At 39.4% G+C, this 124,660-nt stretch overlaps 3 protein-coding genes and 1 pseudogene across 4 annotated transcripts; 2 read left to right on the top strand and 2 right to left on the bottom strand.

Annotated features, from left to right (window-relative positions):
- Window positions 1–11,540: 11,540 nt before the first annotated feature.
- Window positions 11,541–87,305, top strand: plch1 (phospholipase C, eta 1). Its single transcript, XM_052152032.1, has 23 exons — window positions 11,541–11,670; window positions 35,674–35,820; window positions 40,220–40,463; window positions 43,389–43,518; window positions 44,804–44,974; window positions 46,206–46,299; window positions 48,289–48,492; window positions 48,630–48,750; window positions 53,403–53,574; window positions 57,261–57,368; window positions 61,342–61,503; window positions 62,387–62,449; window positions 63,726–63,813; window positions 71,266–71,361; window positions 72,929–73,108; window positions 75,128–75,235; window positions 75,437–75,561; window positions 75,904–75,988; window positions 76,103–76,249; window positions 78,504–78,583; window positions 78,994–79,053; window positions 79,641–80,076; window positions 83,186–87,305. Exons 1-23 carry the CDS (start codon window positions 11,628–11,630, stop codon window positions 85,570–85,572), a joined length of 5,451 nt encoding a protein of 1,816 aa, XP_052007992.1. The 5' UTR covers window positions 11,541–11,627; the 3' UTR covers window positions 85,573–87,305.
- A 3,013-nt stretch (window positions 87,306–90,318) lies between these two features.
- LOC127661313 (extracellular calcium-sensing receptor) lies at window positions 90,319–91,392 on the top strand (the record flags this gene model as incomplete). Its single annotated transcript, XM_052151938.1, is given in 3 exon segments — window positions 90,319–90,602; window positions 90,604–91,043; window positions 91,046–91,392. Coding segments are annotated over 3 exon segments (1,071 nt in total), but the record flags the coding sequence as incomplete, so codon positions are not given.
- Window positions 91,393–91,491: 99 nt separating this feature from the next.
- Window positions 91,492–93,615, bottom strand: LOC127661312 (extracellular calcium-sensing receptor-like; annotated as a pseudogene).
- Window positions 93,616–108,032: 14,417 nt separating this feature from the next.
- On the bottom strand, window positions 108,033–113,074 carry LOC127661872 (extracellular calcium-sensing receptor-like). Of its 2 annotated transcripts, none has more exons than XM_052152814.1 (6): window positions 112,854–113,074; window positions 112,220–112,511; window positions 111,211–112,026; window positions 110,837–111,064; window positions 110,569–110,692; window positions 108,033–110,425 (listed from the first exon to the last, which is right to left on the bottom strand). In XM_052152814.1, the coding sequence occupies exons 1-6, from the start codon at window positions 113,072–113,074 to the stop codon at window positions 109,512–109,514; spliced, it is 2,595 nt and encodes an 864-aa protein (XP_052008774.1). In that variant the 3' UTR covers window positions 108,033–109,511. The 2 variants fall into 2 exon arrangements, with proteins under 2 accessions (XP_052008774.1, XP_052008775.1); XM_052152815.1 differs by having other exon boundaries at window positions 112,861–113,007.
- Window positions 113,075–124,660: the final 11,586 nt, after the last annotated feature.

The following is a 124,660-nucleotide window of genomic DNA, read 5'->3' as shown; positions in this document are numbered from 1 at the left end:
GTTGATGGAGATTTGTGGGATGCACATCCAGGGCACGAAGCTCTCGTTCCACCACATCCCAAAGATGCTCTATTGGGTCGAGATCTGGTGACTGTGGGGGCCATTTTAGTACAGTGAACTCATTGTCATGTTCAAGAAACCAATTTGAAATTATTTGAGCTTTGTGACATGGTGCATTATCCTGCTGGAAGTAGCCATCAGAGGATGGGTACATGGTGGCCATAAAGGGATGGACATGGTCAGAAACAATGCTCAGGTAGGCCGTGGCATTTAAATGATGCCCAATTGGCACTAAGGGGCCTAAAGTGTTCCAAGAAAACATCCCCCACACCATTACACCACCACCACCAGCCTGCACAGTGGTAACAAGGCATGATGGATCCATGTTCTCATTCTGTTTACACCAAATTCTGACTCTACCATCTGAATGTCTCAACAGAAATCGAGACTCATCAGACCAGGCAACATTTTTCCAGTCTTCAACTGTCCAATTTTGTTGAGCTCTTGCAAATTGTAGCCTCTTTTTCCTATTTGTAGTGGAGATGAGTGGTACCCGGTGGGGTCTTCTGCTGTTGTAGCCCATTCAGCCTCAAGGTTGTGCGTGTTGTGGCTTCACAAATGCTTTGCTGCATACCTCGGTTGTAACGAGTGGTTATTTCAGGCAAAGTTGCTCTTCTATCAGCTTGAATCAGTTGGCCCATTCTCCTCTGACCTCTAGCATCAACAAGGCATTTTCGCCCACAGGACTGCTGCATACTGGATGTTTTTCCTTTTCACACCATTCTTTGTAAACCCTAGAAATGGTTGTGTGTGAAAATCCCAGTAACTGAGCAGACTGTGAAATACTCAGACCGGCCCGTCTGGCACCAACAACCATGCCACGCTCAAAATTGCTTAAATCACCTTTCTTTCCCATTCTGACATTCAGTTTGGAGTTCAGGAGATTGTCTTGACCAGGACCACACCCCTAAATGCATTGAAGCAACTGCCATGTGATTGGTTGATTAGATAATTGCATTAATGAGAAATTGAACAGGTGTTCCTAATAAACCTTTAGGTGAGTGTATTAAGCGTAAATAGTTGTTGTTGGAAATAAATACGGTTTGTAGTTGTGTTTACAGATCTGTTTAGTGTTACCCATGCTTTTTGTTTGTAAATTATGTTTTATTTGAAGTTAGGTAGACCATCAGGTAGATTTGTTTTCCTTGAAACAAAGCTAAACCTTGTTCTTGACAAACTGGATATCTTGTACTGACCTTAAATACAGAAGAGCATATTTTGTAATTTCAACAGCATCTGAGAAAAGAAAATGTAGGTCAAGTAGTAATGAAGCTAGTGCAATCGTACCATGGTACAGTGTACATATTGTACCAATGGAAAATGTACTATGATTGGAGATTGAAGAGTTTACAGAATAAAATTCAGTTGGAGCCTCATGTGTGCTTAAATTAAGTAGAATGAACATGATTAAATCTGGTTGGATTTAGTTATAATTTACTTAATGTAATTGAGCTGTTATAACTAAAAATAACGAGTTTGTTCAACTCATAATATTTATCTCTAAATAAATATTAATCAAATATTTAATATTTTTAGATAACTAAATTTGGTGCAACCATTTAAAAAAAGTAATATCAAAAAGCCTTAATTTTATTGTAGAAACCAACTTGAAAAACCCCCTTGATAAAATCACATTTTGTAATTTTATACAAAATATTTATTCATTCTAAATAGAAATATTATAGAATATCTATTATTTAAATTTACCCACAAACTTCCACTTAACAAGCCTTGATACAGAAATGAGTCCATTCTCAGCAATGTTACCTCCACGCATTCACTCTTGCAGGGCTCAAGAATACATATCCCATAATTCCTTTTTTTTTTTCCGGAAACAGAAGCCAGATACACAGGCCTTACATAATCCAGGAAGGTTATATTTTTCCACCTGCTAATAATAGGACCTCACTAAATTAGATTTGTGGCCCTCAGGGGTGGATGGGACTTTCTTATTACAGTACAAACAGCATGGTTTATTGAAAAGCCAATTGCTCACATTACCACACTCTGACGATATAATCATTCTCAATTTTCCCCCTTCTTTGTGGATAATGCCAGCTCAAAGGGGCTGCTTGCCTCTTTTCCTATAGCTAATGTGCCTCAGAGTCATAGGAATACATTTCTCAAGCACATGTGACAGCTTTTGATTACCCGTACATTTATATTCCAGCTACTTTGATAGTAAGTGACGTATCATGAGATGAGAGAAAGCAGGAGAGCTGAATGGAGGGCTAATGGTGGGCAGTATTTTAAATGGGTCTCCTGGGCTGTATGGATTGCATGTAGAACACATTTTATTAGTCTTTTAAATTCAAGACTGCCTTTTTAAAAGGTTTGCCAGAATTTGTCCTGGATTGCAGCCGTGTGGTTCAATTCCACAATCATTTCTCTTGATCACCAGATGAGAATACACACATCAGGAATGCTCTGAAGATGGTGTTCTCTCTGATTTTGACCTACAGTCACACAGAAGCTTCTGTTTCCTTTGACATGCCTCCCACAGAGCCTTTTTTTCCAAACCTCTTCCCATTCTGTGTTCTATTTTTCATGTTGCTTACCCTTGCCGTCTCCCAGTCCACATCAGCCTTACCCTCTTCCTGTTTGTGAAGGTCTACGGGACCTTCACTTTACACTTTAAAGTACACTTTTTTCATTTAAATCTCTATGGTTGATTTCCTTCATCTGTTACCTCCCTTTACTATGTGTCTTTTTCCAGCAGCACCTGCCTCGTGTTTGTCTCCTGGTGATTTATGAGAACATTCTGAGGGAGAAAGTGCCGGATAAAGCTGAACCCCTGTCAGCTCCTGCTGCAGTGTCAGATTTCAGCTTCAGGAAATAAGTGCAGACTGAGGCTACAGGATCAAACACATAGACTTTGTGGGAGGCTCGAGTTAGTGTGCATAAAGAGTGATGGTTTCTTTTACAGTATAGCTACTTAGGCTGTTTATTCAGACTGATCGCACTGCAAATTCGGTGACAGTATGTTGAAATGTAATTTTTTTGCTGTAATTGATCTGTGCTTCCCGAAGTTCGAACCACTTCCCCCAGTGGCTGAAGCTGGAAGTGTAGTTGAACATATGGCCATGTGTGAGCTCCAGTTTCCGGGTGAAATGTCCAGAGAGTGGCGCCAAAAGCGAGTTTGATTTTTAGATGTAAACTATGTAAAACTGTCAACAATAGTGCATATATTTTTTAACCCCAACCCTAAACCTAACTGCCAGTGTAGTAAAAATGAAATTTTGAGCAAAAATGGTAATTGTTGCAAAATCACGTTGTTTTTGTGAATACAATTACTTCCTGAATTCCATGGGACCAGAACCTGTTTCAAAGGTCATCAGAGGAAATGGTAATTGATGAAAAAATGTCTGATGGGTGATGGCACTTGTCAGTAATTCGACAGAATTGGGTCAATTTTTTAGGGTACATGAACATTCAAAAGCTATTGTCTATTTCCTATATGTCAATTTACTGTGTGATCATGTTGGTTTATTCTACCTTTCTATTAAGGGTAATAAATTCCATCTTTTATCTGTGGAAGTAGTTGCAGTTCATCTATTTAGGTATAATCATGCAGTTTTCAGACCATGAACATAATTTATTCATAGGGACTGACATATTAAAGGTGAAGTGTGTCATTACACCACTAATGTCACCAAACAAATTTTCAAAAGTAATAACTATTTTAAGGTCTCCGACATACTCCCTTTTGGTCAGAAAAATAGATTTTCCTGTCACATCATTGTCCGAGCCAAGGTTGCTGGTCGGGCTGCTTCATCAAACAGAGCAATGTTTTGATAGCACCACAGAACCACAGTGTTAACTACCCAATGGCTTACTTATAGTTGTCTCTGCATATTAAGCTTATATAGGAAAAAATATTTTAACATTGAAAAAAGTGCACATTTTACCTTTAATTTCCTTTTTACACCTTTAAATAGCAGCACTATCTTATCATATCACAAATAATAATTATAACGTATTGTGCATAAAATATGTGGGTGTATTAAACTCTCTCAGGGCACATTCAAAGCTCTCAATCCCTTTTACCCAACATACATACACATTCCCTTTCATTCTCTCCACTTATTTCAGTCTCTCTTATTGCATTCTCTAAAATATCTTTTGTAATCCCATCAGTACAATCAGGGTTGTAACTGTTGGACTGCACCCGGTGTGAGACTTGTGTGTTTGTGTGTGATTCACATAGAACACCAACCTCTACATTTCCTACATCACATGGGTCAAATAACAGTAATTTGATAATTGAAATGTACTGCAATAGCAAGATGTTATTTAACTCATATACCTATGTATATTTCTTCCAAATCAGAAATGTAACATACATTATATTTTTGAATAGACATTTAATGCTGGCTATTGTTCAATGTCATATTTATTAACATAAAAGCTAATTATCTATTGTTTTTCCCCATCTTTATTACAGATATTCTGCTCACTATCATTTCTGGATTCCATCATGAGCTACAGGAAGATGGACAGGCATGGCAGTCCACAGTATTACCGTCATTTTCTGGCTGACAACAGCATCTTCCATGGTAGGTTTATGCTGCTTATGATGGATATTGTAAAGCATTATCATTATTCAGAACAAAAGTGACACTCACAGTCATTTGAGGACTAGGATTTTTTTCTGCTACAGATTTTATGCCTCTTGAAATGTAGTTTATTGTCTTTGATGACTCGTTCACTTGCGGAGGCCACCAATTCATAATGCAACTGGGACTGGCATACACAAGGTGGTGCTGTCTCTCACTTCATGAGGATAATGAAGTGCACGTGTTTGGGAATTGCCACCTACAGTATAGAAGGGAAAGGAAATCAATCATCCCTGACTTGATGATATTTGTTTGCACCTATTACAAATAGCCACAGATGGCTTGAAAAAATTAATAATTTTACCAGCATTCTTACAGACAAATGGGCGATACATAATGTGCTAAGAGTCCAACAATAATAAGATCCTTGACTTATTAAATGCTAAAGGTCCTGTCTACCTAAAGCTAGACAGTAGATCTTCATACGTTGATCAGATGCTTTACAGAAATAGTTTACCCAAAAGTGAAAATTCTCTCATCATTTACTCACCCTCATGCCATCCCACATTTGTATGACTTCTTTCTTCTGCTGAACACAAATGAAGATCGTAAGAACAATATCTCAGCTCTGTAGGTCCATACAATGCAAGTGAATGGTGGCCAGAACTTTGAAGCTCCAAAAAGGATATAAACTGTGCATAAAAGTAATCCATATGACTCCAGTGGTTAAATCCGTATCTTCAGAAGCAATATGATAGGTGTGCTTGAGAAACAAATCAATATTTAAGTCCTTTATTTTACCATAAATTCTCCTTCCTGCCCTGTAGGTTGCGATATGCACAAATAATGCAAATTGCCAAAAACAAAAGAAGAATGTGAAAGTGAAAGGGGAGACTTTTAGTAAAAAAGGGCTTAAATATTGATATGTTTCTCAACCAAACCTATCATATCGTTTACTTAATCCATTTGAGTTGGGACTAGCCTACATGAATCCATAATGAAACTGGGCAGGGGTCTTTTGACCACCAAACTTTTTCAGTCATTTGTGATTTATGGATGAGGATTTTTAAAAATAGAAACTGCACTCAAGAAAATAAATTTCTTGCAGATGAAATATTTTAAAATTGATTATAACTAGAAAAAATAATATTCACTTGCAGCAGTCAGATCGATGAGTTAAAATAGGGTTTGAGTTTGCTTTAGCTATAATCTCTCTATATATGTTTTTAAAATCACATACAACATCCAGCATTTGCTCTGCAGTGCCTTAATAGTGGGTGGTGACCACTTGCAATTTCATTATATTAAGGGATGATGTACAGTCAGCCAGTCATTATCACAAAATAAACCCAGACAGGGTGATCAGGACCTTCATGTTTATTACACAGCTACTAAACAACAAAATAAATAAATGGGCATGAAATATTGATTAGAGTTTAAAATATTTTATTATGTGAGAAGAAACTATCACAGCTTTGTAGCCAATTATAGAGCTAAGTAGTCATACAAAAAATATTTGACCACAGAATGCCACATTTAACAATCAAAATTAAGTATTTGTGAGATTCTGGTAATAATCTGGGTTAATGATTGAGTACCATATACATTACTCACATATTCTTAATGTATAAATACATTATACTGTATTGACAAGACCAAGATGCAGTTGTGTAGTGGTATGGGTGGGGTGTTTCTTCCTCTGAGATGCGTGATGGTTAGTGGCTGGGCAGTTGATGCACAATGCTCGTCAGACCTGTGGGCTCCAGCACGCCCATCTGTCTGCTCAGAGTTGTTTTGTCTGGCTCTTCTAGCATGGCACACTGGGCTGCATTACTGCAGTAATTTACCGTCATGCTTTATTTTATTGCTCCATCAGCCTGAGGTGGATCAATCTGTCTCAAGAATCGAAAAACTTGATTGTGATCTAATCTTATGAAACCAGTGTTCTCTTTCCCATTCCACGGGCCCTTCTTATTGTTTTCCTATTTTCAGTGTCTTTCTCTCAAACTGGCTCACTCACTGTATCTCTTTCTCTCTCTCCTTTGCTGTCTCATTGTCATTTGGTTACTCTCATTGTCTTTCTCTATAGCGCAGTAGTGAGGGCGGAGATATGGGGGAGATCAGTCAACGGACCCCATGTGTAAAATGGCTTAGAAAATATATGAAATAATGTCTTATTAAAAATGTAAAAAAATGCAGAAAGGTTTCTGTGTTCGTTAGGTTAAGTGTAGGAGATATCATATTACATTAGACATCAATTGAAAGTGCCAAGTAGATGTTTACAGTCAGGAACTGTTTAGAAACATGAAGAAATTCCTTGTCATTCTTCTGCATTTAAATTCCTGAAGAAGAGGGTCTTATAATAGACATGCTATATGGACTTTCTGGCATTTGTGCACATTACTGTGTAATTGCATTATTTTCATGCTCTTGAGTAGGCACTTATTTATTCTAACAAATTAGATGCTATATTAACTCTACTATGAAGCAATTTAATATGTGATGTGCTTATTGGGTTTTCTTTTTGTGCTGAGCTTGGGTTTGTGCAGTCATGACTTTACAAGTGTTGTGAGGCAGCAGGAGAGGGCTTTTATCTGTAAGGAGCTGTCCATGATTCTACATGGGAATGCCGTTTTACTCAGTGGGAGGGGGGAAAGTAGCGCTTGAAAACACCAATTTACAGGCTTGAAGCTAATTGAATGTTTGACAGCTATTTTGCTCCCCAGCTGTGAAGCAGCCTGATTTCGTGATATTTAATTGAGATTATGATACAAATTGTACGTCTTATTAAAAATGTAAAAATGTAGAAAGGTTTCTGTGTTGGTTAGCTTAAGTGTAGGAGATATCATATTACAATAGACATCAATTGAAGGTGCTCAACATAATAGAAAAACAAATATGTGTTTGCGTATTTGACCATGTTTGTGACAGTGTGTAAACTGATTAGATAAAAGACTAATGGGTAGACTCTGAGACCATAAGTAATGCTTGGCCAGCCCAATTTGATATCACTTAGACCACTTCTATACATATTTTCATGCCACACATCTACACACAATATACACATGAATAGAGCAAGGAAGCCTAACATTGTCTTGACTTAACAGATTCCTCAGACAGTATTGATCATATCATCCTCATTCCAGCTGCATCTCTACAGCTCATCTGTGGGGATCTACTTCAATCCATTCTTGGGATCTTGAGCTTCGATTGTTTTTTCTAGACTTTTTGTTTGCCAATGAGCAGCAGTGTTCTTTTTAAGACAATTAGCAATGTCTGTAATGCACAAACACCCACAAACAACATGGATATAAGGAGCATACGTATTTGGCTTATCTGCATGCCTTGAATATGAAGGAGTTGGTCGACAAGACCCAGATTTACTCATATTTTATTCTGACTGTCACAGATGTAGTGCGATGGATGAGTGTGTCAGAAGCTTCACAGCGAACTGCTCGCCAGTTGAAACACTGAGAGTGCATACTTAACTTAATACATCACATTGAGCATATACTTTAGAAGCTTGAATGAGATTTGAGAGCTAGAGGGATAAATTATTTTGTGAATTCCATTTTAATTTCAGGCTGTTCCTCAGAGAAAGCTATTGTAATGACTTCAGAAGACTTGGAGCATTGTATACAAATTTTATGTACTGCTTTCATGGTGCTTTTATTCTTTTTTTGGAGCTTGACAGCACCTTTATACGTATGTAGAATGGAAAAGAACAGTGAAAACATTCTTACAAAACACCTTTTGTTTAAAAAAAAAAAGACATTCAAATGGGTTTGGAACAATATTTACATTTACATTTATGAATTTGGCAGACACTGTTATCCAAAGCAACTTACAGTGCACTTATTACAGGGACAATCGCCCCGGAGCAACCTGGAGTTAAGTGTCTTGCTCAAGGACGCAATGTTGGTGGCTGTGGGGATCGAACCAGCGACCTTCTGATTACCAGTTATGTGCTTTAGTCCACTACGCCACCACCACTCACTCCACAATATGAGAGTGAGTAAATGACAGAATTTCCATTTTTGGGTGAATTATACCTTTAAGTCAAAGTTTTAATTAGTGCTGTCAGTCGTTTTTTTTTTATTGGGATTAATCACATACGTTTTTGTAGTTAAAAATAATTGCAGATTTTTAAAGTGCTGAAATTTGACACTATATATATTTATTATGCATTAAAATGCATTTATTTCCATCTTAGGAAAGAAAACAACAATATGTATCAATATAATGCTTTATTAGCATTTTCCAAACAACGCCTTCCACAGTATAAAGATGGAAATGCACTAAAATACCACCAATTCAAATAACATTAAACGTTTCCCCATGTCCAAGTTGGAGTTTGACTAATTGAAAGAACTAGTTTCCCCATAGGTTGCATTTTCATAGCAACTGGCATTAAATCTCTAAACACTCATCCTCCAAAATATTAATCTTCTGGTAGACTGCAGTTATCCCTTTGTTACAGCAATTTTGAAGCTGCGTGCATGATTCGCGCCAGAGCGTCGAGGTGTTAAACTTTTTTAATTAATCGCATGCGTTAACGCGTTAATTCTGACAGCTCTGTTTTTTGTTTAAATTACATTTTGCAATTTTTTTCCACAGTTCTTGGTAAATGAGTAATGTGCCAGGGGAGTAAAGTAATCCGTAACTTAAAGGGATGGATCACCAAAAAAAAAAGGAAAATTCTCTCATAATTTACTCATCCTAATGCCATCCCAGATGTGCATGACTTTCTTTCGTCTACACAAATAAAGATTTTTAGAAGAATATTTCAGCTCCTCCATACGACTCCAGTGATTAAATCTATATCTTCAGAAGCGATGTGATAGGTGTGGGTGAGAAACATATCAATACGTACTGTAAATCCTTTTTTACTATCAATCTCCACTTTCACTTTAATATTCAGCTTTTGTTTTTGGCGATTTCATGCTTGTGCATATCGCCATCTACTGGGCAGGGAGGAGAATTTATGGTAAAAACTGACAACTATGTATCTGTTTTTGGATTACTTTTATGCTCCCTTTATGTGCATTTGAAGCTTCAGAATTTTGGGACCCATTCACTTGCATTGTGAGGACCTACAGAGCTGAAATATGCTTCATTCTTCATTTGTGTTCAGAAGAATAAAGATAATCATACACTTTACATCTCACTTTTCCTTTGAAAACAAACGGTCACGATTCGAACATTACATTATACAGGTAAATGAGAAATACATTATGTTATATTAATCTTTTAGAAACTGCTTAATACTAATAGCGCTGAAGGGCGTGTGATTGTGCAGCCATTAGTAATAATGTGATGTGAACGTTTATTCATCATTACAAAATCGTGGGTTAAATTAAATTCAGATGGTGTGTTAATCAGTCTGCTCTCAAATACCTATAAAAAAGTACAAGAATGTATGCTGATGGATAATAATATTCCTCTGCATTGCACTTTTGTGATGAAAAAAAAAACCATACACTGGCCAGTTCAAACTTTTTACAGAGTTCATTTGAATGTTTTCTATTTTTTTTCCTTTTAGAAGATACGTAAATGCAGTTATGGCAAAAAAGAAAGGAAAAAATATATAGCTGCACTCAACTCAAACAACTCAAAATACAGGCTCATTTATTTACCAACGTTTCGGCTATCGGCCTTTTTAAAGGTCCTTTATCTTTCCTATTGTATCTAGTTGAAGGATTTTAAGGGGAAATTATATTTCAGAAATCTCCATTAAACACTGTAAAAATCGAATTGGTTGACCTTACTTCGATTTTTTAAGGCAATTGATTTGAATGATTTTTCTACTTCTCTGAAGTAAAGTGAACTTAATTATTTAAGTACAGTTTACTAGTTACAAGTAGACTTTTATGCAATTATTACAATTTTGTTATAGCAAGTTTTTACAAGGGAAATTTTGACTGGATTCTAGGTTACCCATATGGCACATTTGATTCTTCTCAGTACTTCTCAATGAACATAAATCTCCACTTTGGTAAAGTAGAGAAGTTGAGAACTACCAAACTTTAACAGGCTCCAAGAGAGGTAACACTAATCACCCTAGGCTTAAGCACAAGGGCTTATGGGTATTCCACACAGAAACTATGATGTACTTGATCATTTTGAGTATCTATGGGATATATATATATATATATATATATATATATATATATATATATATATATATATATATATATATATATATATATATTATGGAATATATATATTACAATTTTAGATAACTAGTATTTACAGTGAATTAACAAATTCATTTCTCTCTCTTTTAACTCTCCAATCTGTAAAAAATCATAGCTGCAAATGTTACCCCAAAGATCTATTTCTTGATCGAACCCATACCAATTATTTTGTTTAACCTAATTTGTCAGGTTGATTTAGTCAGATAAAAAAAAATTAATAAAAAAAAAAATTTACTTAACAAATGTCTCAGGTGAACATCAGGTTATTTGCTTTTAGTCTAGCTGGTAAGAATGATGATTAATGAAACGAACAGTAGACTCAAATTTTCTGCTTACCTCTTGCGCTTTCAGACCCCTTAATCGCTTTCAGAACACCCACCTCCCATCGCATTCTCTCCTCCCGCCTGCACTCAAATGTGTGTGCAAAAAAGAGAGAAGCGAATATACGCTTTGTGTAGAGATCAGAACACTGGCGCCTCCATAATGAGAATGTGCCGAAAAAAGCGCGCGTGAGAGAATAAGAGCGCGCGCGCTGCACAGAGCGGAGATTGGAGAGGTCCTTCTCGCGCTCCTTCATGTCATGCATCAAAATTGCATTATTAATTAAATGTTTACAGTCAGGAACTGTTTAGAAAACATGAACAAATTCCTTGTCATTCTTCTACATTTAAATTCCTGAAGAAGAGGTTCTTATAATAGACATGATATATGGAGTGCAGTGACACCTGCATTCTGAAGCGCACATCATCTTTTCTTATTGTCATACCGACAGGAATTCGCTCCTTAATGCGGTGTTTACTCGATATCAACTACAATGGCGGAGCTGGAAGTTTTGAGAAATATCAGTTTTGAGAGGGGTAAGTCATACAATACGCTGTTGTAATATCACGCGCATAATTGCTTAATTATTGGGCTTTCTGGCATTTGTGCACATTACTGTGTAATTGCGTTATTTTCACGCTCTTGAGTAGGCACTTATTTATTCTAACAAATTAGATGCTATATTAACTCTACTATGAAGCAATTTAATATGAGTGATGTTCTTATTGTGTTTTCTTTTTGTGCTGAGCTTGGGTTTGTGCAGTCATGACTTTACAAGTGTTGTGAGGCAGCAGGAGAGGGCTTTTATCTGTAAGGAGCTGTCCATGGTTCTACATGGGAATGCCGTTTTACTCAGTGGGAGGGGGGAAAGTAGCGCTTGAAAACACCAATTTACAGGCTTGAAGCTAATTGAATGTTTGACAGCTATTTTGCTCCCCAGCTGTGAAGCAGCCTGATTTTCTGATATTTAATTGAGATTATGATACAAATTGTAGAAAAGATTATATCAGGATAGCTATTTTGGGACATAGAAAAATCACACAGCATGTGGTTATTACTCCATCCAAAAGACATTGCTTTAGAGCGGTATTTGTTTATGTTAACGGTTCAAGCAATTGTGACATTTGTCTCGCGCCCATAACGCATTGACCGCGGAAGCTTTAGCGCCAAACAGGATTGTATGACACATATGTAATATGTCTCAGTAGGATCCGCTCATCATGTTTCGCTGCGCTTTTGGCTGACTTGTGTCAGTGATTATGTTCTGCGGTTAATGTCTACTTTTGAATACTTTGACAGGAAATTATACTCCCATTTGAATGTGTGTATTTTTTCATATCATAATAGCAAAGGTAAAGATAATAAATGGGCAGCATAAATAGCCTAAATAGGCCTAAATGTGAAAATCCATTATCACTACAGCAGTGATAAAAGCTCTCTGTATCTGTTTGTTCTCTGCATCACAGTTGAATGACCTCGTTGTTCTCCTTTATGGATCAAATGTCATGTCAACAAGTTGCTCTCTTACCCTTTGTCTGTATTTGTGTGTATGTGTGATTGCCGTGATTGTTTGGTAGTTTCCCACAAAGAAAAAATAGGTCTTACATGTAAATATGCAGTTACCTCTCAGATAATGATGATTCACCTCAATGTTCCATCTCTGTCAGAGCTCAGTCACGCAAATGTTTCCTTTCCTTGTCTGATTGCCTATTAAATTAATTTTGTACATTTCAAGAGAAGCATTAAAGGAATAGTTCACCCAAAAATGAAAATTCTCCCATCATTTACTCACTCTCATGCCATACCAGTTGTGTATGATGTTCTATCTACTGCTGAACACAAATTAAGATTTTTAGAAGAATATTTCAGCTCTGTAGGTCCATACAATTCACTCGCTCCAAAAAGCACTAAAGTGGACATTTACTGAGCTGGGAAGAGAATTTATAGTACAAATTTATTGAAATATTTATCAGTTTCTCACCCATACCTATAAAATAGCTTCTGAAGACATTTATTTAACCACTGGAGTCATATGGAGTACTTATGCTGACCTATGTGATTTTTAGAGCTTCAACATTTTGGCACCCATTCACTTGCATTGTATGGACCTTGAGAGGTTCATTAAAATAATTAATTTGTGTTCTACTGAAGAAAAAGTCATACATATCCGGGATATATATTCCTATATATTGGGTGATCTGTTATTTTAACTTGGTCAAAAAGTGTAAATTAAGACGTTTTTTGGCCCGTATTGGTGTCTTAACTAATCCTTTGAGAGTAGCAAGAGCAAGATAATGGACGTGACGCGTTGCGGAGCCATAGGCCTTGTTACGTCCTCAGCACACTATATCAAGGGGTTTTAGAGGAGTAACAGAATTTTGGTTTCAAAAGCGATGATCTGTACCCTGCCCCAGTTACTTATAAAATGTATTTGGCTCAGAAAACAGACATATTAAATAACAACCTAAATAGGAAGCATCAACTTCAGGAGGGGGAAAGGCCAAAACAATAAACATAAGAGAGGTCTGCCTAGCGGGAGTAAACCCATAACTAAACTGTTCAAAGTAAAACAACTTGATAACAAATGTAAGCAGTACATCAGGTTTAAACGTTGGAAAATCACTAACAATAGTAAATAAAGGAAACATTTGCATTTAGGCTACAACAAGCTTAAAAGTTGGAGACTCCATCGACAGTAGTTAAAGTAATGATATCTGTGAAAGCTTCAACTATGCAGTACAATATAACACACTATGAAGTACCACAACGCAATGAGCTGGGACAGCACAAAGAACACCACTCTGGAGAACTCTCTGAAGGAAAGGTTCTCACTCTATGTGTTTCCCCTCTGCTTTTAAGCTGCCTTCCTCCTGATTATTGAGCAGGCTCAGCTGGGAGCAATCAGCTACCTGCCAGAGAGAGTGTGGGAGGAGCAAAAGAGGAAAAAGAGGGAGAAAACTCAGGGAAAATACACACCAAAGTAATTCAATGCATAATTCTTAGACAATATCCACAACTAGTGACAGTGACAACTATACACAATGACAACAATAACAATAAATATGTCCATGGACGTAACAGCCTTTATGACCACCCACTCTGTATGACCTGATAGTCTTCAGTTGTACAACAGCCACCATAAGAGTCAATCTGGAGGCAGATTTCCATTCAGTGTGTCTCCATGGCCATTTTTTCAGAAGTAAGAGAGATTAGGCAATTCACAAGGGTACCTGCTTTCCTTCTGTGAGATATCAGTATCAGCTCTGCTCCATCCTTGTGCTGGGTAACAGGAAATGGCAAAGGGGAGGGGCTTCCCCAATCAACCCAATACCATCCTGAACATCTCCCCTAACACCAGCCTGCCTAACAGTGCTTCTTTGATGTCAATACTTGGAACACATCAACTGTCATAGCAGCAGCGATGCATATATTACAATTCTGTACAGTTATTTTTGCTCTGATGGATTGTGGGTGCTCAGTGGGGTTCCTGTTGAAAGCGTAGTGATGCACTATGAGTGATGGCAGTAATCTCATCATTTTTTCTAATTAAGCCAGAGAGGCAGTGATAAGTGGATTCCCCATTTGATGCATGGATGTTGGGGATGTTCTGTTCTCTCAAGGGAGCTCTGCGAGAAGCCAGTTTCCACCATGCAGGAACACCAGGGTGCTATCACTGGTCTTTTATTATTTTTAGCTGCCATGTTTTGCCACATATTTTCCCATTTTCCCACAAGACATACCTCCAGATTTTCTGCATATCCTGAAAGAATGTTTTAAAATTAATAATAGAAGTAGACAAATTAAAATTTCAGTCCAATATATAGTAATTTGGCAGTGTTCAGTACATACACTTCTCACTTTGCCAATTGTCAGTAACTCAAGACAGTCTTAAATTAATAAGGGAATACCAAAAATAAGACTCTGTGTTTGCTGCTGATCAATAATGCTGGATGATCTCTCATGTTTATGAAATATATATAATGCTCAGATGGCCGTTTTAATAAACAATCTTTTCCTTGTCAAAGAACCTGTTTGTCAACAGACTAAAATGACTGGTGAATTTGGCAACAGTAGGTTGAAAGTTCTGCTGCTGAAATCGGTCTGTGCTTACACAAATTCAAATCACTGACCTCTAGTGCCCAAAGCTGGATGCGTGGCTGGACATTTGGACACGTGTTAGCTAGGGATGCAGGCAGACATTGTGTCAATACCTGTATCAGTATTTGCTTCGATACTGACGTTTTTAGATGGATCGGGTATCGGTCCGACAAGCCCTATCCAAATCGGATACTGTGTGTTAGTCATGTCCGTTCCTGTCAAGCTCCAAAAATGACATAAAAGAACCATAAAAATACAATTGAAGTAGGCCTATTTAATATGACACGTGCATTTTATTCTGTTAAAGATGTTAAAAAATTGATTCAAAGCCACTTGAATACGTGTGATAGCTCTGTGAATCACAAGGCTGTGTTTAATAAGTAAATATATAATATGCACATCAGCGTCAGCGTGCTATTGAATGTCGCTGCTCTGTTTACACACACACTTGCGGCTATTTTTAGCCTTCACGCGTTGAGTGCAATATTTGAGTGCTACTCAAGAACAACACCTCAGATGTAGATGCTCATTAGTTCGGTTCACTTATAATATGCATTTAGAATGGTGGCGGAGGTGCATTTTACCAGAATTTGAATAAGAAGTGAATTAAAATGCTGTGAACTTGCTTACAAACAGACACATACAGGACTTACTGAAGAGTTTAGAATGTCAAAATAAAAGCCAAAGGGTTTTAAAGATAAAGGTGCACGATTGAAATATATTATTGTTGTATTTAAAATTCAGAAAGTAATTAATAATAATGTATTTTTATTATTATTCTTTGTTTGCAAATTATAACAATATTTAAATTGAATGGGTTCCAAAAAATAACTGTGAATGAAAAGTGAACTGATATCTTAGAACTAAATTGAACAAAAAAAGAGATCTGAATCCTTTAAAGTCCAGATACAAGTTGAATGTTTTTTCCAAGAAAAAAAATAAAACCTGCCTTCTTTTCTACTGGACACTTAGACTGGAATTACTGTTAATGTTGCTGCAGCATTATCCAGTAGACTAGTTAATAATAAATGTTTTCTTAATAGTGTGTACATTTATATTGAAATAATTTGTAATTAGAGGTTTGTGTTTTTTACATATAATTTGCATCACTCAATGAGGTATAGATATTCTAAACTGATTATGAAAAAACAACACTGGTATCGGATCGGTATCGGCCGATACTGAGATTTCAGATACTGGAATTGGATCGGAAGAGAAAAAGTGGTACCGGTGCATCCCTAGTGTTAGCTCCATTTTCTGGGTGAAATGTCCACAGAGTGGCGCCAAAAGTGACTTGTATTATGACTTGTAGTCGTAAATGATGTAACAGGAATGCATATTTTATTAACTCTACCCTCTAACCTAATCCCAACCTTAAACCTAACCGTCAATGGAGTAAAAAGATAATTTTAAAGTGTAAATGCAACCTCCAAATCACACTCAGCATTGTTTATGTGAACGTGATGACTTTGTGTTTCCTATGGTACCAGAACCCGAGTCTCAGAGGTTGCTCACTCAACCCGCTATCAGTAACGCTAGATTGAAATGTGTTCATGTTTTAGAATAATTTTTCTTTATTAATCAAAAATTAATAATGAATTGGCCTAATTGTGTCTAAAGTTACTCGATATTTCAATAACTTCTTGCCCACAAAACTGATGCATAAAAGCAATATCACACTGTGCTGTTGTACTGAATGTCGGCATGGCTTTTACCTGCAGCTCTCTTGTTGGGTGGTACTGCTAAATGTAAAGAGAATAGCAGCAAATTTAAGGCCCTGATATACTTCCGGAGATGTTCTTCTCCGTTTTTCTTACAGGGGTAAAAATAAGTTTGAAACAGCCGAGCAACAGTATACTGTTTGCAAACATTCAGACACCACTGTTGGAGGTGTTTAGAAGTATATTTAAATATGAGGATGCTCAAGACTACATGTAAAACTTTAACTAATGTGACTTTAAAATGTGTTATCTAGTACTTCATGCCTCATTCTATGAGGAGAATTCACATGAGGTCAGTAAAAAGCTGTTTTAACCACTTGCTGATAATATAAAGTAATATATACAGAATTCAGTAGATTATGTTTATTTTGTCTAGTTTACACTCTGAATTTGTCAAGCTATTGTGCTAACTCACTGTAGCTACCTCACTGAATTGATGACCAGGACTCCTCAACTGATGTTTCCCAAAATGTTTAATTAATTGACACTGAAGTAAAAACACTGTAAGAGCTACAGAAACACATAAAAACATGCAAACACAGCATAAACAATAAAAACACTATAACCAAAATAACAATAAAACAAGTCACATACATCTAATAAGTGACAAATAACATTTACCTTATTACCGTTTCAGTGAGATGCTCAATACAGTAAAAGAGAAAGAAAGAACCATTACACAATTGAAGCCTGCGTTCTTCAGAAAGCATGCACACATACACACGAGAATGGGAGGCACTTTATACATCACGTCAGTACGAGTTGCACTCATTGTCAAAATAAGAGTCTTCTAGAACAATCAACATACAAAACAAATACATAATCAATACAAACTTTATAGCCTTTAGTACATCAGGGGGTCACTTACACTCCCTTTACGTGGCCATAATATGCACTGATTACGCTCTTTTATTGTATTTATGATAACACTGATACTACAGCAAAGATTGGTGTGTAAAATATTGTTAATGTGCAGAATACAGATAAAAGAATGATGATAAGAGGGCCATATCTTCCTTTGGGTAGATGTGTGATTGGCTTTCACTGCAGATAGCACATGGATGAATGGGCACTTATTGGAAAGTATTTGAGTAGATTTGATTCCTTTTGTAGACTAATGATCTTGGAAAATGTGTCTACGGGAACGCTCGTACAGATTTTGGTAAATTTGTACCAGCTTGCTAATAACTTGGCATGGCATATGTTCATAATGATTGATCTTGACTGACTGAACAATGTAAATAGAATTAGCTGACAGCCTCAAAGTAGTTGGATCTCCAGGTCACACCTACTGATGACGTGGACCAATGAAAGTAAGAAGGTGTTTAGCAGCTGGTGAGAAGTTCACCCCTGCAAGCTGTTACGAACCACCGAATTGAACTCAAAAACATCTTATATTTTAAATGACATCACACCTGTTCGGTCTTCGATTTCGTATGAAGTATATCAGGGCCTTTATTTACATAGCAAGGGCAGCAGATATACTTATCCAACCTTGGAGGGCAGAGCACCCAGAGTTTGTTAAAGAACAGCAAAAATTTCAACCTCAAAAGCATATTTGGAGCCAGGAGTGTTTAAGTGCCGAATTAATTTTCAATCGAGCATGTGTAGTATGGAGGACTAAACATGCAAAAATAATAAATGAATAAATGTAATAATCCAAAAATAAATAAAGGAATAAATGTCTTGATAAAACAAATATAATTAGTTTTTAATTAAATTTATTCCTGAATTTATTATTGTATGACTTTATTCCTTTATTATTTTCTATATTTATTTTTATTCTTTTTAGCTTTTAATTATTTATTCATTTATTTTGCATATTTTTTTATTTAAGTGTTAATTTATTTTTTATATTTATTTATTCCCACATATATTTATTTCCATATTTATATATTCCCATATATATTTATTTATTTATCCGTGTATTTATTTTTACTTTTCTGTGTGCAACATGTAAATGAGGGAGGCGGTCCTTGCGGAGCTCCAGTGCATCATTGGTTAAGAGCTCAATAGTATTATCAGAAGCACATGGATGTCCCACCTTAATACACCCTGACTCGCACAGATTTAAAATATGCAGGGAAACGTTTTGCAGAGAGTTTAACAATCCAGGATGTGCTTCTACATTCATACCGGTATACAGCTCTCCTAAAACATCAATCAGCACCTCTACTCTAAATGAAACAGTCATTTGATGCGTGATTATCCACTTCATTCGCATGTCGCGCTACTCTCTAGATATGAAGCGTCAGCTATAGATTTATATACATACATAAACGATCAGGGAAATGAAGCATGGTTGTATCTTTTACAATGAACAATCATAACAACAGAAAACAATATTAGGGATTTGCAGACATCAAAATATGAAGTTATATACACAGAAAAAAAAAGAAAAGGACAAGGTTAAATCATATCATTTATGAAACTTGCTCATTTTGTGGATTTGTTGAAGAAACAGCTCCTCATTTATTTTGTGATTTTAGTATAACCAATAAATCTTGGCTTGACTAAAGCTCTTATGTTTATAGCCCCACAAATAGCTATAGTTTACACGCGATATAGCTATGACCTAGTGTCACATCAAAACAAGTCAAGAGTAATCGAGCACACGCTTCATATAATAAGCCAATGGTAAGCAGGAGCCACCCACATCATTATCATACAAGAGAAAGAAATGTAAGAATAAATACAAAAATAAATACATGTGGGAATATTTAAATATAGAAATAAATACATGTGGGAATAAATAAATATAAAAATAAATGAATGCATAAATAAATAATAAAAAACAAATACAAATGAAAGAATACAATTTTTTTAAAGAATAAAAATAAAAAGAGAAAATAATAAATAAAGGAAAAAAAAGTCATACAAAAATAAATTCAGGAATAACTTTCATTAAAAACAAATTATATTTGTTTTATCAAGACATTTATCCTTTATTTATTTTCTTATTATTACATTTATTTATTTATGTATTTATTTGTGTAGTCTTAGCGGCACAAAAAGAGGAAGGAGAACAGGAGAAAACAAGGACACAGACAACTTTGAGTTGATGTTAAAAAATTGATTCAAATGGAAACTTCAGCGACTAAATGATTCATGATGGATGTTCAACTGATATCACAAGGAATGAAGGCGCTTTCAATTAATTAGTGGCTTCCCCCTCCATTTCCACTCTCAAGATCCATAAGCACAATTCACTGCATAGGACCTCAGAGAGATCCACCCACACTGACTAGTTAAATCCCTCCTCTTAGGTACTATCTAAAAGAGTTCACTTTCGATCTGTGTTTTAAAGCTACATATTGAACTACATCCAGATCTCTGCCTGCTTGCCTTCTCCTTTAGACATGATGCAATTTCTTCTTTATTTTACACTCCCCAAAACAGTTAATGTCCTTTTGTTCCTCTCTAATGTCCAAGCATTAAAAGACCAGATCAAATTGTGCGCAGTCACACTCAGTTGTTCACGTGTTATGTCATATCATTAAGATTATCTGCTTTCTCTTCCATCTGTATTACTTATACTGCTTACTTTGACCTTCCTGGACAAAAACACATCTGTTCAAAGCCCCATCATCATGCACATTTTCTCAACAACAATACATTAACTATTCTGTGGAAATCCCTGCTCGCTTTTGCTTTCTGCAGTCACAAAGGTTCAAAGGCTCTGTGTGAATAGCTGTCGTGATAGAAGATATATGACCAAAGAGGGTGGAATGGTGGGTCCTGTATAAAGAAGTGGGCGTTAGATGTGGAATATGCGGCTCGCAGTCTCAAGAGAACTCTGCAAGAAAGAGTTCTTCAGGGATGCCACTCAATATCGAGCGGCCAGTTTTGTGTTTTGACGGCAAGGGACCCTTCTTTGTGACATCGGAGTGCTTGGCCATGGCCAACGTGGCATCTCTTTTGGCACGCAGGTTCTATCATGTTGGAGGCAGTGTGGCAGTGCCACAAAAGTGCCGTTTGGCATATTTAGGTGAGAAATTTCTTGTCAGAGCAAGTTTTGTGCTTATTTCTTTGGAGTGTGTTTGTGTTTATGCGTGTACTTCTCTACCACTCTTTCCAGGTGAAATGCAATTTGAAAAAGCTTGTGTTTAGTGTGAACAACAAGCATATGGCAATATTCATTTTTATAATAAAAAGGGAGGTGATGTATATTGACTCTACTGCACAGGGTCTTTTTTGACCCGAACAAAATGGTTGTTTGTAATTTTCTCTAAAACAGAAAGGTTAATTGCTTCAAGTTAAGCTAAAAAAACTAACCACCTATTTCCTGGTCTGAGACCTAAAATTAGCTTGCATATTCAATAAACTGAATTTTTTTTACCAGCACATTGCATCAGATTTTAGATGTAATTGAAAGAAAGGAATAAAGGATGCTCAGGCCATTATCACCTCTCAAAAATAGTGGATGAGATCTTCTCAGAGCCCAAGTGAGAATGTGAGCTTGATGGCATGCATAAACCATTTTCGCTGCCAGGTATTCTACCTGTCTGGCTAGATTTGTGTGAAAATCAAAGTGTTTTATGAAACAGATGGCTCAAAAGGCAGCGTTCTATTACAATTGTTAAAACAAACCAAAGTGTTTGGGCTATTTTAATCCTGAAAGAGGTCTTGGTATGTGATGAAATGGTACATGGCTCTTTAGAAACGGCAGAGTATTCCCATTACATCCTCTTTAAATGCTGTTTTTGTTCCTGCGTGTTGGGTGAGTGCCCATTCATGTCTTTCCTGTTGTAGGTTGGTTTAATTAAGCATCAATTTTGAGTGCTGTGTAATGATTTGGAATTTGATGCTTGAAAAGATTGAGAATAAAGTCGGAATTGAAGTGCTGTTAGAACAGCAGATAATACAGCTGCACTCTATTATCAGATATTTGAGTATTTGTGAGCAAAGTGCCGCATGGATGTATTGTTGGGTATTTATAACACAGTCTAATCTGCTATACTGGTGTGTGTGACATGTTCCCAATCCAGATCCCTTTGCTTTACAATGCTCTGAGGCACTGTTAACACTATGATAGTGCTGCTAAACCACCTCGTTGACTTGGCTGTAGCTCAAATCTACCTTGTGGATCAAGTCTTTTATGCTCTTCTGGTGGGATGGGTTTGAGACACTGTGTGATTATTGCTGCTGCTATAATCTAACTTGATCTCTGATTATGATTTTTGATGGAAAATGGTGCTTTAATGGTCTTGGTAGCAGTGGACTAGTGCTGTTATTATATTTATTTATTTAGGGTAAGGCTTAACATGCCTTAATAACACATCATGTTAACACAAATGTGGCATGTAGAAGTATGTAACAAGATACAAAGTAGGAACTAAAACATGCAAAATGATGAGCCAGGCTATCCACAAAATATTTATAATGCTCATATTTCATGATCCATTCTAACGCAGATGGCGGTGACTCCATGAAATCATAGAAATTCCCCAATAGGATGGAAGATGACATTCAGTGGCGATTTGATGTTGGTTTGATGCGCCACAGTCGCACTGTGGAGAAGATGTTTTTCCCTACTTATGTCGATAATCTTCTGACTGTGTGGGGTACACAGTACACAATATCTTGATTGCAATTTACAAATAAATTTTCTAACTATTGGTCAACTGATAGAGGTTTATCAGTGGCCGACAGATAAGGAGTTTTTTCATTGGAAATACTGCTGCTGGTATCTAGACAACATGGCAGATGACTGATAAAATGCTGATATATAATACAAATTAATGATGGCAAATGAGACGGATGCAAAATTGCTCTCTGTGCAAAGTTTGTAACACTCTGATGAGCTGCAGTCTGGCCTAAATCCCTTTGGCCACAGACAAATATGGCATCAATCAGGTGAGACGCATCAAGAAATGGAGCATTAATATTTAAACACTTTGCACTTTCTGTTTTGTTTCTGTCTTTTTACTTTTGTAATGATAACTTGTCTTGATTGATTCTTAATTTGCTTGTTGTTGTACTGTGTTTATGTCATACTTAAATGAGTAAACATAACATGAAATGCATTTGAAACACATTTTCTTCTGTAATGTGTCTCAATAAGCACTTTATGAGGAACACTATGGCCCGACATGGTCTTCTGGTGTTGTAGTCCATCTGCCTCAAGGTTTGATCTGATGTGCATTCTGGGATGCTATTCTGCTCACTACAATTGTACAGAGTGATTATCTGAGTAACAATAGTCTTCCTGTCAGCTCAAACCAGTCTGGCCATTCTCTGTTAACCTTTCTGATCAGCAAGTGTTTCCATCTGCAGAACTTCCGCTCACTGGATGGTTTTTATTTTTGGCACCCTTCTGAGTAAACTCTAGAGACTGTTGTGTGTGAAAATCCCAGGAAATTACAGAGCAGTTTGGCAGAACCATCCTCAGATTCAGAATAAATTGAGCATGAAAAAGGTAAAGTAACAACAAAATCCACACTTAAACCAAGGTATTTTGAAACAATTTTTTCAGTTACAGTGCTAGCGTAGTTATTGAGTTTTGCCTTTGATGGACTAGATTGTAAAAGCTGTTGGTAGATTTTCAAACACTTCTCGTAGCAGGCAGGTTAATGGATCTATGCTAATAAAAAAATGGTTATATATTGGCTGATTAATTGGCCTTTTCTAGCCCATATATCGAACTTGGGATGTAAAGGATTTGACCTAGTCTAGTCCAGCTATCGACGATCTTAGGACCATAATCCTTTTAAGAAATGGATGGCTACAAATACACCTCCAGAGCTTGCAATGCAGGACAGAATAGTTTGTTGAACCTGTGTGCAGGTGCTTAACTGCATAATACATGTTTCATTCTGTGTTTTGTGTTTCTGCTCTGATTTTTCTGAATGCACCGTGCTTTGTGATTTAGGCATCACAGAGTCTGAGCCTCTAAGACCCAATTATTCAGTGTTTGATATCTCCCTGTACTTCCCTTTTCCAGCATACTTTGATCTTCTCTCTACTTTGAGCTGCCGGTCTGATGAGCACATTATTTCTCCAATGTCTCCAATATCTAAAAGACACACTCCCTCTCCTTATCCACTTTATTTACTCTTTCTGTCCTTCTCCCTGTGTTCACCCCTCCTTTCCCAGGTCAAAAGCAGGTAAATGCAGTGATGCCAATGTCCCATAACTGTAATTTTTGTTCTGCTTTGCTCTTTTGCCAGAAATCTGAAGGTCCAAAAACCAGATAAAAGCAGCATACAATTAATCCTTAAGACTCCAGTGGGTAAATCAATATCTTCAAAAGGGATATGATAGGTGTGGGTAAGAAATTACCAATATTTATCTGCTTTTTGGACCTTTCTGGCCACCATTTACTTGAATTGAAAGGACCAACAGAGGTGAGATATTCTTCTAAAAATCTTAATTTGTTTTAAGCAGAAGAAAGAAAGTCTTACACATCTGTGATGGCATGAGGGTAAATAATAAGATAATTTTCATTTTGGGGTAAACTATCTCTTTAAGAATGTATGTCAACTTGGAATTCACTTTGACTTAAAATCATGATGCAGAGATGGAAATAAACTCAAACTGAATCAGAGATAGGGAGAGAGCAGTTTATAATGGATATTTTTTCCAATTGAATATAAAGAAAAGCCTACTCTTCCTTCCTTTCTTAAAAAACATATAATACATCTATATGTATATGTTGGACTCAATCAAATTAGTTCTACCCCAGTGTGTATTTGACTGATGTCTCTTTACTCATTATCAGGTCATGAAGTGGCAGGTGAGACTGGAATGCTAGAGGAGAGGGTCTCATCTCAATCTTCCTCTCAAGTGTTTGCACCTCTCTCTTACAGCCTAATGAACATGCTGCCTCCACTCCCTCAAAATCCATGCCAAGGGCACAATGAGCAGAGTGTAGTAATCGGGTGTGAAGGTTTACTCAACACAAAACTAATTTGTTTCAAATGAACTGGAGAGACTTGTGGTAATAACAATAATAGCAGTCCAAAGAGGAGGATAAGAGAGTTATACAGAGAGAAAAAACAGGGGAGTGAGACAGTATGGGTGAAAAATGACAGAGTGAGAGAGAGAGAGAGAGAGAGAGAGAGTATGAGGGAGGCTAACCAAGAGACCCTTATTGAGTGTTAATTAGTCCTGACCACTCATTAAAATGGATTTCTTAATTTGGAGATCTAATTGATGACCCTCAGTTGTAATGACAAGAGTGGTAGCATGTACTTGTGCACTGACCTTTGACCCTCCTGGGCATTCCTTCAGACCCTCTAGTTTGGCATTCGGAAGCACCAATTAAGCTTCATGTTTTGGGTCCTTTACTAGAAGACACAGTCCAAGAAAATATTAGAAAAAGAGTATATTCTGAAAATTATAAGGAGCACACAAACATGTTTTATATTGCCCACAAGTCTGCCTTTATCTGTGACATGAAAGTGTTTGTGTTATTTAAAATTGGTAAGCCACAACCAGTTTGTCCAAAGTACAGCTTTGCTTGTGAGAGAGAGGGTACTGTACCCTAGAGACGTTCTGATCCACGGTGTCAACATTGTACACAAACACTCACCAGGAGTTGGAAGCAAATCAGAAAAGCAAAGAAGGATAAATACTTTGTTTACATGTTGCATAAACATTTGCTAAAAGGTTCAAAGTGCCTCTAGAGGAAATGATGAGCTCAGTCCAAAAATCTAGCGAGCTACCTTGCTTTTGTTAGCTTCAGTTTATACTTTATTATCCATTCAGTCTTTGATGCTGACATACAAATTAAGTGTAAATAGAGATAGGTAAACATTAATCATAGACATATAGAATAATCTAACAAAACTTTAAAATCACTTCATTCAAGGGTAAAAAGAAGTTCTAAACAGCAGAGTAATGGTATACTGTTTGAAAACATTCAGACACATGCCACACTGCTGTGGGAGTCCTTTAAAAGTACATTTAAATATGAGGACGCTACATATTATAGGTCTATATTGGGGTCTTCAGGCAGCATCCTAACAGAAACATGACTTCATAAATGACAGATTTGGAACACTCTGCATAAGCAACAGAGATTTAACTTGACGATTTCAGTAATTAGATTTTAGCATGTTGCTAAGATAATGATGCAAAATCATATAAATGCATAGCACACACAAAATAATTCCCTTGCTTCTGTATATAACAGATTTGTATTTGTGTATTATATTTTTTTATTTGTATTTTTGTGTATTTGTGTATTATACATACGTATATATATATATATATATATATATATAGATTGTCCTAATGTGTATTTCCATATATATTTAATTTTCTATTATATATTCTATTATATATATATTTAATTCACTTTTATTTTTATTCTATATTTGTATTATTATCTCAGTCTTGTTGCTGTATTGTTTGTTCACTGGAATCGTCTGTCACCAAGACAAATTCCTTGTATGTGTAAGCATACTTGGCAATAAAGCTTATTCTCATCTTGCTTCTGAAATATTTGGTAAAATAGGAAAATTTTAATTAGATCAACTATTTTTATCTATACTTTTCAGCATTGATTGAAATATAAATTTATTTCTAATCTGCATCTCGCTTGCCATTCTGCTTTTACTGTATTTTTGTCACTGAGCTCTGCGCAGTGCATTTTGAGATTGCTTCCACTATGAAGGTCACATGTGATGCTGCCTTAGAATTTCATCAAAATGAGTTGTCTTAGAAGGCAACATAATTAAGCTGCCTAACTTTTGGAACAGCCACCACATCAGCACTGCCGGTCTTAGCCTTTTGTGGGCCCTAAGCAAAATAATGTATGGGGCCAACATCAGTATGTTCATAGCTTTACTTATAATGTCTTTCACAGTATGAGGGCCTCCTGGAAAAACGGAGGCCCTAAGCAACTTGCTTAGTTTGCCTATAGATCGCAACAGTGACCGCCCACTTTTTTATCTGTCTGGGTTACGGAAGTATTTTCCCCTTTCATTTCTTCCATAGACTTTTAATAAAATCTTTTATAAAAGAGTTATGAGCCATGATCCAAACAACCAGCTCTGAGGTGAATTACATCACAAAATTTATTTTGAGGCAAAAAATATTTGAAAATCGGACATAAAGAAAATTGAACAATGCTGTGTACTTACCGTCTTTTATGAGGACACCGACTACAATCATATGAAACATTTTGAATGATGCCATTGAATAAAATTGATGGGAATATATAAATCTATTGATTTTTCTTTGTTGATTATAAGTATTGAAATATGTACAAATATATAAGTAGTTTAAGGGTGAAGGGAGACCGACTTGATTACGTCATTCTTAGTGCATCATGGGAGCATGCGGTCACTCTGAGGCACGTTTTGTGAGTTTTGTTGGCCGTGGTTGTCTGATTGGTAAATCTTTCACTTGCTGTCCATGAATTCTGCTATCAAATGCAATTTTTAAACAACGAAGTTGAGATAACACAGACGGATGGCTTCAGCCGAAGCATATACCATCAATGAACAACCTCGTAGCTCATATTAGGTCTGTCATTAAAGTTTTATAAGTTATCGTTGAAAATCAATTAGTCTATGGTACAAATTAATGGGATATTTACTTTCGGAACCAGACTGTTGTGCTCTATAGGGAGGACCGACACTGCACATCGGGATTGTAATGCCTTAAAACGCTACCAAGGTAAGCAGATTTCAGTCTCTGTTCCCTTAAGCAGTTGCTTTCTGTTGATCACATATGTATTGCAGAATGTGCTGCAAACTTTGGCTGAAACTTATCTAAACCCTGTGGGAGGCGCAGACATAAAGAGTGACCTGAGGGAGAGAGACAACCTAAGAGAGGGTTTATTTTAGAACAAACAGTGTCTTTCAGGGGAAAGTTGAAGCCAATGATTTCATAAGAATGAAAATCAATAAAGTTTTCTTTCTTCCACAGTAACACTCACCGAATGGCTTCTACACTCTTTAGTGTGTGAGTTTGTGAACAGTATAACATTATAAAAAGAGAGCCAGAGAGAGAGAGAGGGAGAGAGAAGTATGGGGAAAGTTTGTCCTGTGTTTGCAGACACATCTTGGACTGAAACTGCAGGGTATTTGCTTCTGTGATTATATATTTCTGCTTTTACTGAATACTGTTTGTCACTTTTCTCAAGAAGTTTCTGTTTTTACTTTCATAGTTATAAAAATGAGGAACAACAAAGGACTTAGTGTTGGAAAAAAGAAGATTTGGAATCTGAACAAGATGTCACAATAGCAAAAAAAGTAGATTCATTTGAGTTAAAAAATGAGAAAAAAATATGGAAGCTGTGCTAGAGTAGGCCAGGCACTTAATAGGAGCACGTTATTAAATGCTTTGGAGAGTGACCTCAATCTTTCAAAATAAGAATGGCTTGTTTAAGGAGAGGGAGATGATGTTCATTGAAACACTGTTGTATAATGAAACAGCTATGTGTACTTAAGAATCTCTTTCTCTGCACCTCTTTTTTTGTGTATCTCTCTCTCTCCTTCACGTCATAGCCAGTTTCCAGTGTCATGTAACTCTTCTGTCCTCGCTGTGAGTAAAAATCCTGCGCAAGGTGACAACAGCAGCCAATCGAGTCAGAACATGTTTGATGCATAATGTACGGTGGAGCAGGATTCTGGACCAATGAGATTTCACTGTGGGCGTGACTACCCAGTGAAATGTGACAGAAATAGAAACCAATCAACTGACTAAATTGTCACTTGTCGTGGCTCGTTCAGATTAACATGGAAGATATAGAATTTATCACGTTATCATGCCTGCTAAGAAATGCCATTGTTGCATCCACCCCACAAACATGTAGAGCATTTTCAAGCTTCGTCATTCAGTTAATGTGAGTTAAGAAACTCCAAAAATTAGAAAATGTTATCAATTTAATGAGAGCCTGACAAATGGCTATCCAGAATTCAGTTGTAGTTAAAGTGAGTTAAGAATGTTAATGTGAGTTAATTATGTGCTTTCAGTTTCAGTGTTTTGTTTATTACGTAGACCATAAACACTTAATTATATTTGATATACTTAATTATATCTGAAATGTAGTTATATTCAAAATAAATTACTTTTGCCTTTACACCATACCTGTCCTACTCTTGTTCTTCTATCTGGTGCAAACCAAACTGAACCTCAACTGTCAAGAGAGAGAGTGAAAGAAGGAAATAATAAGAGATGGTTAGAGAGTTTCAAAGAGGGAGTATAGAAAGCAATGTGTTTCATGGTCATGTCAAATGTAACTGGATTGTGAATTGTGTCCCAATCTGTGAAGTGCTGATAGTGAAAGTGGGCCGGAGGTTTGGTCGGGAAAAGAAGGGGATGCAGCCTCTCTCTCTATCTTGTTCTCTATTTTTGGATGAGTGGATGAGTCAGTGGAGGGGAGAGAAGGTATAGAGGGTGGCAAAAAGGGATAATTATAGCTTTGGATCTAATCTATAGATTTATGACCATGCTCTTTAATGTTTGGTCTCCATAATCTGGGTCAGATTCTTTAAAAAACAATGGACTTCATTGTTTTTACCCATAGCCCCGTTCCTAACATGAGTTCTCTGTAAGCATCTTAGCTCACAAACCTAGTGCCTATCCTGAGTGAATTGGAGCATACTCCAATTGGAGTTTGTCTTTTTCTAATGGCTGTGACATACGGAACTGTTAATTCCACTTCATCATCATTACAGGCAGTAAAAATTGGCACACGATGTCTGAGCCTGCTTCCATTGTGCTCAGCTAATCATCTAGCAGAGAAGTGTGCCGCGAGACTATGTTAATGTGTGTGTGTGCATCTATGTGTTGACATCTCTCTGTGAGAATGAGGTTAGATTTTAAATCCTTCTGAATTGTACTGCCCATTATGTTAAACGCAGCTCCAGTCGATCTATATTATTCCCAGTATTAATGTTCATAAGCGTGCACTCCACAAGAAGTGGAATAGTTCATATGTTACATAATAACTGGTTTCGAAGAGTGTTTATGTAAATTATGTTGTTGAAATGATCGGGTGTTCTCTAACGCTATTTTATGAACAAAAGGGGATTGTGTTCACACAGAGATACTTAAGCTATTGTTTAACAATCTTCTCCTGACTCCCTTCAAAGCACCTAAGCTGCCTCTGCTGTTAAAGGGATAGACCTCATACAACTCACCCTCATGTTGTTCCAAACCTGTTTGTCTTACGTTTGTGAAACAGAAGGAAAATAGGAATTGAAATGTCACATTGCCTCCACAGGTGGAAAGTAATGAATTACAACTACTCTCGTTACAGTACTGGAGTACATTTTTCAAAATGTTCTACTTTTTTTAAGTATATATAAATAATAGTACATTTAGTTTTACTTGAGTTGATTAAAAATTATTTAAGTATTTAACTTCACTACAGAAATCGGCAGGTTATAAGCATTAAATCTGTTTAGAAACTAAAATGTGCTGTGCGCAGCTTGACGGAAGCCCGCAGGGCACCGCATCATGAGCAAGGCAGATTGCATAAACTGCCGCCAGTGTCCTCTCTTCTCTAGCTTCTCCAAGATTTTCTGCACTATCACTATACAAGAACTGTAAAGCTGTGATTTTCTGCTTATTTCATTTTATTCTGGAAAGGAGCCATTCATTCAGGTACAAGGGAACTGTCTGAACACCTTTAACCAAAATGCCACAGAATTGACAAATACATCCCTGCAATTCAAAATTTGGGGGCAAAAATGCCCATGCAACGTGTTCCCGTGTTTTATTACTAATATCTGATATAGTTACAATTACATTGCTATAATAATTGTAATAATAAAGCCTAATAAGTTCCCTTGTGTTCCCAAAATAATGCTGCCAAATGTGTGTTCTTATCGAATTTGAGTTTGTATTGTGTTTTGGTAATACAGTTTATGCTGCCTAAAGAAAATAAACTCAAATTTTAGGTTCGAGATGAACGTGACTTATTATTTTATGATTTAATCACTTTTGTGACATAGGCAGGCTGAGGTTGTGGATCTATGTGCAGCTTTATTAACAAAACAGGGGGAAACTCAGGACAAAGGGAAAAAAAACAAGGAAACCTTGTACAGAGCATAACACATGCAAGAACTAACAGGGAACAAGGAAACTAAAAGGGCTTATATACAAAAAGGAACAAACAAGGGAATAAGGAACACCTGGGGAACAATCAGGGAAGGAGAACTAATCAGGGGAAAACCAATCATAAAAAGAAACTACAAAGGACTACAAAAACCAAACAGAAAACAGGAACTAAACTAAACTTCAAAATAACAGTACAAAAACAAAAGACAATAGAGAACATGACAGAGCCCCCGCTTTAAGGAGCGGATTCCAGACGCTCCAAAAAGTAAAAACAAAACAAGGAAAACAAAAAACGAATTGTCCAAGGGGGCCAACAGGCAGACCAAGGGGGCACAGTGGGAAAACAGGCAGTCCAAGGGGGCACAAAGGGCAGACAGGAGGTCCAAGGGGGCACAGAGGGCAGGCAGGAAGTCCAGGGGGGCACAATGGGCAGGCAGGAAGTCCAGGGGGGCACACAGGGCAGGCAGGAAGTCCTGGGAGCTGGCCACAGGGCAGGGAACGGTTCAGGAGGCCTGGGAGCTGGCCACAGGGCAGGGACCGGTTCAGGAGGCCTGGGAGCTGGCCACAGGGCAAGGACAGGTTCAGGAGGTCTGGGAGCTAGCCACAGGGCAAGGACAGGTTTGGGGGGCCTGGGAGGAGGCCAGTGGACAGGGACTGGGTCAGGGGACCTGGGAGGAGGCCACAGGTCAGGGACCGGGTCAGGAGGCCTGGGAGGAGGCCACAGGTCAGGAACCGGGTCAGGGGGCCTGGGAGACCTGGGAGGAGGCCACAGGACGGGAACAGGGTCAGGAGGCCTGGGAGGAGGCCACAAGACAGGGACTAGGTCAGGGGGCCTGGGAGGAGGCCACAGGACTGGGGCCAGGTCAGGAGGCCTGGGAGGAGGCCACAGGACTGGGGCCAGGTCAGGAGGCTTGGGAGGAGGCCACAGGATGGGAACAGGGTTAGGAGGCCTGGGAGGAGGCCACAAGACAGGGACTAGGTCAGGGGGCCTGGGAGGAGGCCACAGGACAGGGGCCAGGTCAGGGGGCCTGGGAGGAGGCCACAGGACGGGAACAGGGTCAGGAGGCCTGGGAGGAGGCCACAAGACAGTGACTGGGTCAGGGGGCCTGGGAGGAGGACACAGGAAGGGGACTGGGTCAGGGGGCCTGGGAAGCGGAACCATGGAAGGCCCTGGAGGCGGAGCCATGGGGGCTCAGGAGGTGGAGCCGAGGGAGGTGGCGCCGTGGGAGGCTCAGGACGTGGAGCTGAGGGAGGTTCAGGAGGCGGAGCCGGAGGCGGAGCCGTGGGAGGCTCGGGAGGCAGAGCTGAGTGAGGTGGAGCCAAGGGAGGTGGCGCCATAGGAGGCTCTAGAGGCGGAGCCATAGGAGGTGGAGCCGTGGAAGGCTCAGGAATTGAAGCCATGGGAGGCTCGAGGGGCGGAGCCCTGGGAGGCTCGAGGGGTGGAGCCCTGGGAGGTAGAGCCGTGGAAGGCTCTAGAGGCGGAGCCCTGGAAGGCGGAGCCCTGGGAGGTTCGGGAGGCTCGAGAGGCGGAGCCCTGGGAGGCTCGAGAGGCGGAGCCGTGGAAGGCTCAGGAATTGAAGCCATGGGAGGCTTGAGGGGTGGAGCCCTGGGAGGCTCGAGGGGCGGAGCCCTGGGAGGTAGAGCCCTGGAAGGCTTGAGAGGCGGAGCCCTGGAAGGCTCGAGTGACTTGAGAGGCGGAGCCCTGGAAGGCTCGAGAGGTGGAGCCCTGGAGGGCGGAGCCCTGGGAGGCTCGAGAGGCGGAGCCCTGGAATGCTCGAGAGACTTGAGAGGCGGAGCCCTGGGAGTCTCTGGAGGCGGAGCCCTGGAAGACTCGAGAGACTTGAGAGGCGGAGCCCTGGAAGGCTCGGGAGGAGGAGCCCTGGAAGACTCGAGAGACTTGGGAGGCGGAGCCCTGGAAGGCTCGGGAGGAGGAGGCTGCGACATCCAGTGTTCAGATTATGAATTTCATATAATTTCTTAATAGCGGGCTAAATTCTGTTTTTTTCTAAAATCTCTCGTGGATTATATCAGAGCAGACAGTGCCGTAGTTTTGTCACCCTTGCTTTAAGCTCAGTAAAGGACCATGAAATTAGTCAATATGATTTGAGTTCTGTTCTATAAGTTTTCTGAAACCATACGATGTTTAAGGAACAGACGTGGGAATCGTTATTCACTGATAATTTCCCCCTCTGCCATTGTTCTCAAATCCCATTTGTGTTTGGGTAGATTCAGATGTACCACATGGAGACGTGTCACGCCAGGTTGGACGTTAGTGATACTGAATGCCATTGGTTTTCGCATATAATATCAGAAAGGCTTGTTTGTAGCTGTTGCTGTTTGCAAAAATAATGTGTTTACATACTGTTTACGTTTCTTATAAATAGTCTCTGGTGCGACACAACTAAAATAAAATCCAAGTGGCCAACAAAATAGTTGTGCATGCACATATATTTTGTTGGCCACTTGGATTTTATTTTAATTGTGTCGCACCAGATACTATATATAGGAGACGGACAATTTCTGTTAAAATGAATGGGAGAAATTGCAACGCCCAATGGTCAACGGATGTAGAAAGGAAGTCCCGCCTTACACGTAAACGAGCCAATCACCTTTTAGATACAGATATCACCTGTTAATCAACTCGAGAATGTGAATACGCATAAGCTATACAAGCCGGGAAATATCATTGTCCAAAATCCTGCACCAAGATGTATAATATTAAATGTCTTAATTTTAGTAATCAAAAAATGTATCTAGACTTCTTAAAAGTTAAAGAAGTCAAGTAAGTTTTATTCACATTTATCAGTTTTATAAATGTAGAGGGTGCTTTTTTTAGAGAAAAGTTAAATCATCAAATAGTAAGTTCCAAGGCATGCTTCATTCGTCAAGGAAATCCACCTTTATTGAAACTGGATATATCATTATCAAAGCAATTTAAAAACTCATGAAAAAAATGTAGATTGCAAACCCACATGTATTGACACAACTGCCTTCTTCAAGGTACCCTGTACATATTTGTACTGTTTGACTGTGAAATGATTGTATGTATTGTTTTTTTTTCCCAGTATTTTGTTTTCATTGAGGACAGCACAATTATTTGAGACTGGAAAGTTGTTGCATTGAGGTCTTTTAGGACATGTATTAGGAAAGGTGTTTGTCTCCTTTATAAATCACATGGTGATATCATGTTCCACTCTCACGTTATATCTTCCAAGAGCATGTTTTTCAAACCACCCCTTCAGGCCACACCACACCACAATAAGCATGTCAGATCGAGAACATACATGTGCTTCACATACAAACAGTATCATCTACTTCACATATAACATTCTCTTTGGTGACTTCACACTGAAATCACACTGTCAAAAATAGTGTTTGAGCATATTGTGAATGTTTCAGCCGGTTTGGAGTGAGTTTTCAGGCTTTCAATGTCCTTCCTGTCAACCTTCTGTTGGAGGAGACAAGCTGAAGCACTTGTGTGTCATGATGCACAGCATTTTAGAAGGAAAATCAACCACGTCGCATTAAAACGTGCACACACAAACACACACTTTTTCTCCCTTTCTGTCCATCTGTGGATTTCTTCTACAGTCTCTCAGCTTGACTCTGCAGCTGTATTTTGCAGAGAGTCATTCTCAGCCAAGACAGAAGTTTTATTTGGAGATCTTTAGATCTGTCAACTGATGTGAAGCCGATTGGTCCCAGTAGCCTTTTAGGACAGGGAGTTGCCATCTCACTCTGTAAAGAAGATGAGCTGGATTGCAGGCAGCCTCTACTGTGTTGCATCAGTGGTAGACTCTTGGTCGTCTTGGCACAGGGATCTTAGAAACTGCAACCCTCTGTGATTCCATAGGCTGTTTTCCACGTTCTTTTCTTGGGCCTGGGGATAATTGTGCAAACCCAGTCAGTTATCTCATTTTGTCTTTCTCCCAGTTTATCATACTTTAACATAAAATATGTACTGACCCTAATGTTGCTCCAAACCTGTATGACTTTCTTTCTTCAGTGGAAATCAAAAGGGGAAGTCTTCACAGGTTTATAAGCCATTGTGCCGGTCTGTCAAGCTCAAAAAAGGAGAAAAAAGACAACATAAAACAACAGTAAAAGTAATCTATACAACTTATGCAGTTTTTTGCAAGTATTTTGAAGTCATATGATCACTTTGCGTGATAAATAGAATGCAATTTAAGCCGTTATCCACTCTAGATTTAAATCATCATTAAAAAAAGCTCCAAAATCAAAAATGGCATCTACGTTGATATCATCAAACCTCATTGGTTCTCATCGGGTCTCGTGAGGTGTGAACAATTTTTTTTTACTATTTTCTGTCATGATGGCAACAAAACCATGTGAAGACTTTTTAAAATGCACCTTTTGTGATCCACGGAAGAAAGATAGTAAAACAGGTTTGGAGCGACATTAGGGAACGTGAATAATTTTTGGGTGAATTATTCTGTTTATAACTGCTCCATGTGTCACAATTAAAATGACTCCTATCTTCACACAGTCTAAAAATAAAAGTAGCCGTGTTAACAGCCAATTTATAACCTCCATCTGTTAACTATTCCATCCAACGGCATATTTATAGTGACAGAATCCATTTTTATGCTGTTATATAGTATGTTCACCTGGCTGTTCAAGTGCCCATCAACCCACTCATTCAGTTTGTGTGTGTGTGTGCTTTTGTTGTACTCTTTGCAGTGGAGCGATGCATGAATGTGATGCAGTCAGGGACTCAGATGGTGAAGCTGAAGAACGGTTCTAAAGGTCTTGTCCGGCTCTTCTATCTGGATGAACACCGCTCCTGCATCCGCTGGAAACCATCTCGTAAGAGCGAGAAAGCCAAGAGTAAGTGAAAGACACTCAGATATATGTACTGTAACAGATGTCTTTATCAGAAAACAAGAATGCCCACAGCTGAAAGAAGTTTTGTTTAAAGGTGCTATAAACTATTTAAGTTCTGCACTGAATTAGATTGACCCATCCCTTCAACACATGTCCTCTCTGCAAAACCCCACCCTCCAAAGACTTTGGCTGTTTGCAAAGCTCATACACTGTAAAATATATATAGTATTTTTACAGAGAAAATACAGTATAATTTAATATTTATTCTAAATTTTTCATTCAAAGTGTAAAATTCCTCTAAAATACATTTACTTGAACCAAATTGACATTTTTCAGCAAATATTGCCCGTTGAAATAAACAGATTTTACAAATGAAGTTATGTTTTGAACTTTACTCAATTTGATGCTACATTTGCAACAAAGATATTGAGTTGTGTGCTGTACGTATAATAATGATGAAACTCAACAAATAATTCATGTGTGAAGTCAACAATAATCTGAAGTTTATTAAACTATTAAATTTAATTCACTTCATTAAAATAAAAGCAAATTTACTCAGTAAAATACACTTATATATGTAAATTGTAAGTTTACATAATCCATTTGTGTTGGGAAAACAAATATTTTTTAGTATTTTGCATTAATGAAACTGGGTGGGGGATTTCTGTAAAAAGTGTATTTTTAACAAGAAAAGAATGTAAAAACATGAATTGGTTAAAAGGTAGTTACCTTAACATATATAGTAGAAAATGTGAATATAATTAACAAGACAATACATGTAATTTTACGGTAAATATTGTAAAAATGTATGTTTTTTAGATATATAGGTATAGGTATAATAGGTATAACTTTACCATATAATTAACTGGAAAAATGAATATTATGTTAAACAAGATAATGCTTTTATGTACTTTTATGTTAAAATATTGTTAAAATTATGGTGAAAAACAATAACTGTGTGTTAACAGAAATCCCTACATGACCCTTCACATTTCATAATATTTTATGGAAATAGATGTTTCTACAAATGTCTTACTTCTAGTTGACTATGCATATTAAGCTGGAACATGCGAAAGAATATTCTCATTGAAAAAAAGACACACTTCAGCTTTCAGATTTACTCTTAGGTTCCAAATAAATGTTCTACAAAAAACGTTATAGTAATTTAGAAAACTTTCATATAGCGATGCTTTAAAGAATCCAGAAACCAACAGGCTGATCAAGCATCTGTATCAGGGACACTTTTAATCTCCAAAAATAAATTAGCCAACTCAACACTATACAGTGAAATATAGTTATGGAGAAGAAGAGTTTTTTTTTTTTTGCTACAAAGAACCATCGATGAACCTTTTATATAAATAGTCAACATTATTTAAAAAATATTTTTTGTTATTTGTCATTGATCATTGTGAATTACTCTCTTTCTTCAAACTCCTTTCAATGTTCCCCATCTGTAGTTAGTTGATCTCTTTCTCTCTTGTTCTTTCTCCCATCCCTTTCGCTTGTCTTCCCCCTCTTTTACTCTCTGTATTACTTGCGCTCTTCTGCTTCCCCATCAAAGTAACCCTGTGTAAATTTTGATATGTGGAGTGTCTGAGCACAGCTCTCTTCTCTTACATAACAACTGTGTATGAATCACAGGCCAGGGGCTTCCAGAAATGCACCACTCTCTCACCATCTGTGTTTGTGATCTGCTCGGCTTGTTTGGGTTAAAGTGAATTCTGCACAAATGCTCCTTTTCTCTATGGATGAGCGGGCTGGAAATAAATCCCGTTCACTCCTCTTCATATTCAGTTGCCCAGATGGGTGGATTATTACATAGTACAGTTAAAAAAAGCTGAAGTGCTATTGTTTCCCCATGTCACCCCCTCTCATCCCTCTGCACCTCTGGCCACCTCTCCTTTTTTTAGCCACTGTCATGTTTGTGAACTGCTCTCATAAGATAAGCCTCTTTGTTTGTCCATTTGCAAATTAAAAAAAAAAAAGACAGATTGTGCCCATCTCATTGTCAGGTTAAAGGATCAGCACCAGAATCAGAGGCTTTGATGTGACTCGAGTTCCCAGAACACATGCAGAGCTGTTTGATGCAGAGCTGTTTGTTTAAGGAACAGTTCACTCAAAAATGAAAATTCTGTAATTTTTTTACACACCCTCATGTCATTCCAAACCCAGTATGTTTTTTTTTTCTGTGTAAACACAAAAGTACGACATTTTGAAGTATCTTTATGCAGCTCTTCCCGCATAATGACAGATCATAATTTTGACTCGCAAGCTAAAAAAAAGAAAATGAAAAGAAAAAAACCCATAAAAAATGCACCGTAAAAGTAGTCCATAAGACTTGCTATATTCCAAGACTTCTAAAGCCATATGGTAGGTTTGTGTGAGGTAAAGATTGAAATTTAAGAAATTATTCACTTATATTCTTGTCTTCCCCTGAAGCTTGCGTTTAGCCCACATTCGCATTCAGAATAAAAAAAATGGCGCATCGTGTTACTACACATTTGAAAAGCAATGCCACTATGGTTTCAATGACATCAGGGTGCATTTTTTATTTTGTGGTGGATTTTCTCCCCAATTTGGAATTCCCAATGCGATCTAGGTCCTCTTTGTGGAGTACTGACTCACCTAAATCCTGGTGGCAGAGGAGGAATCTCAGTTGCCTCTGCATCTGAGACCGTCAACCCACGCATCTTGTCACGTCGCTTTTTGAGCACGTTACAACGGAGACATAGCGTGTGTGGAGGCTTCATGCTATTCTCCGCAGCATTCATGCACAACTCACCACCGCCCTCACCAAGAGCAAGGACCACATTATAACGACCACAAGGAGGTTAACACATTTGACTCTATCCTCCCTAGCAACCGAGCCAATTTGGTTGCATAGGAGGCCTGGCTGGAGTCACACCCTGGATTCGAACTCGCGGCACCAGGGGTGGTAGTTAGCATCTTTACTTGCTGAGCTACCCAGGCCCACTGAACATTATCAGTGAATTACGACTTAAATTTCAGTCAATAGCTTTGTGTCTGTTTCTCACACAAAGCTTTTGTTTGGCTTTAGAAGACTTAGAATGTAGCGCTTGAGGCGTATGGACTACTTTTATGTTGTTTAAAGTCATCTATGGAGCTTGACTTCTTTTATTTCCACCGAAAAAATAACAACATTTTGGTTTGGAATGACATGTGGGTGAATTATTTCTTTAAAATGACATTGCTAAAAGGTTTAGGGGCTGGTTTGGGTTCAGATTTTGAGAAGACTGAAGTGGACAGAAAGCACACAGAGCCTGCAGAGGCTGTCAAGTGGTGTGCTCTCATGTTAAGCAACATATTGAACACTCAGCCACCAACACTAAAGGCTCAGTTTTCTTAGAGAGAAAGACAGACACAGAGGAAATAGAACTGAAATCTAATTACACATTGTTATGGTCCAATGCTTTAAAAGAGAAAAAGAGAAGAGGAAATAAAAAAATGGGGTGAAGAGGGTGATTAGTCAGATTTTGTCTCTCTAAATTAATGTTGATTTAGACATGTCCATAGACGGACTAACATGTGTTCATCGCAAAACTCACAATTGAACAAATATAAATACAATATTCACTCACCGACAACATTCTACACCTACTTATTCATGCGATTATCTTATCACCCAATCGTGTGGCAGCAGTGCAATGCATATAATTATGCAGATACGTGTCAGGAGCTTCAGTTAATGTTCTACCGTTGTAGCCCATTCGCCTCAAGGTGCGACATGCATTCCGAGTTGATATTCTGCTCACTACAATTGTACTGAGTGGTTATTTGAGTTACCTTAGCCTCTCATTAGCAAATGTTTCTGTCCACAGAACTGCTGCTCACTGAACGTTTTTTGTTTTTAGTACCATTATGAGTAAACTCTAGACACTGTTGTGCATTAAAATCCCAGGAGATGAGCAGTTACAGAACATTAACTGAAGCTCCTGACCCGTGTCTGCATGATTTTATGAAGTATAATGTAAAAAAAATCTAATTATGATGACTGGTAAGGTTTATGTCTGAAATATTGTATTTAAAGTTTTGTGCTAGAGAACTTTAAGACTGCATGATATTGTGTGCATTCTCAAGATTCTGAGATCCAATCAAACTAGACATTCCAGTGAGTTGATATAGCAAAATGCATGTTGGTGAACATGAAAATGATCTCACCGTTTTTTGTATGCGTTTGTGACATGGTGATGACCCATAGATAAGTGTGATTAACACATTTCCACTTCACTTTCTGTTAATTTGAGGTCAAGTATAACTATTCAGGCAAACAAATTGCTGCTGCCAAAAATGGATCTCTGAATGTATCCATAGATATTGGCTCATTGTATGAGGAGTTAGAAGATAAATTTCTCTGCTCTCTCTCTCTTCCGCCTCTCCTCAGTCACCATCGATTCTCTGTACAAAGTCACAGAAGGTCGTCAGTCTGACATCTTTCATCGCCATGCAGAGGGGACCTTTGATCCAAGCTGTTGTTTCACTATTTACCATGGCAACCACATGGAATCTCTGGACTTGGTTACATCAAATGCAGAGGAAGCACGGACATGGGTGACGGGACTCAGATATCTGATGGCTGGCATCAGTGATGAAGATTCACTAGCCAAGAGACAGCGCACACATGTCCAATATCCTTTACTGCAAAAGGGACTGCTGGAAGACAAGTGCTTGATAGATGAATGGATAAATGAATGGATGTATGATGGATGAATAAATATATTAAATAGTTCTCCCAAAAAATGAAAAAGAAGATGCTCTGAAGAATGCTCTCACTACATTTTTCCATACAATTTGTTGCACAATTTAAATTAAGTGACTTTATTCAAGTCAAAAATAAAATTGAGCATCACTGAATCAACCTGAATACATTAGGTTACTAAAAAAATAAATAGAATTTAGTGTTTGATCAGGTAGAAATAGCTTCTTAAAGTAACAATTACAGATTACAACTTTTTATAATGTAATTATATGAAAAAAGATTGGCTAGAATATTCTCCAAAAATGTGTATTCTGCAGAAGAGAGAAAGTAATATGGTTTGGGATGGGTAAATAATGACACGGTTTTAATTCTGCATGGACTAATCCTTTAAAGGATGGATGGAGGGGTGGATGAATACATTAATTGATGAATGGATGGAGAGAGTAAGGAAAGGAAGAACTTGTGATTGATTTTGACTTATTGATTTAGAAAAGAGAGAAATACAAAGAGAGCACGAGAGATGGCTCTTTGAGTCATTCTGTTAGCAGTTCAGTGTTTCAGGGAGTGTTCCTCTGCAGGGAGTTTTTACAAAAGCACTGCATGTCATGAAAGAAGTGGCCTTAGAGAAGGAGGAGATAAAACAAAAGAAGTTCTCATCCTCTCCTCACTCATGTTTATGTCTGTTATTCTCATTAAAGAGGCGTGAGTCATCAGGGGGCAGTCATTAAAATCTGCCATATCCTTAGATGCATTTCAGTTATGATTTATTTCTATACGGCTGTTTCTGTGACCCATTTAATGCTTACACTCTCAGAACTTGTTGATCCTTTGCTCTGTCTGTTTGTACTTGAGCACAAGAGATCAGCTTGGGAGTCTTTAACTGACTACAGCTCTATAAACTGAGGATGGTGCAAGGCAGGGCCGAATATAGGATTGTAAGCATGCCAAACAAAGATCAGCACAGCAAAATATTTGGATGAATTTCAACATTAGGTTTGAGAACCGAGAACTGGCCCCATAAAAAAATGTAAAATGAAAATTAAATAAAAATACCAGAACTTAATTATTTTCATGAATTTCTGTTCCGTTAATGGTTCTCAAAAATTGCCATTTTCTACCAATGCTGATGGAACACTGTATTAAAATACTAAAACTACAGTGTAAACAAGTGTAGTCTGATTCCAAAACAAATTATGAGCCTTTCTTTCTAGTGAATCAAAATCTGGTGAATTATGTGTCACTTCATTACTGAACTGTTAAATTCATAAAATTCAATACATGTAATGTACTTAAAGGGGCATGACATGCCTTTTTTATTATTTTAAAATGTTCCTTAAGGGTCACTTATAATGTTGATAAAGTTTATGCATAATGAACAGTAATTTATTTATAAAATATTCAAATTAACAACCCTCATCCTCAAACACTTGGTTTTGTTGCTCCTTTAAGACTTGACAGTACACGCCCACTGTTGTGATTAAATATCTGCTCTTGACTGACCTGCTCTCTGTACTTGCCATCTCACTGCTTACTGCTGCTGGGTGGGCTACGTAAGTGATTATAGGTAAATTATGCTTTGATGTTTTGTTGTGGAGGCATTCAGATGCAAATTTCTGTCACAGTGTGACATCACAATGTGGAGGAAGTAGAAAACGAGTAGTTTTGACAGCTTGGTTTCAACAAATTTCAACAAAATTTGCAGTGAGGAAGGCGTTTTGAGTTCTGAAACGTACCGTATGTTTTTCTAGTACGATTACCACTTAAATTTCAAAAGAACACAGAAAATTTGATTCCTCATGTCAAGTCCACTTTAAGGCTTGTTAAGTGACTCATTGTTCATATGACTGTGTAGTTTTAAGATACACATTATGAGTTCTATGAACATGTTTACCACATTTACCAAATGTACCACATACCAAATGCATTTTATTTTGTTTTAACATATATCATAAGAGTGATCTCATGATTTATTTCCAAATATTTGTTTCTCAAAAGCACTAAAATAATTGTTAATAGAATTGTTAGGAAACTTGAATATTTAAACTCCTTAAGATTCTCAGGCCTATTGACCACATATACGTGATCTTTTTATCACACAATCTCACACTGAGCCATACTGGCACACAGGGATATGCTGTACATTTAAGCGCACACACTATCAAATACATGCTTAACAGATCAAAGAGAATGGATTAACATTAAATGATATGTTACAGAAAAAAGATATTCCTCGTCATACAGCTCTAGTGAAAAGTTAATGCCCCTCTGGTTAGCTTCCTAATCGCTCTGCTATTACCTGATTTGATGACAGAATTTGGATGAATTTCAAAGTCAATAAGCCTCTGACTCATTACCTTTGAGTCACAAAAATGCTGGCTCACTTTCCTGCCTCTTATTATATTTATCTTAGTCCATTTGCCAACTGTCTTACTTTATAAAAACATACATCTCCTTTATCCCAGTATGGATCATCTGTTTCCTAACAGCTAATTTCTCACCATTGAACCTTTTTCATGCAAAAACAATGAAAGTAGACACCAGCACTCACAATAAGCTTTGCGTGACTGTACTCTGTGTTTGGCAGCTATTGGAATCTCACAGTTGTGCATTAGAGCTGATTGAACCCTGAAAAGAGAAAAAGATTAGATGATCCACTTATGATGACACACAGACAAAAAAGGAAAATACCATTGATTATAGAAATACTGTTCCTAATTAGGATTCAGTTACGTTGAAACCACAATATGTTGCCTCGTGTTGTTACCCCTTTTCAAGAATATTGTTTGGTAGCTTTGTTTTGCAGTTTCATTGTTATGCTTGGAGCTGGTGGTCTTTTTTCTTAACCTTACTGTACGTGGATGAAGCAGACATTTGAAGAGGCTGATAAGAATGGAGATGGTTTTCTGAACATCGAGGAGATCTACCAGCTTTTACACAAGATGAATGTCAACTTGCCTCGCAGGAAAGTCAAACAGATGTTCCAGGTATGAAATATGGAAGTCTCTAAAGGTTTCTGATAAGTTAATGAATCAATTTTTAATTAAAGTTCCAAGAGGTCCTGTCTCTGCATTTCCTTCCCAGCAAAAGTCCAGATAATATGTAGCTACATATGACTATGTCAGTAGTCATATGGCTATGAAATTATATAATATATATTTTTGAATAGTTTTTATAACTTGCCATGTTGGTGGCAATAGTAGCATACTTTGCAAATAAATACAAATAAATCCTAAACAGTCAAAATAGTCTCTTCAAAATTGGGCAGGGATGGGGACATTCGAGCCATAGAGAGAGGGATCTTCTACCAAAGGATTTATATCGTTTATCAATCTTCATCAGTTGTGGGCACTTGGATATGGATATTAAAAGATAAGATCAACAGTTGAATGACAGCAGTCTATTTTTTGTGTTTAATTATTTTAACATTCAGAAAATTACAGTATTGTATGTGTATGGGATATAAGAGGCATTTTGAATGTTAAAACTACTCTTTGGGGGTTCAGGGGTGTCCCCTGAGAGAAAATGTAAAAATGTGAGAAAAATTGAGACTCTATAAACAAACAAACAAAAACAATTTACATTACAACAGTGAAGCATCAAAATAATGTTTACTTAATGTAGAAATATACTTTTCTTCTATGATACATTTTCACAAAATTAGAACAAAAATCATTTTTTTATAAATAAAAAGGTTCTTACTATGCTGATTAATGAAGCTAAACTTAGAATTAAAAACATCCTGACACAGACCTGGCTAAGCTGAACCATCTAAATCACATTCAGACAGATGAAGATAGTTTCACTTTGCTTCTTTTTTGTTTTCTAAGGTGTGTTTATGCAAAAGATGCAGTATCTGTAGTGGGCTCTCAGCTTCTATTGTTAAAATAACTGCGCCTGCAACTACGTACAGTAAACCAGGCTTTATGCTGTTCCTCATGTTGCGTGTAGAGCAGGAATAATATGCGCATGTACATGTATGCTTACACAATCACTTAGCTATGTGTCAGATAACTAGCACAATGATTTAGATGTCGGTCCGGATTGAAGTGTCCATTTTGGTATTCAAATTTTTATTTAGCATGCACATTGGCATCTCAAAGAAAGTAAGGACTTACTACCTTTGCATGTTTTTGCTTTCTCGATTAAAGTCGATTTGGATAAAGGTGTCTGCTAAATTAATACATGTAAAATGTAAACTCATTTTAGTCAGTTGCCCTCATTGTGTCCTAAATCCACATTTGCTCTCTTTCTCTCTGTGTGATGAAACAGGAAGCAGATACCGATGACCAGCAGGGCACATTGACATTTGAGGAGTTCACAGTCTTCTATAAGATGATGTCTTTGAGACGAGATCTCTTCCTTTTACTCATGTGCTTTAGTGAAAAGAAGGATCACCTGACTGCAGAGGAATTTGGCAACTTTCTGCGTGTGGAGCAAAAGGTCAGAGGTCAATCTAATATCATGTCCTGACCAAAACAGATCTTTTACACAGTCCCAATCCATAATGTTCCTACTGAAAAGACCAATGTAGCTGGTCACTATCATATTTTGCAATTTGCATGCTGGTTTCAACAAGACATCTTAAAGAGATTCACCCAAAAATTTACATTTTGTCATCTAAGTTGTTGTTTTTTCATCAGGGATGCCCCATCCTCATTCTCTCCATTCAACCATATTTATGTGTCATATTTATATTGATCCTATGTTAACATTATCATTCAGAAGTGAAGCTTGAATCCATGTTAAGGGCTGGTAGTACACTGATGTACCAATGGTCAAGTTTGTTCTGGGTGTTTTCATGCTTTTATGAAAATACCAGATTATAACAGACACATCTCCCTGTGCTTTACATAGTGTTCTTGAAAAGTAAATCCCATCAGAGGCGTCCTGTCTGATGTTCCGTAACCTCTTCTGGTGTCTCACATACTCACGGTGTTAGCTACTTAGCTCATGCATATTGCTCTATCCTATCAGTTTTCTTTCCCTTAATTGCAGTTTTGATTCTGTCCTTTTCTTCACTATATAGCTATGTTGGCTCTTCAAGGCTGAATAAAAAGTATGACCCAATGGTCCTGGGCCCGTGTAAGAAAGATTTGGAACTGTTTATGGAACTGTCACCTGGCCTATTAGGCCAGTGCAGCATTATCACCACGTCTTGCATTTATCGATCTTGCTTATGTCGTCATCAATCATGTTAAACACTGTTTAACAACTTCTTTTTTTTTAACAATTCATTTTTTCCTCAAACCTTCCCATTTACAGGCCACCAGGAACATTTCACTATATTGTGCATTTCTTCCTTTATTATAAGTAATCTTTGCCTATTTCATCTCAATATCAGCCTGAGCTCTTGGGCAGTCTTTTTGAATCCGAGAGTGAAAAGCTCTGGCTCTCTATCAACCATTATAATGGCCTTCCAGCTGAGGTTATGAACAGCACCAGTGTGATGCTAAAAAAGCCTTGCTGTGCCCGTACTCCCTCTCACTCTGCACTTACATGGGCTATGAAGCCCTGGGGTAAGTAGTGAAAAGAGGGAAAGGGCACAGACAAAACAGAAGGATGGAGTATTTTAGTGGCAGAATGTTTTTGTGTGTGTGTGTGCTTTTTTTGTGATCTTATTGTTAGAGGAGGTGACCCTCAGAGACTTAATTGCTTCTTTGCCTCTTTGCAGATGTCTGATGTGACCCCAGAGTATTGTCTGGACATAATCAATAAGTTTGAAGTCTTAGAGGAGAACAAGCATAAAGGAGTTCTTGGAATTGAAGGTGAGATCTATGTGTTGCTCTCTTTATTAGCCTCACATCTTTCATTTCTTCTCTATTTTCTTACTTATCTCTCAGAAAACCTGCCAGAATGTCAGAAAAACTTAACCCATACTCTTCTTGCTAATGTGTTTAGTAAAAATAATTTTAATTATGTTATAATTAGATAAACTTTATTTAATGCAATAGTTAAAAAAATGAACAATATATGTTTATATATATACTAATGCCTTTTAAACATTTAAAGTTATATATGGTAACATTAGTTATTGTATTATGAACTAAGATGAACAAGCGATACTGTAAAAAGTGATAACTTGCAAAACCTAACACTTAAAATTAGTTTGCAGTCAAGTTGATTCAGACAAGTTAAACAATATTTTTGACTTCAAATCAAACCAGTTAATTTAGATGCCATCACATGAAGCACTTTTTAAGTTAATATTTTCTTAGCGAATAAACAACAATATATTTCATATTTAAAGAAATATTCCAGGTTCAAAATAAGTTAAAGGGATTGTTCATGCAAAATTGACAATTCTGTCATTACTCACCCTAATGCATCCCAGATGTATATGACTTTCTTTCTTCTGCTAAACACACACAAAGATTTTTAGAAGGATATCTCAGCTCTGCAAGTCATCACAATGCAAGTGAATGGTGACCAAAATTTCAAGCTCCAAAATGCACATAAAGGCAGCGTAAGACTCCAGTAGCTAAATCTATGTGTTCACCTATCAAGTGATATGATAGGTGTGGGTGAGAAACAGATCGGTCCTCTTTTTTTTTTTACTATACATTTTCCTTCCTGCCCAGTAGGTGGCAACTGTGAATTGTGCACAAAGAATGTGAATTGCCAAAAACTAAAAAAGAATGTGAAAGTGAAATTAGAGATTAATAATAAAAACCTACTTACATTTTTGTCTCTTTCACACTTATCATATACTGTAGGTTTTGAAGAAATTATGGATTTAATCACTGGAGTCGTATGCTGACTTTATGTCCTTTAGGAGCTTAAAAACGTTGATACCCATTCATAAGCATTGTATGAGCCTACAGAGCTGAAATATACTTCTAAAAATCTTAGTTTGTGTTCAGCAAAAGAAAGAAAGTCATACAATCTGGGATGACATGAGGGTGAGTAAATGATGAGAGAATTTGCATTTTTGGGTGAACTAACCCCACAGCATTTGTTGATTACCACAAAAGTCCTTTTCTTTAAAAAAAAAGAAAAATCAAGGTTACTGTGAGGCACTTACAATGGAAGTGAATGGGGCTAATCAAGACTATTAAATACTTGCAAAAATTGTTTATTGTTATTTCTTGTACATTATTCTTTACTTACTGCAATATCACTAATGGCCTACCCTGCAAAATGTGTGGATTGTGTGAGTCTATAACTGAGGCTGAAAGTGTGTGTGTGTTTTAAAAAAAAAGTCTAAAGTAGAAAGTGGCACTGGCCACTCTCTCTTCCCTTTAGCTAAATAAGACACAGGGGCTCGGTTCAGCTCCACTTTTGGCTAGAGCAGACTTGATGGAACTGTTTGACCCTAAATAATTCTCCAGACATATAATACATGAGTGTGAGAAAGAAAAGTCCAACCACCCATCCAACCCATCCATCCACCCACCCATCCAACCCATCCATCCACCCACCCATCCATCCTTCCATCCTTCCATCCATCCATCCATCCATCCATCCATCCATCCATCCATCCATCCATCATCTCTCCTCAAGTTTGTCTCAGTATATTATTATATAGCATTACATGATATTGCTGAACTAACTGTATGAAACTATGATTTTTTGACAGTGGATCATTCATTATTGTGTTGACTGATTATTGAGCTTTGAAAATACATTTTGCCAGGATTTTTATTGGAGTTTGCTTTGTTTTTAATTTGTAGCAACATATAATATAGTATATAATATAATAATCTCAAATAGTGTGAACCATTACCAATTGTTCTCTGTCTATTCCCACCATCTAGGCTTCACCAACTACATGCGCAGCCCTGTCTGTGATGTGTTCAACCCTCAACACAACGAGGTTAATCAGGACATGGATCAGCCTCTGTATAACTATTTCATAGCATCTTCCCACAATACCTATCTGACCGGAGACCAGCTGCTGTCACACTCCAAGACAGATATGTACGCCTGGGTGCTGCAGGCCGGCTGCCGCTGTGTCGAGGGTAAGAAAACACTTATGGCTGTATTTCTGTCCATTGATCCAACCATTTCTTGTAGTAAATCAATAAAATCATGTACATTTCATGTTTTTTATGAGCCCTGTGTGTAACTCTACCTCTGTGTTTTGTGGGTTTTTCAGTGGACTGTTGGGATGGTTCAGACGGAGAGCCCATGGTCCAGCACGGCTACACACTCACCTCTAAGATCACCTTTAAATCTGTCATTGAGACCATCAACAAATACGCCTTTGTAAACAATGAGTAAGTAATTAGAATGTATTCATTTTCTCTTAGTCGTTTATGATTAGTCATTTGTTAAAGATGATAAAAAAAAAATCACAATTTTGTTTAAAGTTTTAAAAATGAAATATTAGGGAAAAGTTACAAAAATGTAATTCTCATTAAAAGCATCCATAAGTTTTTTTTGTTTTGTTTTTCTTTATAAGTATACTAAGTAATTTTGAACTTAAAATGTAACACCTAGAAACAATTAGTAATTTTACAGATATTTTAAAAGTCATGTAGACTTATGTTTATTCTACATAAGGGTGGTTCCCATTCATGATGGCCAGCACGTTGAGATAATGTGACCATTTATTCTCTCTTTATCTTGGACTAATTAATACATGTGTGCAATATGCAACAGAACATGCTGCAGTGAATACTTTATCCCACAATGTAAGTCACTCTTACTTCCATTTCCCATGTGATAATTAAGCAATATCACATGAGAAAGCGTGCTGTATGGCCCTACTTCAGCACAGCTGTGATTCGCCACAGGCCGCATGTTATCACTAGGGGTGTAACAGTTTACATTTCTCACGGTTTGGTTTGTACCACCGTTTTAGGGTCACAGTTTCGGTATGGTTCAGTACTTATATTAAAAATATATTACTGCCAAATACAAAGAAAAAATATTCTATTTGGTAACATACACTTCAAGAGATTGGGCCTCACTTCAAATCACCATGGTTTACTACAGTAAACATAGTTGAACCATGGTATTGAAATCCTAGTAACCACAAAATGAACATGGTTACTGTCTTGGTTACAATACTAAAGTAAAATCATAATTACTATATGGAAACTACAGTATAACTGTTATAAAACAATGGTTAATTGTATCAAAACTATGATTTCTGCCAAGAAATCAATGGTGAAAGCAGTCATTGTTAGTTCAGTCATGTTTACTACAATATTACTATAGTATCCTTTAGGTTAGTATCCTTAACTAATTTTTTTTTTCTAATTGCTAACTCAACATTTAACTTAATATCTGCAATTAAGCTATATGCATCCACATAAAGGGCATTACATACTAATTTTAACATATATTCAACATGTACATCACTATAGAAGGAAAAACTTTGCCGTTAAAATGGATGCTAGAAGGGATGTTGTAACGCAAAACGAGTGTTTTAATCCTACTTGGAAATCCCACATCATCATCAACGGAGTAGGACAACATAACTTTAGCAATGAATACTCCAAGCACTTTAGTTATTGTTATATGTCTGTCCGAACTAGCACTGAGTTCCTTAAAGATGGAAGGCAGTGTGTCTATGCACACCTGCGGCTCTGTGCGCGCCGCTCGCTATTTGTCCTTGGGTGATGTCGCCGTAAATAACTAATCAAACATCAATGTACCAGTATACGGCACTTGAGTCGAGCAATGTCCTGTTTTGAAAAGGTTTTTTGACCATCACTGTTGTGATTGACTACAAAAAGAACTGCGATGTCATTAGCGGTGATACCCACAGTTAATAGGACAACTTCTCTTTGTATAAAGCTGACACATGTGAAACAGGCAGAGCGTGTCTACAGAGCGATACAGGTGCATTAGCAGAGGTTATAACTGCATGTCTCTTTGGCACTTAATTTTTTTTTGCCAAACTGTATGATCCAGATTCCTCATTAAACTTAAGATGAACTGCGATGCAAATTCTTTCTGAACCGCGGGTGGTTATCCGTACGGTTTATTTTTTACCGAGAAGCGTTACACCCCTAGTAATCACAGTGGTGCTGATTTAGGGCCATACAGCATGATTGCAAGTGTGATATTGAGTGGGTTGAACTTTGATTATTCCAAAACGTCACTTTAGAACTAGTAATGGCAGCTTGGGTTTTTCTAACAAGTTATTGGAGAAAAAAGGATATGTGTGTGTGTGGATGTGTGTGTGTGTGTTTTAGAGAGAGAAATGGAGAGAGGGCAATTGAGCAATTGCCTGCATCTGTTGTGCCTCCCAAGCAGAGATGAACAGGAAAGCTATTGTTGTTTAATGCTATTCCTCATCTTTAGAGTAGTCAGCTTGCTGAAGATAATTTTCTCTATGTAAAAAAATAGCCGTCCGAGCAGGGTCTTCCCAGAATATTTTGTGGTAGCCGGATTGTTTCTCTCCTTCACCATGCTTAATGTTGTTTACATCTGAATTCTGCCCCAGTGCAGTTGGAAAGCACCTTGAGCATGTGCGATTACTTTGTCTGTTGTGTCTCTCAGCTGTGATAAGCCTTAATGCTGAAGCTGTATTTCCCAGTTGTAGTCTATTAGTAATCCGAGCTATCATGGAGTGAGAGAATATTGCAGATGACTTCAAAGAAACCGCTCGCTGACTGGCAGAGCTGACACAAATGTATGTCAGTTCAACTCACTCTTAACAAACAAAAATGGTCTTTTGTCACCACCTGCTGGCAAAAATCTTTAATGTCACAGGGAAAAATGAAAAGGTATATATCTAGCTTTTTACACATCTGTGCTGCTCTTACACTTTTGTTTACAATGCCGCAAACAAAAATGGAGTGATATAAATAGTAAAGCGTCTGACTACTGCTGTTCTGAGACATCAGCACTGATTACAAGAATTTTAAATGTAATGCATTACACTACTTTTTACTAAAAGTAAAAATATTACAGTAACAAATTACTTTGTATTACTCCCAACACTGATAATGTGACAACAATATAATTTACTACAGCTTAAAACATGTATTGTTGCACAGTATATTTAAATTTTTAAATATAGTTGCCAGAACACAGTATGTAATATGCAGATAGCAGTACATTATTCTATTCCGAACATAGAAATCTTCCAAAAATTACTTGGTAATAATCCATGTTTCAGTAAAAAGCTTCATAGGGTTTTCCATTATCTGTGGCAGGCTGCTGGCTGTTTGAATGTGTAATAGAGTTCTGTTATCTCAAAAACAAATCAAAAGGATTGTAGACCCTGCTTTTGCTTTATCTTCATCATCTTATGATTATGAGATAAGGTACTCAGTAAGGTACAGATGACATACAAATTATATATAATTTGTTTTGGAAAATTGTTTTATATTTCACCAGGAGGATAAGTACAGTAATAATTGTAGGGAACTTTCTGTACCAACTGGAGGTGTGTAGACTGTGATAGCTGCTAGAATGCAACCTGTCTGTTTCTTTAATGGTGTTTTATCATTAGACAGCCACCTGTTTCAGCTCTTGGCTCACCATAATGGAGAAAATGAACCTGTTAGCACATGTTCATTACATGCAAATTGCACTCACCATTTCCAATGACACCTGCTGAGGTAGTATTGCTGTCACTGTAGCACTATAGGGCATCTTCCACTCTTATGTTTATTGTTTCATAGTGTGTATGTGTGTGAGAGGAATGCAACTCATAGTGTAGGGCTTCTTAAGCCCAGATGGTTCCCCTCACTCTCAAACAGACCTGACATTCAGGTATTGCTTCTGTCTGAAAACATTTATTCTGTCATTTTCCAAAGAGAAAAACACTGTATTTCCTTGTACACTTACATAGAATATACAGCTATCAGCAGGTCCATCAAAATGAAATGTTTTGACTTTTTCTTAGGTTGTAAGGTTGCCGTTATTGGAATAGTTCTCCAAGAAAGGGTCAATTAAAGGGGATCACACACTGGATGTGTCTGGTGGATGATATGGCATGTTCTAAAATTTTAAGCAATTTTTTTTATTTATACAAAGATTTATAGGAAGATGCGCAAATACTGCAACGCCCAGCATCAAAATTCTGCAGTGTCACGGAGCGCAACTCATAATTTCATAAAATCGCTCAGTTTGCACAGTTACACCAGTTTCATGCACTAACCTGCAAACTTATCAATGTCACTTTATCCATTCTTGAAGAAGTACAAAAACCTTCATAACTTTGGACTATCATCTGCTGTGCCTTGTAAACTACTTCAGTAAATGTTATATCAACCCCTTGTGGTCACTCGACGCTATTACGATAGGCTGTTAAGAAAAAGGCCAACTGAGTGAATTGGAAAGCACGCAAATTAGGCTTCTAATTTAAATATGTCAGTGACTTAAAAATATATCGATAAAATAACGTGCCGATCAATAATCAACATATTGATATTTTATGACATCCCTAAAGAATATAATGGTAGATCTTTTCCATGCAATTATGGGGACTGGAGCTTTCAAGCTTTTTCAATTATTGAATACAATTTTTTTTATACACTATCCCTTTAAATATTTTTGGAAACATGCAAGTAAATCTGCAGAAATTGTCTCAGGTTATTACATGCAACTAGATCCAAACTATAAGCAATAATATGAGAAAACAATGTCAAGTCTGATTTGTGTGTGTAGGCAGATCATGTATGAGGTAAACAGATGCTGAGAGAGACAGCAAGCAGCAAGGAAAAGAAAGTAAAAAGAGAGGCAAGAGTGACAGTCAAAATAGTGACAGACAGTTAGGAAAAAGGTGTGAGATAGCAAAAGAGAGCAACAGCACAAGGCAGAAGTCAAGATAAAAGAAATAAGGATAAAAGGTTAATGTCAGGGGAAGACTCTGGAGGCAGAAAGCAGCTGCTGACTGTTCTAGCTGTTCCCTGGTTTGCTATTACTGTCTCGCTCACCGATACTCTCTCTCTTCTTGCTGTGTCAGATTCCCGGTGATACTTTCCATAGAGAATCACTGCAGCATTCAGCAGCAGAAGAAGATAGCCAAGCATCTGAAAGAGATCTTTGGGGACAAGCTAGATGTGGGGGAGGCCCTGAACAAAGACCCCAAACAGCTTCCCAGCCCGAACAGCCTGAAGGGCAAGATTCTCATAAAGGTACAACATGAATGCACTCTCCTCTACATTTCAGCCGACACCAGGTTTAACTTTGCTTCTGATCCTTCGGTTTACCATGCCTCAAATCCCCATTTCAAACATATTTATGCTTTTTTCTCTCACTATGACTCTTTGTCTTGCTTCCTCGCCAAGCTTAAAGCTATTTTTGCGAGGTTAAAATAATTTCTACTGTTGCAGCTAGTATGTAGAGGTTTACAATAAGTAAACCATTTGTGGGTTGGTTGATTTTCCTGAAAGCGCAAACTCTATGCCTTTGCGGTTCTTTCAGACATTGATATGTTTGTTTGAGCAGCCTGTCCAGCCTGAGACAGCAACATTAACTCAACCAATGGAGTGAGTTTGGGGTGGGACTTTTTGTTTGTTAGGCCAATGGAAGACGGAGGGTGTTTTCGGAAATCTGTTTGAAAATGGTGTTTATTTTTGTAGTTTCAATTCATGATGCTAGTGTCACAGAAATAACACACTTTAAACCATTGTGAATATCCAGGCTGGTTTCTGCTGGTTTGGTGCATTGTGTAACTGTGTTGTTCTGCAAAATTCTCAAAAGATTCACATTTGCTGCTACTAAGGTTGAGGTACGGGTAGGTTTGAGGAGTAGAGGTAGAGTTAAGAGTTTAGATTAGGGTAAGGGTTGGAGTAGATTTAGGTTAAGGATTAGGGGTTAAGGTTAACAGTGTAACTACAGATGTAATTATATGCAGGTACTTTGTATATACAGTAAGTACAATGCAACACGTATGTACATAATTAGTGCATTGTATCAATTGCTTAAGTTAGTTCACCCAAAAATGAAAATTCTCTCATAATTTACTTACCTTTAAGCCATCCCAAATGTGACTTTCCTTCTTCAGCAGAACCAAACTTCTTTTCAGCTCTTTTTGTCTATAAAATGCAAGTAAATTGCCATTAGACTGCTGGATATTTGATGGTCCTAAAGGCATGTTTAGGCAGCATAAAAGTAATCCACACAACTCAAGTCGATCAATTAATGTCTTCTGAAGTAAACTGATAGGTTTGTGTAAAAAAATCATGCTAGAGTTAGATCTGTTCAAACCGCAATACAGCGGTGGGCAAAACGATTAGGTTAAAAACTTTGTAATTTTCGATTTTATTCATACACCAACCTATCGGTTTGCTTCAGAAGACATTAATTGATCATCTGGAGTCATGTGGATTACTTTTATGCTGCCTCAATAGGCCTTTTGGACTGTCAAATAGCCAACACTTGCATTTTATGAACAAAAAGAGCTGAAATGTGCTAATAAAAATCATCACTTCAGTTCTGCTGAAGACGAAAAGTCATACACATCTGTAATGGCCTAAAGTGTGTCCAGATATTCTGTCATTATTTACTCACCCTCATGATGTTCCAAACCTATATTACTTTTTTCTACTGTAGAATACACATCTCCCAGCTGCTCTTTTCCACAGAAAGAATCATATTGGAATGGTCAAGGAATTAAAAAAGGACAAAAATGCAGCATAAATGTAGTCCAAACAACTTGTGCATAACTGTTTATTGCAAGTCTTCTAAAGCCATATGATAGCTTTGTTTAAGGAACAGACAGAAATTTAAGCCAGTATTTACTGAAAATCTTTCCCTTTCACTCGTGCATGCGCATTTTCACATTTGGCACATTAAGACATGTCACACTATGTTTAAAGTCAGTGACAACAGTGCATGACAAGCAACTTTATTTTTGGTATGTTTCTCTATTGTAAGAGTTAAGAGAATTGTAATGTAGCGTGCAATTGCTAATGATGTTATTTATTTTGTCCTTTTTAGACCTTGGGAGCCCCTACACATTTTAAAATAAAGGTTCTTATTCTAGCTGAATGTATGGTTCCATGAAGAACCTTTAAATCCAGAGAACCTTCTCATTGCACAAAAGGTTTCTTTGTAGTGGAAAAGGGTTAAAGGTTCTTCTTCTACTTTAGGTTCTTTGGGGAACCAAAAATGTTTCTTTTATGGCATCACTGCAAAAATACTTATGGAACATTTATTTTTACAGTCACAATATGAACTCATTTGACAGAAAAGAGCAGCTCAAAGATTCTTCAAAATATTTCAAACAACACGAGGAGATTAAATGGTGCTACATTTTCAGATCTGTATGAATTATTCCTTTTAGTGTGTGACTGTAACATGACAGTCAGTGACAGGTGGTCAGTGAAGAGAGAGGTGAGTGTTGCTTGGAGAGGGTGTGTATATGGACGTCATAGTGCCAGTAAGCAGCTTCTCATTAGTAAAGCTGGTCAAGACAGATGGCATTGCCAGTCTGATTCTCGACAGGACCCTCCCAGTTTAGCAAACAATGACGCCACACTCTCAAACTCAGCAGGGACCCCTTGTGATTGTAGCACTCTACAGTGAATCCCCCTGTGCTAGAAGACCTGTCACAGAACCGTCCATCTACACACACACTCAAAGCATGTCACAATGTCGGCTCCCTCCGCTGGACAAGATAAATCATTCTGTGCACACTCTCTAAGTCAAAAGCACAGTATTGATTTGTCCTTCCACTCTTATTTCTCAAGTGTGTGTGTGTGTGTGTGTGTGTGTGTGTGTGTGTGTGTGTGTAGAGAGAGAGAGAGAGAGAGAGAGAGAGACACACAGACAAGGAAGGAGACAAGGGGCTGTGCTTGGAGTTTTAGGTTTAATGACCCTTAAGCAGGTCTCAATTCTCTCAAGTGTCTAAGCACTCAAGGTGACACTGTTTATCCTTGGGCAAAGATATGCAGAAAGTGGTGGGTCATTGGGTTCCTCACACATGGTGGTCTGCTGTTGTAGTAAATTGTCTGGAGTGCTGAACAACAGGTGAAAATGAGCCGTGTCTCTCAATGGGAATGGAACGACAAACGTTGCATTGCAGACACTTTCCATGAATAGGGTACAAATAAGGGTGTGAATCTTTTAAAAAATATTTAATTTAGTTTATGTCCTAGTAAAATTATGTCTAAATATTGTAAACAATTTGGGTTGATCTGGGGGATTTTGTTGAGCAATAGTATTGAAATAAACATCAAAATTGAATAATATGGATCAAATAAAAAAATATGTTTAATTTAAAAACTTCTATGCCTAATGTACAGTATATCTCAGTGTACATATACATTAACCCTGTAACAGGATTGAGGATTTATTCTTAATTAAGCTATCATTCAGTTGTGATTATCTAACATGGGACCAAACTACAGTATATAAGGTTAAGGCATCTGATGTGTAATAGGCCAAAAATACAATTTTAATGTGTTTAAAACAACCTATTTTCATGCTATGTTAATCTTAAAGGGATAGCTTGTAATGCATGAAACAAGTAAAGAGACATCAAAGTTTACCCGTGGAAAGTACCTGTAGTGTTTTTAGATAGAAAACATTACTTTATAGGCCTTGTGGCTGTATACAACACTGGATCTGTCTCTGGCCTGCAGCCTTTATTATGGAATGATTCTTCTGAGTTGCTGTGTCAACACACAGAGGATGTAAGGTGGTGTCAATAACAGTGGTCAATAACACGATTTAACACCCAATAATGGGGTTGTTTTCCATATTTCAGCAAACAGTGGGGAAGTTTGCATTAAAATTAGCTGACACACCGTAAAGAAGGAAACATTCATTCTGATTGTGAAAGTGTTCTTCATTTTGTATCTTCCTTTGTCCCTAGGGGAAGCGACTTCCTTCGCACCTGTCTGCAGATGCTGAAGAGGGTGAAGTGTCTGCTGATGACAGTGCTGATGAGATTGAAGATGACTTCAAGCTGAAGAATAGCACGGTAAATACATACACATTCACTACAGCAAAGTTCAGAAATTTAAGAATTGGCTTCCGTTCAGTTTATTAGTTGGAATTTGAATTGAATTGGCCACACCCCACAGGATTTTGAGTGGAATTTGAGTTGCAATGAAATAGAGAGGAATTCAACACAGTCATACAACAGAAGAATGCAATTATTTTAACACAAGTTTTATGACATAACATAAATAATTACATAAATATTTATTCCATGTTTTGTGGATTAGACATATTTCTCTAAGCTAAATTTAATACGGTCAAATCAATTCATAATTGCCATATAGCACCACAAAATGTCCAGCATGTTGTTCCCCTTCTGTCACTCACTCGACGTTGTGTCGATGTAGTGACACTTGGGGTCGCTCTTGAGAGACCCGAACACCTCCCATTCTTTGAGAAAAGGCCAATGAGAATTGGCTAGTGGAATTTGCATGCCACTCCCCCGGACATACTGGTATAGTCATTCAGGTCAGAAGTCATTCAGGCAGAGGACAGCAGTTCCACTGAAACACTTTGAGAGGCTCCTGGAGCATATGGCTTCCTAAGCGGCAGTCACGACACTCAGGTTGATACATAAGAGACCATTTCAGCATAGACATGATCAATCAAGTTAGAGCTCCGTCTACCAGGCAGCTTTATGCCCTGAAGTGGCGTATGTTCGCAAATTGGTGTTCTTCCCGAGCCAAAGACCCCCAGAGATGCACAGTCGGGTCAGTGCTTTCCTTCCTGCAGGAGAGGCTGGAGGGGCGGCTGTCCCCCTCCACCTTGAAGGTATACGTAGCCGCTATAGCCGCACATCATGACACAGTGGATGGTAAGTCCCTAGGGAAACACGACCTGATCATTTGGTTCCTCAGAGGCGCCCGGAGGCTGAATCCTCCCAGGCCACGCCTCTTCCTCTCATGGGATCTCACTGTGGTCCTCTTGGGCTTTCGGAGAGACCCGTTTGAGCTGCTAGTGTCTGTCGAGCTGAAAGCCCTCTCCTTAAAGATGGTCCTCCTGATTGCGCTCACCTCAATCAAGACGATCAATCACCTCCATTGCCTGGAGTTTGGTCTACCAGATTCTCACGTGATCCTGAGACCCCGACTGGGCTATGTTGCCAGGTCCCCACGACCCCTTCAGAGATCAGGTGGTGAACCTGCAAGCGCTGCCCCGGGAGGAGGCAGACCCAGCTCTGTTGCTGTGTCCGGTGCGTGCTTTGCGCACCTACTTGGATCACACGCAGAGCTTTAGATGCTCTGAGCAGCTCTTTGTCTGCTTTGGTGGACAGCGGAAAGGGAACGCTGTTTCTAAACAGAGGCTTGCCCACTGGATCGTGGACGCCATTGTATTGGCCTACCAGACACAGGCTGTGCTCGCCCCCTTGCGGGTTTGAGCACACTCTACAAGGGGTGTGGCATCCTCGTGGGCACTGGCCAATGGCACCTCTCTAGCAGACATCTGCAGACCAGCGGGCTGGGCAACACACAATACCTTCGCGAGATTTGCAATCTCCGGTTGAGCCGGTTTTGTCCCGTGTTCTTTCAGGTATGAATGGATAGAGTTCGGTAATATGGAACAGCTGGCCGAGTGTATTGCTTGCATATAGCATCTTTTCCCCTCCCCTGAGGTGAAAACATGCGCTTTTACCCCCATTCGAGTTCACAAAGTCGTGGACCCTGGATGTCATTCCTCCCTAGCCCTATGGTTCACGAACTCGGCGGAGGAGTTCACAGCCAGCCCCACTACAGGGTCTACTATATCCTTTACTGGGATAGGTACTCCACAGGTGCCGATTACTCCGGTAAACCCTGTGTAAACACGGTACGGTCTCCCTGTCGGTGGACCCACATCCATGTGCGGCTGCTGAGCCCTTGTGTCGTATTGCCACATGTTGACCTCCCCTTTTGGGAAGGATGTGGTCTCCACGGGGTCTTTTCCCCCTGAAAGAATAGGAAGGGAAAATAACACCTTCCCCGATGCGTATGATAGCATTAGATGGACCTAAATTGTTTATTTAATATTAGATATATAATATTAATTTATATATGCCGCATTTCAAACATTTATTGTCATTATAATCTAATGCTTCTGGTTTCAGTTATTATAAACTAGATTATTATTATGTAAAATAAAGTGTAATTTCTGCAATTCTGTTTCTGATTCAAAACTCAAAAGTTGTATATATATAAAAGGGTTTACATTTTTGAAGCCGTCCTTATGTTACATCCATACATATGCTATAACCACACTTTACTTACGAGTATCTAATAAAAAGATAATGTTGTATTTACATGTGCAAACATTGCCAAACCAGCTTGCAAGCAAATCCACATTGTCAAAACCACCTATTGTCATTTATTTTGTGACATTTTTTACTTTTCTCACACTGTTATGTTGTGCTTTCTCCATGTGCTGCCATGCCACCTTCCTTTCATGCATTATCACCTCCTCTGCATCTGTATTTCTCTCTCACTTGCTCTCCACCCACCCACCCCCACCTCTTTTTGACAATTCCTCACTTTTGACAGAGCCAGTATTTGTTCTTTGCTCACAGTTATCTCTCAAAAACACGATCAATCACTGCCCAAACCTCCCAGTGGGGCCTCTAAATAGGCAACAGTAACATACACAGAAAAAGGTATTTTGCCACAACATGGCCATTTGCCAAGACATCAATCCAGCTGCACTGCCATTAGCAAAAGCTCCTTTACAATCAATCCAACAACAGTTTTGTCAAACTATCATGTTTTAATGCTGAATTCAATATTTAACATGTTCATTAAATTAGCGAGACTCGTTTACCAACAAAAAATGTATTTCCTTGTTAGGTTTTTTGTTTTTGTTGATAAATGAAGAATGCTTTAATAGTGTTTTAATGGATCCATGCAAAATATTCATGTTGTTTTGTTAGGAGCAATTAATATTTAATGATCCACTCATTGCTGAAGAAGTCATTCCTGAGAGCCATTTAAAGGGTTCTATGCGTCATTTTGTTTCATGGCTACTTAAATATTTCTGAAAATGCAAGAAATACATTATCTCTGCTGTTAATTGAGTGCAATTTTTTTCTGATGGTAAATTTTATATCCATTTACCTGTTCAAAGATTTCAAATAAATGTGACAAAAATGAATTAACCTCTTTTTTATTTTTGGCATAGTGGCATTTCATTATATTTTGATTCCTTTGTTACTCTTTCAGATCCGTATTCCAGTCTTTGATTTATAATGAAATGATCCTTGAATAGCCATTGAAATGATGAGAGAGAGAGAGAGTGAGAGAGAGAGAGAGAGAGAGAGAGAGAGAGTCTGTCTGTTGTACACTGCATTCATTGTGTGTATTTATTTCAACACTCATATTAATAGGTTACACTAGCAGATCAGCGCAGCATAGCTGAAGTAAAGTTTTGGAGCATACTGTGATGAACTCATTATAGAAAACATGTTGAAAAAGCATTACAAACGTATTTCAGCACAATACTTTGCAATATATTCTTTTAATGAGCAACATACGTATAATTAAGGAGCAAACTATTTACCTATTCGGTAAATCGGGCTCGATGTAAATTACACATGCAGTGACAGGCACACAAACCACTTTTTAGTAAATCTGACTGAATGCAGACAATTTATCAGTCTATTGTTACACATTGGGTTTTAGATTCCATTCTGTGTAATAACCATTTGGATGTAAATATAATTTAGATTTAATGACAATCAAATTTGTAATAGTTCTCATTAGCTCTCTCACAATAACCATTTTATAATCTATGACCATTATTAAAGGAAAGACACAATGTAGTAACCCAGAAATCTCTTTATTTTCTGTATTGAGATTCAGCTCTGTTACGCTGCGAAAGCACAAAATTAACCTACGGTTGCAGTTATGCTGGATTCTGAATATTTGTGTAGTCTCATTCATAATGAGCTGCAGATTTTGACACCCGTCTTTTCGCTGTATACATTTCAGTCTAATGGGCCGAGTCAGCACCAGGTAGAATCTCACATTAGGAAGAAACTTGACTCTCTGATGAAGGAGTCTCAGATCGGGGACAAAGAGGACACTGACAGCTTCTCCATCAGAGCGCTTCTCCGCGCAACCCACGAGGGCCTGCAAAGAAACCTGCGCAAGGTACAGTAACACACTTTCTATATTTACTTTGCCGGCTCTGTGTAAAGATGAAAGAAAGAAATAAAGAAAGAGACAAATAAATTTTTTAGAAAATTAAGGAATTAGAATACCTAATCAGTGTGTGCACATTAGACTTGCAATTCAGAAGACACATAGAATCCCTTAATTAACATTCGTTCAGCCTCCTTTCTTGCCCTATTAATAGACTTTGCACTTTCTAAATGTTGATTTTGATGTGCCGTTTGTAATGCACGGAGGGATTTTCTCTCCCCTCCAGTGTTTTCCTGCATAATAATTGTGGAAAATACACAGAGACCCATGGAGAGAATGCTCAAATTAAGAGTCTGTCTGGAGATTATTTTTAATCAATGTTGTGTTAAGTTCATGCATCACTCTGACCATGCTTGACCTCAAATACTCATTTTAATAGTTTTAAACATTCTACTGTTCGAATGAGTAAGAACTAGACACATCTTTACAGAATAGTCCCCCCAAAATGAAACATCTATCATTATTTACTCACCCTTATATCATTCCAAACCAATGATTTTATTTTATGAAACACAAAAAGAGATGTTTTGCATAATGTTCACAATGCTCATTTCCATACAATCAGAAGACATGGAATATAATGTATGAGTCGTATGGACTTTTTTTTTATGGCACTCTTAATGTGCTTTTTGTCCTTTTTGGAGCTAGTAAGCCCTTGGACATTCTGGAAAAAAATCTAATTCTGCAAAAAAGGTTGTAGTGGTTTGGAATGACATGAGTATGTGTAAATGATGACATAAGTTTCAGTTTTGATTGAACTATACCTTTAATGTGTTTCTTAATATCTGTGAAATTATAATTGCTTGTGTATGTGTGTGTGTGTGTCTTTCAGAATTCCAAAGATGGTATGAAGAAATCTCAGAGTCGCTCCTTCCTCAGCAACCTCAAGCACAAGGTCAGAATCAAGACAGTCTTTTTCTGTCTTTCTCTCCTTCTGTCTCTCTCTACTCTGTCTCTGCTTTCGAATCAGGTCTATCCTATTTCCTGTCTTCTTGTTTGTCTGCAAACTCAGATGTTCCATAAATGGGTCCTCTTCACTACCCAGAGGCAGAAGGATTTGAGGAATAATCACTTTGTTTTGTTTGGAATAGATCATAAGTATGTGTAATTTATTCTGATCAGGTATCAGAGGGCTACTGTTGCTCTCAGAATAGTGGGAGCAGGATGTACTCATAATAACTGAGAGGAAGAGACAGGGTAATGTGCTCTCTCCAATCAACAGCAAATATGGTTTTGGGTCACTTGCTTGACGAGCACAATGTTCTGTCCTGTGTTGACGTATTTTCTATTTAAACAAGAAGTTTGGGCATGACATTTCTTTTAAAAAACTAGTTTTGATTTCCAGTTTTGATTTCCTGGGGCCTTAAACAAATAATTGCTGTAAGTTTTATAATGGTAGTCATACTTATTATCTACACATGTTGACTTGATATTTGATAGTCACTTACCTCTGGAGGTCACATATGATTGTGTATACGGATAATGACATCTCTCTGCTCTTGAGGCTGTGTCCGATTTCATCCTCTGCATAAAAACTCAACACATTATTCATCTCTATCTCATATATTGAAACTGGTTTGTGTGCAATTCAACACCTCAATAGCAAATCAATGATGCGGGTAAACAAGTCTTGTGGTTGCTGCCCCATAAGTTTGATTGTGGGCTATTATAGTAAGCTGTTCAAAATTTATAGATTTTTTACTAAAATCTAATCAGGGTTGTCAGCGTTCTATTGCGGCTTCCAGTCTAAAGTAGATCACATCCATTTACTCTGTCATTCCTGCAGGAGTTTGGCAGGCCCCCATCTCGAGTGCACATGATATTTCCTCCCACTCTCAACATTATCATGTGTGTGTGTTTATGAGGCTTCAAAAGATTTTGTTTTGTTAGTAATGAACCATAAGCCTCTAATTAAAGTAGCTGCAATGTACTGCTCCTTTGCCCATTAAAAAGTTACATGATTTGGACACTAGTCACGTCTGGCAACTATTAATACTTGTTGTGGTTATGTTAAGTATGCTCTCTAAAACAGCCCAGTGCTCTTTTTTTCCTCTGTTGTGAGTAGGAGAAATTCATTAATTCCCATCCAAATGCAAAGGAGTAAACATGCCCTCTATGTACATATTTAGCATGCTGTTTGTATGTGTGTGTGTGTGTGTATGCTTCCACAGAGGCATTCCAAATCAAGGCTGAAATGTCAAAGTGTTGAAACAGATGATGACGGGCAGCAGGAGACATCAGGAGGACAGTTCAACAGGTGTGTGCTAATTGTCTCTTTTTCACAGAATTACCTCTCAAACTGCCTGTCTAAGACTTCAGTCACCTGAGGCTGATCCTATCTATCTATCTATCTATCTATCTATCTATCTATCTATCTATCTATCTATCTATCTATCTATCTATCTATCTATCTATCTATCTATCTATCTATCTATCTATCTATCTATCTATCTATCTATCTATCTCTCTCTCTCTCTCTCTCTCTCTCTCTCTCTCTATATATATATAATAAATATATATATATATATATATATATATATATATATATATATATATATATATATATATATATATATATATATATATATATATATCTGTTTCTCTGTCTGTCTGTCTTTATCTTTGCAAGAAATAGGCCATGGCCCTTGGCCTTTTCAATTCAATACTAAAAGTCAAATCTAGAACACAAGAAAGAATACGAGTAAGAAAGAAAGCGCGAACAAGTGAAATGCTGTTACAGGAAGTGACGGAGGGCGGAGAATGCATATCAGATTGAGTATAACTTGTCTTTGATGAAAAAACAGTAGCCTGTATTTACAAAATATGTTGTAGACACATAATCACACAACGCATGGTTTGATAACTGTCTCAAAAATGAGAAGCATTGTACAAACAGCAGGTTAAAGATAAAATATATTGTTGGAAGAGAGCGGCTCTTCACTGTGTAGAGTGTAATCCATTCTACACCAAGAGTAAGGAACAAATCTCAAATGCTGCAATTTTCTTCAGTGTGCTTTACTGTATTTTCACATATGTGTGCATGTGGCATAATAATTCCAAAATAACAAAAAAGCTAAAAGAAACAAAAAAAAAAGTTTCAAAGTCACAGTCAGAAAAATACATATACAAGTAGTACTAATACAAGAAGTTCTGAAATCTCAATTTACAGTATATCATACTGTCCACTGTAATGTAGGTCAGTTAGGTTCACTTGCATATCTAACCTGTTTGTTTGTTGAAATTTTCACACAATGGATGCCACTGTTGAGCATGCAAGATTTGGCTGCACTCTCAGGCCAGCCTCTCTCAAAGATAGACCATGGTATATCACATGATCGAAACAGTAATAGTAGCCCTTATTCCATCAGAGACCACAGTTCTTGGTCTTTTCCACATTGGTCTTCTACCACACATTTGCACTTCTCTCCTTCTCATGCCAACTCCTTTTTCTCTGTTACCTACTTGCTGGCCCATGCTTGCAAAAGGAACCATTCCAAAAAATTATTTTGTAGAGATGGTAATGGCATAGAAGACAAAACAACTGGTTTGGAAATCAGCTGTTTAATGTTTGTATTTATTTATCTTGATTGTGGATATATTTCAGTATACTGTTATTATATAAATAATTTAGTTTTGTATGAGGTTTTAAACTGAAGTTTAACATTATTGAAAACAGTAAGCAAACAAGTGCCAAAAAACTGCTTTTACATAAAGTTTTTTTGGTTGTTGAGAGTGAGTGACAAAGATTTCCTGATTTTTGATAGATGTGGTCACTGAATGGATTTTGCGTTAAAGTAATGAAAACTGATTCACAGTTTAGTCCAAATAGACCGATGTTGTGCTGATTGTATGAAGAGTTTTGAAAATGCATTCTCAGTAGGCCTATTGAGAAATGTGTGAAAATTATAAAAAAAACCTATATCAGCGCATTTAGCACCTGGTTAAACTGTATTGTGGATGATAAGTGAATAAGCTGTTTGCACTGAAATACACACAAAAAAAAGCATTGTAACTGTTCAGTGAATTCTCCCCATAATGTGGTAGAAATCATGAGGAGATAGTTAGTGTCTAACACTAACACAGTTTATGTTAATGACAATCATTTGTATGCTTAATGGGCTACATTAACACCATGAAGAAAGTTATTTGTAATTAATCTCTCACTCTGCAAGGGGCTTTTCTTATCTTTAATTTCTCTGGTATTTAAGAATAGACTATATCTGCATCTCAGATCTCTCTCTGTCCGAAGTGTCCTTTGATGCTCTTAAGGGAAATGTAATTGCCAAAGTTTACATGAAATTCATTTTCCAAATAATGTCCATTTAATCCATTTAAGTTTTTTTTTATGAAAATAAGTTTACATTCTCTACAACTAATGAAATATTCCTTTATACAAAATAATTAAATCTTCTTCATTATTTCTAATTCATGTCCTTTACAACAGCATATAAGAGCTAAAATCTAGGTTATAGGCGGTATGATGTTTATTTTAATGTTCATAAATGTTCCTAGTTGAGAATTGTAAATATAAAAAAAATATACACTCACTGAGCACTTTATTAGGAACATTATGGTCCTAATAAAGTGCCTGACATTGTCTTCTTCTGTTGTAGCCCATCTGCCCAATAGTATCCAGCTGCAGACCCGCAGCACCACCAGTTTCAGAACCCCAGCGCCAGAACCTGAAGTGAGGGGCGGAGCTTACGTTCTAAACCGAGTAGCGCCACCTAACGTTTTGGAGCGTAGTTTGCTTTTATTACAAACGAAACATCATACTTTATACGTATGTTATAATGATACATTAAGGTACAGTACAATAAGCATTTTAAAACATTGATCTTGTGTAATATAATTGTATATAGTTATTCGTTTCATTGTATTATGAGAGTTACTTCCTGATCATGATGGTGAAAAATAATGCTTGAAACTTATCGGCATTTTATATAAAATATACTTTATATCACAAGAACATGTGCAGCATGCATTTTTCTTTATGTAAAATAAAACATGTCAAAAAACTAAAAAAGAGAGAAAATTCAGCATCATTTTAAAAGAAACAATAAAAATATATACAACAAATGACCAATTCACCCCTAGGCCCATTTTATCATGACAATCCTGTATAAATGAAACTTAAAATGTATCAAATGAGGAATTCACTCTCAGGCCCATTTTGTCCTTACATTCTTGCAAAAATAATTCCATGTCATCCCTGAACACAAAATGAAATAGAAAGGGCTCTCTGGAAGCTTCTGACTGTTCCAGGAGATTTTTGCGGGCCTTTTCCTTGTCGTCTTCATTCATTCGAATGAAAAGAGGCTCTTCCACTGGACCCCTGAGCAGATGGCTGTTGGAATGGAGCCATTTCACAGCTTCTTTCATGTGCCGGATTATTGGGAGCTCCTTCATTACAGAATATTAAAGGAAAATGTGACTTTATAAATGTGACATAAATGTATTATATGTTAAGAGATTATATATACATATATATATATATATATATATATATATATATATATATATATATATATATATATATATATATACACACACGCCTCACTGCTGCTAAGCGTAGCTTGTTCTTCACATGGAAGGGACTCTTGTAGGGTTTCTGCACTGGAATATATATATCTTGGTTAATTTAAAATTGATCAGAAGAGGGTGCAAATGTAACGGTGGGCTGGAGTAAATGTCCAGTATCTACCTTTCAGAGAAAACCCCAAAGTTCTCCAGAAGAATAAGAGCCAACCATCTCCGTATGTTTGGAAAGTCGCACTGGAAGACAAAAGTAGAGAAATCTTGATATTTCAACTGCTACAACATCATAAAGGTCAATTACTTGAACTGGTAATTACTTACAGATGTAAAATCAAAGGGTGCTCCCAAGACAAGATGTAGAGCATACTGGAAAACAGCAAAAATTAAGGAAAATTATCTCTGTAAACGTCAAATTAAAAAAATTCTTCCTTGTTCCGTATTTAACAACTTAAAAAAATTACAATAAAAACACCACCACACCAATCATTGGTTTAATTATATCAAAACAATGTCTCACCATCAACATGAAGACTCCACAGTCTACACCACCAATCTGTTGGGGGATATCCTAAAAAAAAAAAAAGCATGAGTTCATTAAGGGTTTGACACTTCAGCAGTCCCAACTTTAGCAGACTTCTTTATAACCAACCTTGTTTTTCAGTAGCACCCATGTGCCAGGTTTAATTTTGGCTGTCATCTTACTGCAACAAAAATACAAAAATAATAAAACAGATTTGTTAATATGAAGTTACATTGTGCAGCACACAGTTTCAAGCTCTGAATCCATGCAAAAACACAGTCAACAGTATTTGGGTCTTTCTTGTAAAAACTGTCACAGCATGCAAAATCAGAACATCATGCAAGTAACCATTAAGCAAGTTTATTAAACTCTTGAACGGCAAAACTTGAACACACACATTGAATTTTTCACCACATGATGTCAAAAACGTTAGACAACGTTACACAACTCACCATGCTCTCCGCCATGCTTGTCTCATTGTCAATAACTCCGCCCCTCACTTCAGGTTCTGGCGCTGGGGTTCTGAAACTGGGGTTCTGAAACTGGTGGTGCTGCGGGTCTGCAGCTGGATATATCTCCATCTGCCTGTAGGTTTGACGTATTGTGCATTCTGAGATTCTTTTCTTCTCACTACAATTGTACAGAGTGATTATCTGAGTAACCGTAGCCTTTCTGTCAGCTCGAACTAGTCTGGCCATTCTCTGTTGACCTCTCTCATCAACAAGGCGTTTTCGTCCGCAGAACTGCCACTCACTGAATGTTTTTAGTTTTTGGCATCATTCTGAGTAAACTCTAGAGACTGTTCTGCATTAAAATTTCAGGAGATCAGCAGTTACAGAAATACTCAAACAAGCCCGTCTGGCACCAACAATCAAGCCCCGGTCTAAATAATTGAGATCACATTTTTCCCCATTCTGATCCTGACACATATCTGCATTATTTTATGCAGTGCACTGCTGCCACATGATTGGGTGATTAGATAACTGCATGAATAAGTAGGTGTACAGGTGTTCCTTACAAAGTGCTCAGTGAGTATATATTTAAGCAATATCACACTCACAATCGTGCTATATGGCCCTACATCAGCACTGCTGTGATTCGGCCGTAGTGCTGATTTAGGGCCATATACAGTCAGGTCCATAAATATTGGGACATCGACACAATTCTAATCTTTTTGGCTCTATACACCACCACAATGGATTTGAAATGAAACGAACAAGATGTGCTTTAACTGCAGACTTTCAGCTTTAATTTGAGGGTATTTACATCCAAATCAGGTGAACGGTGTAGGAATTACAACAGTTTGTATATGTGACTCCCACTTTTTAAGGGACCAAAAGTAATGGGACAACTGGCTACTCAGCTGTTCCATGGCCAGGTGTGTGTTATTCCCTCATTATCCCATTTACAAGGAGCAGATAAAAGGTCCAGAGTTCATTTGAAGTGTGCTATTTGCATTTGGAATCTGTTGCTGTTAACTCTCAATATGAGATCCAAAGAGCTGTCACTATCAGTGAAGCAAGCCATCATTAGGCTGAAAAATCAAAACAAACCCATCAGAGAGTTAGCAAAAACATTAGGTGTGGCCAAATCAACTGTTTGGAACATTCTTAAAAAGAAAGAATGCACCGGTGAGCTCAGCAACACCAAAAGACCCGGAAGACCATGGAAAACAACTGTGGTGGATGACCGAATAATTATTTCCCTGGTAAAGAAAACACCCTTCACAACAGTTGGCCAGATCAAGAACACTCTCCAGGAGGTAGGTGTATGTGTGTCAAAGTCAACAATCAAGAGAAGACTTCACCAGAGTGAATACAGAGTGTTCACCACAAGATGTAAACCATTGGTGAGCCTCAAAAACAGGAAGGCCATATTAGAGTTTGCCAAACAACATCTAAAAAAGCCTTCACAGTTCTGGAACATCATCCTATGGACAGATGAGACAAAGATCAACTTGTACCAGAGTGATGGGAAGAGAAGGGTATGGAGAAGGAAAGGAACTACTCATGATCCAAAGCATACCACCTCATCAGTGAAGCATGGTGGTGGTAGTGTCATGGCATGGGCATGTATGGCTGCCAATGGAACTGGTTCTCTTGTATTTATTGATGATGTGACTGCTGACAAAAGCAGCAGGATGAATTCTGAAGTGTTTCGGGCAATATAATCTGCTCATATTCAGCCAAATGCTTCAGAACTCATTCAGAACTCAGAAGTTTGATTTATGATTGTTAATCTGTCCCATTACTTTTGGTCCCTTAAAAAGTGGGAGGCACATATACAAACTGTTGTAATTCCTACACCGTTCACCTGATTTGGATGTAAATACCCTCAAATTAAAGCTGAAAGTCTGCAGTTAGAGCACATCTTGTTCGTTTCATTTCAAATCCATTGTGGTGGTGTATAGAGCCAAAAAGATTAGAATTGTGTCGATGTCCCAATATTTATGGACCTGACTGTAGTACGATTGTGAGTGTGATATTGCTTAAATATATACTGCATTTGTGTATGGAACTACTTTCTTATGTGACAAATCAGAATCTGCTGTTGCTGGTTCAAAACAAATGATGCATCCAAGCCTCTGTTAGTAATTAAAAAATGTCACTTCAGGAATAGTATCACGGGTTGTGCTGTTTCATACAAGTTATTGGACAAACAAGGATGGATGTGTGTGTGTTTGAGAGAGAGAGAGAGAGAGAGAGAGAGACGGAGCATGTGTGATCCCCTGTTGCCACTCCCAAGCAGAGATGCTGTCAGCTTTCAGAAGATCATTTTTCTCAGTGGAAAAATAGAATCCAAGCGGGGTTAATTCTACCTATTTTGCGATAGCTGGTGCGCAAGAGTCAATCACTATAGAAACCCCAATGTCCTCCACCATTTTAAACAGCACCCATTGTGTAATTAATCAGTCTGTTTGACTGATGTGGATTCACTTCACGTCACCTAACTGGCTCATATTACACACAAAAATGATATTTTGCCACCACTTGCTGGCTAACAAATGTAATGTAAAAAAAAAGAAAAGACAAACCATAGCTCTTAACAGATTTGCACTGCTCTTACACTTTAGTTTAGAACAGCACAAATACAAGCGGAGTGATACATATGGAATGTCTCTCGTCCAATCAGATTCAAGGACCAGAACTAACTGTTATATAAGAAGATGAGAATATATATATATATATATATATATATATATATATATATATATATATATATATATATATATATATATATATATATATATATATATATATATATATTCTCATCTTTGCTCCAAAAATGTGTTTCTTTTATAGCTAGACTTTCCACAACTGTCTGTTTCTAATATCACCCAGAATTACCTTTGTTTGGACATGCACAGATATAAATGAATTGTTAGTATAGACATTGGTTGTATGGCTATTATTTTGCACTGACCTTTGATGCCATCACCTGTGATATCTAAGCTGTTTCTTCTACTCACCCCATCTTTTACTCTGTGTGTGTGTGTGTGTGTGTGTGTGTGTGTGTGTGTGTGTGTGTGTGTGTGTGTGTGTGTGTGTGTGTGTGTTTGTTTCTGAGCAGGTGAAACGTAATTACATCTAATGATGAGATGTTTCTCAAATGTTATTCCTTTGTTTTGCTGTGCTGTGTGTCTGTCTCCAGAGGTGGACGAAGAAGAAAAACAATAAAGCTGAGTAGAGATCTATCAGATCTTGTGGTCTTCACCAACTCTGTAGCCTCACAAGAGTGTTTAGATGAGGGTGAGAATCATCTTTCTTTTCTTTTTTTTTGCTTTTTTTACAATCATCATGGATTTCCATGCTGGTACAGACTAGTGCTGGTTTCTGCTGGTCTGGAGATTGTCTAGCCAAGGGGTATGCAATTAAAGTTCCAAGAGATCCGGTCTCTTGGAACTTTAATTGCATACCCCTCGGCTAGATTTTCTAGATTTCCTACCCAGCAAAGGTCCGGATAACAATATGTAGCTTACATGGTGTCAGTAGTTATATGGTTAGGAAATTATGTATCTTTTTAAAAATAGTTTCATATACTGTAACTTGGAAGCAATAGTGCTTTGTAAAAAAAAAGAAAATATATATACACTGTATATGTGTGTGTAAAAATGTAAAAGTCTGAATTGACCATTTTTATATTTTCCTTAGTGAGAATCTATTAACAACAAACAAATAATTTACGTAAAAACAACATTGAAGCATTAAAATGCTGTTTGCTTAATTAAAGTACAATTAGGCTTTCCTTACCATCCATGCCATGTTGACATCTATGATTAATTTTCACAAAATTAGAACAAAAATATTTTTTTTTATGAAAGGCTCATAACATGCGAATTAAGCTAAATTTAGATGGGGAAAAAAACGTTATAGTCTAAAGGTGCCACGCTAACGCTTTTATGTTACTCTTTTTGATGTTAAAAAAAAAACGTAAGAGTAAATTTGGCTTTATGTGGTGCCTCATGTCTATAGCAGGGAGAGAGGCAACACGTGCGGAGTGGGAATAAAGCACGCAGGGCTGAAAGCGCTCTATTCCAGCTACAGAGAGAAAGATTTTTTTTCTTGCGCTGAACACGCTTTATTCCCACTCAAGAGAGAACGATTTCTCTCTGAATGCGCTTTATTTTCCGCTCCGCGCACTTATACATGTATGCTTACGCAATCACTTTGCCAGGTGTCAGACAACTAGCACAAAGATTTAGAGCTCGGTCCTGATTGAAATGTCCTTCGTTCCGGATCCGGACCAGAGTCCGCCAGTTGAGGACCCCTGGTTTAGCCCATGCATGTGCAAAATGTATCAGATAAAGCTGGTCAAGCATCATGGTCTTTTTTGTGAAGTTGGTTAAAAGTGCTGTAAGTGAATTCTTCAGATTGGCTGATCATTTTTGTTTGCTGTTTACACAGTCTAGTGCTCTCACAGATACTGGTGAGATATATCAGGACACTTATTTCAGTGATATCTTTCAGGATGAAGGAACATTTTCTGCATTCCATTCCATAAAATCATCACTTACAGCACCTTTAACCAAGATAGTTTTTGCTGGTTCCAAGTGGTTACTAGAGTGCTAGTAAGATTACTATTTGAATTGTAGCTACCTTTTTATAAAGAAACAACTAAACATAAAGGAAAGGATTTGGATTGTTGGATTGGATATGAAAGCGAGTCAACCACAAAACCAGAACATATGATGTAATCAGCAAGGATATTTTCTAACATATCCCTTGACTTCTTTCTTATTTTTAGCCAAATTCCATGCTCTCCAACTCTCTTTTCCTGTGTTTCCACTGTTTCTCTCTCCTGAACATTCTCTCTCAGGATCGCCCTTTAATGTCTTGTCATTTAGTGAGACACGAGCTCAGCACCTGGTGCACCATCGATCCGAGCGCTTCCTGACTTTCAACCAGTGTCAGCTCTCTCGGATCTATCCCTCTGCTTACCGGATCGACTCCAGTAACTTCAACCCACAAACATACTGGAATGTGGGCTGCCAGCTAGGTGAGGAGCGAAGAACATACATCCATACACACGGACATATGGGCACACACACAAATACACAAGCAAGCATAAAAATGCACAGAGATATGTCCATTCAGTGTGTATGCTCTGCTGTATATTACAGAATTTTATCCATAAAGAAAACTCTTACTCCTTTACAGTTTCGTATACAGTACATCACATTCAAGCTGTTGTTTCTACTCACAAATATGGTGTTTAAAGATTTGGATCTATAATTTCCAAAAGGATTCTGATAGCAGTGGAGCTTGTGAAGGGAAAGTTCCCACAAGAATGAAATTTCTGTCATAATTTACTCACATTCATGTCATTCCAAACCCATATGACTTTATTTCTTCCATGGAGCGCAAAAGGAGATGTCAGGCACTGTATGTTAGTCTCAATCACCATTCACTTTCATTACATCTTTTTCCCTACAATAAAAGTGAATGGTGAAGTCTAACATTCTGCCTTCCATATGAGATTATTTCCAATGTAATATGGAAAGCTATATGGATCTGGAAAGATATGAGGGAAAGTAAATGATGACAGGATTTTCATTTGTGGCTGAACTCATATCATCATTTTTTAAGATGCCCAATTATTGTCTGACAGTATTTATTAGGGTCTGTTAGTTCCTGACAAATTCACCAGACTGAGAAATTGCACCAATGTCCCATTTCACCCACTAACCTCCCTTTGAGTGTGTGTGTGTGTTGATGTGCACATACTGTGTGTTTTAGATGTCCCTCTGCAATGCCATTATGTTCCCTTGGTTGTGCAGGAAAATTGACAAATTGGCCCACTTGTGCAATTTTGCATACATTAGAGGCATTAAAAAAAATCCACATATGCACTTTTCACATGCACACACAAGCACTTGCCATAAGGGATTGACAGAGGACCTATTTACACTTTGTTATTTCATTCATTCGATTGGGAATGCACATTCCTTTTGAACTGGGCTATATAAATGTCTTTTCAAAAGGGATTTATAGGATCATGTAGTTCTGTTTTGGAGGAATAAACTTTACGTATGTGAACTGAACAACCAGGTACATTTACACTGTGCCGATTTGCATCTTGTATGAGTAATCGGATTGATGTCTTGAATGCCAACGTTCTTGTGGCTTATCCAACGTGTGTCTTGTGCGCATGTCTGTTTAAATTATGACTTCAAAACCAGACAATAATCCCATGGTTTCAAATCTCATATAAACACGTTTTTCTTGCATTGTTTATTTTTGATAGTTATCAGAGTATTGTTGTGCTGGCAAACACACTCACTGCCTTATATGTTTTTATTGTGTAATTTTGGTGGTAAATAAGAGCAGTTCTTCCACCGTGGTCTATCAAATGAAAGTTATTTTATTAAATACAATCAAATATACAGTATATATATATATTAAATTCAAAGTTCTATTGGTGGCATTTAAAACATTGATTAATACCTAATGTTTCTGAAATACCCCATTTGTTGTGTGTATTATAACTTGATGGGTAATTAATCCTGAGAAATTAAATGCATTATTGAAAACTACACTTTTTGTAGTTATCAAATTAGCCTGGGCATGTGTCAAGAGAGGTAAAGAGGCAAAGGCATGGAAAACCATAGCAGAAACAGTTAGGTGTGTGTGTATGTGTGTCATCATAAGGGTCCAATAAACAAGAGTAAATTGGAACTTGTGGAGCCGCAGCTGAGTTCTGCCTGGCTTATGCCCGCTGATTGTTTATTGAGTAAAATGTTTACCAGGCCATGATGAAACCTCATAGTATGTTAGCCATTCAGTTAATTTAGGTTTGCACAGCTGAATACATACATGAAATTATTCAGTTGAAAAAAAATTATCAATAAATGAATAAACCAAAGGAAAAGAATTGTGGAATGAAAGAAGAGAGGAAGGATGTTACTTGGAAGCAAGGCAAGAAACATGGATGGAAGGAAGGAAGGAAAGAAAAAATCAGGAAAAAATAAGGATGGAAGGAAGAAATTAGATCATATATCTTTTGCTTTACCCACAGTGGCTCTGAACTACCAGACGGAGGGCCGTATGATGCAGTTGAACAGAGCCAAATTCATGGTGAATGGTGGCAGTGGCTATGTGCTCAAACCTGGCCCGATGTGTAAAGGTACACACGGTCACTCAAGCTACCATAAAACACCATGTTCAACCACTGTTACTCCACTGTAGTCCTAGACATAACACTGTTATGTATTTATCTCTTTTGTACTGCTTAAACAAAGCTGAGAATACATAAAATGACTTGAATAATACTAGATTCATGTAGATTACTCCAGGGATTACGACCTCCATTGATAATTCCTTACAGGCTCTTTCAACCCATTGCATGATGACCCGCTCCCTGCAAATCCTAAGAAACAGCTGGTGATAAAAATCATCAGTGGACAGCAGCTGCCCAAACCTCCCGATTCAATGCTTGGAGACCGCGGTGAGGTGAGCAAACAGTGCCACCTAAGGGGCTGCACAAATGCATTTTAGTGTCCATATGTTTTGTATTATAATTGTTTTTATCTGAAAACAAAAGATAGATGGGCATCTTTAACCATTGCACCACATCTCGTGTTTTTAGACACTTTATCAAGTTAAAAAGAATGTCATCTTTTAAAATGCATCCGTAGACCTACATTTTCTGCTCTATTCGTTGCTCTACTGAACGGCTTTTTAAAAGTACATTTCCTCTTGGTTTGAGTTCAGTAAAATGTGAAATTTCACATACTATATATTTGGTGTTTTTGGACTTTGTATCCGTTAAAAATGGGCTGATTTTATCCACAGATCATTGATCCTTTTGTGGAAGTGGAGATCATTGGGATTCCAGCAGACTGCTGTAAAGAACAAACCAGGGTTGTGGATGATAATGGTACAACTTCACTGTTTCTGCCTGTGTCAAAGATTTTGTTGAGTATATTTGTAAAGAAGGAAGGTTAGTGGGTGTTTGACCTCTTTTTAACTTTCAATGTAATTGTTAATGCAGGATTTAACCCTGTATGGGAAGAGACCCTGTCCTTCACACTACACATGCCTGAGGTGGTTCTGGTGCGCTTCCTGGTCTGGGATCATGACCCCATTGGTCGAGACTTTGTGGGCCAGAGAACTGTAGCTTTCAGCAGTCTCATGACAGGTAAGCTTTACATTTTCTCTCTCTGTGTGAATAGAAGTCACATACTAAGCTAATTAAATATCTAACTTGATAGCAATTATAAGAAGATAAAAAAAGAAAACCATAACAGGAGGACGAAACAGACCGTGAGGACAAGGTATGAGGAGATGAAGAGCTGAAGAAATCAGGATCATTAGTAAATGTCATGTAAAATGTGAGTGATAGCAGCAGGTCTCTGTGTCTCAGAGGGAAGTCATGTGAAGCGTGTGATTAGTGTAATGGAAGCCTGAGGAGCTGCGGTTGGACACAGCTACTGCTTAACTCTCTCTGTCCTCACTTGCAGACACAGTCATAAGTGAGCCATTGTAGGTTTATTTCACCTGTCAGCCATTTTTCAGTGTTGCACTGTGGCTCTGTGTCTCAAAACATTCCTCTGTTTGTTTGAGCAGTCTGTCCAGCCAGACAAAACAATATGAGGTGCGTTCGACTTCATGGGGTGCTGCGCAGACTGATCGGCGCCGGACTTAAAGCAGTGCATGTTTGTTAGAAATTTTGTCCGACTTTAGATGGAGCCACTGCCGCGTCACTTTGATGTATGCCATCAAAGTACCGCCAAAAGCAATTCAATAGCAGCAGCCTGGCTCAGCAAGTGCTGTTGCTCCACACCGGCTGTACAAGCACTAATGATGACACAGTTAATTTAAGATTGGCCAAACTCACAATGTGACAACAATGACGTGTTTTTCATGGGCTGCGTTCACAATGGCATACTTCACATACTACTCTTACTACTTCTGCTGTGTCAATCTATGGCAGCTATAGTAAGAGTAGAATGGAAGCTTGCCATTTCCAAGGTGTTTATTCTGACACCTTCTGTTCCACGAAACTCTCACAAATCCGTGTTCTTATAACAGTACATCACGTTTATGTCATGTTATATTATGTTTATCATAGTTTTTTCATATTAAAATTATATAGGCTTTTATTGGAATTTCTTCTTGTACACACAGCAGGCAATGTATTAAGTAGCACATTACCTTTTCAAATAAATAACATTTCTGGTTTTTATATGTACAATTTAAACCTCTGTCTATCTGAATTCCACTTTGTCTGAAATAAAGAAAGCAAACATCGCACAATCTTCTGTTACTGATATATGTTCAGCATATGACGGAAAGCACAAAGTGTCTGACTTGACGGCTCTCTTTTTAACTCCTGCCCCGACTGCAACCGGCAAATCTTGACGATCGGTATGGCAAGGCGCAGTTCAAGTAGAACACACCTATTGTCTATAGAGTCAGTTTAGGGCGGGCCTATTTGTTTGTGCAACTAGTGGAAGATGGTGAGTTTTTCTGGAATCTGTTTGACAACAGCGATTATTTTTGAAATTCTGTTTGGTGACACTGATGTTGCAGAAATAACACACTTCAGCTTTAAACAAGCATGCTAAAAAGACCAGGTTAGACCAGCATGAGTTTAAATGCTTGTTTGGGGCAGTGGTGGCTCAGTGGTTGAGGCTCAGGTTTACTGTCCAGAAGGTCAGGGGTTCAAGCCCCAGCACCACCAAGATGCCACTGTTGGGCCCTTGAGCAAGGCCCTTAACTCCAAGTTGTTCCGGGGGGATTGTCCCTGTAATAAGTGCACTGTAAGTCGCTTTGGATAAAAGCGTCTGCCAAATGCATAAATGTAAATGTAAAAATGTAAATGTTTGGGCTGGTTTGATTATGCAATTTTGAAACCTACATTGTTTTTGTGGTGAAGCTGGTTCACCAAATCTTGCTAGTTAGATAGTTGAGTCACTTGGTGGGGCCACCAGTGCACCAAAATGGTCCAGCAGTCAAAGTACAACATGCTGGTCTTTTCAGTAGGGAAGTTTGTGAAATCACAAAATAAAATGCAAAGATATTCCTTTCCATTATATAGTTTTGTTTCATTTATTGTAAAATGTAATTGTTTTTATAAGTATCATTGACATTCAATTACATTTTTAATGGATTATTATTTTTTAAATAATATAATTTAATGTGTGTATAAATAATATATAATAATATAATGATATAATATTTTTCCCCCACCCCCCAGTTTGAGGAAACCTTATAAGACATCACATACTGTAAATAAATGCAAGCACTCGCTAACATGCCAGTATTCTAACGACATCACGCCTTTCTTCCTGTTTTTCATTTTAACTCACTCTGAACGTTCTTACAAATGCATATCTGCCATCCCAAATGGATTTGTTTACAATAATTTCTCCTCTTTCTCACTTTCACAGGATATAGACACGTATATTTGGAGGGAATGACAGAGGCATCAATTTTTGTCCACATCACAGTGCATGAAATCTATGGGAAGGTGAGCTCATAACTACACAGACAAGGTCAACATCAGCCATACTTAATTAGTGTGATAAAAATTCACAGCCATTTTCCCTCAACATGTAAATTATATACTCTATTTCCTTAATACATTTAGCAATAAATCAGTGCCTCTTGGTTAATGAAGCAAAATATTCCAGGAACTGTGGTGGTTTGATTCAATAAAAAGGTGATAAAAGCTCAGCTAGTTATCAGTGAAACAATCTGTCAAGTAAGTTGATTTCTGCTGCACTGTAGCCTAACATATGTGATTATGCAGTAATGTTGGGTTAACGTTTTTAGCACAAAACAGAGAAAAGGACCTCAAATAGCAAAATCTCTTAATATTGACATTTCCCTCGGTTAACATTTTTTTATTGAAGTTCCTTCAACCTTTTTACCTTCCAGTGGAGTCCATTAGTCCTCAACCCAAGCTATACCATAATGCACTTGCTAGGAGCTAATAAGGTACACTGGCTATGTAGTGTCCTGCATGATAATGCATGAGCGTCTTTTAACGTGTGTCAATGTGACGTTCTGTTCTTTCTCAGTTAAAACTAAGCTGTGCGGGAATTAATCAACACATCTTTCGAGTCATTTTGTTCTATTTTTGTTTTCGAAGTAATTTTGTTTGGTAGCATATGGTCAGTTCTGTCCTTGTTTTTAAATTTGGATTTGTTGCATTAAGTAATATAAACGCTGCACTTTGAAGGTTTGAAATGATCTTGAGATGGTTGAATATTTTAGTTAATTAGTGGTTGGAAGATATTATGCTGCCATCTCTTGGTTGTAGTCAGTAGTACAATGGTTGGCACTCAAAAGGAGCTGCAGTGTTATTCTCTTTGTGTTTATGTTTAGTGTTTGAACTAAACTTGTAACATTGCATGTATGTAATGTTTTTGTCTGTGCTTACTGTTGAATTTAACCTGGGACCCAACATCACATTTGTTTGTGAGACCACACATGCCACAGTGTTTTATTTGTGTAAATATTAACTTCCAGGGAAGTTTAAATGCTTGAATAAATCACTTCATATAACCCTCTCTGTATCTCAGGGTCGTCAGTTGCGGGGTTTCAAAGGCTTTTTTAATAGAAGTTCCAAGTCCTCAGTGGACACACCTATCGGAATTCCACTACGGAAACGATCCATATCAGACCACCTTCTCCGGAGGACCGCTAGTGCCCCTGCCAAAGGCCGCAAAAAGACCAAGATGCAATTGGCTGAAGCTGCATATGATAGAAAGCACAGCATTGGGGACACTCAATCTACATATGACAGAAAGCACAGCACTGGGGACACTCAATCTACATATGACAGAAAGTACAGCACTGGGGACTCTCAACCTACATATTCAGAAAGGAGAGTGGGGAACAGAAAAGCCCTCCAACATCGTCCAGTCTCCATGCCCTTGGAGAAGCTTTTACATAGTCATCTCAACTTGTCCTCCCCTGAGCAGAAGGGGCCTGATCCTGGGGCTGACACAATCATTGGTCAGTTCCTTTAATAATTCCTTTGACCCCCCCCTCTTATGGACTGTCATAAAGAATCAGAATGAAAGCTGTTACACAGTGCACTATTTCATATTACACATGTAATACTCTTATCATTATAGCCTTAAGGCTTAATTAGAGTGTCCATTGATGTGACTGCATAGATATTTGCCTTATCGTCAGTTTCTGAATGACTAACATTAACACTATGGCAGCTTTGTGATTTGTTTTTCCTTTGCTCGTGCTATGCTTCTAGAGAAGAAACAAGTCAACATTCTGCACATTTTCATTATTTACTGTATCTATTGTTAATCTAACTAATAGATACTGTTTATCTAACCTTTTGTTTCACAGGATCTCTTTGGTATTGCAGTTCCTTTTAAGCAGGGTTGTAAAAAGTACTCAGAAATTATACTTAAAGAAAGAGTTCACTTAAAAATGCAAATTCTCTCAACATTTACTCACCCTCATGCTATCCCAGATGTGTAGGACTTTCTTCTGCAAAGCACAAATTTAGATTTTTATAAGAATATCTCAGCTTAGCAGGTCCATACAATACAAGTGAATGGGTGCCAACATTTTGATGCTCCAAAAACCCCCCACATAAAGGCAGCATAAAAGACTCCAGTGGTTAAATCTATATCTTGAGAATGATATGATAGGTGTGAGTGAGAAACAGATCAATATTTATTTTTAATACAATATTTTTTCCAGACGTTCTCCTCCCTGGCCAGTAGGAGGTGTATGCATGAAGAATGCGAATCACCAAAAACACAAGAATAATTTTTCCATTTACATTTAGTAAATGGAGTAATATGGATTACTTTATTGCTGACCTATGTGATTTTTGAAGTTTCAAAATGTTGGCACCCATTCACTTGCATTGTATGGACCAAAAATCTTAATTTGTGTTCTGCTGAAAACAGATGGCATATCTGTAAATATTTTGGATGGCATAAGGGTAAGTAAATGATGAGAGAATTACATTTTTGGGTGAACTATCCCTTTAAGTGAAAGTATGGATGTAACCCGCACAAGAAGAGACAGTCACAATGTAAGTCAAAAACTGTTTTATTGCAGGCAGGCAAAAGTACAGAAAAAGGGCAAATCCAGTGAAGAGTAGTCAAAGGGAGTGTGAGGTCGAAAGCCGGGGAATCAAGATATAAACAAGGGGGCAAATCCGGGAGAGAGTAGTCAAAGGGAGCGTGAGGTCGAAAGAAGGGGAAACAAATGACGAGACTAGTGGGAGCAAAAGACAGGGGAACAAGGGGAGCTGGCAAGCTAAGAGGTGAACGAGAGGAGGTCAAAACTAGACGAGACTAGCGAGGGGCAAAGACACGGGAAACTAAATACAATAACCAACAACCGTGAGATGAAAGGGTAGTGATATATATATAGGGGCGAGTGCAGGTGTAAACCATGACAGGTGATGAGACGAGTGCAGGTGAAACTAATGTGCAGGAGTGCAGATGACGCGAGTGCAGGTGGTCATAATGTTCTGGGGGATTGGAAACGCGTGAGAAACTCGAGGAAGGGAGATTGCCTACGAGCATGTGAGCGAGTAGGAGCAAAGTGGGCGTGAGGGCTTGAGCGAGCAAAAAGAGCGTGCGAGCTCGAGGGGGCGGAACGAGCGTGGAAGCTCGAGGGGGCGGAGCGAGGGAGCGGGGTTCGTGACAATGGACCATGCATGGACCGAATCGTGAAATAATCATGTAGTCCCATCCCTATCCTTAAAATTTAAATTAAGCTTTGAAGAAAGTTAATTAGGTTGTTGGTTTTGTGAGTTTGCTTTCTGTGGATTGCTACCAAAGGGATGAATTAAATTAAATGTATGGTCAGTATTCATTCAGTATTTATTAAGATGATTATTATTGCTATTATTATTGTTATAATATAATATAATATAATATTATTATGATAATAGCCTAACAACAATGATACAAATAATAATATAGCAAATAGGGAGTAGAAATTCATAGATATGATATGTGAGGTTTTGCAAGTGCAGAAATATATGACACATGCACACATTTAATTATAAATCCCTTTTGTGATATATTGGCAGTGGGAATGATAATTTATGACTTCTACATTCATAATCATCCAATCTGTAGAAGTAGCAGGATAAAAATAATAAAATGGATTAGAATTAAATAAAATAGTAAACAAAGTTTAGGACAAAACATTGATATTTTTATTGAATGAATACATCACATCCGGTCTGGCATAGTCACACAAATTCAAATATTTTAACTCATCTGAAGCTCAAATCAGATCAGAAAATTACACATCCTCAGATGATCAGAAACCCATGCAGCCCCTGTGCGACTCTCATATAAATTACTGAAAACTGGTCAATCGTCTGCTTATTGTCAGGGTGCAGTGAAAAGGTGGCTGCAGTAAGACAAAAGAAAATGATCTGCAAAAATGTAATGAGTACTTTTCATAGAAGTAAAAAGTTATATTTTTTCTTTGATATTGTAATTAAGTAAAGATACAAGGATTCAATTTATGTTGCACTTGAGTAAAGTACAATCCCCCATAATATAACTTATGTAAAGCAATAAAGCACAATTACTCAAGTACTTTACACCCCTGCTTTTAAGCATTGTATTAGGTTCCTCTAAGGGTCCCTTTGAAGTGTTTAGACTTACAGGCTTTCATTCTTTGAAATCTTAACTTGCTTTTGTCTTGTTCTGTCTTTACTGTTGTGCTTCTCTGTAGTAGAAAACTGACTAGGAAAGCCCCTGCAGGTAATCCACAAGCCATACCCAGGTGGACTCATACAAAACATTTAAGTTTTAAATAATTGCACTGATGTAGTTATACATTTTTTAGTTTTTTTATATAGATGAAAATTCAGATCATAATTCATCAAAGCTGTGTTTAAAAATGAAAACACAGCAACAAATAACTGGATGTTGCCCTTTGCAACTACACAGTGCCATTATCAAACTTCGTTCTCATAGTCGTACTTGGTGGTACATTCCATTTGTCCTGTGTACAGAGTGGCGTGGGTTGGATTTTGGTGTTTTAAGGTCAGTGAAGTCTGTTGTTATTTTTGTTGTTAAATTACTGACAGTCATCTCCCGTTAAATGTCTTCTACAGATTTCTTCAAACTTGAGAAGCCCAAATCCATCTCAGTGGATCTTCTCATTGAAGGTTCTGCCTTCAAAGATCCTGAAGCACGTGCCCTTTCTGCTGACCACATTCAGGATTGTAACATTGAGCCCAAAGATACAAACGAGACTCCTTACCTGGTCATTAAGGGCAGTAGGGAACGTGTGGGTGATCTGTGCAAAAAACACTCAAGAGATGGTCTCGGTGATAAATTATGCTCTTCCAAAAGGCCTGCAGACCACAGGTCAGGTTCCTCAGAACAAAGTAATGGTGGTGTTAGCTTGTGGACTGAAGGAAGTCAAAGAGAATCAAATGAATCAGAATCCTCTAGAAAGTATGTGTTAACCCCCAAGGCAGCCACGTATTCCTCGTCCTCCTCTTCATCTATTTCTTCAAGCACCTGTCCCAAGTCTCCCCCTGGAATTGACCACCCTGACCAAATGAGTCAAGTGTCCATCCAAGACAGTGCTCTCTCTCACCTTATTGATGCTGTCTCACTGGAAAATGAGCATGACACATGTGGGTCAATTTCTGCTCTGATTGGCCAGTTTGAGGTTACTGCTGAGCAGAGCACCCTAAATCTATTATTGAACTTACAACCCCTGAAAAGCCCTCTTTTAAACAGTAAGCTTTCTAGTACTCCAATAAAAGTCATTCAAGAATCTATCTGCACAGCCTTAGAGCTAGCTGACAGACCCTCTAGTCCTGAAACCACTGAACCAGAGGTCTTTACCATCTTGGATGAGGACGTGCTTTCTCCCATGTCTGCACGCATCCGTTGTCAAAATAACTTCCAAAATGACTTTGTTGGCTCTTCAGTGGTCAGCAAGGAATCTTCCCCCATCAAGGTGCCTTTGGAATGGTCGACAGGACGAAATGTAAGCTTAGCGTTAAACAGAGAGCAAGGCTATATTAGTCAATGCCATTCTACTGGCTCCTTGAGGAACTTTGAATCTGGAGGTTACAGAGAAACCTCTGTCAACAGCACAGTCTCAGACCGCTTCTTGCTGTGCCAGGACTCAGCAAGCAGCAGCTTGATGGAGGTGGAGATCAATGTAGATGGGGATCCCTTAGACAACACACTGAACTCTTCGAGTCAGGGCCAGCAATGGTGCAATGACTTTGGAAATGTTCCAGGCTCCAACCAGAGCTCTCCCTATCATGTACCAAGACTGAAACCATCCTTTTTCCACAAACCCTCATACCATCCTTCTCCTGTTAATTTTAACTCAACAGACACATCACCCTTTCACAGACACAACCAATCTCCATTAGCACACCAAAGTCAGATTTCTAGTACTATCGGTCAAAGCAGCCATCTTATTAGTAAATCCCAATTAAGGAACTTCAACTGTTATAATGAAATGGGTAGATTTCCACGTGGTAGTCACGGAATAGATACCACAGATGAAAGACAACAGGAGACAAGAGACAACAATGGTCTGATTCGCAGGGCAGAACACTTGCAAAAAAGCTCTTTGTCCTCAGAATGTCTCGCAAGGGCTCAAGCCAGGCATACATCATTAGATAGGGACCTGTACACTCCTGTATCAGACTATGACATGATTTCCAGCTCTGTTGAATTGGAAGACTGCACAAAGCCTCCAAACCCCTATTCTCAGCCATCTCCTCATAATCAGGACTTTACTGCACCTCCTCATCATATCCTCAACAGGTTGTCCTTAGCCTCCTCTTCTAAAGTCTCTAATCCATGCAAGTCCAAAAGCCTTGGAGACCTCACTTCTGAGGACATTTCATGTAATTTTCAGAGCAAGTACAAGTCCATTAGCCGAAGTTTTGTTACTCCCAAAATGCGAGATCAAAGACGGACATGTGGCTTGGCCGGTCAACCAAAGTCTGCTGACCCCTTAACTGAGCAGCTTCGCAAGCTTGTGACCTTGGAACATGAGGACTATCCACATTCCTTCCCTTCTTGTTCTCAGCCCACCCCTAAAACTCTGTCAGTGCTCCCTCTGGTTTCTCAGAGCTCCACAGATTACCATGAGGACCCTCCGCCATTGCTGTCAAGGCGGCTTTCCTCCCGTAGTCAAAGTCGTGTACGTCATATAGCCAATCGGGCACGTGAGAGACAGCAGGAGGCCTTCAAACACCAGCCCATTGAAGGATCCACGGAAGTAGTGCTTCGCAATAAGCCAGTCTCCTATCAAAATCCTCCACCAAACAGGCATTCTACAGGCTCATATATTGCTGGTTATCTGGACCGGCTAGGTCCTGAGGACAGAGGTTTGCCTGAAGGAGCCTGCACTACGCTGTGCTATGGATACGGAGATCGCTACTATGCTGATGATTCTGTGCTCCCTCCTGACTTCTCCAGCCCATCAGAACCAGAGGTCTACTTCCTACTTAGGCTTTGACCATGCGTCTCTCCTGCTGTGTTTCCCTGTAACAGTATAAACTATATGTAGCAGGACACTTCCAGAACTGTGGACATATACTGTATATCATGGTTGGTGGGTTCCCACTCCTACATGTGCTATCCTTGCTGTATTAAATGGATTATTTTCTGTAAATCTGTGCCCTGTCATGCTTGGAAAAATGTATTGTTCAAAGTGTGTGTTGTCTCAAGGTGAAAAAGAAATATGAAAAAAAGAAAAGAAAATTGAACAATTGGATATTTATTGTTGTTATCTTCTATTTGTCCTTTTTTGTAGTACAACAAAGTCATGAATGGGCTTCTCAGTCTTCCTACATATCTTATGTTATTCATATGTCTGTGAAGTTTGTTCATAATATGGGCTCTAATTTCGTGACTGCGCAAGGCCGAGTCTTATCCAATTTTTGTGAGAGCGCTAATTCTAAGCACAATTTCCGTGCCAGTGCAAAGCGCAAGTGGGCATGGATGGAATTACTTGAGTTATCTATGGGCATATGCGCACAAACTGTGTGTATTCTATGTTAATGTAGTGCTGCTAAATACAATTTGCTAGTTTCCTGAGAAATAGGTCATTGTGCTATGACATCTGAGAACCACGTCTATTCTCTGCAGTCTAAACTCAGTTCCTGAATTTGCAGTTTTGAGATTCCACCAGAAGGTGGTAATAATGTCCATGTCTAAAATTGTACATTGGATCCTCAAATTATTTTCCTGTTATTTACTGTTAATACTAGCCATAATGTCTATCATTTGATCAATATTATTAATTATGCTTACATTCTTTGGTATTTAATAGAACCTTCATCCAATTAGTCCTGATGAGCACCACATTTTTCATACATTTATACAGATTTATAGAGACACTGTCATAGAGATATGCCTGACATCCTACAAGGACACAGTCAATGAATGCAAAAGAATGCAAGTCCATATTTCTAGTCTTCTAATGCATTGCTTACAGCCCATTTACACTACCAACTACTTGTAAATGTGCTTTCTTCATTTATATTGTTAATTCTTGACATGAAATTGGGTTATAAAATAGGAAGCATATATTGTAATAACCACCAAATTAAATTGCTCTTGACCCAGCCCATTAGCGCCTTGCACACATGATTTAGCTATCCTACTTTTATCTGGACTTAGTACATGCTTAGTACTTTTTTGCATGAAAATACCAAAACATGGCCATGCCCACTGACTTTGTGAGTATGACGTATTGCATAGCACTGCGCTTAAGACGTAGTGCTCTTACTGTAAAATAGGGCCCAACATGTTGGTCAGTTTATGCTCAGTCAATGTATCGGTTTCCATTTACATTTTAATAACTGTGACATTTTTTCTTTAGTAAAAAAGCATGTGAACCGTGAACAATTTCAGCATGACTATGCACAGATCTGTAGATGTCCCTGTGCTCAGATATTACACAGAATGATTCTGTTGGATGGAATGAAATACAGCACATTTACCTGCTTGCTCTGACTTGCTTGCTTTCTATTATTCATGAATTTAAGGAGGTTTGAAACTCTTCTTCATATTCTAAATCTGTATGGTTAAAGTTTTATTTTTATAATTGCTTTGATACAGAGAGCAAAAATAACATTTATTAGACTTAATATTTAGTTTTTAAAGAGACGGTGACAAAAAGCATTGTTCTTTTTTTTCAATTCTTCTGTGCTTAAAGGTTGCTCATCAAAGATGAGTGTAACATTTTCCTACCAATGCAATAAAATTCTCAAATGTTTGCCATGACGTTTTGAATGTGTGATTTCTCATGTCTACCTCTCCAGTAACTGTATTCTGTATCACTTGGTTGCTCTGTATTATGGTATTGCCACACAAAGATGATCATGACTGGACATGACATGCAGTTACTAGATATGTATGCCCATTTATTAAAAGGAATGTTCCAGGTTCAAAACAAGTTTGCTCAACTGACAGTATTTGTGGCATAATGTTGATTACCACAAAAAATAGTTGTTACTTCTCTTTTTTTTTCACCACAATTGCAAGTGCCATATTGTAAACATGATTTTTGCTTCTTTATTTAATATTATCCCTTATTATTTTTATTTTAAGAAAATAAATATTTGTATCAACACTATGCCATATATGCTATTGATTGAGCTTGTATATAAGCCAGAACATTCATTTTAACTTGCAAAAAGTTGATTTTGCAGTTATAAACTGGATTGTCTCTGAGTCTACCCAAAAGCAGACACTAAACAGACTCAATGATGCTAATATGTTAGACAGGATTGTTTTATCAGGAAGTCACAGTTGAGCATTTATAATTTAAAAGTCAATATATCAGAGGCTTTCTAGCAAATGTGGCTTTGTTGTTGTTTTAGACAGAAAATAAGTAACTGTGTCTCAGTTCCCCAATTATTCATAAAATACTGTTTGTCCCTCTGCAGCTTCATCTAACTATAAACTCATCATAAATGATTGTGTAATTCTCTCTAACTTTATGATTCAGAGGGGGCAAAATATGGCCTCCCGTTTTTTATCTCTACCCCTTGTTTTCCTACTGCTCTCTCAGGACTGTGGTCAGTTAAAATCCACGATCCCGGTTCCGGGATTTAAAATTACGTCAGTAATAATGTACTTCCAATTTTAAATGTATGCGGAGGAGTTATGAGCTCATATCTGGTACCATTTGAAAGCTTAGAATATCTACTTTCTTGAGATATGCATCACTTTGGCATTTGCTTTACACTAAGTAACTTATTTACAATAAATTACATAGTTCCACCCATCAAAAGTCGTGTCATAATTATGTGCGTTTTTGAATACATATGTCTCATATCGCTCAAATATGACGCACATGTACAAACCATGTATCAAATGAAAGCTCTCATTGCCAGTAAGAAGTTCCAATAAGTCTTTTTATTGAGGTATAATCACATATCTAATACACTTCGAATGAATCATTAAGTATACAATCAACATTTGTAAACATACAAGTGAAATTATTGAATATTTGCCGTGCTACTCGCACTAGACAGCACAGATAGCCACAAATGCTACATAATCCTTTACCTTAGGTTATTCTCTGCAAAATGAGCCATTTTTCAGTGTTTTCTGTGGTTGTGTGCCCAAGTAATCCCTCGAGTGCAGAAACACCACAAAGTAATGTTATATGATATTCAACAATCCAGGAAAATATGTAAACATCCGATCCGGATAAAGCATATATTGCCGTAAAGCTTAGACCCTCCGCTTTCCGGCAATGTCTCTCAAGATCAAATAGACCAATCAGGGGCTGTGATATTGCATCCAGACTGTGAAGTGATCACTAGGTTACGTGCCCAAAACACACAGACGCGTCTCACCAGACACCAGAGCGCATATTTACCACTTTCAACAGTGTTTTATGTAATGACAAAGGGTTTTCTGTAAAATTACACTGGGATTTTGCATTTATAGCACTGTATATGGGTATGGGGAGACTTTAGATTTGGGTAGGCGGAAAATACACCAAAAAAAGGTAATATTCCTCCCTTCAAATAAATTGAAATAGATATTAAATAAAACATGATACAGACAAAATTCCTTTTTCAGGTATTTGCTGACATCTAGTGGAAACAGCCAAAACTGTCTGCTTGCTGCTAGAGTTTACAGGGCTTGAGTTATATACACTTTCAAAAATGAATTTATATAAAAAAATCAATCAATTTTTAGGAGGGTTATTACTGTTCAGACAACATATATTTATTTTTTTTTTAATTTTTAGCAGTGTTTTATGCAACTTCAAAGGGTTTCCTGTAAAATGACACCAAAACTGTGTATTTAGGCCAAAGTATGTGGGAATGGGAAGCTTTTTAATTTGGGTAGGCCAAATCCAGGCGGAAATCCCCAAAAATGGCAAGGATCTTAAATATCCATTCTTACCCTGCACTGACACACAAGGGTGCAGGGAGGCTGCTTGGAAGGCTGGTAACACCTAACTGTGCAGTGTCTGTAACTGTTCTGTCTTTGCTCCCATCGTCTGTGCTGGTGTTTCTACTGTGTTCAGCGTGGAGGATGAGATTTTCTGTAGTGGAGGAAACCTGGCAGGAAAAGTGTTTGGGACTAACTTAATGTCCTTTTTGGACCTTCTGAGTTCTGGTCACCATTCACTTGCATTGAATGGACCTACAGAGCTAAAATATTCTTATAAAAATTTTTGTTTGTGTTCAGCAGAAGAAAGAAAGCCATACCCATCTGGGTTGGCATGAGAGTGAGTAAATGATGAGAGAATTTTCATTTTTGGGTGAACTATCCCTTTAAGTATCTCAACCGTTTTCAACTGTTCTAACAAAAAGAAATGTTTATTGAGTACCAAATTAGCACATTAGAAAAAGGATTATGTGACACATTATTTTCTGAAAATGGGGCTGTGACATCAAGGGTAAACATTTAACTTTTTTCTTTTACTTTTTACAATAATTTACTCCCTCTCTTTTCATTTTGAAGCTTTTACAGCACATCGGACAAGTTAATTTAACCACTCAGTTAGCTATGACCTGGTGAACTGGCAGAGAGCGCCTGTTGGTTTGGTCCAATATGTTTCTATAGGTAGAGTGGAGGCAATCAGCTTATTATTAATGAGTCAGCTATTTGATGGCCTGGAGACTCTGGGAAGGTGAGAGAGGCTCATTCCAAAAATGACAGACTCATTGAATTTCAGTGGTGAATTCCTTGTTCGCAGATGCCTGTATCCTGTGCCTGTTAATCATACTCTTCTTATTTTTTCCACAAGCTCCCCAGGAATTCTTGTGAATTCTTGAATGCATGCCCAGAGAGACAGGGTTTCTCTCCTTTACAGAAACAATGGGGAATCACATTGATGAGTGTTGCTGTAATGACAGTAATGACAGCTTCGGTGGCTGTTATTTTTCTGTACCACAGGAACACTCCAATAGTTAAAGCCAACAATTCAGAGCTCAACTTCCTGCTCCTGCTGTCACTGAAACTCTGTTTCTTGTGCTTCCTGGTTTTTGTTGGCCAGCCCTGACTATGGTCATGTAGGAATCAGTTTTGTATTGTGCATCTTGTGTATTTTGGTCAAAACCATTATGGTTATGGTTGCATTTCACTGAGCTAGACCTGGATCCTCTGGTCTTATTAATTGTTTTGGACCCGGTCAGCAGAGAGGAAGTGTTCTTCTCTTTACCAGTGTTCAGGTGGTTATCTGTGCCATGTGACTCTCCATCAGTCCACATTCTCCACACCGTAACTTTGGAATCCGCGGGTCAAAGGTCATCCTTGATTGCATAGTTGGGTCAGTTGTGGGATTTGCCTGTGTACTAGGCTACATTGGCTTTCTGGCTGCTGTCTGTTGTTTGCTGGCCTTCTTTGCACATAAACTTCCAGATAATTTTAATGAGGCAAAATTTATTAATTTTAGTATCCTGATCTTTCGTGCTGTGTGGATTGCATTTGTGCCAGCTTATGTCAGCTCACCAGGAAGTACAGTGTAGCTGTGGAGATTGTTGCCATTCTGTCCTCTTGTTTTGGACTGCATCTTAGTATGGACCAAAACTCATCTGGACACATTTTGCACTCAATAGCATATGTGAATAAACAAAAGAGAGAGGATGTGAATTTAAGAGGAAATTACTTTCAAATATATTTAAAGTTTGGAATAGTATTTGTTATTTTTGCCAATAGTAATTTCCTCATCTGTTGTATTAGAAATCTTTCCATCTGCACATGGCAGGCATTGAAAACAGCAAACAGGAAGGCCCTTCCTCATGGCTCGTCTGGTGCCTGGGGGACAGCTCTAACTAAACACAGATCGTGGGGGCTAAAATGAATAATAAACAAAAACAGTGATTTTAGTGCTGTATGTGTGTCTGTATGTAAAATACAGCCTCTTTGAGCCTCTTAGTGTGAGCACCTTCCGCTTCATCCATCACACCATCTGTACAATGATCGACCCATCAAAGCTTGTCTGCCAGTTTAACACATCATAAATGGCCTGGGTGTCTCCATTCTTATCAAATGACACATGGACCCCAAAACCTGTGTTGAAGTTTACTTTCTGTAGATAGTGAACCAGCTGCACAGTCTGTAGAAAGGACAGGTACAGTATTACATGTAATTTGAATAAAATGTTTTTGTAATAGTTTTGTTTTTGTGACTTCATTCTACACTATATATTTGGGCATTACCTGCCAGGGCTGCAGACTTGTTATGTCGGCACAGCTGTTCCCACTGAATGGCCCTCTCCCCTCCTCGCACTGCATCAAGTTATGCAGCACATGTACCAGGGAAAATACGGGTTTATACACATTATAGGAGGCTCTGATACGTCAGAGTATGCTGTGTCTCTGCCGCTCAGATCCTCCTGCCCTCTACACATTTTTTTCTCCCTCTAGGCCTATCTCTCTGCCACCAGTCTCAAACCAGCACTTGAACATGTTCTCCCAGAAGATTCTCACCATATTATTTCTTGGATCATTGTCAGTACGGAGACATAGCAGAAAGTCATGAAGTTCTTGCATTTCTACATGCCTGATGGTGAAACTCAGTGTGCCCCCCCAAAAAAGGCAGGAAACGTGGACTGTGAAATACAGGATTGCTGGTCCAGGCTTCACTTGCAATCCATTGCCTGCCTGTCACATTCTGCAGTGCAACCTCATCCATCAAAGTCAACTGCTAGGATAAAGTGGAGACCACCACCACCACCACCACTCTAGCTGTAGAGGATTGAATCACTTGCACTATGCGTTTAATATCTCTGCGGTCATTATCGGGTGGCAGGATTTCAGAAAAAGCAACACACCCTCCAAAGAGCTGCACATACTGATGGAAGGACTGAGCAGCATAGATGCCATAGTCATCATCAATGTAGATAAGACCAATCCAGGTCCATTCAAAATGTCTAAACAATTTTTACCATAGCCTGCACCTGGAAGGCATCACTTGAGATAGTTCTGAAGAAGGAGGGGTACTTCTTTCTGTCACTCAAACAGGAGCAGGTGGCATAATAGCTAACCTAATGAGAGGAAAGGGAGAGGAGAAAGAAAGATGGGCAACAAATAAGTCAATGCTACAGCAATTGTGTTCACACAATAATTTAAGGGAGAATCAGATTTAGGATATTTGCACTCATGTTTCTGCTATCATGACTGAAAATTTGTGTACAGAAACAAATAAAGATGTAGAAAATATACATTTTAAGGATTAATATTCATAATTAGTATTTCAATGCCATCTTACTATAGGTACTCGAAACAGTCCAAGAACACTGGAAATTGCAATAGAAGGAGTGGAATATGGAAGAGTCCAATCACTGGTGATGGGCTGGTGCAGCTGAGGTTGGTGAGGGACTCTTTAGTCCCACTAACCAGGGCTATGGCAGCCCGAAATGCCATTCCTAGCTTCACACAGTTGTCATACAGATGGTAACCAAGAGTGATGTCAGGCAGCAGACTGGGATTATTCTTGATCTCATCAAGAGCAAAAACCATGGCCTGTGCTTGCTGGAAGCTTGTTATAACAAATCTAGTAAAAGACACACACACACGTTTTATTAACAAATCTTAGAGGATATTATTAATTCAAGAAATAAATCAGTCAAAGCATCAGCACAATTCAAATTGTATTTAGATGTTCATTTTGTTTCTTGTATATATGTGCTAGTGGAGCAAAAAACAGTGGCAACAGACAGTTCAAAAAGTGCATATGATCCATCCATCCATCCATCCATCCATCCATCCATCCATCCATCGTCAACCGCTTATCCTGTGTACAGGGTCGCGGGGGGCTGGCGCCTATCCCAGCTAACATTGGGCGAAAGGCGGGGGACACCCTGGACAGGTTGCCAGTAGTGCATATGATGTGTTTTAAAAAATAGTCTTTTAAAAAAATATTTTTTCATTAAAATTCTGTCTCTCTCTTTTAACTGCTCTCTTTTTGTTTTAGCCTTGCATAGATGTCTTTATTTCATCTGCGCCCAGACTCAATACTCACAGTATGGTGGTTCTGGCTCAGCTCTGAAGCTCAAACAGGCCTCAGAGTAAAAGATCTCCATCTTGGTACATTCCGTTCAACTTGAATCGTCCCTGGAGCTGACAGGTACCTGAGCTGAGGATCGTAGCTGCAGAGATACAGTTAAATAAAAGGTAAAGGCAAATATATGGAGTGATCCACATCTTTCACACTCTATCTCTTGCTTAACCACTCACCTAATTGGCTCACTAATTTATGATGAAGACTTAGTGGGGTGTTACTTTAAATGAGCAGGCAGTGCCAAGTGGGCAATGCCTGGAAATTAGGTCCCTTGATTTTATATTTTTAAATTGACTCAAAGAAACTGGTTTTGATTGTTTAAATGAACCTGTTTTCTAAACTTAAAGGGATAGTTCACCCAAAAATGAAAATTCTCTATTTTATTTACCCTCATGCCATCTCAGATATGTTAGACTTACTTTTTTCTGTTGAACACAAACTCTGTAGTGCCATACAACAAACACCAACTCTGTATGTCCATACAATGCAAGTGAATGATGACAAAAATGTTAACGCTCCAAAATGCACATAAAGGCAGCATAAAAGTAATCCACCCGACTCCAGTCGTTAAATCCATGTCTCCTGAAGCAATATGGTGGGTGTGGGTGAGAAACAGATCAATATTTAAAGGAATATTCCAGGTTCAATACAAGTTAACCACAAAAAATTATTTGACTCGTCCCTCTTTTTCTTAAAAAAAGCAAAAATGGAGGTTAGAGTACAAAGGAAATTAACGTGTCCAATTTGTGGAAGGTTTAAAGGCAGAAATGTGAAGCTTATAATTTTTTTTAAAGCACTTCCATTAATTCTTCTCTTAAAACTCATGGATTATTTTAGCTGTAAAAGTTGTTTAAATCATTATTTTTATAGTAATTTTAGGATTTTAGATTTTTTTTTTTTTTACATTACATCCTCATTGCAGCGAAGTTATAAAACTGGCTATAACTTTACACAGAAAAGGTTAATTAAGTCTTGTGTCTATCCTTTTGAAACAGTGAGCATTTTAACGTTTACGGATTGGCCACCATTCACTTCCATTTTAAGAGCCTCACTGGAACCCATATTTTTGCTTTTTTTGCACCTAGCTAGAGTCTGTGTTTGTAGTCTGCTAGTTTTTTTAGCATGCTTATATATCTGTTTTCAGCCTTTAATCCTTAACATCTGACATTTTTAAGCGCGCATCAGGTTTTCCCTCATATTATTCTCTTATCGCGATTCAACTGCGCGCATATTCCACCTGCATCCGCGTTCTATTTTTATCGCGATTAAACTGCGTGCATTTTTTCAGCGCGCACCCATTTTTTTGTCCTCTGCGGTACACAGATTATTGCATCGATATCAAAGCACCGCTTATCAAGAACAACCAACAACAACAAACAATTGTGTGAGGGATTCACATCAATCTCAAACCCTCACCACTCAGGAACAACCAACAACAATCAATTTGCGGTAAGTCATGGCATCCGCTCATGTTATTTCTTGTTATGTCACATGTTTACAATAGCCTGCTCCATCAGCAGTGAAGCATGGAGAAGGTTAATGAGTTAGAGACTCGCATCCGAACGCTAGTGGAGGTCAGTGAGAAAGATAAGCCGGTAGATACTGTTTCAGATGCGAGTAGTACAGAGAGCAACATATACACTTTGGTTCTGGCTGTAGAGCCCCTACAGCAGGGCATTTGGGTGACGTCTCGGCAGCATACTCGCTCAGCAAAGAGACACAACTCTCCCATTCCTGTTAGGCTTTCCAATTGATTCTCCCCACTCAGTGATACACCCACTGAGAATCATGTTGAGAGAGCCCTTGTTATTGGCGATTCTATTGTAAGGAACATGGAAATACAGACTCCAGCCACTATTGTTAATTGCATTTTGGGGGCCAGAGCGCCTGACATCAAATCAAATTTACAAGTGCTGGCTTATGCTAAACGTAGATTTTCTAAAATTGTTATCCATGTCGGCACTAACGATGTCCGGCTTCGCCAGCTGGAGATTACTAAAGATAATGTTAAAGAGGTGTGTGTATTTGCAAAAATGATGTCAGACACTGTAATATGCTCTGGTTCCCTCCCTGCTCATCATGGTGATGAGGTTTATAGTAGATTAGTGTCACTGAATGGCTGGATGCCTGAGTGGTGTCTGAAGAATAAAATAGGATTTATAGACAATTGGAAGAGTTTTTGGGGTAGACCTGACCTGCTAAAGAGAGATGGACTCCATCCTTCCAGGGAAGGTGCTGCTCTCCTCTCGTGTAATTTGGCTCATAGTCTTAATAATGATAGTATTTGACTAACTGGGGCCCAGGTCCGGAAGCAGACAAACTGGTTAATCCGAACATCTGCTAGCTGCCTTGAGACGTCACACAGGTCACATAAACTACAACACATAGAGACTGTATCACCTAGATATTTCATAGAGACTGTGTCTGTTCCCCGAACTACCAAACACAATACCCTCACTAAATCATTTAGAATTTTTTTTATTAAGGTCAAACTTGAACAAAACAAACAAATTAGAAATACACTTCATATAAAAATAGGGATACTAAACATTAGATCTCTTTCTACCAAAGCACTAATTGTTTATGAAATGATTACAGACCATAGATTGGATGCGCTCTGTTTGAATGAAACCTGGCTTAAACCAGATGAATATATTAGTTTAAATGAATCTACTCCCCCAGGTTATTGTTATAAACATGAGCCTCATCTGAAGGGTCAAGGAGGAGGTGTTACTATTTACAGTGAAGTTTTTGGTTTTACTCAGAGGACACCGTCAGAAATAAATAAAAAATCTCTGTCGTCTTTTGTACTTGCTACAATGTATAGATCACCCGGGCTGATTTCCTTGGTGAATTTGCTAATTTTTTGTCAGCTCTTGTAGTTACTGTAGATAGAGCTTTAATTGTTGGTGACTTCAACATTCACATAGATAATGAAAATGATACATCGGGATTAGCATTTATCGATATTCTCAACTCTCTTCGAGTCATACAAAATGTAACAGGACCAACTCATTGCCATAATCATACACTAGATTTAATTCTGTCATATGAAGTTGATGTTGATAATATAGAAATTCTGCAGCAGAGCGATGACATCTCTGATCATTACCTCGTCTCTTGTATGCTGCGATCAGCTAATGTTACTCAATCTACACCATGCTATCGTTCAGGTAGAACTATTCTTTCGACCACTAAAGATAGCTTCACTAATAATCTTCCAAATCTAACTCATACTCTCAATAAACCCCAAAGATTAGAAGAACTTGATGAAATAACAAAAATATATACATGCAGTCTTCTCTAGCACTCTTGATATTGTCACCCCACTTCGATTAAAGAGAATTAAAGAAAAAAGCCCTGCACCATGGTACAATGATCACACTAATGCGCTCAAGAGAGCAGCTCAGAAAATGGAGCACATGTGGAAAAATAAAAAACGTAAAGTATTTCGTGGTGCATGGAAGAACAGTGTCTGTAGATACAGACAGGCACTAAAAGCTGCCAGGTCAGCATATTTTAGTAAACTAATAGAAAATAACCACAACAATCCTAGATATTTATTCAGTACTGTGGCTAAATTGCTTAGGAATAAAGCCTCAACAGGACCAGATATTACGTCGCAGCACAAGAGTAATGACTTCATGAATTTCTTTACAGATATAATTGAAATATGAAATTATGCGATCATCTGTCATAGCACCTCAGAAAACAGTGTCTAATAATTTTCCTCACGCGCAACTTCATTTCTTCTCTGTTTTGTTAGCTCTTCATGACCTATCGAAACATCAAAAGCCACAACATGTTTGTTAGATCCTATACCAACTAAGCTCTTAAAAGAGGTAGCTCCTGTAATTTCAGAACCTCTTCTTAATATTATTAACTCATCTCTATGTTTATGCAGTTAATCCAGGATGGACTTCAAAGACATTGGTCATTAATCTTACAGTTCAAACAAAATCGATGTTTAAACACTGACCCTTAACACTTACTTAGTTTAATAATTTTAAACCATGACTTTAACTATACATAAGTAATATTTACATTATATTCATGATGTTAGCCAGAGGGGAACTGGCCCCACAGTGAGTCTAGTTTCTCCCAAGGTTATTTTTATCCATTAATCAACATCTTATGGAGTTTTGTGTTCCCTGCCACAGTCGCCTTCAGCTTGCTCACTGGGGTTATTAATAGAATAATTTTTAATTACTTATTTTTAAAAACGATTACAGTCATATTTTATCTAATTACACAATGATGATTCATCGACATTATAGACATTACAGTTTTATCGTTTGTTAATGCCTGATCTTCTGTAAAGCTGCTTTGAAATTATGTGTGTTGTTAAAGGCGCTATACAATTAAAATTGACTTGACTTCTTTTGATACTGAATTTAACCATTGTTTAATCTGCCATTGTTTATAAACATTCCTTTTAATGGCTGGTGTTATTGAGCCTTTACAATTCTTCTATATTCTTTATTTATTATCTTTTAATTCACTAAAGGGGGAATTCACTAACAATGAATTGTATCCATTGATAGCGTTGTTTATTTGCATGCACTATCTGCATTGATTTAGCAGCCGTCTCACTAAGCCAGTGGTTCGCAAAATGTTTACAGTGGCATACCCCTTCATACAGTGTACACCCTCTTGAACACATAGATAAAGTTCACAAGATTTTTTGAAAATATGTATATTTAAAATAATTAGTAAAACAACTCATAAAACATGCTGTATTTGTACGTTAGGTACACAATGTATTTATCATATACATATACAGTAAATGGCTCACTGATTATTGAGGTGGGTGTGGTACATTAGATATAACAAAACTGCATAACGACCATTAAACAACAAAATACATAATACTAGACCTAATCTTGGTATACATGGTGTAATATTTATTGTAGCAGTCAGGTGCGAGTGCAGTGTTGGTTTGTGTGTGTTATGTATATGTGTCATTGTGCTTATGCAGGTCTCTTTGACAGATGCTTGTTACAGCGCTCATCTGTGGCAGTTCAATAGTATAACTTTTGAAATGTGTACACAACAATCATAATCGGAAGAGGTAAAAACATCATACAGTTCAAATAGTCATAAAACAAATAGCACATTCGTTTCACTCACAAATGAGTGTTTTTATCCATCTCGAATTTCAGAATTATTTCAAGATTAATGTACTGTTTTAGGTTCTGTTTGGAGTTGTTTTAATCACAATGCTGTTCTGTAAGTAACAATGTGCTATTTCCACATTCTGTTATGTTTCAGTAATACACAAAAATTATTGCCCCCAAGTAGCTTGACCGCGCGCCTCATAGGCCAGGGCAATAGAATCCCTCACCCAATGTGACATAGTCTGTTTGGTAGCGGCCGCCCCCCTGTTGCAGCCCCCATAGCAGACAAATAATTGCCCTGACTTACGCCACTGGCTAGTGCGGTGGACATAAGTCTGAAGGGCACGGACTGGGCAGAGTCCGTGAAGTTTTTCCTGTTCCTGCGTTAAAAACGGCGGGGAGCAGAAGGCTTCCAGAGTGACAGGGTGTAGTGTCGAAAAAGGCACCTTAGGAAGGTAGTCAGGATGAGGATGCAGGATAGCTTTGGCCATACCTGGGGAAAACTCTAAACAGGCCGGCAAAACAGACAGAGCCTGTAGATCCCCGATTCTCTTAAGAGAGGTAATCGCCACAAGAAAAACCAGCTTGAGAGTCAGAAGTCTGTCAGACGCTGAATCTAGAGGTTCAAAGGGGGTCTCAACCAGACCCTCCAGGACTATTGCTAAGTCCCATGAGGGAGTTCTGGTCCTAACAGGAGGCCTCAGTTGCCTGGCTCCAAAAATGAAGCGAGCGAGTAGAGGGTGGCACCCCGTCCATCAAGACGTGGCAAGCCGAAATGGCGGCCACATAAACCCTGACAGTAGCGGGGCATATGCCTGCTGACAGTTTTTTTTCAAAGTCCAGACCTGAAACAATTTGGCAGTTAACTGGATCTGCACCATGTAAACTGCACCACTTTTCGAAGACACTTTTTTGTAGATTCTTCTGGTGGAGGGAGTCCTAGCACTAAGAATGGTCTCGATAACTTCAGGCGACAGCCCTGTGTCCCTCAGTTGGTACCCTTCAGGGGCCAAACATGAAGTTTCCACAATTCGGGCCGGGGATGAAATATTGTCCCCTGTGCCTGAGACAGAAGGTCCCTCCTGTCCGGAATCGCCCAAGGCGAGCCGTCGAGGAGAGATATCATCTCTGAGAACCAAATCCTGTTCGGCCAGCGAGGCGCTATCAGTAAGAGGCAAGACCCTTGCTGGCGAACTCTGGCCAAGACTCCCGGGAGCAGAGAAACCGGGGGAAAGGCATACAGACACATTCTGGGCCATGTATGCACCATCGCGCCCAGACCCAGGGGAGCTGGGTGACTCAGAGAGAAGTAGAGGGGACATTGTGCAGTCTCTTGAGAGGTGAAGAGGTCCACTTCTGCTCTGTAAAATATCTTCCAAATTTGTTGTACTACCTTGGGGTGGAGTTTCCACTCGCCCCTCGGTATGTTTTGTCTGGAAAGAAAATCTGCTCCCACATTCAGGCGTCCAGGGATATAAATTGCCCTGAGTGACAGGAGCTTGCCTTGGGCCCAAAGGAGAATCCGACGTGCCAGCAAATTCAGGTGGCGAGAACGTAGATCTCCTTGATGGTTTATGTAGGAGACTGCTGCTGTGTTGTCCACCCGCACAAGGACATGGCAGCCTCTCAGATGTTGGAGGAAGTATTTCAGGGCCAGAAGTACCGCCATCAGCTCGAGGCAGTTGATGTGCCAATCGAGCTGATGACCCTCCCATTCCCCTTGGTCTGGACGACCACTTAAGACCGCACCCCAACCCATCAGAGAGGCATCGGTCGTTAGCATCCTGCGACAACATGACGCACCGAGAGTGGGACCCAAGGTAAGAAACTGGGTCTTAACCACATAGAAAGGGAACGAAGCGCTTGGCGCGTAACCCTTATTTGCCTTGGGGGACTGGCCCTTGGATGAAATCCCCTGGATATTAGCCACAGCTGAAACGGTCTCATATGGAGAAGGCCCAAAGGAATCACTGTGGATGCAGACGCCATGAGACCTAGTATCCATTGATACTGACGAACAGTGCAAATTTGACCTAGCCTGAGATTGCTCAGGGAGTTCTGGATGGACCTGACATGAGCGGGAGACAACTGTGCCCGCATCGTAATCGAGTTCCATATAATCCCTAGATACGTAATCTCCTGGGTCGGAGAAAGAACGCTCTTTTGGACGTTGAGTCTCAGACCCAGAGAACCTAGATGAGCCAAGATGATATCTCTGTGCTGAACTGCCAGATTTGAGACTGTGCTAGTATCAGCCAGTCGGCTAAATAATTCAGAATGCAGATGCCCTGGAGTCGCAAAGGAGCCAGTGCTGCATCCATGCATTTTGTGAATGTGCGGGGTGATAGGGCTAGGCCAAATGGAAGAACCAGATACTGGAAGGCTTCGTCCCCGAAAGCGAACCTCAGGAACTTCCTGTGCTATGGCAGAATTCCAATATGGAAATATGCGTCCATGAGATCGATCGTGACCAGCCAATCATGATGTTGGATCTGAGACACGACCGACTTGACAGTTAGCATCTTGAACTTGAACACCCTGACCGAGCGGTTCAAGCCTCGAAGATCTAGAATCGGACGCAACCCCCCACCCTTCTTGGGAACCAGGAAGTATCTGCTGTAATAGCCTGACTCTTTCTCTGGAAGGGGAACATGTTCTATGGCCCCTTTTAACAAGAGATTTTGCAGTTCTTTCCACAGTAGACATGCCTGCTCCGGTCTTACGGTAGTAGGAAACATGCCGTTGAAACGCGGAGGGCGGCGAGCGAATTGAATTCTGTAGCCTCTTTATACTGTCTTTAGAACCCACATAGAAATACCTGGCAGAAGTTTCCACGCTGCCAGGTTCTCTGAGATGGGTACTAATTTCAACACTTCCTGTGTGTTGAGTGTTCCGTGTCCTGGATTAAGGCAGGAAGCAACAGTACACCGAACTCTTTGTTGGAAGCTTCTATCACCCGAAACACCAAAGGCGGCGGGAGTGAAGAGGTTTCATGAGGGTATCGGGAGGGCCGAAGTGGATGATACATGCGCCCCGTCCCGAAGGGAACTACCCTCACAAGGTTGGGTACAAGACCGTCAGGGTTTCTGAGCCTGTCCCCATTCCCTACGAGGGGGAGCACGACTCGCCATGCTCTGTTTTTGAGCCTCCCTCCTAGCAGAATCGGGGCGAGACTGGGTGGCTGACGGCCCCTTCAACTGAGTGCGGCGAGGAAGAAACTGTCCGAAGGCTTCCTCGTGGCTTTTCGCCTCCTGGAATCTGGAGATAACCGTATTCATGGTGTCTCCAAAGAGACCGGGGCATCGAGTAAGAAAACTCTGTCTTTATCCCAGATGCCTGAAAGGTTAAGCCATATATGCCTCTCTGTACTGACCAAAGCGGACAGAGACCGGCCAATGGCATGGGCTGACTGCTTGGTCGCATGGAGAGACAAATCTGTAGCTTGACGAAGTTCTGAAAAAGCCTCTTCGTCGAGAGTTTCACCCGCACTCAGGTCTTTTAGCAGGTCAGCCTGGTACGCCTGTAACACAGCCATGGTGTGCAGCGCAGCACCAGCCTGACCTGCCACATGATAAGCCCTCCCCACTAGCATGGAGGTAGTTCTGCATGGCTTAGAGGGGAGAGCAGGTTTTTTTAAAGATGATGCCGAACCCGGCGAGAGATAACCCGCAAGTGTCTCTTCGACCGGCGGCATCCTTGAATACCCTTGCGCCTCAGCACCCACGATAGTCGAATATAATTTTATTTTATTTATTTTATTTAACCTTTATTTATCCAGGTAAACTGTTTGAGAACCACTTCTCATTTACAAACATGACCTGGCCAAGAGGCTACAGGAATAATTAAGAACATACTGTACAGCTGTACATAGTCAAACACATAACACATAGAACAAGCAACTAAATTAAAAAAGATAGACAACAAAGGGGAAAAGAAAAGGAATAGAGTGCTTAAATATGTGTGTATAAATATGGTTCATGATTGTCAGCAGGAACAAGAGTCAACTATGTAATTTTCGAGATTTTGTTTAAAGGTGGAGATTGGGATCAGAGATGTAAGTTTCAGGGTATTTTGTAGTATATTCCAGTCATGTACTGATGCAAAGCGGAAGGCATTATGTCCAAAGGTAGTAGAAGTAGGGGGGTACTAAATTTAATCAAATTACTTGATCTTGTGTGATAGGTGTTATGAGCGGCATGAAGTAGGGATGACAAATATAGAGGTGCCTTGCCCAGAATTGTCTTGTATATGAAGAGAAACCAATGATGGAGCCGCTGGGTATAAAGGGAGGGCCAACCCACCAGTTTATACAGGTCACAGTGATGAGTGTGAAAGGGTGCATTAGTGGCAAAACGGATGGCTGAATGATAGATTGTGTCAAGTTTTTTTAGAGCTGTGTTTGGTGCCATTCTGTAGATAATATCGCCGTAATCCAAAATTGGCAGTACTGTCGTCTTAACGAGGGTGCATTTGGAAGCATGGGTAAAGGAGGCTTTATTACGGAAAAGAAAAGCTAGTCTAGCTTTGACTTTTGTTTGAAGGTTATTGATGTGTGTAATGAATGACAGAGATGAATCCAACCAGATACCTAGATATTTATATTCTTTGACTCCAGAGCCATACCGTTCATGCAGGTTATTATAGGTGGAGTCTCTGTAACCTGATTTCGGCTAAAAAGGATACATTTTGTCTTACTGGCGTTAATACGGAGGTGGAGACTGTCAAAGAACTGCTCTATATAGGTGAAGCTGAATTTAAGACTGGAAGCCGCAGAATTGGGAGAGGAACCAACTGAGTACAAAATGGTATCATCTGCATAAAGATGAATCCGAGAGGTACCAACAGCTCTGGCTATATCATTGATGTAGATAGAAAAAAGGATTGGACCCAGGATGGAGCCTTGAGGCACACCTTTAGAGACAGTAAGTGGGTCTGACATAATGTTGTCAACCTTCAATTGCTGGACACGGTTGGTGAGATAATTAGCAAACCAATCACAGCTATAGGAGGACAGACCAATACTGGAAAGCTTATGTAAGAGGATCCTATGGTCGACAGAGTCAAAGGCCTTGGCGAGGTCTATAGGTCTATATAATGACGTCGAGGGCACGTGAACGCGTGAGGTATAAGGTTTCCTCCACGAACGAGCAAGCTCATTGGGGGGTCATCAAAGAAGGGAAGGGACTGATGAGGCATTCCCTTCCCTTGGCCACCAGACAGAAATCTGTCCTCTAACTTGGAGCGTTTGGGGGTTTCTTGGTCACGTGGCCAGTTAAATTAAAGTCTGGCCACTGCACGAGTAACCACATCAAGTAACTCTTCAGAGGATTTTGTGTCATGCTTTGAGTGCTCTGATGTGGGTAACTCGAAATCTACAGATCCAAGAGAATCGAGGTCCCCCTCCTGAACTGAAGAGGTGCCGGAGCGCGCTTCAAGATCACGTGAAGTACCAGCTGGATCTGGGGAGAGAGCGAGCGAAAGGGACGTACCCGTCTCTCGCTCCTCAGCCAGATCCATACGAGAGCCCCACGAATGAAGTGCGGGTGCCGGCTCTCGGAAGTAAGCGAGGCGAGCGCGAAGCATTCTGACCGAAAGGAGGTCACAATGCGCGCACCCGCCCTGCCCCAATGCGAGAGCCGCGTGCTCTTCCCCCAAACAAACAAAACAAAACTCAAGCGTGTCCTTGTCAGTCATGTAACATTGACAAGGAAACATGCATCGTTTGCTCTGTTTCTCCACCATTCTCTTTTATATATATATATATATATATATATATATATATATATATACATATATAAAATCTCTTTCAGAGCAGAGAGAGAAAGGAAAGAAAGTTCTGCGCACTGCCTAACAATTTCTAACTCCTAACAAAAGGGAAGAAAGTTTTTAGCAGGTTTGTGAGACACACAGCACAGTATGCTCTGAATGAAAAATATCTGACGACACGCTGGTGACGCCTCTATTTTATAGCCTGGCCACAGGTGCATCTAATGATCAACACCAGCCGAGGCTATAAATTCCGGTCAATGTTCATTGACGTGTTACACACAAATTCACAGCTGTTCACAATGCAGGATTGTTCTCTGTAGCGCTTAGCAAAAGCTCAGCATCATGGAGTGGAGTGGTGGTGGTGTAGTGGTCTAAGCATGTAACTGGTAATCTGGTAATCAGAAGGATGCTGGTTTGAGCCCCACAGCCACTACCATTGTGTCCTTGAGCAAGGCACTTAACTCCAGGTTGCTCCGGGGGGATTGGGCAGTCCAAAGATGGCACAAGGGGCAAACAGGCAGTCCAAGGGGGGCACAAGGGAACCAGGGAGACCAGAGCAGGCGGACAGCTAGGAGACCAAGGTGACCAGAGCAGATCTGGGGGATGGTCTGGAGACCAAGGGGGTGACCTCAAGGTGGGGACCGGGTCTGGAGGCCTGGGAGGAGGCCACAGGGCGGGGACTGGGTCAGGAGGCCCGGGAGGAGGCCACAGGGCGGGGTCTGGGTCAGGAGACCTGACACAAGGCGAGGACTGTGTCAGGGGGCCTGGGAGGCGGCTACAGGACGGGGACTGGTTCAGGAGGCCTGGGAGGCTGCCACAGGACCACAGCCATGGAGAACTCTGAGGGCGGAGCCGTGGAAGGCGGAGCCATGGGGAAGATGGAGCCATGGAGGCTCAGGAGACGGGGCCGTGGAAGGCTCAGGAGACAGGGCGGTGGAAGGCTCAGGACACAGGGTGGTGGAAGGCGGAGCCGTGGAAGGCTCAGGAGACAGAGCCGTGGAAGGCTCAGGAGACAGGGCCGAGGAAGGCGGAGCCGTGGAAGGCTCAGAAGGCGGGGCCCTGGATGGAGGAGACTGGGAAACAGAAGCCTTTCTTCTCCTCCTCCTCCTCCTCCTTTTGGTCAGTTGTTCTGTAATGCTGGGAAGAAGTCAAGAGAGCTGGATCTAGGTGCAGCTAAGGATTTTTAATGAAAATAAACAAACTCAAATAACTGGTAGACACAGGAACAAATAAAACATCAACGATGGGAAACAAGAACATAAACAGGAGCAAACATCTAGGAAGGGCACTGGTTAAACACAGGAGGTCAAACACATACAGGTACATACAACAACTGACAACGAATGATCAAACAACAGGGCTTAAATACACAAAGGATAATTACTAAATGAAACACAGGTGAGGACAATGAAGCACAGCTGGCAGAGATGAGAGCAGGGAATTATGGGAAGTGTAGTCCGGGAACAGATGACAGGGGAGAAACACAGGCCAGACAACAGTGAATCATGACAGCGGCTAACGGTCGTTGTTAGGGTTGCCACTTTTGAAGTTTTCAAATAAGGTAAACTTAACAATATGCTTTATTAATAAAATTGCATATCCTTTCTTATTTGCTAAAATGAGAATTTTCCTGACCCATGACTTATAAAAAAAAGTACATAATTTATATGTTAAAAATATCCATCCATCCATCCATCGTCAACCGCTTATCCTGTGTACAGGGTCGCGGGGGGCTGGAGCCTATCCCAGCTAACATTGGGCGAAAGGCGGGGGACACCCTGGACAGGTCGCCAGATGTTAAAAATATATTTATTGTAATTCTTTCAATTATTTGTCTTCTTTGTGTTATTTATGTTTACATTTTGGATGGATTATACATATAATTTTTTTTGTATAATTTGCATTTATTTTATTTATTTTTTCCTTCAACTGTACTTACACAGTAGACACATTTTCCAACCTATATCAATGTTAAATTGGCGATCTGGAATGCTTACACCATGATGCCATCTGACCAGCTTAAATACAGGACAAATCGCGTCATTTTTATCTTTAAATACAATATTTTACAGGACGGGTGGCAATCGTTGTAGTGCTAAAAAACACAACTTTTTGTATGGATGCAACTACAGACTTTAAAACTTCAAGTTGGGTTACTTAAAAAGGCAAGCTACAATCTGCTAAAAAGGTAATGAATTGTCATTTAAAATTTCTGCAATTATAATATTGTCTATAACAAGATATGAAAGGTACATACACACAAATGGAATGACTACCTAGACTAGGCACTTAGTACTTGTATCCTTCTTAAACAATTGGGATTACTGAGCACCTAGTTATGGCATCTTATTTTCTAGAGCTAGCCAGCCAAGCACTGACGTTTGTAAATCGGACACATCATGTCTTATTTAATCTATATTTGAATTGAAAGAATGACTAATACTTAATTTATATACACATGGTGCAGGGCTATACCAGTGCACATAATGCACCGAAAGTCAGTGCAGTAAGGTGCTGGGTTTTGTGCTTAATTTTTGTGTGCTAAAGTGCCACAACTTTTTAGTGAATTTGCTTCCAAAAATCATTACAATCTTATTTTTATGGTATTGCGGCATAAGTAAAACCTGTTCTTCTCTTACAAATGTGAAAGTGGAGCTTAAAAAGAATCGATTAAAGAAGCCAGAATTATTTCTGTGCTACAGTGAAATCCCTATCTAATGACAGGACTGTACAGAATTGGAGTGCATAACAGGGAAACTAGTGGAAGGCAATTGCCTCATGAAATGTCCTCCTTTATTTATTGGCATATTTATAAATAAGCAGGCACTTATGATAACCCACAAGGTATAATTCCTACATTATTTAATTTTAGTAAAGTCAAAAAATTTTAAGTAAATAATGGAATCACTTTAAAAATATTTAAATTAAACAAACTTAACTTTTAAATTAAAAAAGTCTCAAGAGCAAGAAAGAACAAGATATATGTGTAAATCTGAAAAAAATTATAAACAGTTATTTTAAAACAGTGAATGGATACTTATACACAATATAAGGAAAATACTTACAGTATATAGAAATATTTATTCATACAAAACAAAGATGTGTCAAAGAAAAATACATCACAATAAGAGGACACATTCAATTTTCATGTAATGTAAAAACCAGGGGGCGTGTTCAGATGGGTGGCCAGAATTGGCCAGATGGAACCCCTAGAATTGATTGGCCATTTCCCAAGTTGGAGACGGGCCTTCAATAAAACCTTTAAATCGTTTAAATCGAAGCAGGACAGTGTCACACTGCATACAGTCATCCAAAATTAATACATTCACCCCCCCCCCCCCCACCCCCCCTCGTTTTTTAAACAAAAACTTTGCATTGTGTACCATTCACTGCAAGCATCGTACAACATGGCAACATTACCAGTCCCATTCTTGAAGTGAACAGGCCAATAATCTCTTCTATCCCAACTAGACAAAAACTGCAATGCTGTAATCTTCTGTGTATTTTATCAAATTACGTACATTTTTGTTTTAAAGCCACATTTAATTAAATGATCAAATAACCTTTGTCAGTCCAAATACATGGCTATATTGAGTACACAAAGCTGAATCCATTCACATTTTTTATATATAGTCCTATGATAAGTTTAAGAAATATCTTCTTTACTGTCTCAAAATAAAACAATATTATTGATAGTATTTTAATACCAATTGATAGTACTGTACATCACTTCACAGCTTAATCTCTCTAAAAATAAAATAAAATAAAATAAAAAACATGCTATTTGAAGTCTTCTGTTGTACAGTATTAACATTTAGTAACATTAAAAAAACCTATTTAACTAAATAACATTCAAATATTGAAATTCCTGAAAATTTACATATCTTATTAAAGCTACACTATGTAACTTTTGGCCCTCTAGTAGTTAAATAATAAAACTGCATGCGTCTTGTGGAAGACTTTGTTTTGGATGTGCTTCTGCTCTGCTCCTCTGTGCGGATGAATGTGTTTCGAGGCACCGGTGTATGAAATAATAATATATGAAAGAAAAGAAAAGACGGATATCCGAAAACATGTAATCTGAGCAGATAAGTGCCATATCTTATGCTGTTGTTTTGACTTATTGGAAACATTGATGTTTTGAAATAAATGGCGTTACAAAAGTTAGGCAATTTTCATTAACATTAGACATATTGCTGGCTAGTCTGATAAGGTCAAACGTTGTAAAGTTTTTATAACTGCAGGATATTCTTGCCAAATAGCCCACAGTAGTAACTAATTTATAGATTATCATTGTTACCAACCAGTGGTCAACATAATTTCAAGACTCACATGTCCTTGGCAAGCCTTAGACTAATGGATTTATTTATATAAATGATTGCTGTTATAAAGAAAAATACACACGTGTGCTAGCAAGACGTGTGTTGCCATCTCTGAAAAGCCAAGCCGATGTTGATTCAGGTTTTATTATGGACTCTGTTTTCTGTATTTTGCTTTCTGTATTTTGCTTGTAGACTCTGCTCTGTTCGAGGCTTCATTGTTTATACAACAGATGATTCCACGGGGGGTTGTAATTTTTAATGATCTATGGTCAATTTTTCTTGTTTGTTGTGACAACAAACATTCAACTTCAAGCTGCTTCCACACAATACACGTGCTACAGTAGTCAGAGCTTATTTTCTCTGTGTACAGATATGACGCGAACACTCACAGGAATGGAGTATGTATGCAATTTCCTGCGAAATCTGTCGAAACAGCTCTAAAATATAAATCATTATTATAGGTTTATCAAAGTGTATTTGGGTAAAGACATGGTTTGGAAGACAGATTTTTGTTGCACTTTCTCATTAATAACATTTAGTTATTTTTAACAAATAAAAGTTACATAGTGTAGCTTTAATAAATCAGTATTAGCCCATCATCAGGGATGTTGAGTTACACTTCATGCAACCCTTGAATGAGTCTGTGCCCCACATGGGCCACCCCATTCAAAAAAGTCTGAACATGCCACTGGTATAATCATAATGTAAAACTATTTGTTTTGTGAGGCTCTACCCATGATTGCTTTTTTAGTGTTTCTTTCTGGATGTAAAAGGATGATGTAGCACTTTGGGGCAAATATAGCCACCAGTAATCCAAAACTGGAAGCCAGAATGGCAAAAATCTCAACAGCCACTGAATATTTTCCTGGTGAGCTAACATACGCTGGAACAAATGCAATCCACACAGCAAAGAAGATCAACATACTGAAGGTAATGAATTTGGCTTCATTAAAATGATCTGGGAGATTCCTTGAAAGGAAGGCTAACATGAAGCTTACTGCTGCTAGCAGACCAATGTAGCCCAGCAGCATAGAAAATCCAGCCACTGAGCCAATAGCACACTCATATACTATTTTAGAGCTCATATACTGACTGTTCTTATGGGGTGTGGGAGAGGCAGTTGACAACCAGACTGCACATATCATGACTTGGAGGGCAGTTAGGACCAAGACTGTCCCTCTTTGCTGGACTGCCCCAAACCATTTCATGGCAGATTTACCCTCAGGCCGAGATGACTTGAACACAGCTATTACCACCATAGTCTTGACCAGGATGCTGGAGACGCACAGAACAAAGCTAATGCCAAACATGGCATGTCTTAACTGACATGTCCACAACTGTGGCTGGCCAATGAACAGTAAGACACACAGAAAACACAGTTTGAGTGACAGCAGCAACAGGAAACTGAGCTCTGAATTATTGGCACGTACTACTGGAGTGTTATGGTGATTGGCGAAGATAATCATCACAAGAGCACAGAAGCAGGTGCCAAGCAGAGAAGCAGTCGTCAGCGAGATGCCCAACGGATCCTCATAGGATAGAAACTCCACTTCTTTGGGATTACAGTCAGTCTTTTCTGGATTTGACCATGAGTCACCTGGACATACTGTGCACTCAATAGAATCTATAAGTTAGTGAGACAGAGAGAGAGAGAGAGAGAGAGAATGGTGCCTTTGTAGTGAGATTACATACAAATTTCATGCATATGCATATTTAAAAATGTTCTTGTTCTTTTGCTGAATATAATCTCAATAATCATTTCCTCACCTGTTGTATTAGAAATCTCCCCATCTGCACATGGCAGACAGTCAAAACAGCAAACAGGAAGGCCCTTCCTTCTGGCTCGCCTGGTGCCTGGAGGGCAGCTTTCACTGCACACAGACCGTGGGGGCTAAGGGTGACAACATTTGTTTTCTCAGCAGTACTAATATGTGTAAGTGTTGGTTCAGTGCATATGACTATGTATAAATCAATCGCTAAAATGTACTTGCAGTTTGAAGGATCATTAAAAGGATGAAATTAACATATCAATTACTTTTTTGGTCTCAAAGTTCCAGAATATTTTATTCTCTTCAAGTGTGAGCACCCTCCCGATTGAGTCCCCTTCATTCACCACACCAACTGTGCTGACCCTTACTGAGCCGTCAGAACTCGGCTGCCAGTTCATCACATCATAGATAGCCAGTGCATCCCCATTCTTATTAAATGACACGTGGTCCCCAAAGCCTGTGGTGAAGTTGACTTTTTGTAGATAACTGACCACCTGCATAAGTTACAGACAGGACAGTTGTTACCATAAATATATTTCTATATTTTTTATAAACATGTAGAAGATTGTCCATGTGACTTATGCTAATTGAAATAGGCAGTTTTTCTGCTGTGCTGTGGCTCTGTACAGATGGTTCTTACCTGCCAGGGCTGCAGGTTGTTTATGTCGGCACAGCTGTTCCCACTGAACGGCCCTCTCCCCTCCTCGCACTGCATCAGATCATGGAGGGCATGTGCCAGGGCATATACTGCCTTATACACATTATAGGAGGCCCTCAGCTCTGATACATCAGTGTATGTTGTGTCTGTGCTTCTCAGATCCTCTTGCCCTGAACACCTCTGTACATCTTTCTCTCGGCTTCCTGTCTCAAAACTGCACCCAAACATTTTCTCCCAAAAGATTCTTACCATATTGTTTTTTGAATTGTTGTCAGGACGGAGGTGTTGCAAAAATTCATATAGTCCCCGGATCTCTCCGCGGCGAATGGCGATGCCCAGCGTGCCCCCCAGAAAGGGCAACAGATGCTGTGTTTGAAACACAGGTGAGGTGGCCCAAGCTTCACTTGCAATCCATTGCCTTCCTGTTACATTTTGCAATGCCACCTCATCCATCAGTGGCAACAAATAGGCCTCGGTGGAGAACACCACCAACACTTTGGCTGTAGAGGCCTGAATCACTTGTACTATGCGCCGGATATCGTTGCGGTTGTTATCACGGGGCAGTATTTCAGAAAAGCCAACGCACCCTCCAAACAGCTGCACATCTTGGTGGAAGGACTGAGCGGCATAGATGCCGTAATCATCATCACTGTAGATCAGGCCAACCCAGGTCCATCCAAAATGCCTCAGAATTTGAACCATAGCCCGCACCTGGAAGGCATCACTGGGGATAGTTCTGAAGAAGGAGGGATACTTCTTCCTGTCACTCAAGCAAGAGCAGGTGGCAAAGTAGCTAACCTTAAAGGACAGACAAATTGGCAGCAAATATGTCTTCAGTACGGTACAACTATCTTAAGAAAGGCAATTGAGAGAGAATCATTTAGAGCAAGTAATATATTTTGTATATAAAGTTTGTATAAAGTTTGTATATATGGATTAATCTAACTGAAACATACAGGAAGTTTTTTTCTTTTTAAATTTTGCATCTTACCATGGGCATTCGGAACAGCCCCAGCACACTGGAGATTGCAATTGAGTGAGTGGAACCAGGATCTCCCACAAGAGCAATTACTGGTGGTGGGCCGGTGCAGTCGAGGTTGGAGAAGGACTCCTCCGTTCCACTAACCAGAGCTGTAGCAGCCCTGAATGCCACTCCAAGCTTCACACAATTGTCATAAAGATAGTAACCAAGGGTGACATTAGGCAGCAGGCTGGGATCTTTATTGATTTCTTCTATTGCAAAAACCATAGTCCGTGCCTGCTGGAAGCTTGCCATATCAAATCTAAAAAAGCAAGACAAATTATGATATTTAGTGTTTCTGAAAATAATTAATGGTTAAAGAAAAAATTAACAATCTTTAACAACATCTACATGAAACTGAATCCATGTATTTTTCCTTTTAGATTGAATGTCTTTAATAATCACTTCTTCTGTAAATCACATACTCTTCATTAAGTATGCTGATTTGATGCAAATTTGTGTCAGAAAACTGTTTCTGTTTAACACAGCAGTTGAACAAATTAATAGTGACAAATCATAGAGTGCATGCAAAAATACATATTTTTTTCTATAGCCCCTTCACTTCTTTTGTAGCTGTCCTTATTCTGTCTGCCCCCAGACTCACTGCTCACAGTATGGTGGTTCTGGCTCAGTTCTGAAGCTCAGCTCTGGGAACACTGTAAGAAAGTGAACCTCAAACAGGCCTCCAATGACAAGGTCTCCATTCTGGTACATTCCATTCAACTTGAAGCGTCCCAGAAGCTGACAGTTAACTGAACTGAGTACTGAAGCTGCAGAGATACAGTTAAAGGTCAGGCAGAGACAAATATATTGAGTGATCCACATCTCTATCTTTTTTTTTTTAACCAGCTCCCCCACTTGTCTCAGTTATTTATAATAAAGATTGTGTGGGGTGTTGCTTTAAAATAGCAGGCGGTGCCAAGTGGGCCTCCCAGGAAATCTCTTCACATTGTTTTCTCTTTAAATTATAATTTGAAGAATGGCAACTTAGTATAAGTATTCATTTGTTATAGTAATAACTTTTCTTTAATTGTATTACTGGTGAGCAATTTAAGTAAAATCAACCATTCTTCAAGTGAAATAAAAAGTAATTTGCACTATTGACGTACATGTACAGAAAATGTGTATTGCACATACATATTAAATAAATCTTCAAATATAAGTTTAGTTTTGTAAAGAAATGTATGTTTCTTTACAAAACTAAACTGTAAGTTGAGTGAGATCAAGGAGTGAAGGGACAACAGCCAATAAGTGCCCATCTGCCCAAGCTAGCCATATAATTGGCTTAGAGAATGCCAAGAGTGTGTAAAGGTGTTATCAAGTGTAAAAAGTGTGGCCCTTTTATATCGAAACATACGATTTGTTTAACATTTTTCAAGTACATATAAATGCAGCTCAGTCAAGGTTTGATTTCATTGAGTGTGTGCGTTCTCATGTTTTCCTCTAGATGGCAGTGTATTCCTAGAATTTCCTCAAAATGGTCTCGGATCGAGTTTTGCCGTTTTTCAGCGACTGTGTTTGCCCTTTCTCACAAAGCTTCCTGAAACGTATTTTTTTCTCTACAATCTACCTACAGTATTAACAGAATAGTCTAACTAACACACACACACACACACACACACACACACACACACACACACACACACACACACACACACACACACACACTCATGTTGTGTTTCCATGTTTTATGGGGACTTTCCATAGACATAATGGTTTTTATACTGTACAAACTTTATATTCTATCCCCTAAACCTAACCCTACCCCTAAATCTAACCCTCACAGAAAACTTTCTGCATTTTTACATTTTCAAAAAACATAATTTAGTATGATTTATAAGCTGTTTTCCTCATGGGGACCGACAAAATGTCCCCACAAGGTCAAAAATTTCGGGTTTTACTATCCTTATGGGGACATTTGGTCCCCACAAAGTGATAAATACACGCTCACACACACACACACACACACACCACTCTCCTATTCTCTGCTTTTATTGGATCGAATTAATGATTAATTTGTCAGCATTAGTCACATGACTTTACTAATTTAATGGCTAATGACTTCAATTACCACTGTCTTTTTCTTCTCTCGGACATGTACATGATCATGCTAATTACATAACGTATTTCATTCAAAACTGGTCATGAATTGAAAACAAGATTCCATCAATTGTAAAAAATAAATCTCAAATGACAGTAATTAATTTTTTCGTCTGTCATGCTCTCTGTAGTCTTTTAATTTCTGACTGACAGTATGGCAACATTTGTATTTTATTTGACAAAAATGTTTATCACATTTGCAACATACAGTAGGCTACACATGATGGAGTTTGCTTTATCTCAGTAATGTTCAGTGGCTGATAGCATTAGGGTACATTGTGCTCCTTTTGCAGCTCTTGAGTTTTGGGGGATTTTATCTCTCATGCTTTAATTAAATAGTAATGTTGTAATTGGAAATGTGTTTCCTTAGCTGACCTCATATATTAAGTTTTGTTTTAAAATGGATAGTTTATGACTCTATAAATTCTGATTAGATGAGCCAATCTTTAATCGTACAAGGCTGTGCACTACAGTGATTTTAACATGGACACTGTAAAAAAAATCCTGTTGTTTTTACCAAATAAATCTGAAAGCTGTGGTTGCCAGAATAATTATGTAAAAAATACAGTTAAAATGTAAACCGTTTTACAGAAAAACCTGTATATTTTACAGTTTAAAATGGTTGTAATTTACACGCTGACACTGTAAACACAAATAAAAAATTTTGTAAAATTTTCAGTAAAATAAATGTGTATACGCACCTTCCGAAACTGTAAAAATCTGTTGTTTACTTGAAGTATTTATTAATTACCGTTGTAACTACAGAAGTGTGGACCACGAGTGTGGCCATCGCCTGCCCTAGTGACTGCACTGTGACCTTCGTTGCTCTGAGGGTGAGGTCGGTCGCTGAGCTCAGTTCCTGCAGCACGTCGGGATCAGGGCTACCCCCGTGCAGATCTTTAAGTGCTTTGGCCTGGTGGACTTGCAGTTCTTTGAGGGGAGCACAGGGCGACCCCACCAGGTGATAGGGTTCTCGGGACACAGGTGGAGCGCAACAGCCCTGTCTACCTGGGGAATCGCTGTGAGCGGCACAGAGGCCCCAGGAACCAGTCATCCAACTGCGATGGCTGTGGGGAGGACAGAGGGTTCCAGTCCAGCCACACGCTGGCGGAAACCCGGGCAAGCATAGCGGACATCTGCGCCTCAGCCTGGGCGTGCTGGCCAGAAGGCGGCAGCCCACGGAGTCATCTGCGTCAGACGCCACGCTCTCCAATGCAGCAGCGAGCTCATCCACCTCGAGCTCCAGAGGATAGACAGGCTGGCTGTGAGGCGAGCCGCTGTTGCCTCGAGCACGGATGGGAGTCAACGAGCGTGCCGGGGGGCGGGTGGTCCGAGGGGGCGTACCCAGCGGAGCTGTACCCGCAGCCATCCCCAGCTCGCCTCCATCGCCAGCCGCATCGTCCTCAATCCAGTGGGAAGTAGGAGCAATGCGGGGGGTTGCTAGAGTGGCATGCTTTCTGTTGAAAGCGAGCCGCGACCGCAACGTTGCCATGGTCATGCTGTCTCAGTGAGAACATGAACATCCACAAACGCTGCCTCGGTGTGATCACAGCCCAGGCACACAAGACAACGCCTGTGGCCATCTGAAGAGGACAGCACTCTACCGCATCCAGGAACTACACAGGGGCAGAAAAGCATCTTTAAAAAGACACGTCCTGAAAAGGACGTTCAATGCCGCTGTGTAAAGCTCTTTTAGAGGAAAATACTCTTTTACAGATAAAATCACTCTTTTAAATAAACTCTTTTATGGTTTTTGCGCTGTTGAAGTGCCCAAACTGCACTGCCGTATAGAGAAGGAGAAAAGCCACTGAAGTGCGCCCTAGATCCAACAGCAGGCAAAGCGTCAGAGGAACAGGAACAGGTGTGTGACTCGCAGCTGACTGCATGCACGACCATCAGCTCCCAAGAAAATTTCTGAATTAACTCGACGTATTTCCCCGCTTTTATACCCATATGTCCGGGGGTGGGTATGCAAATACTGTCTGCCTACCTCTCATTGGCCTTTTTTCATAGATCAGAGGCATAGTCGGCGCTCAAGAGAGACCCCTAGTGTCGCTTCTTAGACACAACGTCGAATTGAGCGACAGACGGGGAACCAGATATTACATCGCAGCACAAGTAATGACTTCATGAATTTCTTTACAGATACATTTGAAATAATCAGAAATAAAATTGGAATTATGCAATCATCTGTCATAGCACCTCAGAAAACAGTGTCTAATAATTTTCCTCACATGCAACTTCAATACTTCTCTGTCATAGGTCATGAAGATGTAACATAACTTATCAAAACATCAAAAGCCACAACATGTTTGTTAGATCCTATACCAACTAAGCTCTTAAAAGAGGTATCTCCTGTAATTTCAGAACCTCTTCTTAATATTATTAACTCCTCGGACATGTCCCAAGAAACTTTAAAGTGGCAGTTATCAAACCACTTATTAAGAAGCCACAACTTGATCCTGGAGAACTGGTTAATTATAGACCGATTTCAAATCTCCCGTTTATGTCAAAAATACTAGAAAAGGTAGTATCCTCCCAAATGTGTTCATTTCTACAGAGAAATAGTATATACGAAGAATTTCAGTCAGGATTTAGGCCTCATCAGAGTACAGAGACTGCACTTATCAGAGTTACAAATGACTTGCTCTTATCATCTGATCGCGGCTGCATTTCTCTTCTAGTGCTTTTAGATCTTAGTGCTGCATTCGACAGGATAGATCACGACATTCTCTGGAATGGGCTAGGGAATTATGTTGGGATTTGTGGAGTTGCATTAGCATGGTTTAGGTCATATTTAGCAGACCACTACCACTTTGTCTATGTAAATGAGGAATTGTCAAACCAAACAAAAGTAAAATATGGAGTGCCACAGGGATCAGTTTTAGGGCCTCTGCATTTCTCCTTGTATATGCTTTCCCTGAGAGATATTATCACGAATCGTGGAATAAGTTTCCACTGCTATGCTGACGATTTCTTCAAAATGAGGAGATTTCACAATTCTCAAGATTGGATGGACAGAAATGTCCTTCTACTCAATTCTGACAAAACAGAGGTACTAATTATTGGACCAAAAAACTCACTAAAACTACTAAATTATAATTTGACTCGATGGATGTACTGTTACATCATGTTCAACAGCGAAGAACTTTGGTGTTATATTTGATACCAATCTGTCCTTTGAAAATCAAATTACCAATGTTTGTAGAACAACATTCTTCCACCTAAGAAATATTGCTAAATTAAGGCACATGTTCTCTGTTGCTGTTGCCAAAAAACTTATTTATGCGTTCATGACCAGATTATTGTAATGCATTACTGGGAGGATGTCCAGCAAGATCAATAAATAAACTTCAATTGGTTCAAAATGCAGCATCCAGAGTGCTAACGAGAACCAAGAAATATGATCATATTAGCCCCATTTTATCATCGTTACATTGGCTACCTGTTAAATTCCGTATTAATTTTTACATTCTGTTAACTACATACAAAGCTTTGAATGGTCTAGCTCTGCAGTACTTAAGTGACCTTCTACCACGCTATATTCCATCACGTTCATTACGATCGCAAAATTCTGGCCTGTTAATAGTTCCTAGAATATCAAAATCCACAAAAGGAGGTAGATCCTTTTCATATTTGGCTCCTAAACTATGGAATAGTCTCCTTAACACTGTTCGAGATGCAGACACACTCCCTCAGTTAAAGTCTAGACTAAAGACTCATCTATTAAGCCAGGCGGTCGGGGTATCCAGTCCCCACTTGCCCTGTGGACGACGGCTGTTCCCCGCATCCGGGCGCTCGGGCTACTCCGTCCCCCGGCAGATGGCAGCGGCGCTCCCCAGGGTGGACGGCAGTGTCGAGGACTCTGTGACGGGGATCCCTCCTCCTTCCAGGGCTTCAGCACCAATGTAACACAGTTAAAGGATGGGCAAGGAGGAGGCGAGAACCAGCTTGTCAAAATAAATGATAATTTAATTAAACTCAAAACACACAAACATCAATACACACACATGACGGACATGCCCGTAATTCTCCCTCTCTCGAACCATCATCACCGGCCGCCTTTTTCCCTCACGCGCCACATCAGGCCGATTGGGGAACGGGCGCGCGATATTCCGACCCGGCCCCGCCCCCCTCCGCTCCACAACACAACAATTTATTGTAGCAGTCAGGTGCGAGTGCAGTGTTGGTTTGTGTGTGTTATGTAGGCCTATGTGTGTCATTGTGCTCATGCAGGTCTCTTTGACAGATGCTTGTTACAGCGCTCATCTGTGGCAGTTCAACAGTATAATGTATGAAATGTGTACACAACAAACATAATGGGAATAGGTAAAAACATCATAAAGATCAAATAGTCATGAAACAAATAGCACATTCGTTTCACTCACAAACTAGTGTTCCCTTTACAAAAAGCTTCACTTTGATGCTGCGCTTTTGCTAAGCGCTACGGGGAACAATCTTGCATTGTGAGCAGATGTGAATTTGTGTGAAACACGTCAATGAACATTGACCTGAATTTATAGCCTCGGCTGGTGAAGATCATTAGATGCACCTGTGGCCAGGCTATAAAATAGTGGCGTCACCAGTGTGTCGACAGATATTTTTCATTCGGAGCATACTATGCTGTGTGTCTCACAACCTGCTCAGAAAACTTTCTTCCCTCTTTGTTAGGAGTTAGAAATTGTTAGGCAGTGCGCTGAACTTTCTTACTTTTTGTCTCTGCTCTGAAAGAGATTATATATATATATATATATATATATATATATATATATATATATAAAAGAGAGAGAATGAGGGAGAAACGGAGCAAACGATGCGTGTTTCCTTGTCAACGTCTCATGACGGACAAGGACACGCATGAGTTTTGCTATGTTTGTTTGGGGGAAGAGCACGCGGCTCTCGCGTTGTGACCTTCTTTCGGTCGGGATGCTTCGTGCTCGCCTCGCTTACTTTCGAGAGCCAGCACCCGCACTTCATTCGTGGGGCTCTCGTATGGATCTAGCTGAGGAGCGAGAGACGGGTGCGTCCCTTTCGCTCGCTCTCTCCCCAGATCCGGCTGGTCCTTCTCGTGTTCTTGAAGCGCGCTTCGGCGCCTCTTCAGTTCAGGAGGGGGACCTCGATTCCCTTGGGTCTATAGATTTCGAGTTACCCACATCAGAGCACTCAAAACATGATGCAAAATCCTCTGAGGAGTTACTCGATGTGGTTACTCGTGCTGTGACCAGACTTCAATTAGACTGGCCACTTGACCAAGAAACCCCCAAACGCTCCAAATTAGAGGATAGATTTCTGTCTGATGGCCAAGGGAAGGGAACACCTCATCAGTCCCTTCCCTTCTTTGATGACCACCACGATGAGCTTGCTCGTTCGTGGAGGACCCTTATACCTCGCGCGTTCACGTGCCCTCGACGTCGTTATATTCGACTATCGTGGGTGCTGAGGCGCGAGGGTATTCAAGGATGCCGCCGGTCGAAGAGACACTTGCGGGTTATCTCTCGCCGGGTTCGGCATCGTCCTTGAAAAAACCTGCTCTCCCCTCTAAGCCATGCAGGACTACCTCCATGCTAGTGGGGAGGGCTTATCAAGCGGCAGGTCAGGCTGGTGCTGCGCTGCACACCATGGCTGTGTTACAGGCGTACCAGGCTGACCTGCTAAAGGATCTGAGTTCGGGTAAAACTCTCGAATAAGAGGCCTTTTCAGAGCTTCGTCGAGCTACGGATTTGTCTCTCCGCGCGACCAAGCAGTCAGCCCGTGCCATTGGCCGGTCTATGTCCGCTTTGGTCAGTACGGAGAGGCATTTATGGCTTAACCTTTCAGGCATCCGAGATAAGGACAGAGTTTTCTTAATCGATGCCCCGGTTTCGCCTTCTGGTCTCTGCGGAGACGCCATGAATACGGTTATCTCCAGATTCCCGGAGGCGAAAAGCCACGAGGAAGCCTTTGGGCAGTTTCTTCCTCGCTGCACTCAGGGGGCGGGGCTGTCGGCCACCCAGTCTCGCCCCGCTTCTGCTTGGAGAGAGGCTCAAAAACAGAGCGTGGCGAGTCGTGCTCCCCCTCGTAGGGACTGGGGACAGGCTCGTCGCCCTCAGCAGCCGCCCAAGAAAGACCTCAGGGCTGTGATTTCTAAAAGAAAGAAGCCCTGACCTTCTTGTACCCAACTTTGTGAGGGTAGTTCCCTTCGGGACGGGGCGCATGTATCATCCACTTCGGCCCTCCCGATACCCTCACGAAACCTCTTCACTCCCGCCGCCTTTGGTGTTTCGGGTGATAGAGGCTTCCAACAAAGAGTTTGGTGTACCGTTGCTTCCTACCTTAGTCCAGGACATGGAACACTCAACACCACCTCAACAGGAAGTGTTGAAATTAGCACCCATCTCAGAGAACCTGGCAGCGTGGAAACTTCTGCCAGGTATTTCTATGTGGGTTCTGAAGACAGTAGAAAGAGGCTACAGAATTCAATTCGCTCGCCGCCCTCCGCGTTTCAACAGCGTGGTTCCCACTACCGTAAGACCGGAGCAGGCATGTCTACTGTGGAGAGAACTGCAAAATCTCTTGGCAAAAGGGGCCATAGAACATGTTCCCCTTCCAGAGAAAGAGTCAGGCTATTACAGTAGATACTTCCTGGTTCCCAAGAAGGGTGGGGGGTTGTGTCCGATTCTAGATCTTCGAGGCTTGAACCGCTCAGTCAGGGTGTTCAAGTTCAAGATGCTAACTGTCAAGTCAGTCGTGTCTCAGATCCAACATCACGATTGGCTGGTCACGATCGATCTCATGGACACATATTTCCATATTGGAATTCTGCCACAGCACAGGAAGTTCTTGAGGTTCGCTTTCGGGAGCGAAGCATTCCAGTATCGGGTTCTTCCTTTCGGCCTATTCCTATCACCCCACACATTCACGAAATGCATGGATGCAACACTGGCTCCTTTGCGACTCCAGGGCATCCGCATTCTGAATTATTTAGATGACTGGCTGATACTAGCACAATCTCAAGAACTGGCAGTTCAGCACAGGGATATCGTCTTGGCTCATCTAGGTTCTCTGGGTCTGAGACTCAATGTCCAGAAGAGCGTTCCTTCTCCAACCCAGGAAATTACCTATCTAGGGATTATATGGAACTCGATCACGATGCGGGCACAGTTGTCTCCCGCTCGTGTCAGCTCCATCCAGAACTCCCTGAGCAATCTCAGGCTAGGTCAAAGTTGCACTGTTCATCAGTATCAACGAATACTAGGTCTCATGGCGTCTGCGTCCACGGTGATTCCTTTGGGCCTTCTCCATATGAGACCGTTTCAGCTGTGGCTAAAAGCCAGGGGATTTCATCCAAGGGCCAGTCCCCTAAGGAAAATAAGGGTTACGCGCCGAGCGCTTCGTTCCCTTTCTATGTGGCTCAGACCCCGGTTCCTTACCTTGGGTCCCACTGTCGGTGCGTCATGTCGTCGCAGACGACTCCCTGACAGGTTGGGGTGCGATCTTAAGTGGTCGTCCAGCCCAAGGGGAATGGGAGGGTCATCAGCTCGATTGGCACATCAACTGCCTCGAGCTGATGGCGGTATTTCTGGCCCTGAAATACTTCCTCCGACATCTGAGAGGCTGCCATGTCCTTGTGCGGGTGGACAACACAGCAGCAGTCTCCTACATAAACCGTCAAGGAGGTCTACGCTCTCGCCACCTGAATTTGCTGGCACGTCGGATTCTCCTTTGGGCCCAGGGCAAGCTCCTGTCACTCAGGGCAATTTACATCCCTGGACGCCTAAATGTGGGAGCAGATTTGCTGTCCAGACAAAACATCCCCTCTCAAGAGACTGTGCAATGTCCCCTCTACTTCTCTCTGAGTCACCCAGCCCCTGGGTCTGGACGCGATGGCGCATACATGGCCCAGAATGTGTCTGTATGCTTTTCCCCCGGTTTCTCTGCTCCCGGGAATCTTAGCCAGAGTTCGCCAGCAAGGGTCTTGCCTCTTACTGATAGCGCCTCACTGGCTGAACAGGATTTGGTTCTCAGAAATTATATCTCTCCTTGATGGCTTGCCTTGGGCGATTCCGGACAGGAGGGACCTTCTGTCTCAGACACAGGGGACGATATTTCATCCCCGGCCCGAATTGTGGAAACTTCATGTTTGGCCCCTGAAGGGTACCAACTGAGGAACACAGGGCTGTCGCCTGAAGTTATCGAGACCATTCTTAGTGCTAGGGCTCCCTCCACCAGAAGAATCTACACCAATAAATGGGGTGTCTTCGAAAAGTGGTGCAGTTTACATGGTGCAGATCCAGTTAACTGCCAAATTGTTTCAGTTCTGGACTTTCTGCAGGAAAAACTGTCAGCAGGCATATGCCCCGCTACTCTCAGGGTTTATGTGGCCGCCATTTCGGCTTGCCACGCCTTGATGGACGGGGTGCCTTTGGGGAGGCACCCTCTACTCGCTCGCTTCATTCGTGGAGCCAGGCGACTGAGGCCTCCTGTTAGGACCAGAACTCCCTCATGGGACTTAGCAATAGTCCTGGAGGGTCTGGCCGAAACCCCCTTTGAACCTCTAGAGTCAGCGTCTGATAGACTTCTGACTCTCAAGCTGGTTTTTCTTGTGGCGATTACCTCTCTTAAGAGAATCGGGGATCTACAGGCTCTTTAGAGTTTGCCCCAGGTATGGCCAAAGCTATCCTGCATCCTCATCCTGACTACCTTCCTAAGGTGCCTTTTTCGACACTACACCCTGTCACTCTGGAAGCCTTCTGCTCACCGCCGTTTTTAACGCCGGAGCAGGAAAGTCTTCACGGACTCTGCCCAGTCCATGCCCTTCAAACTTATGTCCACCGCACTAGCCAGTGGCGTAAGTCTGGGCAATTGTTTGTCTGCTATGGGGGTCACAACAGGGGGCAGCCGCTACCAAGCAGACTATGTCACATTGGGTGAGGGATGCTATTGCCCTGGCCTATGAGGCGCGCGGTCAAGCTTCGCCAGTAGATGTCAGGGCTCACTCCACCAGAGGGGTCGCCACCTCTAAAGCCTTGGCTAGAGGGGTCCCTCTGCAGCAGGTTTGTGATGCAGCAGGCTGGTCCTCTCCGCACACATTCATCAGATTTTATAGTTTGGATGTTCATGCTACTCTGGGTTCTTACGTCCTTGAGTCGACATCCCAAGCTCATGCCTGTACGGGTTTGTGACGCGGCAGGCTGGTCCTCTCCGCGCACATTCTTCAGTTTTTTTATGGCAGGCTCGTGCCTGAAGACGTTCGTGATGCGGCAGGCTGGTCCTTTCCGCACACGTTCATCAATCTTCATGGGTTAGATGTTTCTGCTACTCCGGATTCTTACGTCCTTGAGTCGACATCTCAAGCTCACGTCTGAACAAGTTTGTGATGCGTCAGGCTGGTCCTCTCCGCACACATTCATCAGATTTTATCGTTTGGATGTTCATGCTACTCCGGGCTCTTACGTCCTTGAGTCGACATCCCAAACTCATGCCTGAACAATTTTGTGACGCGGCAGGCTGGTCCCCTCCACGCACATTCTTCAGTTTTTTATGACAGGCTCATGCCTGAACACGTTCGTGATGCAGCAGGCTGATCCTTTCCGCACACGTTTATCGAACTCTATGGGCTAGATGTTTTTGCTACTCCGGGCTCTTATGCCCTTGAGTCGACATCTCAGCTCATGCCTGAACAAGTTTGTGATGCGGCAGGCTGGTCCTCTCCGCTCACATTCATCAGTTTTTATGACAAGTTTTGTGTTGCGATAGGGTTCTCTCCGCACACATTCATCGAACTTTATGGGTTAGATGCTTTGCTACTCCGGGCTCTTATGCCCTTGAGTCGACATCTCAGCTCATGCCTGAACAAGTTTGTGATGCGGCAGGCTGGTCCTCTCCACACACATTCATCAAAATTGAATGGTTTAGATGTTTATTCTACTCCGGGCTCTTATGCCCTTGAGTCGACATCAAGCTCATGTCTGAGACCTCTCGCGCTTTGTGAGCACACTTCACAACCGTAGGGGTCCGGACAGCCCCAGTGCGGCGGCGTGGGTATTGCGTTCCCCGTAGCGCTTAGCAAAAGCGCAGCATCAAAGTGAAGCTTTTTGTTAAGGGAACGTCTCGGGTTACATGTGTAACCCTTGTTCCCTGAAAAAAGCGGAACGAGATGCTGCGCTTTTTTGCCGCACTGGGACGTCCCAGGACTGCTCTTCAGAAAAAGGTATCTGTTGACACACTGGTGACGCCTCTATTTTATAGCCTGGCCACAGGTGCATCTAATGATCTTCACCAGCCGAGGCTATAAATTCAGGTCAATGTTCATTGACGTGTTTCACACAAATT

This window comes from Xyrauchen texanus, chromosome 21 (genome assembly GCF_025860055.1).
Source record: "Xyrauchen texanus isolate HMW12.3.18 chromosome 21, RBS_HiC_50CHRs, whole genome shotgun sequence".
Taxonomy (NCBI): Eukaryota; Metazoa; Chordata; class Actinopteri; order Cypriniformes; family Catostomidae; genus Xyrauchen; species Xyrauchen texanus.
This window is presented reverse-complemented; position numbering and strand designations above follow the sequence as displayed.

What these genes read in the sequence shown, in the direction of transcription:
- plch1 (XM_052152032.1), top strand. Translation starts at nt 11,628, where the DNA reads ATGGCGGAGCTGGAAGTTTTGAGAAATATCAGTTTTGAGAGGG. An exon ending in ACAAGAGTGTTTAGATGAGG is followed by an intron (nt 71,362 to 72,928) that starts GTGAGAATCATC and finishes ATTCTCTCTCAG; the next exon opens with GATCGCCCTTTAATGTCTTG. An exon ending in CAGGGTTGTGGATGATAATG is followed by an intron (nt 75,989 to 76,102) that starts GTACAACTTCAC and finishes TTGTTAATGCAG; the next exon opens with GATTTAACCCTGTATGGGAA.
- LOC127661872 (XM_052152814.1), bottom strand. Translation starts at nt 113,074, where the DNA reads ATGTGGATCACTCAATATATTTGTCTCTGCCTGACCTTTAACTGTATC. An exon ending in GAACCACCATACTGTGAGCA is followed by an intron (nt 112,512 to 112,853) that starts GTGAGTCTGGGG and finishes TTGCTTTTTTAG; the next exon opens with ATTTGATATGGCAAGCTTCC. An exon ending in GGAACTTTGAGACCAAAAAA is followed by an intron (nt 110,693 to 110,836) that starts GTAATTGATATG and finishes TGTCACCCTTAG; the next exon opens with CCCCCACGGTCTGTGTGCAG.